The 144,179-nt window shown below is 45.0% G+C and overlaps 1 long non-coding RNA gene across 1 annotated transcript; it reads right to left on the bottom strand.

The window, feature by feature from the left end:
- Positions 1–36,454: 36,454 nt before the first annotated feature.
- LOC142013098 (uncharacterized) lies at positions 36,455–99,255 on the bottom strand. The gene is made up of 4 exons (XR_012645543.1): positions 99,140–99,255; positions 98,458–98,664; positions 93,334–93,401; positions 36,455–36,775 (listed from the first exon to the last, which is right to left on the bottom strand). It is a non-coding gene; the product is annotated as an uncharacterized LOC142013098 (long non-coding RNA).
- Between the last annotated feature and the right edge of the window lie 44,924 nt (positions 99,256–144,179).

Raw genomic sequence — 144,179 nt, 5'->3', positions numbered from 1 at the left:
CTGGGATGACTTAGGTGGGGTTGGTCTTGCTTGAGATAAGAGGCTGGATAGGATGACCTCCTGAGGTCCCTCCCAGCCCTATGCTTTTACGATTTAAATGATTTTCAAAATCTAACCCTAAAATGTTCATGATCCAATTTTAACCTGTAATTCATACCGTATAATGCATTAATTGTTTATGCATTCAGGAACAAAAAACTAAGCCCTAAATCTAGCTCGCACAAACAGGAACTCAATATATTCTTTTCTCTTCCCCTCCATGCTTCTAAATTTGCATCTGAATAAATAGCAGAATCATAACCTATGAGGGATTTTAAAATTGGAGTGTTTCCATTGAAGATGTGAGCACATACCATATAGTTCATAGTAAATCAAATACCCATGCACAGACTCAACCTATTCAACTTGAAAATTATCCTAGGCTGCATCTACACTATCAAGTCCTTTGGAAATAATTTTTGAAAGCACAGCCTCTTTTGAAATATCCCGCAGAGTGTCTAAGCACAAAATGCCTTCTCTCAAAAGTACTTCAAAAGAATGAGGCTTGTTTTTTGAATTCGCTCTTTCATTCCCTTATCAGGAAGAGCGACCCCTTTTGAAAGACTTTTTAGAAAGAAAACATGTGTAGATGTGCCGTGGGACACTCTTTTGAAAGAGGGGGCCCTCCAAGGTTCTGGCCAGCTAGCACATAGTGATGCCCCTGCCAGCACAAGCAGAGCTCCAGGGTCTCTGCCTCTGGCCATGTTGAAAGATTCAGGGAACTAGAAGCCCTGTGGCAGGAAGCTGACAGCATGCTCGCAGCAGGGAGAGCACGACCCCACTCCAGCAAGCCCTCCTACTGAGGCTCCAGCTCCCTGAGACACCCTACTGGCCTCATGGCCAGTGCACAGGACCTCTGTGTCCCCCAGCGGCTCCCCTCCAATCCATCTGAGGGATCTCTGGATGCCAGCCAAGGGCAGAAGAATAGGGTCCCTTTTGGAAGTGAGGAAGAGGTAACGGACCTGCTGGAACTGTGGGAGGATGAGGAGGTACTCCTCCACATGAGTGGCCAGCGCCGTAACACTGTAGCATTTGCACATCTATCAACAGGACTGCCCGGAGAAACCCCACCTGCATAGCTGACCACATCAGATCAAAGGTGAAGAAGCTCAGGCGGGCCTTCCAACCTTCCTCATTGCCATGCCCCTTTAGAAAAGAAGGGGCTAGTGTAGATGTAGCCTGAGAGTTAGGAAGTTTTTCCTAAAGTCCAACCTAAACCTCTCTTGCTGCAGTTAAGGAGAACAATTTTCTCCCTCCTGTTTGTAACCTTCTTTTAGGTACTTGAAAGCCACTATCACATCCCCTCTAAGTCTTCTCTTTTCTAAACTAAACAAGCCCAGTTCTTTCAGTCTTCCTTCATAGCTCATGTTCTCTAGACCTTTAATCATTTTCGTTGATCTTCACTGGGCCTTGTCCAATTCCTCCACATCTTTCTTGAAATGTGGTGCCCAGAAGTGGACATAATACTCCAATTGATGCCTAATGAGCACTGAGTAGAGTGGAAAAATGACTTCCCCTGTCTTGCTCTGAACCATCTTGAATGGATCCCAGAATCATGTTTGCTTTTTTTACAACGGCATTGCACTGTTGACATATTTAGCTTGTAGTCCACTATAACCCCTAAAATCTCTTTCTCTTTCCTAGAGAGTCACTTTCCATTTTGTATGTATGAAGCTGATTGTTCCCTCCCAAGTGGAGTACTTTGCATTTGTCCTTATTAAACTTCATCCTGCTTCAGTCAGACCATTTCTCCAGTTTTTCCAGATCATTTTGAATTCTGCCCCTATCCTCCGAAGCAAGTGCAACCCCTTTCAGCTTGGTATCATCTGCAAACTTATTAAGCCTACTCTCTATGCCAATATCTAAATAGTTGATTAATAGAATTGGTCCCAAAACAGAGCCCTGTAGAACCCCACTTGTTAAGCCTTTCCAGCATGACTATGAATCATTAATAACAACACTTTCTGAGAATGATTATCCAGCCAATTATGCACCAACCTTATAGTAGCCCCATCCAAGTTGTATTTGCCCAGTTTATTGATAAAAAGAGGATTAGAGAAGTATCAAATGCCTTACAATAGTCTAGGTATACCACATCGACTGCTTCCCTGCTACCCAAAAGACTTGTTTTAATGTCAAAGAAAGCTATCAGATTGGTTTGGCATGATTTGTTCTTCACAAATCCAAGCTGGCTGTTACCTATTATCTTCTAGATGTTCACGGAAGAATTCCTTACTTGCTTCATTATCTTTCCCAGCACAGAAGTTAAATTGACTGGTCTGTAGTTTCTTGGGTTGCTCTTTTTTTTCCTTTGATAGATAGGCACTATGTTTGCCCTTTTCCTGTCTTCTAGAATCTCTCCTGACTTGCATGACTTTTCAAAGATCATCGTTAAAGGTTCCAATACCTCATCTATCAGCTTCTTGAATGTTGTAGGATGCATTTCATCAGGCCCTGGTGACTTACTGACATCTAATTTTTCTAAGTAATTATTAATTTGTTTTTTTTATCCTCTATATCTACCTCCTTCCCACTAGCATTCACTGTTAGCCATTTCTGAAAAAAACAAAGAAGTCATTAAGCACCTCAGCCATTTGGAAGTTTCCTGATATTGTTTCTCCCTCCTCACTGAGTAGTGGACCTACCCTGTCCTTGGTCTTCCTCTTGTTTCTAAAGTATTTATAGAATGTCTTCTTGTTACCCTTTATGTCTCTAACTAATTTGAGCTCATTTTGTGCTTTCACCTTTGACCATACTTTTCCCCAAGGTGACGCCTCTCTATAGTCGGTGTCTGTGTAGCTCAGGGTGGCAAAGCAGCCATCAACGTGTGCAAGATGAGGGTGCTTGGAAGCAGCACTTTAAGGGAGGGGCTGTCTGTGGTCCCCGGAAGGGCTTGTTCACCATGCAACTCCATCCACAATGTTTCCTGCCTTTTCTTTCAAAAGAGATCCCTGGATTGCGTGGAGTTTCCCTTTTGAAAAAGCAGTTCATGACCTCAGTCCCCTTTTTGTGCATAGATATGTGCTTTTGAAAGGCAATGTTTTGAAAGGTTGCTTTCAAAGCTCGCATTTCAAAATTGCGCTGTAGCATAGACATAGCCTGAGAGTCCTTCGTCAGCAATTTGACATACTCCCTATTAAAGAGCTGTGTTAGGCAGTTCAGCTATCATATTATACAAGATAGCAATCAAAACAATGAAAATCAATCCACATGGTAACTGATGTTCACTTGGATAAGGTTTCACGAGTCTAATTTTAAGTGCTGGGGAAAAAAGATTTTCTAAACTCAGAAAAAACAACCACATTCATTTTTATGGAAATAATCATTAATGGACATGCCAGGAGAGCAGAGTGCTTAAGGCAAGCATGCCCACAACTCCTTAAGCACATGCAGGTGATGAGGCAGTGTCATATTTTGTTGGCTTATGTTATCACTAAAACCGGCCATCAGGAAAGTCCAGAGTGCAGAGAAGGTATAATAGAATAATAGAATCACAGAATTCTAGGGCTGAAAGGGACCTCAGGAGATCATCTAGTTCAGCTCCCGGCCTAAAACAGGATCAACCCTAATTAAATCACAACAGCCATCACTAAATCAAGCTGGGACTTAAAAATCTCTAGGGATGGAGACTCCACCTCCTGGTGAAGTAATTTTTCCCAACATCCAACCTACACTTCTCCCACCGTAACTTCAGGCCACTGATCCTTGTTCTACCATCTGTCACTAGTCAGAACAGTTTCTCTCCATCCTCTTTAGAGCCCCCTTTCAGAAAATTAAAGGCTATCAAATCACCCCTCACTCTTTCGCAGCTTAAAAATGCCCAAATTTCACAGCCTCTCCTAGTAGGTCATGTGCTGTACCCTCTTAATCATTTTTATTGCCCTCTGCTGAACCCACTGCAATGCGTCCACATCCTTTCTGTACGGGGGGAGGGGAGGCCAGAGCTGGATACAATACTCCAGATGTGGCCTCACCATGGCCAAGTAGAGGGGAAAAATGACTTCTCTAGATCTGCTGGAAATGCTTCTCCTAATGCACCCCAATAAGCCATTAGCCTCCACTGTAACCCACAGTTCCTTTTCTGATGCACTGCTATTTAGCCAGTCAGTCCCCAACATGTAACAGTGCCTGGGATTCTTCCATCCCAAATTCAGGACTCTGCACTTGTCCCTGTTGGACCTCATTAAATTTCTTTTGGCTCAAGCCTCCAATTTGTCTAGGTCACTCTGGACCTTATCCCTTCCCTCATATGTATCTACCTCACTCCCTAGATTACTGTAACCTGCAAATTTTCTTAGGCTGCAATCCATCCCCTCATCCAGGTCATTAATAAAGACGTTGAACAGTACTGGCCCTAGAACCAATCCTTAGGGCACTCCACTTGAAACTGACTGGCAACCAGACTTTAAGCCATGGACTACTACCTGTTAGGTAGTGTATTCATGTTTTGCTGAGAGTAGGGCAGAACTCCACTTCCTTACACTGCATAAAACACAGTGCAAAGAATGTGGGAACTCTAAAACATTGTGAACAGAGTGCAAAAGTCAGGGGAGTTGATGGATAAAATGAAGTGAGAGGTTAACCAGTTTCTAAACCTCACTGTTACAATTTTAAATTCCAATCTGATACAGTTTCCAAACTTTTGAACAATGGACTTAATGGTACATTTAATGGTAATCTCTGAGCTGCAATTCATTTGCATGTTTGACCCCCATCAAGCAAGGATTAAACAGAGACTGGGAGTGGTTGGCCATTAAAAAAAGCAGTTTCTTTGCTCTTGATGTTTACACCTCCGCATTAGAATCTGGCAATGGGCCACAACCCTCCTGACTGATCTGACTTGTTTTCTGCTCTCTTGATGTATACCACTGATAACGGGCCATTTCCACCCTGATTAAATAGACCTTGTCAGCTCTGGCCCTCTTCTTTACTGAGACCCCACCTCTTCAAATTCTCCTTTGAACCCCCGCCCCCGCCCCCACCAACTCATGCATCTGATGAAGTGGGTCTTTGCCCATGAAAGCTTATGCTCCAAAATATCTTTTAGTCTATAAGGTGCCACAGGATTTCTTGATGTGTTTGAAGATACAGACTAACACAGCTACCGCTCTGATGTTTAATGATGGTAGGAGAGCACCTCATCACAGACAATTTAATGAAAATTTTGAAGAAAGTCAGAATCCTGAAGATGCTGACAACTGCACCAGCAAGAGTATGGGCCAACAGAGGGGTTTTTAGAATCCTGGGGCAATGAAAGTCTTTGACTCGTATCTTGATTCCTAGATGCTCTTCACCTTCAGATGAAATGGGTAGCATCCTCAGCACCCTTACCAAAAGAAAGAGATAATCCATTACTCTTCTTGAGCACGAGATAGTATTTCCATGATCACATACCCATTATGATGGCTGTTGAAGCAAAAATCTGAAAAAGTTGAAGCACGTGATACATTTGTGATTAACTCTATTTTCCATTGGAAAAATGGTAAATGTTGACAATTAATAGCTTAAAAGGCATAGAGCTATCACAACCATAGAGGATAGACTGTGGTAAAAGAGACCAAGACTTCTCATGCAACAACTCTCTAAAAGTCATGAACTGTCCTAATGATGAGCCACAATTTGCACTACAAAGGAGATTTTTTTTTGTTTCAAGAGTTTGAACAACTTCAAAGGCAGAGGCCTGCCTTTAATCCATTCTGAAGCTAGTCAGAAAAAAAGGTTGTGCTTTGCAAGTCTATGCTGGGTCTTTAAGATATTCAGAAGAACTCAATCCTTCTCATTTTAAAAACCAAAAGGGGCATTAAAATGTGTTGAAACGCTAGTCAAAAGAAGAACAGAGACCAAGGAATCTCAGAACTACAATTCAAAGATTTAATTGTGTGCCAAAACTATGAATGTTTGCATAGACTTAAGCTATTTATTTAGAAAACAATGGTTGCAAGAAACTGATATTATTGGAGGGCAAACTCAGGGAACTTCAGGGAAGTCATTGGGGTTACAAAGGAAAATTGTTCCCTTAAGTTAATTGAACAATACTCTGAAATCATCCAACATACATTTAATGGGGGCATCCATCCTGCCTGTCATGTAATAATGTTCCTACTGTTGATGAATAATCAATTAGGACTAGATTGCAACTTTGATTATACACCAGCACAAGAGAGCAACCACCTCATTTATGTACTTAGTTGTGCTAAGCCAGACTTAGGTTCAGGTGTGCAAGGGTAAATGAGATTACTCACTTCCTACTCCATCTCACCCTAGACCTGGACAAGGATAGCCTGGGAATAGATAATGCCCAATAACTGCTCAAGAAAGCTGAGCCAAAATGGAAGGACAGGGGTGAGTAGTAATTTAGTTGTAGTCCTTTGTGTGCCAAGCAAGTCAAACATATACCTGGATTAGTGCAGTTCACATAGTATCCTTTGTTCAGGGTTCCACCTAAAATTACAAACTGGCTCTTAGCTGAGTACTTCTTGTTGCATTTAATTTGTAGAAATAACAATTTTTGGAAAACCAGACAATGCACTTCCACACCTACACTCTGTTTTACAATAATATAATATCTAACTTTAGAAGAGTTATTCCTAATTTACATCAGTGTAAGAAAAATCAGAATCACGCTGTTAGTTTTGTTTGGGGTATATGTATAAATCAAGTAGATAATTAGGTATTTAGCTAAAGAATCAATATTACTGCTTTCCTATTTGATAGAGAAGGTCCTAATTCAGCAAACACTATTAAAATTGTATATACATCTTTAAATATACAAATACTCCAATTTGCTTCAGTATAGGTGATTGTGTCAAGGAGCTCATAGTCCCTTTCTCTGGTAGGCATAGTGCATCATGCTATCCTAATCTAGCAGTCCCTGTAAGAACTGCTCCAGTCCTGCATTGGTCAGCCTCTTCTTGTGATTCAGCCAGGTTATGTTTCAGCTCACCCCTTCTGAGACAACAGAAAGTCAAACAGTTATGAGTCCCAGTCTGTGTCTGCACTACAAGATAAATTTGAATTTATATCAATTTTCTAATTCTGTAATTTATAATTTTGATTTTGACCATCCTCATTTCACACGTGTTCCCCACAAAGTCGAGTCATCACTGCCACATATACTTGGCTAACATCGACTGTTTCAGTAGTGCATTGTGGGAAGCTATCCTACAGACCCGTCATCCTGTAGCATTCTGGGTATGTCTACTGGTCTCGATGTCATCTTCCCCCATTGCATTTTCATCATTCCACTCCTGATCCATGAAACTATGCTGATCCATGAAAAAATGTAGAAGACACTCAAAATTAGAAGAAAGAATGTTTGGTCTCCCTACACATTACATTGACAACACAGGTACAGTGACTGTATTCTCAACTAGACATACACTGATGATTGAATGCATGTGATCCCTGAAAATAATGCGGGGGGGCTTTGAATGCTTTTTACTGTGGGAAGAATGTGGGAAGAAAGAATTTTTGGTTTCCCTGTTTGTTATGTTGTTAATGGAGAGGGTATTCTGCTTTCCAGTGCAGTATAAGGCTTACGTGCAATGACTGTGTTCCCAGCTGGCCATTCACTCAGTATTCCACCTCCCATCTTTGCAGAAATGTGATCCCTGAAAATAATGCAGGGGCCCAGAATGTTTCTTACATTGAGAAGAATGTAGGAAGAAAGAATTTTTGGTTTCCCCATACACTATACTGATGTTGGGGAGGTACTTAATATGGGGTCCTGGACTGTGCAGGAAAAAAATAATTTTTGGTTTTCCCCAGTGGCAGCAAGACCAGATAGGGGCCAAGGGGGAGGGGTGTCACTGTATGACCAGTTGAAGTGGTCCTTCGCTGGTGGCACCAAGCCCCTTAGCCACTGAGGGAGACTTTTTTCCCAGTGGCAGCAGCAAGCCCTTTAGATGCTGAGGGGGGACATTTACCTGGTGGCAGCAACAGCAAGCCCAGGAGCCAAGGAGGAGGGGGTCAGTGGATGATCAGTTAAGTTGTTTCTTCCCCGGAGGCAGCATCAAGACCTTTAGCCACCAGGGAAGACTTTCCCACGGCAGCAACAAAGCCCCCAGTATCTTAACCACCAAGGGAGACTTCCCCCTGGTAGCAGCAAAACCCAGACTTTTTTTTTTGTCCCCGTGACTGTAAGTATCATCAGCACTGAAGAGAAGGCACATCTTTTTGTTGGGTTAGGGTTACCCACATGATGTGGCTGAGCACTGGAGTGACCCAGATAGTGTGGTGCCCGTGGGGGCTGGAAGGGGGTTCTCACAGAAATGCAAACAGCTGAGAAGCAGTTTCTTGACGTGTTAGACAAGCACGACCCCCAGCACAGCCTTGGATGAAGGAAGAGGGTTGGTCAGATGTGTTTTGATGCACTGACTGTCAAACAACAATATGAATGAAATCTGATATTAGTACAACCAAATGTTAAAAGATGTCGCCTGGATAAACAAGGTCCGCAATACCAATCAAGCGATTGGGGTTGGTTTGATAATTTGGCTACTGAAAAAAAAATATACTTAACACATATGCTATCCATTGGAACATGGAACATCCAAACACTGTGGGCAACTGGAAAACTAGAGCTGCTTCAGAAGGAAATGGAGAGATATCAATGTGATAAACTTGGACTGGCAGAGATGCACTGGATGGGATCAGGAGAGATATGCGGTTGCGAAGTCATTTGGTCAGGAGACAATACAAAGCATGAAGCAGGAGTTGGATTACTTCTTAGCAAAACAGCTACAAGAGCATTATTAAGATACAAAGCAGTGAGTGCAAGAATGATGGTCGAGTGATTCAAAGCAAAACTGTTCAACATCTCAGTCATTTAGGTGTATGCACCCACATCGGACAGTATGGAGGAGGTGATTGAGCTATTTTATAAAGACTTGACAAAGAAGGTGGAGGAGATACTGAAGAAAGACGTGTTGATCATCAAAGGAGATTGGAATGTGAAGATTGGAACAGATAATGAAGGTTGAGAGAGAGTCATGGGAACCTTTGGATATGGAGAAAGAAACGAACGACGTGAGAAACTGTTAGAGTTTGCTACAGAGCATGAGATGGTGATTAGCAAAACGAGATTCCAACAAAAGGACTGTAGGAAGTGGACATGGCGATCGAATGATGGGAAGTCCACAAATATGATAGATATGATTTTGGTAAGAAGAAGATGGATAACATCAGTACAACAGTGCTGAACTGTCCAAGGAGTGGATATAGACTCAGACCACAGTCTGGTGATCGCAAACATCAAGATAAAACTCAAAAGAAAATGTAAGACACCGTTGAAGCAAAGAAGAGATGTGGCGAGGCTATGTGAGGAAGAAACAGGGAATATCGCCACAGAGAAAGACCTAGATAAGAGAGTCACAGGGATAGCCATCGCTATAGAAGAGGCAATTGACCAGACTGTTCCAGAAGAAGAAAAGATCAATACGAAGTGGATTACCCAGAAGACACTGAAGCTGGTTCAAGAGAAAAGAGTGTTGAAGCGCAGAATAGATGTTACTGAGATGGCAGAACAGCAATTGAGGATGAAATGCAATGAGGTAAAGAAAGCAACCAGAAAGGATAAGGAGAAATGGTTAGAGGAGCAATGTGAAGATATCAGCCATGTCTATCCTAGCCAAAAACTTCGAAATGCCAATGCAAATGTACATTTTGAAGTTTACTAATGAAGCACTGAAATACATATTCAGCACCTCATTAGAATGCGGGTGGCCGCGGCACTTCAAAATTGACTCAGCTTGCCACCGCGCGACTCATCGAGATGTTGAAGTGCTGCGGATGCCTGCAATCTAATGAGGTATACACTACATTAGTTTTTGGCTAGTGTAGACATAGCCATCAAGAGGTATTACAGTGAATGTAAGACCAGGGAGGTATGTAAGACAATTAGGAATATTAATAGGAAATGGCAACTGAAACAGATGGTGATCAAAGATGAGAACGAAGAAGTGCTCATGAACAGGGAGAAGATTGTGCAGCGATGGACAAGATATTGCACTGATCTATACAAAGCACAGTAGGACCCGAGTGTCTCAGCGAGACTGATTGAAGAATTGAAAGAGATATCTTCCCGAGCATTGCGAGTGAAAGCGATATTTCAAAGGAGGAAGTAGAAAAAGCAGTGAAATGACTAACAAACAAAAAGAGCCCTGAAAATGACAAGATCATGGGAGAGATGATCAAATATGGCGGAGAAAGCATGATTCAGGAAATATACTGACTATGTAATATAGCATGGAAAGAAAGGACGGTGTCTAAGGAATGGACAAGATCTCTGCTAGTGACAATACCCAAGAAAGGAAGTACATTGGAGTGTAAGAACTACTGAACAATTGGCCTAACAAGTCATCTAGGTAAGGTGCTGATGATGATACTGACTGAGAGATTAAGATCACAGATAGACTAATATACAGCAGATAAGCAAGCAGGGTTCAGAAAAGTTAGAAGTACCATACAGCAAATATTGGCGCTAAGACTGATAGTGGAGAAAGCTTGACGAAAGAACAAAAATGTATACTTTGTCGATTTTCAAAAGGCATTTGACAATATAGATCAGAAAGTGACGGGCGGTGCTGGAGTCATATGGAGTAGATAGCAGACGAATACAGTTGTTGAAAGATATCAGTGATAATGTGGAGGCAGCGGTGAGAACATGCAGGGAGTTGGGAAGTTCGTTTAAAACAAATAGACGTATGAGACAAGGAGATCCAATATGGCCAATTATCTTCTTCACACATCTAGAGAGATTGATGGACAAGATCAAGGAAGAGGTGGAAGGGATATTAACAAAGAGGAAGCCATGCTAGCCTATACACTATCAAAACAAAAAGCAGTCAAGTAGCACTTTAAAGACTAGCAAAATGGTTTATTACATGATCTTTCGTGGGAGAGACCCACTTCTTCAGACCATAGCCAGACCAGAACAGACTCAATACTTAAGACACAGAGAACCAAAAACAGTAAGCAAGGAGGACAAATCAGAAAAATATAATCAAGGTGAGCAAATCAGAGAGTGGGGGTGGAAAGCTCAAGAATTAGATTGAGCCAAGTATGCAGACGAGTCCCTATAGTGACTCAGAAAGTTCCCATCATGATTTAAACCATGTGTTAATGTGCCAAACTTGAATATAAAAGTCAGCTCGTCCACTTCTCTTTCTAAAAGGGTGTGATAATTTCTCTTCAGTAACACACATACCTTGAGGTCATTGACAGAATGCCCCATCCCATTAAAATGAAGACTAACTGGTTTGTGGATCTGGAGTGTTTTGATGTCTGTTTTGTGCCCGTTGACCCTTTGTCTAAGGGAGTTAGAAGTCTGTCCCATACACAAAGCATCTGGGCATTGTTGGCACATGATGGCATATATGATGTTAGTAGAGGAGCATGAGAAAGTGCCCGTGATTCTGTGAGTAACCTGGTTAGGTCCAGTGATGGTATTTCCAGAGATATGTGGACAAAGCTGGCAGCGGGCTTTGTTGCAGGGAAAGGTTCCAGGACTGGTGTTCCTGGGGTATAGACTGTGGCTTTTAGTCAGGATCCTCATGAGGTTGGGAGGTTGTCTGTAGGAGAGAATAGGAATGTCACCCAGGGCATTCCGGAGTGCAGCTACTATGATGGGGTAACAGGATCTGTGTACATGGGGGAACTCAGTGGATGAGATTACCTTGACTTCAGCAAAGCTTTTGATGCAGTCTCCCACAACATTCTTGTCCATAAGTTAAGGAAATATGGATTGGATCCTTGGATTATAAGACGGATAGAAAGCTGGCTTGACAGTTGGGCCCTGGTAGTGGTCAATAGCTCAATATCTGGGTGGCGGTCAGTTTCAAGCAGAGTGCCGTAAGGCTGGGTTCTGGGGCCGGTGTTATTCAACATCTTTATTAATGATCTGGATGAGGGACTGGAGTTCACCCTCAGCAAGTTTGTGGATGACACAAAACTAGGGGGGGAGAGGTAGATATGTTGGAGGGTAGAGAAAGACTACAGAGTGACCTGGATAAATTGGAGGACTGGGTCAAAAGAAATCTGATGCAGTTCAACAAGGAGAAGTGTAGAGTCCTGCACCTGGGATGGAAGAATCCCAAGCATTGTTATAGGCTGGGGACTGATTGGCTTAGCAGGAGTACGACAGAAAGGGACCTAGGTGTTTTGGTGGATGAAGGCTGGATATGAGTAAACAGTGTGCCCTTGCAGCCAAGAAGGCTAACGGCATACTAGGAGTATTTCAAGCAGATCTAGAGAAGTAGTTTTTTCCCCTCTATTCGGCATTGGTGAACCCAGATCTCGACTATTGTATCCAGTTTTGGGGCCCCCAGTATAAAAAGGATGTGGATATACTGGAGCAGGTTCAGCTGAGGGGAACAAAAATTATTAAGGGGCTGGAGTACAATACCTGTGAGGATACAATGAGGGATATGGGTTTGTTTAGTTTACAGAAGAGAATACTTAGGTGTGATTTAATAGCAGCCTTCAACTTACTGAAGGGGAGCTCTAAAGCAGAGAGTGAGAAACTGTTCTCAGTGGTGTCAGGTGCCAGAACAAGGAGCAATGGTCTGAAGTTGAAGAGGGAGAGGTGTAGGTTAGATATCAGGAAAAACTGTTTCACCAGGAGGATGGTGAAGCATTGGAATGCATTGCATAGAGAGGTGGTAGATTCTCCATCTCTCGAGGTTTTTAAGTCTTGGCTTGACAAGGTCCTGGCTGGGATGACTTATTTGGGGTTGATCCGAATTTTAGCAGGGTGCTGGATTAGATGACCTCCTGAGGTCCCTTCTAGCCCTATGATTCTATGATTCTAGGGGGTTAGGGGTGTGCAGGGGCAGGACACCAGGGCTTGCATTAATGTATGCATCTCCAGCTCCTGCTGCACCCAAAGGGCCTTGTGGTGGAGGTGAAGGTCCTCGTCGTAAATGCGGAGGTCATCAGCCACCCAGTCCCACGGTGTGCATGGCCTGGATCTCTTTTATGTGCTGCCATAGGAGGTCCTTGCTGCCCTGTGTGTGCTGGTAGTGTCCCCAGGACTGGGTGGGTGGTCTGGGAGATATGGAGTGCCCTCTCATCAGAGCTGGTTTAGCTGTGGACTGAAGCCTATTTGCCATGTGTGAGCTGAGAGTGATGATTCCTGGCTTTGGCACAGCTGCCATGCTGGGAGCCAAGCAGTGTGTGCTCCTGTTGCTGGACCCTTGTATACCCAGGAGTGGGGGCTGGCATGGGGCTGTGGGCATGCCCATGTACTTTGTGAGGGACTGCTGGGTGTGCATGTTTGCACTGCCCCCTGCCTCCCTCCAATGGTGGCCATCTGGCGTCTCCAGTCACTCCCTGAGCAGTAGCCCGGGGTCCCTTGCAGCAGCCTTCCAGGGCTATCTGCCTGGTAGCAGCCTGGCATGTTGCCCCCATGTGCACTGGTGACTTTGTGCACATGGTCCAGTGGGGTACCCTCCACATGTGGCCAGTCCCTCCACCCCCAGCGTGGGGAGCATAGGTGGCACTTAGTGGATGGTTGTCTGATTCCTGGGGCAGCTCGCTGGACAGACCTCCTGTTATCAGGGTGGCCTGGCTGTTGTGCCTTGGTTTCCAGTCTAGGTCCTCCAGCAGCTCCTCCTTAGCTCTTCTGTTTGGCTCCAGCTCCATGATTCCCCTCCTACAAGAGGATGAGAATGCCCTACCCCGCAGGATGAGCTCCAGTTCCTTGAAGTAGGGGTAGCTGATGGGCACTGCCATGGGCTTGGAACTGCCCTCCCTGGTCCAGGCATAGGCCTCATGGAGCTCCTTAAATTTCATGGGTACCTGCTCCTGGGTGCGCATGTGGCCATGTGTCGCCAGAGCCTCCACCATGCGGCTGTATACTGTCAGGTTTGTGTGTCAGGTGCGGAGATCCTGGGATATGGTCTGACCTACCCCTGGCCCCCAACCACCATGAGGTCCCAGATCTCCGATCCTGACCAGGAAGGCACTTGTCTTTTTTGGGCCAGGGCAGGGTAGGCTCCATTGAACCAACAAGGGAGGTAACAGATACCGGTTATAAGTTCTTGCTCTATTGGTGTACAGAACAAGTGCCAAGGGTTGCCTCTGAGGGTGGGAGAGATCGTTGCATCTCACTGGACAGTCACTGCCCGCCTCAAGCTGGGCAGCCCCCAGCCAATAGGGTACTGTCCCACCACAGTTCACCTGCCTCACTGGGTGCGTGAGGCTTAAGGTTCCCAAATCTGACAAGTGACCTGAAAGCTGAGCACCAGGCAAACCAATAAGAAAATCAACAAGAAAAGGAAACCATCAAAGTTTTAAGCTTGCTTGCTGGAATGTGAGGACCATGCTGACTGAAGATCTTCAGGACATCAGCGACACCCGAAAGACCGCTGTCATCAATGAGGAACTGAAGAGGCTCCAAGTTGACATTGCTGCTCTGCAAGAGACACGTCTCGCAGATTCAGGATCTCTAAAGGAAAAGGACCACACATTTTTCTGGCAGGGTAAAGCCCGTGAAGAACCCAGGGAGCATGGTGTTGGCTTCGCCATCAGAAACACCCTCCTAGAAATGGTGGAATTAGTCATGGGTGGATCAGAAAGACTCCTTCAGGTCATACTTCAAACTCACGCCGGCCGTGTCCACCTGATCAGCGGTTACGCCCCAACCCTGTACGCCGCACCAGAAGTAAAAGACAAGTTTGATGATATGCTTAGTGCTGCCATAGTGCAAATACCTGCTCGTGAACAACTGTACATTCTGGGTGACTTCAATGAGAGAGTTGGAGCCGATCGTGACTCGTGGCTTTCCTGCTTAGGCCACTTCGGTGTGGGAAAAATGAATGGAAATGGTCAGCGTCTTCTCGAACTTTGCACATACCACAATCTGTGCATCACAAACACATTTTTCCAAACCAAGCTACAGCACAGAGTGTCATGGAGACACCCATGCTCAAAACCCTGGCATCAACTAGAAGTGATCATCTTTAGACATGATAACCTCAAAAATGTCCTTCTGACACGCAGCTATCATAGTGCTGACTGCGATACAGATCACTCATTAGTTTCTCCAAACTCAAGGTGAATCCCAAGAAGCTGCACCGGCCTAAATCAACTGGAAGGCCCCGCATCGATGCCAGAAAGACAGCTAACTCAGAGAGAGCTGAAAAGTTCAGAGCAACCCTCGAGGAGAATCTGCGCAGCAACCCTGGGGGTGCTGACGTGACATCCAAATGGCAGCCTCTGAGGGACACAAGGTACAACACAGCCTTGTCGGTGTTTGGAAGAAGAGCTAGAAATACAAATGAGTGGTTTGAAGCTAACTCCGATGAGACGATTCCAGCCATCGAAAAAAAGCAGACCGTGCTCATGGCGTACGAATGTTCGCTGAGCCAGAATACCCTGCAAGCGCGCAGAGCAGCCAGAAAAACAGAACAGCAGACGGCCAGGCGCTGTGCCAACAACTACTGGCTCCAGGTATGCAGCAGCATCCAGAACAGTGCTGACTTTGGTAATCTCAGGGGAATGTATGAGAACATCAAGAAGGCATTAGGACCCACCCAGAACAAGATAGCACCTCTGAAATCCAAATCTGGTGATGTCATCACTGACAGAGCCAAACAGATGGAGCGCTGGGTTGAGCACTACTCCGAGCTGTACTCACGCAAGAACATTGTGGCCGACTCAGCGCTCGATGCCATTGAACTCCTACCAGTAATGGATGAACTGGATCAGGAACCAACTGTGGATGAACTGAAGAAATCCATTGACAACATTTCAGTAGGAAAGGCCCCGGGCCAGGATGATATACCACCAGAGGTTATCCAGTGTGCCACAGACACTCTCCTGGAACCTCTACATGAGCTACTGTGCCTGTGCTGGAGAGAGGGAGAGGTTCCACAGGACATGCGTGACGCTAACATCATAACCTTGTATAAGAACAAAGGAGACAGAAGCGACTGCAACAACTACGATGGAATCTCCCTCCTAAGCATCACTGGTAAACTGTTCACTCGCGTCATCCTCGGCAGACTCCAGAAGATTGCTGAGAGGGTGTATCCTGAATCACAGTGCGGATTCCGTGCAGCGAGATCTACCGTCGACATGGTCTCTCTGAGGCAGCTGCAACAGAAATGCAAGGAGCAGAGGAAGCCACTCTATATTGCCTTCATCGACCTAAACAAGGCCTTCGACTTGGTCAGCAGGGATGACTGTTCAAACTGCTCCACGAGATAGGATGTCCGCCACAGTTACTCAAGATGATCCAGTCTTTCCACGAAGACATGAGAGGAACCGTCCAATACGATGGCACATTATAGGATGCTTTCAGCATCAGGAGCGGCATCAAACAAGGATGCGTCCTTGCTCCGACACTGTTTGGGATCTTCTTCGCACTCCTCCTGAAGCATGCCTTTGGATCTTCAACAGAGGTACACAAGATCTGATGGGAAACTGTTTAATCTTGCAAGGCTGAAAGCTAAATCTAAGGTGCGGGAAGTCCTCATCAGAGATATGCTGTTCGCAGATGACGCTGCTGTCGTGTCACACACAGAAGACCAGCTCCAGAAGCTGCTGGATCGGTTCTCCAAAGCATGCAAGGACTTTGGGCTCTCCATCAGCCTAAAGAAGACAAATGTACTTGCTCAGGATGTTGCTGTTTCTCCATCAATCAGCATTGACGTCCACGAGTTCGTTTACCTCGGGTCCACCACCACTGACACCCTGTCCTTGGAGACTGAGCTAAATAGTAGGATCGGTAAAGCAGCCACAACTCTGTCCAGACTCATCGAGAGAGTGTGGAATAACAACAAGCTGTAAACTCACACCAAAATGCAAGTCTAAAGATCCTGCATCCTCAGCACCCTCCTTTACGGCAGCGAGACTTGGACCCTGTATGCCCGCCAAGAAAAGAGGCTGAACGTCTTCCACTTGTATTGCCTGAGGCGCATCCTTGGAATATCGTGGAAGGACAGAGTGTCCAATGCTACCGTCCTTGAGCAAGCTGGAATCCCAACTATGCACACCCTCCTCAGGCAGCGGCGGCTCTGCTGGCTTGGCCACATCCACAGGATGAATGATGGAAGGATTCCAAAAGACATCCTGTATGGTGAGCTAGCTGCTGGCAAAAGACCTCCCGGTCGCCCCTAGCTGTGCTACAAAGATGTTTTGCAAGAGAGACCTAAGGGAAGTAGATATGAAGCCAGACAGCAGGGAGGAGCTGGCAGACGATAGCAGCAGATGGAGGCGGGGACTATACAAGGGTCTTCAGAAGGGTGAGTTGAGGATCAGACAGCTAGCAAAGAAGAAGCGAGCCCACAGAAAGCACAGCAAGGACCTGCCAGACATCCATTATATATGCAACACATGCAGCAAGGACTGTCACTCTCGTGTGGGTCTTTACAGTCACAGCCGATGCTGCAAATGAGGGATGCCAAATGGAACTACGAAGGGCGCGATCCATAGTCTACATAGACTGAAGGATGCTACTAGTCTAGACAACAGCAAAGTTATATTGAGAAAACTCTGTAGTGTAACCTGAGTTTACTAAAATCTGATTCTGAAGTCTGTTTTTATTCTGTTACTTTCATATATTCCTTCTGTTAGAATTATGAAGTTTGTCACCTAATTATCAGTCCCCCGAATTGCCTTCCACATTCAGATTCTTAATTAATTCCTCCCTCTTAGAACCAGTTCTGAAGAGCCTGCTTCCACGGTTACTTCCTCCACCTTCTGAATGTGCCCTTAACACATTCCAAGAATTTATTGGAGACATTGTGTTTTTGCTGTAAATTGTCAACAAATGCCTGCTTAGTTAAAGTACCCTATTACTTCCAGAACTTGTTCCTTGTTCTACAAGGCTACGTCTACATGTGCACCCAACTTCGAAATAGCTTATTTCGATGTTGCGACATCGAAATAGGCTATTTCGATGAATAACGTCTACACGTCCTCCAGGGCTGGCAACGTCGATGTTCAACTTCGACGTTGCTCAGCCCAACATCGAAATAGGCACAGCGAGGGAACGTCTACACGGCAAAGTAGCACACATCGAAATAAGGGAGCCAGGCACAGCTGCAGACAGGGTCACGGGGCGGACTCAACAGCAAGTCGCTCCCTTAAAGGGCCCCTCCCAGACACACTTTCATTAAACAGTGCAAGATACACAGAGCCAACAACTAGTTGCAGACCCTGTATATGCAGCACGGACCCCCAGCTGCAGCAGCAGCAGCCAGAAGCCCTGGGCTAAGGGCTGCTGCCCACGGTGACCACAGAGCCCCGCAAGGGCTGGAGAGAGAGTATCTCTCAACCCCCCAGCTGATGGCCACCATGGAGGACCCCGCTATTTCGATGTTGCGGGACGCGGATCGTCTACACGTCCCTACTTCGATGTTGAACGTCGAAGTAGGGCGCTATTCCCATCCCCTCATGGGGTTAGCGACTTCGAAGTCTCGCCGCCTAACGTCGATTTCAACTTCGAAATAGCGCCCAACACGTGTAGACGTGACGGGCGCTATTTCGAAGTTACTGCCGCTACTTCGAAGTAGCGTGCACGTGTAGACGCAGCCCAAATGAATCATCCACCTCGCCTGTCATGATATCCCCTCTGTTTCTCTCCAGACTCTTATTGTTTCACCCAGAGACTTTGAGCTGGCCTGGCTCTTGCCTTCTTCTGGATCTCAGAATAAATAAATAATTTCTTGATGTACAATGCAATAACCTCCTATTTTCCCTTTCCTGTCCTTTCTGAACAAACTATTTCCTATATTAATATATTAATATTTCAGCAACAGAAATTATTCCACCAAGTCTCTGCTTTGATATTGTCATAGCTTTAACTGTTTACTAAGATTTCCAGTTCTTCCCCTTCATTCTCAATACTTGTTGCACAGATATCTAAAATATTCAACAGATTTTCGTACCATTGTTCTTATTGCTCTGTGATCCTCTAGAAATTTTCCATTTCCACCTTCACCTAACATCCCTTTTTCAAGGCCCTTTTTTAAAAAAAAATTAACCTCTGCACTTATGTCACCTCTCACCTTTGAAAATAGCATAAAATGCTCCTGACAAGTTTAGTATGTCAGTGTCTGAAGGTTGTTTATACTTCCCCAGTAGGAGGACTCCATATCTCCTCCTTCCAGGAGCATCGGCTCACAATTGAAGAAGCTGAAATCTTCCTGGTGAAACCAAAACAGTATTATAATTTCAGTTGTGTTCAACCCTCTTTCCAATTGCTTACAGAGCTTTTTTCTATAATTGCTTTCATGTAACTTTATATGATAATATGATGTAGTTGAATACACAACAAGCCTTGTGCCACATGGAACTACACAGCTTCTCACACTCTCTATCAGCCATAGTTTAAACATAGAAAGATTACCACTAGAAAAATATTCAAATAATAGGTGAATGGGTGGCTCTCTGTCCATTAGTTCCTGCAGGGTGTGGGAAGAGTTTGTAACGGTCTCACGAGAGCAGTCCGACCCCTCTGTGAACCCTCAGAGGAATCCTATACAAAAGCACGCTTGCCAATACTTCAAGGCTATGCGCTGCAAAACAACTCACCCTGCCTTACAACACCTGCGAAACAAGGCTTGCTTGCCAATACTTCAAGGCTACGCTGGCAGTAGGCCACAAGAAATAGTGATAAGGAATGCATAGGCAATCTTATGTTAATGAGTTCAGCTTTATCAGCTAGTGTTAGGAGGCCTATTACAGAAGCTCTGGCGCGTCGGGTCTTCCCCCAAGGGTGACTGCGGTGTCTCCGGAGCTCCCGTTGCAGGTGTCACATGCTTTCAATAAACCAAACATAGCACTCGCCTTCTGGGTGCAGCCTTGTTTCTGGGGAACCCGAGCCTGGTAGGCTACAGTTCCTATATTACTTGATCATTCAGCTGTTTATTTATATATATATTTATATTTATAGCTGTTAGCTAGGTATTTGTAGCTGTTACCATGGAAGACTACATAATTAAAAAAACCCTCTAATACATACTGTGCTATAAAAATCAAAGATTTACATATCCATTAAGAGTGCCTGTGTCAATAATACTGTATTTGTGAGCATACTTTGAGAGAAGTTGCACAGAGTTCAATAAGAGGCTGCAGAATTCACCCCCACAGACGGAGCTAGCTCTCCACTTCCTGTCTCATGAAATCTCGAAAGATGCTACAGCAGAGATTTCATCACATCATTCTGCCCATCCCTGGGGGCAGCACCATTACCCTGAACATTAAGGCCCTGTGCTTCCAGAACCTGCTTGGAGCTTTATTTCCAAGAATTCATTTTGACTGTGGTTGTTACATGGACCTCCCGGTTAGAAGGAGAATCTGTACCAGATATGAGTTCTGCATGAAAGGAAATATTATCCTTTTAAGCTGGTCTCAGAGGTAGGAGGAAATTGCATGGTGTTGCATGACTAAGGACTCTAAGATTAAAACTTGAGGAAGGAAGGCTCATTTTTCTTAAATTGGCTTCATCCCAAGGAAAGCAGGCACTGCTACTGTCATTTCATTCTCTTTGGCTTTCCACTGCCAAGCAGCTCTCATTGGCAGAGGTTCCATAGCAACCCAGCAGTGGCTGTTGGTATAGGATTCAGTGGATCAGCGCATGGACCACCAACATTTCCTCCTCCTTCCCATTCAACGCCATCCCCTTTTTGGAAGGCATCAGTGCTTTATTTGTGACGGCACATGCTGGTACAGCACACAATCCCTTCCTTCCAGCACTTCTAAGGTGCTGCTTTCGATTGCGCATGGCTCCTCTACACAGGGCACTTTTGAAAAGGACCCCGCAGATGTTGAACACTCCTTATTCCTATTTGGTTACAGTAATAAGGGGATTTTGAAGAGTGCAGGGTCCTTTTGAGAAGGACCTCATGTAGACAAGCCGCGCACAATTAAAAGCAGCACTTTTAAAACGCTGCGGTAGCTGTTATGCTAATGAGGTGCTGCATATTCATTGAAGTGCCTCATTAGCATATTCATTTGTGTCTCATTAGCATCCCCCTTTCAAAAGGGGGGTGCTAGTGTAGACCACAGCCATTGTCTCACTTACATCTTAAAGGGCCAGTGCTTTCAAGGTTCTAGCTCCCAGAGGTTGTTGTGCCCCTTCAACTTCACTGGTACGAATGGGAGTTTCAAGATCCAAAGAGAAAACACTCAGACATGTTACAATTAAGGTTTTTTGTTTAAAGACAATGTTGATGAGATGCCTTCCTCTTATAGAACTCCAATTAATTGAAATTGGTATTTCAAAAAGAGAGTGGAATTTTTAAAGGAATTAAAGTCAGTTTTTGATTCTTTTAGGAATAATGCTGCCAACAAATTTCAAGTTAAGTGGCTGTCATCTTGGACTTACATCTTAAAGGGCTTATCCAACTTGGTATTAGTGCAGCACAGTGACATGGATATTTGCATGGCAGCATAACTGGCAGCAAGATATTCCCTTCTTATTTACAAATAGTTCCATTTTATCTAATGCTATTTATGCACACCTAATTTTCTGATCCAAAACATGTGCATCCATAACAGATTATCCATGATAAATGGGAACGTGGAAAGTTTTTGCTCCTTATTAATAAATGTATGTGTTAAAGCACACATAGCATTAAGAACAGAAAAAAATTTCATAAAAGAAATCTGAACTCCTGATAATTAATTAGAAGAGGCAAAAGACCATGGAAACTGAAAGCATTATAATAGCTACTTTATAAAAATCAAAGAAGTCAAACAAATATAGAAGGCCATTCAAAAGTAAAAAAATTAAATATTAATCAAGCACCAATCTTTGAACTAGGAAGGCAAACATTTGCTTGTTTTGGAAATAAACATTTATTCTGTCACAGCAAAGTAGAAGAACAAACACCAACAGATTAATCTATTTTGTGAAAATGTTTCATATTGAAAGATGGCAAATCTGCAGAAAGCTGATTAGAGGATTAAACTCCAATTAATAATAATATATACCATAGCAAAGTTACACACCATAGCAAGCTTGTCTTCAAAAATAGGTATGCTTTCAAAATGAAGACATGGAGGGTGGGGGGGAAAGAAATAGTGACTTGCTTGATACACTCTAGAAATAATATCATCTGAACTATAGTTTAGCTGAGTATTCTCCAGAGAGCGTGTGTCTCACTCTGTTACTGTTTGTACAATAACATGCTAACTAAAAACATAACTAGACAAGATCAGTCATTGTGACAGTAAGTCAAATACTGGAAAATAATAAAATTCTGAAATATTTAAAACACAGTAAATGTAAAATTTGCAGAGGTATCATCTGAAGAAATTCCTTCCTTAACAATCAGCTTATGGCTACAGAACAAGTACTGCTATCCATATGGTATTAACACAATATTACCTATTATATAATATAGTACTTTATTCTACAACTATCATACACCATTAACACAATTGTCTCTAATTTGTACAATTTCAGGAAAATAAAATATTTCCTATTTGAAAAAAATCCTGGCTAAATATTGAGGTATGTCTGTGGTGGGGGCTCTAGCCCCGCACCTCTTCTGAAGACTTTCCCGCTGCCCTTAGGCCGCCGGGTCTTAGTCCTTATCCTTCCATCAGGCCCAGAAGCCTCAGCAGGCCTCAGCAGCCTTGTCAGTGTCCTCTGGTCCAGAGGCCTAGTCAGGCCCCAGCAGCCAAGTTACTGTATGCAGGCCTGTTTGCCTAGTCAGTGCTCCGCCTTCCTCAGGGTCACAGGGGTTGGGGGAGCTTGGGCCCTCCCTGTGCAATGAGCTACAGCCCAGTGGGATTCCCTACTGCAACACATTGAGCTAGCAGGACACCTCCTGGCTCCCTGACCTGGCCTACCTCCTACTCCATTTCCAACGAGGGACACCATGCCAGCTCTGGCTGCTCCTTCTGGTGCTGCTGCTGCTGCTGCACTTGTTGCCACTGTGGCTGTTGCTCCACAAACAGCTGCTGCCACAGTTGTGGCTGTTACTGCTGCTGCTCCCCAGGTGTTGGCTGCTGCTGTCGCTGCTGCCAGAGCACCTGCTGTTCTTCTGTTGGCTGCTGTTCCCACATTCTAGCAGAAGCTTCTTCTCCCCGATGGCCAGTCCCAAGTGACTGGCCTTCCTGTCCTCTATACTGGGACAGCAGCTGGAGCATGCCCAGCAGGATTGTGCGGGAGGGGTCTTTTCCATCCAGCAAGCCTGGCCCCCACCCCCCTGGCCAGTGCAGGGTTGGTACACCCCATTCACAATGTCTTAATTAAAATGAAAGATGCTTCTTACCTTTTTCAGTCATTGGTCCTGGTTCTTGTCCCCAGTGAAGACATCCTCATTGCAACTCACCACAAATAAGTCAAGCCAGCCAGACAAGCCAGAGGCAGATGAAACGCTTAGAGAAATCTGAACACATGCAATGTGACCCAACATGAAATTTCAAAGATTTGTAAACATTGATGTACAATGGCACATTTTCCTATGGAAAGCAAGTAATAAATTCATGAGGCTCACAGCTGCAAAGAGGTGCTTGTCTTGTTATGGGGAATCACTGGTATACATGCTTTAAGAAATGTTATAAGAAATTTTGTTCTCCTAGCTTAGCACTAGTCACTAAATTTGTTGAAGCCTTAGGCCCAGGTCAGGCTGATGTGAGCAGAATAATAGGGAGGCGGCTTCAAAACCAGTAGAAACTGGTTCTTGATGAGCAGAAAAGGAGTTTGAAAAGACAGCAATGAGAGAGGAATGCAAGGAGTTTGGATAACAATTGCTTGAAGACGATCGGGCGTCTACAGTAAGATCATCTTCCCATCACCTGGATCCATCCAATTAGGAAAAGTGAAGACCCCCCTACTCAAATTAGGGGATTGGACTCTGGGCAGGGGCATGGGCGGTGTTACAAACTGAGGGGGTGTAATTGTTAATGGTTTCTGCAAGGCGGGGTCCCTCCCTGGAGGCACCCAGCTCGAACTGTACTTCTGTACATCAATAAACCTGTGTTTTGGATCGGGCCCTTAATGTAGTATTTGCAGGATCCTAGAGTCGGACCTAGCCCTGTTGTGGTGGCTGGTGAGCAATTCCATAACAGTCTACAAGTGAAGCACTGCAGTAATGATTCATGCAGACTTTTTCTCAGATCTGCAGGCTACAAATAACAATATGGAGATATGGCAGATGGAACTCTCACTTCTAACTGAGTGTTCTCCCACTGCTAAGACTGCATTTCCCACTTGGGATTTAAATCAAATTACACCATTTTATTTATGATGATTCTACAGAGACCTCCATCTTCCTTAAGGAGATTGTAAACATTATATCTTCTATTTGCAGGTATTTTTGATGATAGAAGGCAACAGAGTACTTAATTTTGCTATTGTGTAATAAGAAAAGAGAGTTACATTCCCATAAATTTTAAAGGTGCACAAAGGCAGAATTCATGCCCATCAGGCTGTGTTTCTTCTTATTATTCTTTTTCTTCTTCTTCCCTATTCCACTTTTGACTTTGGGACGGATCTAGAATAGCATTATAGATCCATAATGCAAGAAAAGTTGCCAGTTAAGGCATTTATAAAAGGTTTAGCAAGTTATCCTGGATTTAAATATTGGTCTAGAACAGACCCCACTCACTGAATTGCCAAATTCACTGTTTAGTTATCCAAGGATAATTAAAAGCTTATGTAAATGTATATAACCAGGTAATTGGCCCCCTTGTACTGCTGTGGTAATTCTAGAGGGATCATAAGGTCAGTTTGGCTGGCCAGGTGAGGATTGCCTTAGGCTATGTCTACACTACAGCGATCTATCAACAGACGTTCCAGTCATAAGTGATATTCCAGCAAAATGTCCGTTGATACATCACAGCCACACACAAAAGCAGATTGGTCTGTTGATCTGCTCTCTTGACAGAGAGTGGCCAAATTGCTCAGCTGTATTCTCAGCAATGGCCAACCAGAAGCACAGCCAACAGGGCAATCCGGTGACCTGGAAGCCCTGTCTTTCAACCAATGTTTCCCTTCCTCCAGAGCATGCACATGTCAACAGATTCTCTCAAGAAAGGTGTTCTGCCTCATGAGGGGGAGGCAGAAGACTGTCCAGAAAAGTAATACAGAAAAGAAAAGGTTCAATATACCAGAGCCCAGGATTCCTTCTTATGTAGTAGTTATATGCCTTTGCACCTGCTTCTAATTTTCCTTGGAAACTAAATTCAGCAGATTTGGCAATCCAGGGAACAGGGGATATATCTAATCCAGTATGTTCATTTGGGATATTTTGCTAAATCTTTCAGAATAGCTTTACACAGTGATATGTTTCAAATGCTTTTATTTATAGGATTGGACAGATTTTAGAAGGATAGTTATGCTGCCACAGTACTCGTTGTTGTTTGTGCTGAATGAGACTAACTGATTTATTTATGCATCAATTTTTGCAGGCTGGAATTAATTTCACCAGATTTTTGAAGTAGAAGCTTCAGTTTGGTAGATATATTTTCCCTTCTGTGCATGTGTGTGTCATATTACTCGGTGGAAGTATCAGTGCTGATAGGGTCACTTCAATCAGGGGGATTTGGCCCATTCCAAACAGTAGATGAAGGGGTGTGAATACCAAATACTTGTTGTAGTAAGCTAGCCCCTCCCAGTCACTATTCAGACCCAGTCTGGTAGTGCCAAGTTTTCACAGGAATCCCAGCTCTGTGGCTTCATGCAGAAGTCTTATTTTGAAGTCCCCCCCCCACCCCACCCCCGTGAAGTATGGCAACTTTAAAGGCGATTACTTAGTGTCCAGGGAGACTGAAGTGCTTTTCTACTGGTTTTTGAACACTGCCATTCTTGATGTCTGATTTGTGTCCCTTTATTCTTTTTGATAGAAACATTCAAATTTGGCCAGTGTACATGGCAGCAGGGCAGTGCTGGCAAGTGATGGTTTATATGACGTTTGTACAGGTGCAAGTTAACAACTCCTGATGGTGTGGCTGATGTCTTTAGGTAGTATGATGGTGTAACTCGAGTAGATATATGGACAGAGTTGGCAGCCGGGTTTGTTTCAAGGATTGATTCCTAGGTTAGTGCTTCTGTTGTGTGGTATGTATTTGGTGGTAAGTATTTGTTTCAGGCTGCGGGGGTGTTTGTAAGTGAGAGCTGGCCTGCCTCCCAAGGTCTGTGAGCATGAGGGAGGGATCATCTTCCAAGATGGGCTATAGATCCTTGATGAAGTACTGAAGCATTTTATATTTGAAAGAAATTGGGGAAAAAAGTTCTTTAAAAGGTGCGATGAGTGACTTGAAGTGAATATATAAGAGAACAAGTTTTATATTGTAGGATCAGCTGCAGCACCACTGTGATGGGGGGGGGGGTGATCACATCTAACTTTTACCCAAAGAGAAAGAGAAAAATATAACCGTGAATATATATTCAATGGCTTGGGTTGCTGGCAGGCCAACAAATTAGATAGTTTCTCTTGAAAAGGCACTCAGAGATTGGCACCTAGACTAAAGCTGCTAGTTCTTCAGCAGTATTATGGACGCAGTGTTCCCACTAAAGTCCTTGTGGGGAAAAGAAACATCAGGACACTATTACTTAAATGCTCCGCTTTGAAAATGTAAAATTTAAAAAACACTGGTTTGGGTTATTTTAGCCACATTCCGTTTTGACTCTTTGCTAATGGGAAATTGTGAGCTGATTTAAATCACTGTAGAAAAGTGGCAACCTGCTGTCTGCAAGCCATATACGGTCCATTGGAGATCTTTGTGTGGCCCATGAGACGTTTTGTTTACTGTTGCCCATATGTGGGATGGCCACATTCCACTGATTTCCACCCAATTAGCATTTTTCCTATCTGTATTACTAAAATGACACATACATAAAGCCAGTGCATGTGCAGTGAGTTGTGTGCTGGTTGTACAAAGCATTGACCGTGAGCCATGTGTTCCCCCTGCACCCAAACAGCCAATATACCCTACAAATTCTAGGTATGCAAGCACATTTAGCAAATCTATCCTATTCCTGGTGGCTGTCTTGGTTACAACAATATTGAAAACCACTGAGATGAAGAAGGCCTACTCACATGGCCCACTCACTAGACTAGGTTGCGCATCTCTGCTGCCCATTTTTATCAGTATGTACGCCCAGCTTCTCTTGTCAAAGGGAGCTGTTGATGTGAATAAAAGAGATTATCTAGCCCTTATTGTGTAGTAGATGAGTCTACAATCAAAAGAAGTTGTGTATAGAGATCAAGAAAAGTAGAGATCATTGTTAAAAAGTTCATTCACTTTCACGCAATATTAGCATTTGCAGCCATATTCCCCATTTTAAGTATGGGGAATTTTTGTAAAACCACCAATTATGTGCATGCCCATTGGATATTACTCTAATATACATTTACTGTAATGCAATATTCTTATCCATTGATAAAGGATATGCAATATATTAAAAGCATGTTAATGTCATTTCGGTCAATAAACCACCACTAGAATTCAGACTAACATGGCTACCTCTGTCGTTAGAATGAAAATAATTTAATAGACAGTAAGGGCTATATACTCACCTCTACACAGACAAAATACTTTGGGTGAGATCCTCACTTCTGATCTGGCCCCTTGACACAGCATGAGATGGCCAGACCATTGTAAAGATGTCCCCAAAACCCGAATTCCGCTCCTACTATAGATACCCCTGTTTATGCACAGAAGGATCACATTTGCTTTATTGCCACAATGTCATATTCAGTGCTCACATTCACCTGAATATCCACCAAATCTTTTTTTCCAACTCACAGCTTCATAAGATAGAGTTCAACAGTCTGTGTGCCTGGCCTGCATTCTTTTTTCTAAGCTACATATGTTTACATTTAGCCCTGTTAAAACACATTTGTTTGTTTGCATCCAGCTTACCTCATGTTCCCCCCCCTCAATGACATGTCTTCTTCCTTAGTTACCCTTCTCCCAGTTTTGGGGTCATCTGTGTACTTCATCATGATGATTTTATTCTTTTTCCTTCTTGCACCTCTTATGAAGTAGCTGGCTTCTCCATAGTCATCTGGGCCTAGCAATCTGTTTCTTTGCTTCTCCCAGTGGGTAATTAAGTTTTAAGAATGCTTGGTAAAGATGCTGTAGTTTTTTGCCTCTGTCGTTGGGATTGGAGCATATATGGTTGTGTCTTAGGGCTTGGTTGTAAACAATGATGTTTTCAGGATGGAAGCTGGAGTCATGTAGGTAAGAGTACAGTTAGTGGGTTTCCAGTGTAGATTGGTATTAATCTGATCATTTTTGATTTGTACTGTAATGTCCAGGAAATGGATCTCTTGTGTGAAGTGATGAAAGTTGAGATTGATGATGGCATGCAAATTGTTGAAAAACCTGTGGACTTTTCCAAGGGTCTCCTTACAATGGATCCATCTGATGAAGATGTCATCAATGTGTAGCACACAGAGACACTGAGACTGCATCTGGGGTGAGTGACGTCTCTAGTCTACAGCCTTGGCTGAGAGTAGAGTGCAGCGCTTTAGACCCTATGCTTAGAGGTTCTATTCCTGGGGCCGGCAACCCAGGTCTATTGGCATTACAAAGGTAACGTAAGTAGAGCATTGATGTTACAGGACAGAAGCTGAGGAAATGTTCTAAATCACCCACAAAATTTTTGGTATATTGTGGGGCCATGTGAGCGACCAAAGCAGTGCCACTGACTTGGAGGTATAAAGTCACATAGCTCAACCAGCAGATATGCCATGGCATTAGTGGGAATGATGTACCTTCTCTATATCCTCTCTCCCCCAACCCCCGATTATCTGACATTTTCGGTTATCCAACCATCTGTCAGTCTGGGGTTTTACTGTATTACCTGTTTTGTTCTTTCCTCTGTTAGGCAGCTGGCATTGACCAGCGATGGAAGCCAGGACACTGGGCTAAATGGACCTTTGGTCTGACTAAGTTTGGCCATTCTTATGTTCTAACTTGCTACTTGCAGAGGCACATGAAATTGCAAAGGAATACAACTAAACATTTCGATTTTAGAAAGCTTACAATAGTCAGGCTTTACATAGAAATCATGACAAGACCTTAAACAGTGTGGATCCTGCCATGACACTATAATATTAAGAAAAAGTAGGATTTGTGCATTTTAGCTGTCAACAAGAAATACCACAGTGCAAAATACAAGACATTTCTTGGGAATAATTGAGCCCATTAAGTAAAACTTTACACGTATGATCAATCTCATTTAGATACCTAATAGAATTCTTTGTGACAGCTGGTGATGCTAATACCATAGTTAGAGGCATAGACCTGAAAAGGTTAATTATCTCTCCAGTGAAAAATATTGAATTTCCCCTTGCATTAGGCTTATATAACTACATGTTATTTTGTGATATAGTCAAACCGAGAGTACATTTTTCTTTTGGTTGAGATCATTGTTTTGACTAATTTGGTGGTAATTCAGCATGTTAATGTTCTTTCTCCTGTGCACAAGACTTAAAGATTTACATATTCATCAGCTTAATGATGTTCAAAGTCTTCTGGATTTAATTTTTAGCATATGCTAGAAATAAAAAATATTGCAAACAGAATGCACATGCTTGTTTGCAAGTACTTTTATATACATCAAATAGATTGTGGGTTTTTTCTTGTATGTATGCTTGTTTGATTTGCACTACAGTAAAATTGCCATTTAAACAAAGGGCCAAATTATTACTGAAGTATCTATACTGACTATTAAGCTATCTCACCAACGATGAGCATGGCCCAAAACTGGGGCCTGAAAACATTTGGCTATGAGACTCAAACTTTGGGGGCATAACCAATATCCAGATGTATATAGTATTGTTCTAGCTATCTTGCTTACAGATGATACCTCTTTTCACAAAACAATAACTCTGTTCAATCTCTCAGTCTTCTTCTTCAGAAGAAACCTAGACCAAACATTCCTAAAATGAACCTGGCACTTTAAACTCACAACCTCATTAAACACTAAAATTATGGTCTTAAAGACAATGAATTTAACTACTTATGCTAAAAACAAAATTTTCACCTTGTATATAGCTGTGAAACTGCGTACTTTTCCTAGATCTCAGGGTATGTCTATACTACGCAAGTTTTAGCCACAAGGGTGTGTCAACACAGCCCTGTCACTAAAAATCAGCATGTGTGAATGCTGGTTTTTGGCACTTTTCTCAAAAAATTACTTCTACTTCTAGCGAGCAACTTTTTCTTTGTCAGAAGGAGAGCACTTCTGCTGATGAAACAGTATTCACAGTTGCACTTGCCACAGCAAAAGTTTATCATTCTTAGGGGGTTGGGTAGGGGCTTTTTTAATGACCCATAAATGACAAACATTTTTTGATTTGTTGCAAGTATACTCACAGCCCTGCAGAAGAGCTCTTGTTACTAGAAAGCTTGTCTCTTTCACCCACAAAAGTTGGTCCCACAGAAGACATTACCTCAGACACGTTGTCGTTCAGATAAGATGGCATTTGGGATTCAGTAAGTTTCAATAAGTAGAATTTAAAGTATATATTCTCCTTTTCTCATATGTAGTGTTGGTTGCACCTCTGCAGTTTTCCTCCTTTTTCTCTAAGCATACAATGAGCATAGAGTAATGTAGACTTATGCAATTTCCATAGCGCCTGGAGGCAGAAGATAAAACCAGTGTCTGCATAAAGTAATTTTATAAAGTTGATTTAGTCTATCAAATCCCTGCTATGAGATCATCTGTCACTCTTGTAGAAGCAAAGGAGTTTCTGCTTGTTCTTTTGTCCATCATAGTCCTCTCTGTGGGGAGAAGAATGAGAAGGAAAAGAATTTTTTCCAGGAGGATTGTTATTAAAGGCGGGGGGTGGAATAAAGATATTTTTCTTTTACTTTACTTTTCTCATGATAAAGTGAGAAAGTAAGAAGAGCCCTTGGACGCCATCCTTACTTCATTGAATTCAATGGTTAAATTCCCACAAGCTTTAGTGGGGGAGAGGATTTCATCCAGTTCTTCATCTCCCATGACACGGCGGAGTGGTTGGGAAGGGGAGAAGAAAAAGAAAGAAAAGGAAGACAACTGAGACTGAAGAAGAGCTGCTGCTAGTCCCACTCTACTTGTTATGATATAAAATAAATGGGTAAATATGAATGGTTCTTCTCCTATGTAAAGAAATTAAACCACATTCACTTTGTTTGTAATTACCCTCAGATCCAAAAATCTATTTTCTAACACAGTCTTTAACTTTTCACAGGCAATGAGGAAAATGGTCACTAATTATAATCTTGCTTCACCAGATAGTTGTGGGTTTTGTTTTTTTGGTTCAAAACTTCTGTGATTCACTTCTATTTCCTTTTAAAAACATAAACTAAGGAAAATGCTTCTAGGTGAATTGTTCTTGAAATGACAATTTTCAAGCAGCAACGTTTTAAGAGTAGCCCTCTTTTAAATGCATAGATGTGAGGCCTTATCAAGGGAATTAGGTTCAGAAGACGGGTCCCATAATGTTTGTGAGGTGTCCCAGTTCATCTCCAGTCACAATCGATGGCACAATCCAATTACACATTTCTCACGATTCGTCTGTTTGAAGTAAGGTGTATTTACTGCCAGGCACTCAAGTCACCCTGTGTACTTTACATTTTTGTTAGCTTCCATTTACCCTGATCCTGCTAAATTTATAGCAAATAAGCAACTCTTCTGAAGTATTTATGAAAACTTTCAATGTATGGTGCATGCTTATTCTCTATATTGTGCACAAGACATTGTCCAAGTGTCACTTGCTTGGAGCAACTTCCCTCATTATACCTCAGTACCTCACAATCTTTCTCTTTCTCTCCACTGTGTATTCCTGTGAGCTATACAATTGCTATTGGCCTCGGGGTTACAGTGAGAAAAATGAGGCACAAAGATCCACAAAAGGGCTTTATGCATTGCAATCCCAAGCCTGATATTAGGCATCTGGCCACTTCAGGAAATGATCATACCAGTAGGTGCCCAGTGCTGCTGTTTAACGCCTGCGGATAGCTGAGCATCTAAGGCTTTGTCAATTGAGTTGCAACTGGCAACAGAGTGACAAAGCTCTTGCTGTTTACAGGTGCTTCACACACGCATGCACGCACACATGCACATGCGCTCACACACACACGCGCCAAAAGACAAATACTTCATGATGGCTAGCACTAGCATAAACAGGGCCTTGTCAGCAGGAGTGCTCTACTGCCAACAAAGAAAAAGCTGCTCCTTCTGATGTAAGGTATGTCAGCAAAAGTGCCAACAAACAGTGACCTGGTTTACGCTAAGGCTAAAAGTCAATCCCAGGTATGCAATTCTAGCCACAACATTAGCATAGCTAGAATCAATTGATCAGGATAAACTTTGTTCCCTAGTGTACATCAGGGCCGTTTGGGCTTGTGCCAGTATCCCTTATCCATTGATCCCAGGGTCGACGGCCTACCCCAGAGAGATCGATTTTGCTGCATCTCCACAGACATGGCAAAATTGAACGCCGGCTGACCCACCACAGCGCTTTGAACTCACTGTAAATATACACATACCCACGGTCTACATTACCTGACCTTAAGCAATAAGGTGCTATCCACCAGCTTTATTGCTAACAGCCGTGTAACATAGACATACCCTAAGAAAGGCACTCAGAAAAGCTTGCAAAATAAGTTTGAAAGCAACATTGACTAGACAGTAGGAAATTCCAAGGAAAGAGATTAGATTAATAGTCATTCAGTGACAGTTGTGGTGTTACACGTTAAAATTTTTCCCTGCAGTTCTGCAAAATCATAGGAGGAAAATTAGCAGCTGAATTATGGGCTTTTTTCAGAGCTGTGCCTACAATATTCAGCAATGTAAGTGTTGTAAACGCAAAGAGAAACAAAGATAACAAACTTTAAAATGATTGCTCCAAGCACATCATGGAAATAAGTGGTTTAAATAAGTGGAGTGACTTACTTCTTGCTCCTTGGTATTCTAAACTGTGAACCCACTCCAGGAGTGAAGCGCCTAAACCAGGTCACCCTTTTCTCATGAAGAAAGCCAGAGAGAGAGAGAAACTCCCCACTTCACTGTAGTTACTAGCCACATGAATAGAATACCCATCTGGGGTGTGGGATGTCTGCTTTCAAATTGTACCTCTGTGTGGCAGAGGGGCTTAAGTATGGGTCCTCCAGCTCCCAGGTGAGTGCTGCTACCTGCAGGCTGTTGGTTGTAACAGAATTAATGAACTTTCCAGCCTTCTCCTGGTGGTCCTTAGATGTGGATTAGCTGTGCTTTAGCATCCCTACAACTTCAGGACCCTTCAAGTAATATAGGATGAGGAATGCCCACTGTGAAAATCCCAATCGACTTCATAGGCTAATCAAAAGCTTATGTATTAATTATATAAAGAAGTCCCAGTTACCATGCTTGAGGGACAGGTTCTTGTCCCTAGTTCAGCCCCCAGTATTATTAAAATTATTATACAGTTGCAACACACATACTACAGGAAACCATCTTAGTTTATTAATATATTTAACAAAGTCTCACACATTCTAACTTAGTGAGGTAAATAGAGATAATACAGAATGCACATCCATATACTCACACTGTGTCTCACAGATCAACAGTAAGTGTTAGCCATTATCTTCCTCATCACAAATGGCAATAATCCCGGCACCTTTCAAGGGCTACAGCTCATTACTCAACCCGTGTCCCCCGCTGTCCACAGGTTAGTAATACAATATTATTAATATGTTGCCTTGCTGCTACTGTACCTAACGCATAGTCAGGAGGCATATCTTCCCTCTTCCTTATTTCTATTCCTCACCCTATTAATGTTGCGGATTAGTATGTTAGTAATCTCATTTTAGATCATATGCATCAGTTCATTGTCATGGTACGCTTGTGGTCAGGTATCTGTGGATGTTCTGTCCAAAAGTGGCCATTAACTGATGTTCTTGTGGTTGGCTGGTGGCATTATGGTCAACATTCTCCCTTACATGCTGTTTCCAGTTCACCAAAACTTAGGGGTGACTGTTAGGCCATTTATCTACGGCACAGTTCTTAAGCCTGGAGCCTTGAGTTAATTGTTAAAGCCAGTGTCTTAGGCTATGCCTGAATAGCAGCCTTCTTTCGGTCTAGTCTGCCACATCAAAACAACATATCTTCTTTTGCAAGATCACTCTTGGCAAATCCCTTATATACTTCATGCCACGAGGCAGAAAGGGTGTCTCAGCAGAGGGGTTTTCCCAAAGTTTGACATAGCATAATTTGTGTATCTTTTGCCAACAGTTCCCAGCAGTTTAGACACAGCCTTACAGGATACAGGCTTCTAGTTTCCTTGCATTGTGGCTGAATAAAATAAGTGCTAAAGCTGTATGGGTTACACAATAAGAAAGGGCCAAGCAGCTAAACAGCATCTGGACTCTAAGTTTCATGCTCACCAAGAGAAACTTAGGTTTTTTTGGCCATTTAGGTTCCTACAATGCTAGTCAGCCAGTCAGTGCCTCCTTCCACCTGCCCATTCCTTACTCTCAAGTATACTGTGTGACACAAAGGCTGTGTCTACACTACATCCTTCCTTTGAAGGAAGGATGGTAATTAGGGTGTTGGGAGTTTACTAATGAAATGTTGCCGTGCAAAATTTTGGGGCACAAGGGGACTTTGAAGTTGCCCTGGCACTTTGAAGTACCGGCGGGTGTGCCGCCGCTATACGTGTGCCAGTAATTTGAAGTTTAAAACTTCAGAGTTTCTGTGTGTGTGTGGGAGGGAATTTGCTTAATGAAGTGCTACCTTCCCCACTCTAGCAAGGTAAATGCAGAAGTGGGAGCCAGCAAAAGTACCTCCAAAACCTTATTTACCAGGTTTTGGTATAAACTTCTCCCCAAAAATCCTAAAAACCTCAGATTTTTGGGGATAAAATTTGCTGCCACAACCCAAGTAATAATAAGAAAACCACGGAGAGACTACGCAGGGAATTTTAGCACCATAGTGAAAAAACAGGACACAAACATTAACTGATACCAGGTTAATAAAAAGAAAAAGAGAGAACTTTTATTACAACAATATTTGTGTTGCAAGCCTCATGACTAGATGGAAGAGTTACAAAGTAAAACACATGGGGATTCTCCACCATGGGCCTAGAACTTAGTTACAAGGAGAGTAAAAGAGCATTTTTAAAAAGTGCACAGACATTAGACCCCACTTTCCAAACCATAAAACAATACAGCCTAATGGATCTATTTAAACTTTACCCTACTTAAAGAAGATTGTAGGGCATATTTTTGGAGGGAGATATTCTGTGTCTCTCTCCCTCATGGCTGGAAAGAAGAAACAGAAACAGAGAACAGAAGAAGGGAGAAGCCAAAATTTAATTTTTACCTGCATTTGTATAGGCCAACCCCACCTGCCTAAGGAGGTTAACCCCTTTTAGTCCCAGGCTGCTGGCTAACCCTCATAATTATAACACTAACCTTAGCAGGAAATGGGAGAGAAGAGCTAATGACTTTAACTTTCAATCTGCTAAATATTATCCCCAAATGGGTCCCTTTTCACCTTAAAAAAAACATTTTGGTTTTAGTAGAAATGGAGCCAAGATCTGGATCTGATCTGAACTCCTATTCCTCCCATTGAGAATGGGAAAGCAAGGCAAATTGTATTCATATTTTTCAAGGCCTTAAAAAGAATAGTGCTGTTTAAAATGAGCCATTTCTGCATGTTTTAAAGCCATATTAAAAGAGCTTGGAAAAAAGAGATCAAGATCCTACTCTGAAATGAACTGGCAAATATCAATGGTAGCTTCCCCTATCACATCATATCTGTGAGTGGGTATAATTGTTTAGGCACCCAGGGAAATGACTAATTGTGGTATTCTGTATGTAACCCCCCAGTGCTCCATGGTAGTCCACGCTAGCTATTTCCATCTCCGCTGCTCTCCGGACTTGCAGGAAATAGGTCAGAGAAAGCCTGCGAATTTGAATTCCTCTCCAGGAAGCCTGGGAAATTTAAGTTGCCTGAATTTCTTTCTAGGCATTGCATAGGCAGCCATTACATTCGTAGTCATTTCATCACATCATTGGTAACTATCTCTTGCCATCCTGAGTAGTCAGATTTCTGATCTGAGTTCTCAGAGTCTCAAGAGAGCTCCATCATTGTCCCATAATGAGACCAGGGATCTCCTTGCTGTTTGGGGAAAGGAGTCAGTGGTGGGCAGAGGTCAAGTCTGCACGTAAAATGCAAACATTTATGAAAAGATTTCATGTGGAATGGTTGACAGAGGTTACTCTTGAGATACTCAGCAATGCCGGGAGAAAGTGAAAGAATTCTGACAGGCTTATCATAAAGTAAGGGAAGCCAAAGCACAATCTGGGTCATCTCCCAAGATATGCAAGTATTATGAAAATCTGGACACCATTCTTGGGAGGCAACCAACTATGTTGCCCAATCTTAACTGGGATACTTCAGGAGGCCCTTCTGCGGAGTCCAGGGGAAGTCGAGAGGAGCTGAGCCCAAGTGGGGGTTGGAGGGGGGGACAGAAGGAAGAGGAAAGTGGAGAGGAGGGTGGGAGCTACTATCGGGGCCGAAGAAAGCTGATCACAACAGCCTTCACCCTCAACCTTGAGCCAGACCACTCTACACCTACACTGCAAGCACTGGGTCCCAGCTGTTCTGTTAAGTATTTTTTTTCCTTGAATGCAGCTTCCACATTTCTTCCTTGTCATGCCAGGCAGCCAGATACTGATCTTGTATCATGATGCCACACAGCATTTTGGCAATCTTGTACTCGCGCAGGATGAGCATCTCTTCTTTTTCCCTCTCTGTTATTCTTTGGAGGGTGAGGTCTTATTTGGCAACCTAAGGAAGAAAGGGAAATTGCATTAGATTTTTTTACAATGCTCCCTGCCCATTTGAATTTCCCAGGACTGCATTGCAACACCACATGGCTGGCAGGCTCTCCTGGCCTTCTTCCCTGCCACCATGCTGCTGGCTTGACTAGGAGCCACCAAGGAATCTTTTCTCCCTGTCATTCAGTTGGAAAACTTTTTCCTCCACCATGCAGCTGGAAAATCTTTTCCGTGCCTTTCTTTGCACTTCACAGGAATCCCTCCCCACCTAGCTGTCCATGTGGTTGGGCTCAAACCCTTCCCCTTGCCATGTGGCTGCTGGGCTCTGCAGACCCTAATTCTAGACACCAACATGTCCAGTCTGGGTTTTCAATGCTTTAAATGACCTTTTCCCTGCAGAGGATTGCTCTGGGGACCGGCAAGAAAAAATTTTCCCCTGCTCCCAGACATCAGCTAGCTTCCCCTGCTTTGAACGCTCCCCCCAACCCCAAGTGCCTTTTTAAGCGGGCAATACATTACCATGTTCCAAATAAAATGATCTGGATAAATGACAGCTTGTGCCGTACAGAGTTTGATTCATTGCCATCATTAAGGCGGCAAAAGTTGTCTTAGAAAAAAAATTCACTGACTGTAAAGACAGAGACCCATTCATTCTATGGGTAAGCACTTTGTGTGAATTGTATCTAAATTTTGATCTTCACTTTTCATCAGGCATCCTCAGCATGAGACATGACAAGGAAGTGCAAAAGGGCCAAGCAGGACCTTATACTGAAATACCAGGAGCAGGCTGACAGAACAGTCACTGACAGCCAGAGGGCGAAAGAAGACTGGGCGCAGAGGGTCCCGGAGTTCAGGAGAGATGAACTTGCACAGCTGAGAGAGGATGTGGAACAGCTCCTGGTGCCTGGGAGAGCTCAAAATGAGCTCTTGTATTACATGAGAGAGCTGCAGAGGGACTCCCTACGTGGCACTCAGTTTGCAGTCTCTGTTCCCTGGTGCCTGGGCTCCCCTCAATATAGGCCACCCACCCCCTCATCATAGTCCCTGAACATGGGGAGGGAGGGCAAGGAGAGCTCTACCTCCAAGTCCTCTCCCCACTGCACAATTTTATTCCACCATCTTTGACATCTTTGCTTTTCCCTGCCACTTAATCTTCTCACCCTCAAATAAAAGTATTCTTTTTATGACAACCACAGTCTGATTTATTGGTTCACGTGTGTGGTGAGGTGCACAAATCATTGTGGCTGCATCTACACGTGCACGCTACTTCGAAGTAGCGGCAGTAACTTCGAAATAGCGCCCGTCACGTCTACACGTGTTGGGCGCTATTTCGAAGTTGAAATCGACGTTAGGCGGCGAGACGTCGAAGTCGCTAACCCCATGAGCGGATGGGAATAGCGCCCTACTTCGACGTTCAACATCGAAGTAGGGACGTGTAGACGATCCGCGTCCCGCAACATCGAAATAGCGGGGTCCTCCATGGCGGCCATCAGCTGGGGGGTTGAGAGATACTCTCTCTCCAGCCCTTGCGGGGCTCTGTGGTCACCGTGGGCAGCAGCCCTTAGCCCAGGGCTTCTGGCTGCTGCTGCTGCAGCTGGGGGTCCGTGCTGCATATACAGGGTCTGCAACTAGTTGTTGGCTCTGTGTATCTTGCACTGTTTAATGAAAGTGTGTCTGGGAGGGGCCCTTTAAGGGAGCGACTTGCTGTTGCGTCCGCCCCGTGACCCTGTCTGCAGCTGTGCCTGGCTCCCTTATTTCGATGTGTGCTACTTTGCCGTGTAGACGTTCCCTCGCTGCGCCTATTTCGATGTTGGGCTGAGCAACGTCGAAGTTGAACATCGACGTTGCCAGCCCTGGAGGACGTGTAGACGTTATTCATCGAAATAGCCTATTTCGATGTCGCAACATCGAAATAAGCTATTTCGAAGTTGGGTGCACGTGTAGACATAGCCTGTGTGTAATGCAGCACAGGAGCCCAGGTGGGGGTGGAGAGGGCTGATAGCACAGCTGCCTCTATGCAAATGTCCACAGAGGATTCACAGCAGAGGGTTCTGGGCAGGGATGGTGATTGCTAATAGCACAGTTGCTACTATGCAAAGGTTCACAGAGGACTTGCAGCACAGGGACCCAAGGCAGAGGGTGGGTCTGCCAAAGACAATAGGAATGATGACATCTCAGAGGCACTGCCCAGATTCCAGTATTGGGGGTGGGTTGTTCACCAGTGGGGCCTGATCCCAGGCACTGTGGAATCAGGTGACCAAACCCAGCTTACTTCATGCATGTGAGAACTTCTGTTTAAGAAAAATAGACTTCCTGTCCACAAAATACAAATATTTCTTTTTGTGAAAATAACCCTCCACTTACATGCATTCTTTTTCCTGCAATTTAACTGGCTCCCCCCCACAAAAAAAAGTTTTCTTTCTGTGAAAGTCACTGTCTGATTTATTGGTTCATGTGTGGTGGGGTGCACAAATCACTGGGTGGGGGGGCAGAGGGAGTGGTATCACAACAGTCAAATACAGCAGAATGTGGCTTCCTAATCATTCATACAGCTGGTTTTCAAAACCTCTCTGACGTTCACTGCCTCTGCATTCTCATTGGTGAATGTCCTTGTGTGACACTGTGTATAAGCTCTACTCATGGCATCTGTCTCTGCACTCTAGGCTGTCATGGACGTCTCCCACCTGGATTCAAAAAGGTTGTGCAAAAAACAGTATGCTGCAACCACAGTAGGGACATAACTTTTGGAAAGAGCCAAACATGTCAAAAGGCACCTGCACCTCACTTTAAATGGCCAAACGCACATTTTACCACCATTCTACATTTGCTGAGTGTAGTTGAAGCACTCGTTGCTGCAGTCCAGGATGCTTGTACATGACTTCACGAAGCAAGGAAGCAGTGGGTTAGCAGGGTCACCCAGTATTACTATAGGCATCTCCACATCACCAATCTTGATTTTCCAGTCTGGGGGAAAAAGTCCCATCCAGGAGCTTTCTGCACAAACCAGAATTTCTGCAGATGTGCGTGTTTGTGAAATGACCTTTGTGATCTAGCACCACCTGCAACACCATCAAAAAGTATCTCTTGCAGTTTATGTACCCAGAGGCCAGGCGGTTCAGGGCCATGGTGGGGATGTGTGTGCCTCCAATTGCTCTACCACAATTAGGATACACAATGTCAGAAGAGCAATTGACTATGTGCTGGACATCTCCAGGATGACAGTATTCCTCATGAAAAGCCGGCAGATTGCATTGGCTGCCTGCAGCACCATAGCCCCCCACTGTAGATCTGCCCATCCCAAACTGATTTCCTAGAATCATAGAATTCTAGGGCTGAAGGGGACCTCAGGAGGTCATCTAATCCAGCCCTTGCCTAAAGCAGGTTCAACCCCAGCTAAATCATCCCAACCATGACTATGTCAAGCTGCAACTTAAAAAGCTCTAGGGATAGAGATGCCACCATCTGTCTTGGTAACACATTCCAGTGCTTCACCACCCTCCTGCTGAAATAGCTTTTCTTAATATCCAACCTAGCCCTCTCCCTCAGTAACTTCAGACCATTGCTCCTTGTTCTACCACCTGTCCCCATTGAGAACTGCCTATCTCCATCCTCTTCAGACCCCCATTTCAGGAAGTTGAAGACTACTATCAAATTGCCCCATCACCCTTCTCTTCTGCAAGTTAAATAAGCCCAAATCTCTCAGCCTCAACTCATAGGTCATGTGGTCCAGCCCCCCTTAATTGGTTTCGTTGCCCTCTGCTGAACCCACTCCAGGGTGTCCACATACTTTATATACTGGTGGGTGGGGAGCATAGAACTGGACGCAATACTTCAGACGTGGCCTCACGAGTGCCAAGTAGAAAGGAATAATAATTTCTCTAGATCTGCTGGAAATGCTTCTCCTAATGCACCCTAATATACCATTGGCCTTTTTGACTATAAGGGCACACTGTTAACTCATATCCAGCCTCTCATCCACTATAATTCCCAGGTATTTTTCTGCTGCACTGCTACTTAGCCAGTTGGTCCCCAGCCTGTAAGAGTGCTTGGAGTTCTTCCATCCCAAGTGCAGGGCTCTGCATTTCTTCTTGTTGCCTCATTAGATTTCTTTTGGCCCAATCCTCCAATTTGTCCAGGTCACTCTGGACCCTATCCCTTCCATCCAATGACTGGTGACTGTTGAGTGCTGGAAAATGCCACAGAGCGAGTGCAACTCGCTTGCGAACCATTAAAGCCGGTTTCATTCTTGTATTGCTGCAGTTCAGGGCAGGGGCCAGCAAATCACAAATATCCATGAAAGTTGATTTGTGCCTGTAAAAGTTCTGCATCCACTACTTGTTGTTGCTGACCTCCTGAACAACATGGTCCCACCAGCATGTGCTGGTTTCATGAGTCTAAAAATGCTGGTGCTGTAAGCAATGCATCCAGTGCAGCCTGCATTTCTAAGTTCATGGTCTAAGTTCATCGATTTCATCTCCACCTTCTTCCTCCACAACTATCATCTCAGCATTCAGTGAACAAAATAACGTATGACATTCTGGGAGGTGGCCGTAACGCCCTGTGCAATGAATTGCAGCATTTGAGGATCCATGCTAGCGCTATGACGGAGAAAATGGAGCAATCTGCTGTTTGTTTTCACACAGTTAGTGGCTGCTCTGAATTCTGGGATAGCACTTGGCATTCTAGGATAATGACATCAAACACCCACAAGCAACTACAGTAAATTTTTTCCCACAACTCCATAGTAGAAAACCCTCAGAATGCAACAACACTAATGCACTGTGGGATAGGTATCCACAAGATATTGATCATGCTGTAGAATTTGGATAAGGTAATGGAGATGCAGTAAGTGGACACAGAGAAATGGTCACAGTTGACTTTCTGGAACATTTGTGGACAATTAAATTTGAGGTTAAAACATCAATGTTCAAAAGTTGAATTTATTAAAAATTGATCTTATTTCATAGCGTAGATACAGCCACTGTAATTGCTTCCAAACAATTGTTCCCCAACCATTTCTGCTCTGTAATAGAGAGACAGTTTGAAATGTGTTTCCGTGTTCTTGGGGACCGGGCTGATTACGTAGGCATCAGAAAGGAATAATTTTTCCCCATCAGGGGAAAGTTGTTAAAACTTGCTGGTAAAATTTTGCAGCTTCCCTTTACAAAGCATCTTTGGTGTTTGGGTTGATGTGAATAAAGAGTAAGGACAGGTCTTAAAAGTAGTTAATGAACAAAAAAATTGTAATGTCAGTGGAACTTTTGGTATTCATCCACTACAGGCAAGAAGCTCAATGTGAGTCATCTTCCAGATGTAAACCTGAGTGAGAGCTTGTTTGGAATGTAAGGTGAGAAACTGAGTCACAAGTCATTTATGCTAAATTTACAAAATGCACCGCCATACCTGCAAACATTAACCATATCACCAAGTTCTCCAGGTTTGGAATATTATTATACATTACTGTGTGGTCCAGTCACTCCAGATGCTACAAATCAACTGCTGGATTCATCACATCTGTTATTTTTTGCTTTTCTCAGGAGGAAATTCCAATGGATAAGTTCTTTAAGGAGATGAAACAGTAGGTCCTGTGTATTACATTAGTTTGTTCATAGGCAAATCAAATAACAACTACTTGTCATGGAAAACAAATGCTACCATAAAAAAAATCTGAATTTTGAAGTAGCCTGAACAAGTTGTCATAAAAAGCATAACCACCTGGGTAGAATTTGATAAGAGAAGCACAGGCTGAAGGAGGAAAGCATTTGGAGGATGTATAAGGTAGCCTTCTGTGGCCACATGGCTGGGAAACTATCTTTATACATAGCTCTTTTAACAAATAGTTTACTTTTAGAAACATGGAGTCATCTCCTCTTATACAATACGCCATACATGAAATAAAACTAATACCTCTGGAGCTGGGGACATGAGAAATTAGAATTCAAAATAAATTCCATAGTTGGCCCCTGTACCTATAAATGGCTGAACTAAAGCCCTGCTCCCAAATGTCCTGCTCCAGCCTGTTTATTTTTGAGTAAATACAGATTTTTGTCATCAACCAATTTGGCCAACTAGTTCTCTGTCTTCTTTCAGGTAAAAATATTCCATTAACATCATTGGGATTTTTGTCTGCGTAAGGCTTTCAGGACCAAATACCAGGTCTATCAAGAAGAAAAAAAATACAAAAATACAAAATGAATCAAACAAGTTATAAGTCTATGTTCTTGGTTATCTTTCAGCTATTTGGTGATTGTAGACCAGGGATAGGTTATAAGCAGCCTGTGGGCTGGAGGCAGTTTGGTAGGGTTAGCCTCTGATGGGCAACCAGCACTTTATTTATTTGCACATCTGCCGGTACATGTATTTGCAGCTCCCATTGTCTGTGGAAGCAATGTGCTGCAAATGTTGCACCTGCAGTGATGCAGCTGAATAAAGGACTTGTGGAATGCTGGGGGCTAACCCTGGTGAAATGCCTCCAGCTTATTGCCCACTGCTGGAATAGATTTACAGTGTTTTCTGTGTGCTACATGCTTGGGCACCTGCCTAGGAGAGATTCCTATGCCGCCGAAATGATTAGCAGATCACCCACAGCCATCCACTGTGGGTAGCACATGTTTCTATCGGTGGTGCACGTCCAGACATGCCTTGGTGAACCCAGATGGAAAAAAACAGAGGGAACACAGCTTACATGTACATCAGTTTAAATCTAATACAACTTTAGTCAATTTGTTACCTATATTAAATTAAGGTAATTCTAGGCAAAACAGACACAACCTATATCAGTAACCATTGAGAGAACAGAGTATATGACAAGAGCAAAATCTTTTATAACTCTGATTTATATCATATGATTGGAACCAAGAAATAGAAAAAAAGCAGTCTCATAACAGCACCCTGCGTGTCACCCTTGACATGTGATTATTTACTCTGATTAATGCAGCACTGGGGGCTACAAGCACTGGGGACTCACTGACTTGAAGAGAACATGATGACTAATAGACTTCTACTTTTCAAATAAAATAATAATAAGACTCAACACTTACATAGTGACACTCTTCATAATTGAATGCGCTGCTGTGGACAGGAGAGATACTACTATGTCAAAAATTCAAGACAATGAATAGAAATTTTTGCTGATAAAAGGGAAGGCACGACTTCCTTTTAATAACGCAGATACCATAAGTTGCAGTCACCAAGGATAGAAATCGGTGGTGGTAATTACACTGCCGCCGCATTCCACTTCCTACTATTAATATAACAGTCAGCTAGAAATAGAGCTGCAAATCGAACACAGCTAGGTCTGGGGTTTAGTTTTTATTCTTCCTCCTCTTGATTATCTGTAACCACTTATACTGACAGCTTTTGGTCAACACTTCTCTTCTAAATGAATATTGAAATGAAATTCTACTTTGGTTTGGATCCCCCACCCTTTCAGGGACTATATTGTTGAGTAAGCACCAGTCTGCAATGAACATGTAACAATGGGATCAGAGTCAGAGACAGCTCACTGGAAAAAAGCAGAAAGAAAATCCACATGGTACAAAGAGGTGAACTAATGGATTAAAGCACATACCTTCTCCCCTTCCCCCACCCCCCACAGCACAGCAAAGGTTTGTCAGCATTTCACCTTTAAGGTACTTATATCTAGGGCACTCAATATTGCATTGGATTAATTCTCGGTCAGCCCAGATATGACTATTTCTGTTAACAGCCTCAGCAGCAGCCAGAGTCAAGGACTGAAGATGCTTCAAACCCCCGCTTTGCACAAGCATTTCAGAATTATCCCAGCCAGAGGGCAAACTGAGGCAGCCATGCCAGGCCATGCATTTTTGAGGGCTCCATGACGGTGCCCCAGTTGTCCTTTGGGCAGGATGGGGGAGAATTACCTGGAGCAGGGTGCAGCAGTGATGGTGGATGGTGGCAGCAGCAGCAGGGCGTCGCCTCCTCACCACCACTCACACAGGCAATGTGAGTGGCAGCCTGCTCCACTATTCTGTGCTGCACCCTTCCCGCCTGCTGAGCCCTGCTTCTTTGCAACAGTGGAAATTGGCCTTTGTTTCTCCACTGTCCATGTAGAAGAAGGGCTCAGGGGGCCAGGAGGGTGTGGTGCAGTGGAGTTGAGCAGGCTGCTGTGGCAGGGGAAGGGGATACCCTGATGCTGCCTCCACTCGCCACACCCTGTCCCATGTAATCCCTAGCTTTGTTGATTGGGGAGGTGGGTAAACTGATGGGGAGGGGGTGCAAAGAAGGGAGTGATGGGGCTTGCAGTATGGGGGATATTGCCTTGGGCCCTGCTCCTCGGGCACTGGAGAGGGGGGGTTGTCCCCACCCACATTCTGTCCACTCAAGACAGGCCTGGATTTTATGTCTACTACAGCCCAAGTAAAGTCCCCACCATGCACAGGAAATCTGGGCCGCACTAAGACAAACAAATTCCCCTCTCCTTCCAGCTCTGGAGATATTTTTCTGTCAGTTGGAGCATAGAGTTAAACCTTCTTCACCTGAGATGTTCAGGAAAAGTCATTCACTGAAATTCAGGAGCTTTTGTGAGAGGCTTTGACTATAAACTAGGAGTCGTATTTCCTGAGTGATGACTTTGGGAAGTTCTGGCTCTGTTATCTGAGAGAGCATATGCTGCTACCTACCAGGAGGACAGGCTGTCAGATATCCAAAGCACTCATGAGGTTTGTGCTTACAGAAACATCTATTGACAAAAAATGCTAGGCACTGTCCTTCTATGGAACCTCCCAGTCTGGTAAAGGTTATCCAGAAGGTTACAGTTGCAGGCGTGCAGAAAAAGACAGTTCCATTACACAGAGGATTTTGAACAGGCCCACCAATGGGCGAGGGGCCCAAAGGTGCCAATTGTCCTGAGGCCTGGCAATTCAAAAGGACCTAGGACTCCTGGCCACAGAGTCCTGGACTTTTAAATTGCCATCAGTGTTGTCTGGGCAGCACTAAAGGCTGGCAGGGAATGGTGGTGGTAGTGATGGTGCAGACAGCCCCGAAGACTGGCTGCCTCCAGCTCTGCTCCTTCTGCCTAAGGCTCCATCCTTTCCAGGAGTATACAGTCAGCCCAGGAGCCCAGAAAGGGATTTAGAAGTCAGAGTGAACCGAAACCTAAATGAGATTCAACAATGTGACACTGTTGCAGAAAAAGCAAACATCATTCTGGGATGTATTAACAGAAATGTAAACGTGACATGATGAGTAATTCTGCTGTTTTACTCTTCACTAATTACGCCTTAACTGAAGTACTGTGTCCAGTTCTGAACACAATATTTCAGAAAATTTGTTGAAAAATTGGAGAAGGTCAAAAGATAAACAATAAAAGAATAAATAAATAAATAAATAAATGTTTACAAAACATGATCTATGTGGGACGATTGAAATAAATTAGTGTGTTTAGTCTGGAAAAGAGATGAGAAAGAATATAACAGCTTTCACGTATCTAAGGCTATTTCTATACTACAGTGATTTGTTGACAGAAGTTTTTGTCTGAATATACCTTCCAAAAAAATTTCTGTCGACAGGACATAGCCAAACTGTCAAGTGGCTCCCAAGAGCAATTTCCTCTTTTGACACAGCCTGGCTGGATTGCCCATTTATTCTATCAGCAAAACAGCCAACCAGAAGCAGAGCAGATAGGGATACCCAATGTTGTAGAAGCCCTGTCTGTTGACTGAGGGCCCCCCAGAACATCCAAACTGGTTTATGAGTCATTGGAAGTGGGATACGGCTGTTAAAAAAAGTGCTGTATTTTGTCAATTTACTGTTGACAGAATGCCTTTGGAATCTGGAAACTTCCTGGGATTTGTCCAAAAAATGCTATTTTTGTCAAGAGCACCCTGTAGTGTATACATGGCCTAAAAGTTTATTATAAAGCACGAGAAAAAATGTTCTCCTTACCTTCTGATGATGGGACAAGAAGCAATGAGTTTAAGTTGATGCAAGGGAGGTTTGAGTTGGACATTGGGGAAAAAACTTCATAATCATCATGGTGGATAAGCACTGGAAGAAATTGCCTGGATGTTGTGCAATCTCATCATAGGAGATTTTTAAGAGCAGTTTAGCCAAACACCCATCTGGGAGGCTGTAGTTGGTGCTTGGTCCTGCCATGAGGTCAGGAGACTGAACTTGTTCCTTCCAGTTTTAATATTCTATAATTCTTAAACTGGCTGCTAAGGAACTGGAGAGAAAAATTTGCAAGAAACCAGGCAGGTTTCTAATTGAGCACGGATTGCTTTCCAGCTGTATTTAAGTGAAATTTGACTGCCACCACAAAAATGTTCTAATTTTGCCAAAATGTAAGGAAATTCTGACCAAACAATTCATGAGAATCTGTCCAATTGTGAAATATTTGAAATTCTTAGATTTTCTTAATCACAGATAACCTATTTCAGACATGGATATGACAATAGTGTTCATAGCATGGTTGATGTCAACTTTCTGTGCTAATAGTTAAGAAAAAACAAATGTCTGTACTCACTCAGCTACTATCATCAATGCCATTAGTTATGAAGGTTTGACTGTTTATTGTCCTTAAGAGGATGAGATGGAATTACATTTGAACATATCCACTCCTTTCTTTCTGAAATTTTCCGAGAAGATAGTGATTCATTATTGTTCATCTGCCTCAATGACTCTCAATGTTCCATTGTGTCATCTCTCTCATTCAGTGTACACATGAGATTATTAGGATAACTAATAAGGAGGCAGAGGTTACAGTGCCTTCAATGTGTTGATGACACTCATTTCTATGTCTTCTTCTCATCTAAACCAGTTGGCATGAGTATCTAGTATCGGGCCAATGTTAAGGCTTGAATGAAGGTTAGCTGGATAAGGCTTAATCCATGCAAATAGAGATAATGTTCATACATTAGAGGACAGAAACTGAAAGAACAGTGGCAGTATTATTCCTCTAATTGAAAGGATGCATGCAGCATTTTCTATACAAGTTCACATTTGGGCATTTGTCATATTTAATCATTCAGAAACAAGTTAATCTGACAGCCACATTTGGCTCCATTAAGTGGTGCTTAAAGAAGGGGACACATTACTGTGTTGCTCTGAAATATGCCCTTTCATTTTTCATCTGGAATTTAATTTGTTTGCTTTTTAACCTAAAAAGCCATAAATGACTATGGCCCTGACCACATGTCTCTACCCTCTCTTCCCATCAATGTCACCCACACAGTTCTAATCAGAATAGGCACTTGTGCTAGAAAAGCACCTAAGTGAAGGAAGAAGGAAATAATGGTTAAGTGCTTTCTCTGAGTGATCCTTGACTTAGAAATTCATTCATCACCTCAGTCCGCTCTGCAAACATGATATAAGGTTGCTTTCCTGAGCTTTCTATGAGATGCTTGATAGCTTTTTGCCAGATGAGGTCAGTCTAGATGGGTTATTCATATTTTGATTAGTTTGCATATTTTAAATATTTGTATAAGATCCAGACACTCAGGGTAGCACTCTTTAACATAAATTTGAATAAGTACATCTAGATATTAATTTTTTCTCTTCAATGTCATCTCCCTTACTGTAAGAAATAACATGAAATAAGTAAATAAAAGACTATTATTAATATTAAGAGGTAGTGGAAAGTGATATCACTGAGGAAGAGAGATACAACTACACTTCAAATGTTATTTCATAGTTAAGATTTAGAATTTGAAGATGATTTGGAAATACTCACTCTCACGAATAGATGCCACAAGAGAGGAATATGAATAGTTAAAAACCTTAATGTCAAAGTTATGTTTGGTGAGGAATGCATCACCAATAGCCCTTTAAAACACAAAAGTTCAAGCTTGCACAACTATTTCTGGTGTTCCACATACAGTGGAAATGTATGGAAAGGACTCAGTTGGTCTGATTTTTCATCTATTTTAACCAGTTTATTATTTACTTTTTTATACTAACCAAGTCATTTTTAGGGCAACAGCATTTTTTCCGCTTGTGCCCAGGACATTAATGGGGTTTGTGAAGACAAAGATACATGACCACTTACTTTCTGATGCATAGACTGCATCTATTTATCTCTGCATCACTATAAGATAAAATCAAATTTAAAGGCGTTAGCTTGATATTAAAATGTCACTGTCTTCATTGTAAATAGAATTAAATCAATTTATTGAACCATAATGCCAATAACAAAATGTCAATATTAAGGGATATATATATATATATATAGCATCAATTTTGAATTTTACATTTTGAATAAAGGTTAGTGTAGAAGTGCCATGTCCTTATTTTGAATTTATGAGCCTCCAGAAGTGTCCCATAAGTATCCCATAAAGCTATGTGGTGACCCTCCATGTATGGCTTTTTCCTTCTCTCCTGCTCTCCTTCCAGGTGAACAGGAAGAAGGTCACAGGAAGCCCTCGAATTTTTGATTGAATTAGAATTAGAATTTGAATTCCTCAGCACTCAGCTCTGCAAATATAAAGGGCAGCCACAATGAAAAAAATTCCTTCGCCCACCTCATTACACTGCATCGGTAGTCATCATGCCTCATTGGTAGCAACTGCATCATTAGCCACCTACTGCAATCATGAGCGCTCAGGTACTGATCTGACTAGTACTTCTCAGGCTCACAAGAGAACCCCAGCAGGGACCGACCAGGAGATTCTGGATCTTCTTGTGATCTGGGGAGACCAACTGGTGGTGAAGAGATTTTGGGTGGCCAAGAGAAATACAGCAAATTATGATCAGCTGTTGCATGAAAGGACCACAAGAGGTTACTCTCAGGACTCACTGAAATGCTGGGTGAAGGTGAATGAACTCCAGCAGGCCTATCAAAAAGTCCAAAAAGCCAACCAGCAGTCAGGGTCAGCTCTAAGATCTGCCGATATTATCCACTGTTGCACATGCCTATGGGTAATGACCCAACACAGAGCCCAGTCTTAATAATGACACGTGTGGAGGCTATTGTTTGGAGTTTAGGGTGGGCCCAGAGGGATGGGTACCCCAGAAGAAAAGAGGAAGAGGAAGAGCGGGTAACAAGCAGGGGACTGAGGAAGTTGTTCCCAACAGCCTGGACCTCTTCACCATGGAACTGGAACCAGTCTGCTCCATGCCTGTCACCTCAATGCTGGTCCCCAAGCTCCCTGAACAAAGCTGTTGGGTGAGTATTTATTCTGCATTCTAGAAGTGGGTTGTTGGCTGGGTATAGGTATAGATTACGGTATGCGTACGGGTTTGCTATGGTTCTGTGAACTTCAGAACAACATGTTAATATTTCACGGGATGGAGAGCTTCTCCTTTCTGGAGATCTCCTCAGAGGCCTCATCCAGGCACACTTGTATTTTTTTCACAAGATTCTTGGGCAGTCCAGACTTGGTGCAGCTTCCATGGTGGCACATCTTGACATACTTGGCAACCAGCTAGCGATCCGGTGTCACGGTGCCACACAGCATTTTTATAAATTTTCCAGGTTTGTGGGCACACAGCATGAGCATGAACAGGTGTTCTTTGTCAATATCTTTTAGTTTTCGGAGGGTGATGTCTTCTTTGGCAACATACAGAAGTATGCAGCTGCCAGGCTCTTCAGGGAGGAGACCCCCCCCATGTCCCTTTTCACCCCGCATTTCTTTTTACATTACAGAGATGGCCCATGCCCTCTGGCTGCCAAGCTATCCAGGGCAGAGACCCACTCCCCTGCCATGTGCCTTTCCACCTGGCATTTCTTTTTACTTTTCAGGAATGCAGTGTACAAGGTGGCTGCTGGGCTCTGATGGGCAGCTCCCCTCACATGTCCCTTTCTATGCAGCATTTCTGTTGATTTTTGTAATGTTTTTTTTATTCTTTTTATTGTATGCACCCATGCAGCTGTCTATGCAGTCGTAATCAAACCCTTTCCCACCATCTTCTCTATGCAGCTTGCTCATTAGAGAGGATTGCTCCAGCAAAGGCTGAAAATTTTGTTCCCTGCCCCAGGACACCCCCACAACACCTGGTGGCTTCCCCTGCTTTCCAGCCCTCCCACTCCCCTGAAAATCAGAGAATTGTTTATAGTTTACCATATCCACCAAGAAATGTACTGGATAAGTGATGGCAAATGATGTGTTGTGAAATGCACGCTTAGCATCCCATACTTAACAAGCCTTTAGTGGCCTTCAAAAAATAAATTTTCTCTGATAGTAGACACAGAGACCCATTCATTCCATTTGAAAGCACATTATGGCTGGGTCTACACTTGCCAAAAACTTCGAAATGGCCACGCAAATGGCCATTTTGAAGTTTACTAATGAAGTACTGAAATACATGTTCAGTGCTTCACTAGCATGCGGGCGGCCATGGCACTTCGAAATTGACACGACTCACCGCAGCGCAGATCATCCAGATTGGGCTCCTTTTCGAAGGGACCACAGCTACTTCAAAGTCTCTTTATTGCTATGAGCAGATGGGGACTTTGAAGTAGCCGGGGCCCTTTTGAAAAAGGAACCCCATCTGGATGAGCTGCACCAATTTCAAAGTGCCGCAGCTGCCCACATGCTAATGAGGCGCTGAATATGTATTTCAGTGCTTTATTAGTAAACTTCAAAATGGCCATTTGCATGGAAATTTCAAAGTTTATGGCTAGTGTAGACGTAGCCTATGTGAATTGTATCTTAATTTTGACCTTCACTTTCCAGATGCTATGCCCAGCATAGGAGAGAGGTCCACAAAGAGAAAGAGGAGTAAGCAGGATGTTATCTTGCAGCACGCGGAACAGAATGGCGCAGAACATAGTGAGCTGACAAAGGCACTTCTCAGTGGTGTCAGAGTCAAGCTGAGTTTCAGCAGAGAATGTTTGACTTCCAGCAGCAGCAAGAGACAAAGCAGAGTGAGGCCATGGCAAAGCAGAGAGATGCTGTGGGCAAAGCACATATCATCAAGCAAACTGAGGTCCTTCACTCCCTGCTGCAGCTGCAGCTGCAGAGGAAGTCCCAACACAACACTGCAAGAGCCAGTATCTGCTGCCCAGAGTCAACTGATGAGAGGTCCACCAACCACTGTCATTGCAATGTGGGGAGGGAGGGCAAGAACAGCCTGCTGCTCTAGCCCCAAGTGCCCCTGCAAAAGGCTAGTCACCCACCCTTGAGAAGGCTTCTTTTCCCTGCCACTTAAACCTCTCCTTCCCCCAAAATAAATTCATTCCTTTGACCTCGGTGTCATTTTGTGGCATGCAGGAGTGGTAGGGAACACAAATAAATCATCATGGGGGTTGGGGGAGGGCTGAAGGCACAGCTGCCTACCCCTTGCATTCTACTTACTAAAGCTGAAACCTTTCCTACCAAGTAAAAGCATTCATTCATTAAGACAAGGTATGATTTATTGGCATTATGACAGAGACATACATGGGGAGCATATGTGTTACAGATCATTCATGAAGCTATGTTTTAAAACACCCCTTACTGCTGCTGCCTGAGCGTGGTTACTGGTGGAGGTGGCTGCAAGTAAGCCCTGACTATGGTCTCAGCTTTGGAATTCCAGATGGATGGGAAAGTATCCCGCCTGTATTCACAAATGTTGTGCAAAATATCACATGTTGTAATCAAGGTGGGGACACTAGTTTCAGAAGGGTCGAAACAGGTCAATAAGCATCTGAACCTCACTTTTAAAGGCCAAAGGTGCATTCAACCACCATTCTGCACCTGCTGAGTCTGTGATTGAAGTTTTCCTTGATGTGGTCCAGGGTTCCTGTGGAGGGCTTCATAGGGCAAGGGAGAAGAGAGTAAACAGGTTGCCCAATATTACAATAGTCATCTTCACAATGCCAATCATGATTTTCCTGTCTGGGAAAAAGTCCCATCCAGGAGCTTTCTGTAGAGCCCAGAATTTTGGAAGATGCGCACATCGTGAACCCTCCCTGACCAGCCAACATTGATGTTGGTGAAACAACGTTTGTGATCTACCAACTCCTGCAACACCATCGAGATGTACCCCTTTTGGTTTATATTCTCAGAGGTCAGGTGGTCCAGAGCCAAGATGAGGAGGTGTATGCCATCTATTGCCCCACTACATTTGGGAAAACCCTTTTTAGCAAAGCCATCCACTATTGCCTGTACATCTCCCAGGGTTATGGTCTTCCTGAGGTGATGCTCACAAATTGTATGGGGCACCAGCATCACCCTGCACGCCACTGTAGATCTGCCTGCCCTGACTTTATTAGCCACTGACCGGTAACTGTCAGGTGATGGAAACTTCCACAGAGTGATTGCCACTCACTTCTGAACTGAACTCTTTCTTGTGTTGCTGCACTTCAGGGCCGGGGCCCAGCACATAACAAAGTTCCATAAAAGTGGCTTTGTGCATGCAAAAGTTCTGCAGCCACTGCTGGTCATCCCAGTATTCCAAAAAGAAGTGGTCCCACCAGCATGTGCTGATCTTGCAAGTCCAAAACTGCTTCTCCGCTGTCATCAATGCATCCAGGGCAACCAGCAGCTGTGAGTTCTTGGACCACAGTTGTAAGATTTGCTCTTCAAAACCATCATCATCATCACCATCATAATACTGAACTGTCACTGAGCTTTGTCATTGGAAGCAAAATTACGTGACAGCCAGTTTGGTTGTGGAAACAAAGTGTGCTATGAAATGGAACATTGGGGGATCCATACTTTTGCTGGAATGCCACAGCAGGAACTGGCACTATCTCCAGTTCGTTTTTGCTTGGTTACTGGTGCTCTGAATTCTGGGACAGTGATTTGCTTTCCGTGATTCAAGCATGAAATACCCATAAGCAATTGGGCCTAAGGTACCCATAATGCACTGCTCAGACTGTCAAACTTGCTCAGGGCAATGGGGATGTGGAAATTCAACATGGGAAAATAGTGGGTCAAATTTCAACAAGCTTTGTGGACACTTAATACCAATGAATAAGAATGAGGTTAAAAATAAAACATTAAAAATCGATTTTATCATAGTGTACAGGCAGCCCTCTATCACCTCAGAATCTAAATGTGAAAAGATAAGCTCTTTTGTTCTGTAAATGGTACGTGCAAAATTACATGGCTACTCACCTAGTTAAGGTTAATTGTTGATAATTGGACCCACTGAAAGTACTAAAGATAGTTCAGCAGAGTGGTGAGAGTGAAACAATGTTAAATTAGAACTCCAGGGCAGAAAGCTACATTGCAGAGGGTTTGCTACAGCAGATTTGAAAATGTTGCATTTTATTTTAAGGAATTGCCATCTTCCTTGCTTCAGCTGTATTTTTGTTCTGTTTTTCTTTTGTGAAATAAGCAATTTTTGTTTTGTGTTTAAATGGATAAAATGCTTTAATCTAGGGCAAAAATGCTCCAAATAGAGATGGCAGCTTTGGGATACATAATCCTTCGCACACTTCTTCAATGTATGTGGGTCATTTGCAAATGTCACCATCCCATAGGATGATGTGGCATTTTCCCCACTGCCTTGTCTAGCATGACTGGCAGATTTCCATGTCAGTGGGGGAGGAATCCATTTCTGCCCCGACCCTTCTGGGGGTTGTTTGCACTCTACAGAACATGGGGCTGGTCCCTGTCTGTCTTACTTCCCCTACTTTTAATTGTCACCAGCTACCCTCCCGACTTTCCTGGAACTTCTCTTGTCAGAAATGTGACAAGATCAAAGACTTGCTGCAGCTTCTCTCTCTCTGTCATGACCTTGGCACAATCTCTCATTTAATGATCAAGTGCAGATATGCCTCAGTCACTGCACATAAGTAATTTTTGTAATTGCTTTTGTGCCTGCCTTTTGCTATTATAAAGTGCTCTCTTGTGCTCTTTCAGCACAACTGGAGCTCTCCCATACTGTTTGAGCAAAACGTAGTTGTTTCAATTCACAGAGATACATGCAGACATTTTTTCAACCTGTGTGGATTTGTACACTACCTCTCCAATTTCCCTCTAGCTACATCTACACCAGTCAATAATTTCAAAATACCTAGCCCTCTTTTGAAAAAGTGTGTGGAGCATTTACACCTGTAACTTGCTCTTTTGAAAGAAAATTGAAAGAACATGGCACAGCTTTTGAAAGCATTCCTCCGATTCTGTATTAAGAAGTGCACATTCTTTCAAAATATTCTTCCAAAAGAGAAGCTCTGTAGAAGCTACATGGTAGGCTTTTTCGAAAGTCATCATCCATGGCACTGGCCATGGAGGACTGTGGAGATGGCCTGCACATCAGGAGCGGGGCTCTATGGTTTGCATGTCCAGCCGCATTTAAAGCCCCTCGGCCCCGGAAAGTCTTGTGCAGGAAGTTGAAAGAGTGTTTGCAGTTGCTGAAGCCCGAGCTACTGCAGCGCACTTCACAGACACCACAGCAGGAGCACATAAAATCCATGGATCACAGCCAGCTTCTGCAGCATCCCAAGGACACCCTCTCCAAGCCATCACAGGATATCCAAGGCTCAGGAACATCCCTGAAAAAAATGGCACCTTCCTGGAACGAACCTAAGGTGAGGGACTTGCTGGGGCTTTGGAAAGATGAGGAGGTCCTGAAGCAGATGGGGGTGGGCAGAGGTGAAATGTGGCTGCATTTGCCTGGCTTTCCAAGCAGAAAACAATTGGAGGGCACCCTGAACACACTGCCAACCAGGTGTGCAGCAAATGAGGTGCACTGCCTCTTGGGGCACAGGGAAAGCATCCCTCCTGGACACTGCATCAGAGAAGCTACACCCCATGGCAGAGGAGGGGCCCAGACCAGCAATCCAGGAGATGGAGCCAGCCATCTCTGAGGTCTTCAGCCATGTTGGGGAGCCTCATAATAGACATACTGTCTCAGTCATCAAGACAGGCTATGGCCAGCCAGGCAGTGGGGGAATCTTGTGGAGGGACCATCAGATAACTACATGGTGGAGCACTCATCCCAGCTTTTGAGTGGTGGGGGCACCACAGCCACCAGCAACACCCCCCCGCCCCCGACACACACACACAGCACAGGTGGTCATGGCTACCATGACGCCAAAATAGCTGCCAGCAACATCCATCTGGGAAAAGTGTTGTAAGCCATACACATAGGAAGGTGTGGGATGGTCCAGACCACAAACCGGGAAAGGCCTACATGTCTGTGGACTCCCATGGCACATATGGTATACCAAAGCCAATTGTCACTGTAGGGTGGCTGCTGTCCGCAGGGGGGTGGGGAGCACAACCATTGTGCCATAAAAGAGACTGACTATATCTTCCTCTCCATCTTTGCAGCTGCACCGCAGGAGGGCTGGTAAAGCCTCAACTTCTCCATTCTGCCAGAATCAGGAGAAGGAAGGTGAATGTCCTTTCCCCTGCAGCAGCCACAGGGGGAAGCTGAAGGAAGTGTTCAAAATGGTGGTCCAACGCAATGTTTTGCCTGTTGGAGGTTGCAGAGCACCTCATTCAAATGGACCATTGGCACTATGCATGGCAGAGGAAGGCATGGAAAAACTTGCTGGGCCACATCAGGGACATCATGACGGTCCTCTGGGAGCACACAGGGCTCCTGACACACCTACTCCTCCCCCACCCCCTGCACACCCTCTTATGCCCCTGCACCTTCTCCCTGCTGAGCTTGCTTCTGCCGGACCCCCTCCACGACCCTACCTACCTGTGCTGCCTGTCCCTTCCCAGCCCCATCAGGCTACCACTTACACAAGAAACCCTGCTGAGGTCAATGGGACAACTCTCACATGCCTCTAACAGTGTGGATGGAGAGGGTAGGGGACAGGGAGCTGGGTGGAGACAGGGGGAAGGGGTGGGGGAGGATGTGTCCCAGGCATGTCCCATCATGGCCGCAGAGACCACTTGTCCTTACACCAGAGGTGGGAGAAAATCCCGGGGCTGACAGGGCTTGTGGCCTCCACCCCATCCTGGAGTACGGTTCTGCTCCATTCCCCTGTTCCATTTTCCATAATAGTTCCCCCACTCCCTTCCCAGTCAAGGTCCCCCCACTCCTCCTAGTTAAGTTCTCCCTGTCCCCACTACCAGTTAATTTCCCCTTCAAAGTTTAGGTCCACCCCTCTCCACTCTCAGTTCAGGCTCCCCACTTTTTCATACACACACCCTTCGTGGGCATGATCGCACACAATTTGACCCCTGTTCTCTGCTACAGTTACTTTTTCATAGCTGTAAATAGGAAAGTTTTTATTAATGCTTAAATCTTTATTTTTGAACCACCCCTGTGTCTTCTGCTGTTGGTGAGGTGACAGTAGGGTGTGGATGTGTCTGCATGCTGGGATTGTGGTGAGGGGTGTATGTGGGGGAAGGAAGGACCAGGATGTGGGGATTATGGGTGGTCACTATTGCTCACATGCAAATATCTCCTGAAGGGCCCGCCCCCAGTGCAGGCCACCTCCCATTGTGCCTGAAGGCTGGGGGCAGGGACCAGCTGTTCAAAGCCTGGGTCATACTCTGCTGCCCCTTGGGGGGGTGGTACTTTGCCCTTGCCCTCCACAATGTTGTGCAGGATGCAACAGGCACTCACCCCCTGGAGGACATTCTGTAGCCCTACCTGTAGATGGGTGAAGACTCACTCCACCACATTTTGGGCAGGGTTGAGATGAGTGTTAAATGCCTCCTGGGTGGGGTCAGGCTGGGCAGCATAGGGCAGCATCAGCCAGGGCAGCAGTGGGTAGGCAGCATCTGCCACAATGCAAAGGGGCATGATCACACCCCTCACTTGGATCTCCCACCAGGGGACGTATGCCCCAGCCTTCACGAAGTGGCAGAGCCCAGACTTATGGAAGACATAGGCAACATGTGTCCATCCCACCCAGCCAACATAAGTGTTCATGAAATGGGCCTTGCTGTCCACCAGTGCCTGGAGCACTCATACGTGGTAGCCTTTCCTATTGCTGTACATTCTGGTGCTGCGTTCTAGGATGCAGATGGGGGTGTGTATCCTGTGTCAGGCACCAAAGCAGTTTGGGAAACCAACCACTGTGAATCCCGCAATAGCTTTATCCACATCCCCCACCCAGACACCCCTGTGCAGCAGATTGCATTGGCGGTGCACACAATCTGCACGGCAGGGAGGGCATGTGGTCTCTTGAGGGTGTGATGGGACATGCCCGAGACACATCCCCCCGGTCCCTTCCCCCACATCCCTGCCCAGCTCCCTGCCCTCTACCCCCTCCACCCACGTGATTGAACTATGTCTCCCATGCTGCACAGCAATCTGCCCTCTGGCTGAATCCCTGTAGTGAATTTTGTGAGTCCAATGACCTCTCTGAATCATGGGGCACTGTATAGAAAATAGTAGTGATGTGAATCACCAAATGATGTCTTCCATGAGGCTTTTTTTTGTCAGCTCAGACAGCCATAGTTTAAAGTCTGCTTGAGTCAAAATGAAACATTGACATTTCTGATGGAAGATGTTTTCTGTTATGTGGTATTTGAATTTTTGGTCCCAGTTATGCATGAAAACAAATATCAATGTATTGAAATTTCCTATAGTCTCTATTATTCAGGAAGCTGCTTGACTGAGGAAAGTGAGATGACTCTGCAAAGGATAAATCTTCTCTTATTCTACTGGCTCCTTTCTAGAGAGCAAAACAGTAGCCAGAAAGAGACAGTTCTGTGAGGGGAAAAGATAGTGGAATAATTGGGGACAAAGGAGGCATCAGTAAGGTAACTGTTGGTAGTTCAGTCTGAGCTGTCTTTTCCAGTATTTCCTATGTGTAGTTGGGGATGAGAACTACTGAAGTCCAGACAAAAGTATACCCTTTATATGCTTATGTGTAAATGTAGAAGAGTCAACATATTGACTGAATTTAAACATTAATCAAGTATGTTATGTAATTTATAAAAGGGAAAATGTACACTAAAAGCTTTTAAAGTTATATGCGGCACAGGGAAGTGACTTAGTAAGATGCATTGCAGCAGAACAACTGATGTGGCAGCTGTTTTCTCTGCTGCCACAAGAACGTTATTTAGAATACAACAAAGCAGCAGATGTTTATGAGTGATGAAGGTGCTGGTATATTTATTGACTGTTTCCACAGGAAACATAACCCCTATTATTTGAATTTCTACTTGCTTAGATCACAAAACGAATATTAGATTGATATTTTAAAAAGTCATTTAGAATTAATTCTCTGTTTCCTAGTACTTCATTGATCAAAGCCTAATGAAATTACTGACACTGTGGTGAACTTCCAATTTCCAGCTTGTCCGTACATGAGGGTCTACTTTCCTGAAAGTAACGAAGTTCTGGATACTGCCACAATCACTTGTGGGTTGTTTTGTGGAACTGTAAGTGATGCGATTTAGAAGTCCAAGCTATTTGAGAGCTTTAGAAAGACTTTTCCATTAAAACAAGGATCAAGTACTGAAACATAATATAGGGAACAATAGTCCTGGCATACCCACTCCCTAAACAAATTTTACTAAATTATGGGGATGGGAGAGGAAGAAGTATTCTTGGCTAAAAATGTTAGCTTTATCACATAGAAAAGTCTGTCAAAATATGGATCAAATTCTTTTGTAAATGATACTGAAGATTATACCATGTAAAAACTCATGGTAAATAAAAAACTCCATCACATTCCAATTCTCATTTCCCTATTTCCAATATGAAAACTTTAAACAATAGTCAGATGAAAAAGCTAGAACTCCCCCACAAATAATTATAGGTTAGTCCAACTGCTTCCTTCCACTCACGCTTTAGCGTGGGATTCCAGCAAATTAGTGATTGTTTTGACTGTTGTGTGCAGATGAAGGACTAAGTTTGAGGGGTTGTCCTTGAAGCCTAACTTTGGTCATCAAGGGATTTGAAATTTTTGGGGGATGTGGGGGGACCACAGCCCACTATAACAACCTTATCCTATTGAGGACCAAGGATGTGGGTGGGTGTAAGCCTGCCCACAGCTACAAGAACCTCCTTGCAAGAAGGGAAATCCACTAAAAACATGATCTCCAAATAAATTCAGGGGACAACTTAAAAAAAAAAACAGGGATGGATGTAGAGGTCATAGGGCTAAAATGAGGGAGCTGGAAGGGGATACCAAGCAGAGAGCCCCAGCCAGCACCCACTGCTCCCTGAACATGTTAAGGGAGCCAGAGGAACTCTGTCTGGACTTGTGAACAGATCGAGAAACTTAAGTAGGCCCCACAGTCACAGTCCCACCCTCAGACAGCCTCCTCTCCCCAGTCTTGTAAATGGCCACCTTGGCCATGGCCAGGAGTAAACTGATGAGGAGGTCCTGCAATTCTGTGGGGCCACAGATAGGATGTGAGAGGATAAGGAGGTGTGGGGAAAAGTGCAGCCAGAACCTCAAAAGGAGGTTCTGGAGGAGCCAGAAGAGGGGATGTAACCTGGCACACTCAAGGTAAATGTGTGTCAGGGTCTCCCTCATGCAACAGAAGGAACAAGTGTCAGGGAGGGGGTGAACCGTGCCAAATACTCACCCACGTTCACTGCCCCATACAGAATCCTCCAGCTGATGCTCCTGGTGGGCTGTGGGACTAGGGCGGAGTAGAAGCTGGCCCACTGGGGCTCTCCACCCTCTGCTGGTGGCAAAAGGTCCCACCACTTGGTGTCACGGTGGGGAAGTGAAGCATGTGGAGCATGAGCTTGTACAGTTGATGTCTTGGTACATTTCAAAAGGGAATCATCTATAGAGCGTGCAACTGGTTTGGGTGATGAAGGAGAGGTGGACAGGAGGACATTCAGGCCCAAAGGACTACCAAGAGTTCCAGAGGGCCAGGGGCAAGAGAGGGGAGGGGTGCACCCCTCTCACAGGATCTGGCTGATGTAGACTCAAGCAGTGGGCAAGAAAGCGGCCCTTGCCCCTGGAGCACGTGCCGGGGAATGCAGAGGGTTGAAAGCCCAATGCACTGGGTGAGCGCTGGGGCTCCACCCAGGTCTCCCCAGTCATAGTTCCAGAGTTCTCTGACTCTTGTGACTCCCTCCCAGGACCAAACCGGTGCACTGAGGGGCACTCTGTCACCTGCACACAAAGACACAGATTATGTAGCAGGGGCTCCGCAAGTAGCTCTTCCCACATGGTGGCCCTCATAGACCTGGTCACTGAAAGCAACTGCCAGGTGCAGAGGAGGTCCTGGTAGAAGATTGGCAGCTCTGAGAGGCCTTGCGGATGATCTGTCAAAGGGAGGTAAAGGAGCTGCTGGTCATATTGGAGCCCTTGGCAGTAGCAGAGGAACGTATGCACCAATGTGCTCCACAGCAGACCAGCTGCACTATTAAGAAGTCCTGGAAGGACCCAGAAAACAGAAGACTTGAACCAGAGGGTGCAAGCATATCAGGTCCTGCCCTCCCTCCCCCAGGGAAAGATGAAGAATCCCTGAAGGGATCCAGTGCAGTCCTGGCCAAAAGAACTCCAAAAACCAGCTTCTGGAGGTGGATGAGGAACTCTGGGGGTGGGATCAAGGTGTGCAGATAGTGCCAGAGCATGGACAGGACCAGCTGCTTGAACACCAGTGCCCTCCCTCTTAGGGAAAGGCACTGGAGTAATCTCATCCACCTCCACAATCACTTAGCCACCCTGCCCCCTAAACTCTGCCAGTTCTCTGATGGGAGGGATGTGTGGCAGAAAGAAAGATACCAAGATAGAGCAGCAGCCTAATGCTCCACAAGATGGCCTGAAGTATGGATGGGAGATGGCTTGCCTGCCATTCAGCCCTGACCACCAGGCCAGAGCTCTTGACCCAGTTCATCTGGGCAGAGGAGGCCACCTAGTAGATGACTTGGCAGGCTTCCACCTGCACCAAGTAGCCTGGGCTCTGGACAATGAGGAGCACACCATTGGAGTACACAAAAAGGACTAGCCACATGTCTGGCTCTCGGCACACCAACCCCGTCAACCTTCTGCAAAGGAGACAGAGAAAGGACTCGATAGCCAGAGTATACAGTGGTCCTAACAGCAGGCAGCCCTGATGCGGTCCTGGCTCAAAGCTCCAGCTGAGCTTGACCAGACACTTCGGCAGAGTACAGCACCTGGAGAAAACCCAGAAACTAGGGGCCAAAGTTGAAGGCCTGCAGGGTGCCCAGGAGGTAACTGTGGTCCACCATGTCAAATGCCTCCTCCTGTTCCAAGGACAGGAGGGTGAGTGACACACCATCCCTATACCCTGTCTAGGAGATCTCAGACCAAATAAAGGTGGTCAAAAATGGTGCAGCCTGGGATGGAGTAGGTTTGGTCTGGGTGGACCATTTCCACCAGCATGGACCATAGGCAAAGGGAGATGGCTTTGGCAAAGATCTTGTAGTCCATGCTGAGGAGGAAGATGGGATGCCAGTTCCTGAGATTGCAGGGGTCCCCGTTTTTAGACAGCAAGGTGAGCACGGCTCATCCGCATGACAATGGAAGGATTCTGCTTAGTAAGGACTGGCCCAGATGCTGACGAGGTCTGGGCTGAGGATGTTCCAAAGCACATGGAAAAATTCCATGGTCAGCCCACCCAAACCCAGGGATTTATTGTCAGACATGAAGCAGAGGACTTTTGAGACCTGAGCCAGAGTTAGAGGTAGCTTCAGGCAGTCCCAGTCGCGTGTGCTGATCATTGGGATTCCATCTCAAAGAACTCTGCAGGTGTTGGTCAGATCCAGGGAGAAAGGGGAAGCGTAGAAGGCATGAGCCCTTTTGCACATCTCCACCAGATCCGTGAGGGGGTTGCAATCCTCTGCGAGTAGGCAGAGGATGTCCTTTTTGGCCCCCCTCTTTTTCTCCAGGGCATAGAAGAAGTGGGAACCACAATCCATCTCCTGAAAGAAGTGGATGTGAGATCTCATAAATTTGTCCCAGGCCTGAAGGTCATTGAGGGCCTAGAGCTCCTTCCACTTCTCCTGGTACATGCCACAGAAGGATGGATCCCTGAGGCATCTGGCTCTGGGGCTAGTGGCCAGATACCTCTCCAGCTCCAAGACCTCCCATTCCTGTGGCCCTATCGCTGCATCCCGCTGCTGGCTGGCCCCCCGGGTATAGTTCAGGCAGAAGAGCTGCATGCACACCTTTCCCAGTTCTCTCCACTGCTGCACTGAGGGAAAGGCATGCTGCTGCTCATGTCAGGACAGCCAGAACTTCTGGAAGAATGTCACGAAGCCCACGTCCTTCAGCAGGCTGTTGTTTAAGTTCTAATAGGCTGGCCCTGGCTTCCCTGTGGAGAGAGAAGCCTTCATGGCCACCAGATGGTGGTCTGAGAACAGGGCTGGCCACACACTGGAGGAGTAGACCTGTGAGAGAAGATGTCAGAAATATAGATGCGGTCCAACTGGGAGTGCAATGACGATTGACACACCACGAAGACAAAAGTGAACACAGAGTCTTCATCTGGGTAGTGGTTGGACTAGACATCCACCAGGGAGCAATGATCTGTCAGCTCTAAGACAACACGTGCAGGGGTTTGGTACTGCTCAGTCCCCATATGGTCCTGTTCCTCAAGGGTGCAGTTGAGGACCCCACCCAGGACTGTCTTGGAGAAGGCCAATGCCTACTGGAAGAAATGAGCCCTCTCTGGGCTGGAGTCTGGGGCATAAATATTGACTAAATGGAATGGGAGCCTCTCCACCCAGATCTGGAGGTACAGTAGGCGTCCTGGCATGGTCTCGAGACTCCCCGGCACCTTGAGCTTCAGGTTCATGGAGAAAAGTGTCACCACCCCACACTGAAGGGCCAAGAGGTGGCTAAAGTGGACCCTATCTCCCCTGTCCAGCCACCAGCTCCAGCTGGCTTCGGCGGCTGGAGCAGCATAGGTCTCCTTCAGGAAGGTGACCAAGTACCCCCCTCCTGGAGGAAGGAGAGCACCTGGCAACAGTGGAGACATGTCCTGCAGCCCCTACTGTTTAATGTGGCAAAGATGAATGGTGGCCTTGTGAGTGCTGTGGAGGATCCTCCCCAGAGGGAGCACCAGCAGTCCCTACAGGGCCTCGTAGCAATCCATAACCCACCCCAAATGTGTGCAGGGCATCAAGGAAGCCAGGGGCCCACTGGTAGGCCATAACATTCCTCCTGTGGGTCCCTTTACTGTCTTTCAAAGCAACCCTCACATCTTGAGGATGAGGTGGCAATCTCCCCTGCACTGAAGGGCAAGAGTCACTTTGTTCTTGGATCCGAGAACATCATCCAAGATAGTGTGTATCTTGGCCTTCAGCGCATCAGGCACGGGGGCTTCAGGGCCCTGAACCCTCTCAGGTCAGATGCCTCTGCAGGCCCCATGGCCAACAAATGGTGGGCAGGTAGGGGTCAAGTCCCTGCCATGGTACAAGGGGAGGTGGTGGAGGGAGAACAGCCCCAGACATGCTGAGAGAGGGCGAAGCAAAGTACACCTCCCAGGGGTTTGCTGCCCTGGCAGTATTTATGATGGGGAAGGGAGGGGCGAGGAAAGTAGTGACAATAGGCATAGGAGCAGGAGCAACATGGGGGATAGGAATGGTGAGAGTATCAGGAAAGGGAAGAGGCTGAGGTGGAGGAGGGGGAGGGGGAGTTAAGGTGAAGGGGGAGAGGGAAGAGGAAGAGAAATTGGTGGGGTGACGGGAGTCAGGGTCAGCAGCAGAACATGCACCAGGGAAAGGAGTGGGGCAAGGAGTAGGAATGGGCCAAAGAACAGGGACTGGAGGGGATTCAAGAATGCAAGCATTCTGGGGGAAAAAAAAAAAAAGACACCCCCTCCTCACAGGCCATGGAGGTGGTGGGGCTTGGAGCTGGAAAGTGATTGTCCCCAGTGTCAGCCTCTGGCATTGCAGCGAATGCAGCACTGGAGACCTTGGTTGTGGGGGTTTCCAGGAACAGTGGGAGCTCTGAAACACCCAGGGGCTCAATAACCACAGCTGGAACATTACTTCCAGCAGTGCAGGCAGTTGGTCTCTGGAATGACTCAGGGGCAGGGGTAGGGGCAGTGAAGGGGTCAGAGGGAGCCAGAGAAAAGGGGGACAGAAGGGACGACTGGGCACAAGCATCATAGTCACAGACCTCCATGAACAAGGGGCCCACAACTGAGGCTGCTGGAGTCAAGCTCAGGCCCTCGACCACCTGGGAGAGGAAGATGAGGCTGTTGCCTTCTTCTTCAGGGCTCCCCCAGTAGTGGCTGGAGCAGCGGCCGCATTTGGATGTGAAGCGGGCACGGGCTTGGAGGGGTCACTCATCTTGACCTCGCTGGGCCAAGATTCCAAGGCAGAGGGGATGGTATCATCCACAACTGTTGCAGCAATCTCAGCCACCCCTGCTGTTGGTCAGTGACCAGGGGCCCAGCAGGGGCATCAGGGCTGCTGGTTTCCCTGAGGGGCTTGTATGGCACATCCTCCCCATCGTCAGCTAGGGTGGGGTGCCGAAAGGGCACACCCTGTTTCTTGTGCTTCCCCATACAAGCCCCCAGCCCTCCAAAGAGGCAGGCTGGGTGACAGAGAAGGGGCCAGGGGATGAGGGCAGCTGGGAGACGAGACAGAGAACGGTACAGTGAGGGAAGGGAGGAACCCTCCCTGGGGTGGGCCCTGTCCTAGTCCCATCGCAGACCCCACCACCCTCTCCTCCACAGTCCCAGCTTCATTACCGGTTAAGAAGTCAGCACCTCCACACTCATTTGGGTCTTGCATGGAGACATCTTCCAGCACCTGAGCAGCGTTGACTGCTTGAGAGAGGAGGAGGAGGAGGGGTGGCGCCAGGACCCAGAGCAATAGGGCCACTGTCAGTGACATGTCCAGTGCCCTCCCAGGTGTCGGGGGGTCCCAGCCTCCTCTCCAGGAGAAGGGAGGCTCTGCCCCCTCCCGTGCCCAAGGACAAGTCAGCACAAGTCCACCCACCCACCCTCCCTCCCAGCAGCTGCAAGAGCTAGCTGGAGAGATGGGGAAGGGGAAGCAGCCTGCAAAGGAGCAGAAAAGAGGGGGCAACTGGCCCAGAGGGGAACCAGCAACTGTTCCCCCCAACAGCAGCCCTCCACACAGGATACAGTAGCTACCTGAAGGGCAAGTATGTGGACAGTTGGGTCAGTGCCTTTATGTTTCCCAGGGACTGAGACTAATCCAGCACCTGGAGTTAATCAACCACCTGCAACCAATTAAGCCCCATGGAACCCTTGCAAAGGCTTGCCTCAGGAAAGGTGGGGGAGGAAGGAAGGGGTGGTTCCCAGGAAGGAGGAAAGAACTTCAGAGGAGAACCTACAAGAGGAAAAGGCTTTGCTGGAGCAGCCAATAGAAGGTATTGGGGAATGTGTCCGAGGAAGTGGCCCGGAGGGAAGCTGGTGCACTTTGGGCTGAGGGAGACAGCCCCTCCAGCAGCAGCTACCTAGGGTCCCCAGCCAGAACCAGATCAAGTGGAAGGGACTGGGTTGCTCCCAGACCTCTCCCCACTCTCTGCAACAGCTTGGGAGGAGCAGGAGGAGACCCAGCACCCTTGGGGGGCCTTCCCCATTTATGACTGTGCTGATGATGAGAAGGGCTCAATAGGCTGTGCCCCACACCTGGGAAAACTGGAAGCAGAACAAAAGGGGTGCAGCGAGCCTCTGAGGCAATTCTTTAACTTCCATGAAGCACAGAACCCACTAGTAGTTGCTCAGGACTTTGTCATACTGGTGTCAGAGTGGGATTCGCTCGGTTAGCGTGACAGTGAGAAAAAAAAAAGGGAGGAAAAAACAAAATAAAAAAGCACTGAGATATGAGTGGATGGGTTAGTTGGTACATACTGTCCTGCACCCCACCCCACCCCAACCCTTAGTTAAAGACTTTAAGGGGAACCCAGGAACCCCTAGATGGAAGATGTAAAGGCATTACTGCAGGCTACAGCTGCACAACAAGAAGCCACGCAGGCAGAGGTTAGCCTTACAAGACAAGGGAGCAGGAGACAAACTAGTTATTAATAAGTCAGGCCACCGTGGATTGTGTTCTCCTCTGAGTCATGGTTGAACAAGTGAAGGTACTTGCGGCCCAAGCCCCTGATACTGGAGCACCACCTACTTCAACAGACATGGGCTGTCTCCCCAAAATGATGCCAGCAGATGATGTTGAGGCCTATCTCCTCCCCTTTGAGAGGCACCTAGTCTCAAGGGATTTTGTGCAGCCTCATGAGAGGATGGGGCCCATCTGGGGCAGACCATCCATAGTGCCCCCAGGGGTTTCAGCATCCAAAGGCCTGGGGAGCCCCAGGAAAAGGTAGAGGCATATGGGAGACATCCAAGGGGCATGGAGGTGAGGGGAAGATAGGGACCAGTGCATGAGCAACCCTGAGGCCAGGACCTTGTTGCATCCCCAGCGAAAGAGAAAGGACTGCTGCTACAGCTGTGGGGAGCTGCAACTGATGTTGGGAGCTGGGATGACCCATCCTCCCTGCTCAACCTGGGGAGAGTGGTGGTCACCCTGCACAACTTTAAACAGACCAGTCCAAGAAGAGGGGAAAGAGACCACAGCATTGGTTGACTCTGGGAGCGCTGTGACACTCTTGTCAGGGAAAGTGATGAAGCTGAACAACCTAACACAAGCGGCCTGCGTTGGTGTCACCTGCATGCAAGGAAGGGTGATCACCCCAGAGGGTGGATGGAGGTGGAAGTTCAGGGAACATGAACTAGGATATGAGCCAGGGTGGTTCCCCTCCTACCATATCCCATGCTAAAGGGCCATACAGACATGGCCTTAGTGTTTTAATAGCTGTCATTTTTTAATCTAATCATTGTCTGACTCTTTCTATTGTCAGACTCCCACTGCCAACACACACTCCTCCGCACAGTTTTCTGAAACTGTTAACATTTAAACTGACCAAAATGGTAGAAAAGATGCTTAAAGAGAAACCAGTATCCACTGAAATTATCAGAACATCAACCTCTGACAAGCCTAACTTTTTTAGTTAGCACTTAAATTGTTAATGGAATTGTTCTCGTCTCGTAAAATAGCTTTTATAGTACACATTTAAATATTAGAAATGACTTTCAAGAACAAACATGGAATTACTGTACTTTTAAACAAATCTGGTAATTGTTTCATTATACAACCACCACCCAAAATAAGTAGATATTTACTTTGTGCAGTTGTATCGGAGCAGAACACATATCTGGTGAAAAGAGTGAGGAAACCTCTTCATCCTTTGACTTGTATCCTGTGTAGATTCCACCAAAACCTTAGTTCTTGCCCTTGTGGGAAGGGTGTACTAAGGCAGAGAAATAAATCTGCCACCTCTCACGTGAATGCCCCGACCAATAGGATGGTGGTAAACTTTTTCATTGGCTCAGTTAACGTTGATTTTTCAGTCATCCTTATTCACAGACAAGCGTTTGTTAAGGTAGCATAGGATGCTGAGCTACACAGCAATTTGCATGGATCTCCTGATTAACTGCTGTCATAGCATGTCCTAGTGGCATTATTAAGAAAAAGAGGGACAAGATCCTTGGGGTCTAAGAATCATAGAATTCTAGGGCTGGAAGGGACCTCAGAAAGCCATCTAGTCTATCTCCCTGCCTAAAGCAGGATCAACCTTAACTAAATCATCCTTGCCATGACTATGTCAAGCCAGGGCTTAAAAACTTCTCGGGATGGAGATTTCACCGCCTGTCTCAGTAATGCATTCCAGTGCTTCACCACCTTCCCGGTGAAATAGTTTTTCAAAATATCCAACCTACACCTCTCCCTCTGTAACTTCGGACTATTGCTCCTTGTTCTGCCATCTGTCACTACTGAAAACAGGCTTTCTCCATCCTCTTTAGAGCTTCTTTTCAGGATCTTGAAGGCTGCTATTAAACCGGCCCTCAGTTTTCTCTTTTGCAAACTAAATAAGCCCAAATCTCTCAGCCTCTCCTCATAGGTCATGTGCTCCAGTCCCTTAATCATTTTCATTGCCTTCCACTGAACCTGCCCCAGTGCAGCTACATCTGTTCTATAATGAGAGGCACATAACTGGATGCAATACTCCAGATGTGACCTCACCAGTGCCGAGTACAGAAGAATAACAGCTTCTCTAGATCTGCTGGAAATGCCTCTTCCAATGCTCCCAAACATGCCATTAGCCTTCTTGGCTACAAGGGCACACTGATTCATATCCAGCCTTTCATCCACTGTAATTCCCAGGTCCTTTTCTGCTGCACTGCTGCTTAGCCAGATCTTTTCCTTGTTGAACTGCAGCAAGTTTCTTTTTGCCCAGTCCTCCAATTTGTCTAGATCACTCTGGACCCTATCCCTACCCTCCAATGTATCTACCTGACCCCCTAGCTTAGTGTCTTCTGCAAATTTGATGAGAGTGCAATCCATCCCCTCATCCAGGTCATTAATAAAGATGAATAGTACTGACCCTAGAAGCGATCCTTGGGGCACTCCACTTGAAACCGACCACCAACTAGACACTGAGCCATTCACTACCACCCACTGGACCTATCCACCAAGCCAGTTTTCTACCCTTCTTACAGTCCATGTATCCAATCCATACTTCCTCAACTTATGGGTACAAATGTTGTCAAGGACTGTATCAAAAGTTTTGCTAAAGTCAAGTTATATCACATACATTGACTTCTTTATGTCCACAGAGCCAGTTACCCAATCAGATTATTCAGACATGAGTTGCCCTTGGTGAATCCATGTTAACTACTCTGGATCAATTTCCCCTCTTCCAAGTGCTCCAAAACGGATTCCTTGACGATCCCCTCCATAATTTTTTCTGGGGACTAAGGTGTAACTAACAGGTCCGTAGTTCCCTGGATTATCCTTCTTTCCTTTTTTAAAGATAAGCACTACATCTGCCTTTTTCCAATCATCTGGGACCTCTCCTGATCACCGCGAGTTTTCAAAAGATAATAGATAAAGACTCTGCAATGACATCAGCCAATTCCCTCAGTACCCGTGGGTGCACTAAATCTGGACCCATGGATTTGTGTGCATCTAGCTTTTCTAAATAGTCCTTAACCTGCTCTTTCCCCACTAAGGGCTGCCCACCTATTTCCGTTACTCCATTGCCTAGTGCTATAGTTGGGGAGCTGACCTTTTCTGTGAAGACTGAAGAAAAAAAAAGCATTGAGTACTTGACTTTTTCCCCACATCATCTGTTACCAACTTACCTCCCTCATCCAGTAATGGCCCCACACCCTCCCTGATCACCCTTTTATTGTTAACATGCTTGTGGAAACCCTTCTTGTCGTCCTTCACATTCCTTGCTAGCTGCAATTGCAATTGTGCTTTCACTTTTCTGATTACACCCCCAGCATTCTCCAGCCATATGTTTATACTTCTTAGTCATCTGTCCAAGCTTTCACTTCTTATATGCATCCGTTTTATTGCTCATCTTTCTCCCTTTTGTCAGAATCTTGAAACCTACCATCTCATGATCTCTGCAGCCCAGGTTGACACCCACTTCTATTTCTCCTACTATTTCTTCTCCTGTCTGTGAGCAGCAGGTCAAGCTGCACATAGTCGCTGGTCAGTTCCTTCAGCACTTGTACCAGGAAGTTATCCCCAATATTCTCCAAAAACTTCCTGGATTGTCTGTGTGCTGCTGTATTGGTCTCCCAACAAATGTCTGAGTGGTCAAAGTCTCCCTTGAGAGCCAGGGCCTGTGATTTAGAAGCTTCTCTTAGTTGCCTGAAGAAATTCTCATCTACCTAATCTGGTGGCTGATGGCAGACACCAAACATCGCCTGTGTTGCTTCCGCTTCTAAGCTTAACCCAATGACAGTCAACTGTTTTGTCTCCCTTCATATACTGGAGCTCTGAGCAATCATACTGCTCTCTCACATAAATTGCAACTCCTCCTCCATTTCTCCCCTGCCTGTTTTTTCTGAACAAGTTATACCCCTCCATGACAGTACTCCAGTTATAAGTCATTCCTCCAAGTCTCCGTTATTCCAATCACCTCATACTTCTCTGGCTGTGCTAGAGCCTCTAAATCCTTTTGTTTTTCTTTTCCAGGCTTCTTGCATTTGTGTGCAAACATTTTAGATAATAAGGTGATTGGCCTACTTTCTTCTTTTGAACGAGTGGTTCTCCTTTGTACCTCTTCCTTCCCCACTTAACTCAGGGCTTGTCACCATTCCCCAACAAACCTAATTTAAAGCCTTCCTACCAAATTTGCAAGCCTGCCCACAAACATGCTCTTTCCTCTCTTTGTTCGGTGGATCCCATCCCTTCCTAGCAATCCTTGTTCTCTAAACAGAATCCCATGGTTGAAGAAACCAAATCCCTCTTTCTGACACCACCTGAGCAACCATGCATATACTTCCATGATTCAAAAATCTCTTCCTGGACTCCTTTCTTCAACAGGGAGGATGGATGAGACCACCACTTCTGCTCCATATTTTTTTATCTTCCTTCCCAGAGTTACATTATCTACAGTGATCTGCTCAGGGTCAACCTTTGTGTCGTTGGGGTTCCTACATGGAGAAGTAAAAAGGGGGCAAAAATCCACAGGTGTGTTTCTTTTTAAAAAAAAAAAAAAAAGTCTGTCACATCCTGGATTCTAGCTCCTGTTAAGCAGCAAAGTTACTTACTGAGAATCCAGGTCTGGATTGCAGACGGATGACTCAGTCCCTCTCAGGAGGGAGACCCTGACCACCACCACCTGTTTTGTATGACTGTAGGAAGTCCTAGACCGCCCGGCCCTTGGCCTAGGGCGGTCGGCAACCAAAGAGGGGTTACAACACCGGCCCGCACTCAGTTGGTGCGGTCAGCAGTTCCCAGTGCAATACAATACTGGCCCCAGCCCCTCAGTCCAGGGCGGGGCAGAAGTTCACAATAGCAGTGCAGTCCCAGCCCAGCCCTCAGTCCAGGGCGGGGCAGGAGTTCACAATGGCAGTACAGGCCCAGCCCAGCCCTCAGTCCAGGGCTGGCAGCAGTTCACAAGGGCTTAGCCCAGGTCCAGCCCTCAGTTTGGGGCAGGGCAACAGCACAAGGGTTTAAGCACAGGCCCAGCCCTCAGTTTGGGGCGGGGCAGCAGTACAAGGAGGTTTAAGTACAGGCCCAGCGCAGGCTGGCCCTGTCAAGGAGGGGGTAGGGTGTCACAGGCCCTCCCACTCCACTGCGACCTGGCCCGGGGCCCTGGGGGTCGCTCACACACGACCACGGCAGTGGGGATCCAGGCCGCAACACTGCCATGGGTTCGGGAGCGTCGTTCCCCGGGCCACTTCCTACCTCTACCTCCGCTGGCAGAAGGTCCCAGTCCATCTGGTCAGGGTGTCCCTCTAGGCCAGTCTCCAGGTCATCCACCTCCGGGGGCTCCGGCCAGTCACCCATCTCAATGTCATTGGGATAGTCGGGAGGTGGTAGCACAGGGGACCCGCGGCGATCCTGGGCCTGAGGGCTGCGGCGGTCCGCTGGGACTCTGGGGCAGACCACTCCCGGGGCTTCTTCCAAGGCAGGGAGTCTCCGCCGGCGTGAAGGTCCTGGCAGGTCTGGGAAGTCTGAGTAGTCCCCCTTGGGCATCTGGATTCGGGGTTGTTGGGAGCCACTGGAGGCTTGCTCCTCCAGCCTGGCCGGGCGGCGACAGGCCCTCTGCCCTGGGCGCCGGGGAGCTCGGGCAGGTGCGTCCTCCCTGCCCGGAGGCTCAGCCTTTAATGAGCCCTGCGCCCCGCCCTGGGCTCTTCTAGCCCTGGGCTCCGCCCTCTGAGGGGCGGGCCTCTGGTATCCTAGCTCCGGGCCCGCCCACCAGGGCCTCTGCACAGCCTCATCTGCCTCTGAGTCTGCGGGAGACCATACTGACTCACTACAATGACCAACACCCCCCACCCCACCCCCTGAGAGAAGAATTGCCATCCCTAGGACTCGGCATCCCATGCCTTCCAGCCAGTGGGGTCTTCTTCTGATCCCTTCTCTGAGAGGTCTCTGCCACAACATTCTCCACCATATCACCCATGCAGAGAGTTTGAAAGAGGTTGCTTATCTCTACAGGAATTTGAGATAACTGAACTGGCTTTTTTGTCCTGGAGTTTACATTCTTCCTGTTTTCATCCTCTGTTTGGACTGCTGTCATTGGTTGCTCAGCCTGCTGTACCTGCAGTACTAAATGTTGGAAGTCTTCACCTTCTCTCACAGACTGGAGGGTCCTTTGCAACTCAAATTTTTTAACCTTTTTTTTTCCCCCAAGATGGTGATCAGCTTGCACTTGGCACATACAAAATCCCTTCTATATTTCGGGAGGAAGACAAACATAACAGATGCTGTGCAGGTCACAACAGCTGACTTGTCAGTGGACTTATCACTATCCATCATCTGGACCCAGGGGAAGGAGGCTCTTCAAGAGTTCCACTGTGATGTCCATAGTTGCCACCCCACCCTCAACCTTAGCCTGGACCAGTCCACACAAGAGATTCACTTCCTGGACACTACTGTGCAGATAAGTGATGGTCACATAAAAACCATCCTATACCAAAAACCCATGGACCGCTGTGCTGATCTACACACCTCCAGTTCCATCCAGGGCATACTACACGATCCATTGTTTACAGCCAGGCACTAAGGTACAACTGTATTTGCTTTGATCCATCAGACAAAGACAAACATCTACATAACCTTTACCGAGCTTTCCTCAAACTACAATACCCCACTAAGGAAGTGAGGAAACAGATTGACAGAGCCAATTGGGTACCCAGAAGCCACCTGCTACAAGACAGGCCTCGCAAGGAAAACAAGAGAACACCACTGACCATCACATACAGCCCCCACCTAAAGCCTCTCCAACACATCATCAGTGATCTGCAATCCATCCTGAACAATGATCTTTCACTCTCACAGACCTTGGGAGGCAGGCCTGTCCTTGCCTACAGACAACCTGCCAACCTTAAACAAATCCTCACCAGCCACTACAAATCACAAACCAGTGGCTCTAGGTCTGGAACCAGCCCCTGCAACAGTCCTCGCTGCCAACTCTGCTCACATATCTACACCAGTGACATCACAGGACATAACATCAACCATACTATCTGGGGCTCCTTTACCTGCACATCCACCAATATAATATATGCCATCATGTACCAGCAATACCCCACTGCAATTTACATTGGCCAAACTGGACAGTCCCTACGCAAAAAGAATAAATGGACATAAATCAGACATCAGGAATGGTAATGTACAGAAGCCTGTGGGGGGAACACTTCGATCTCCCAGGACACTCAGTAGCAGATTTAAGGGTGACAGTCCTGAAACAAAGACATTTCAAAAGTCAAAGGGAGAGAGAAATCTCTGAGCTGCAATTTATTTGCAAATTTGACTCCATTAACCAAGGATTAAACAAAGACTGGGAGTGGCTCACAACTTACAAAGGCAGCTTCTCTGCCCTGAGTGTTAAGATCTCCCCATTAGACTCTGACAATGGCTCATATCCCCCTGTCTGATCTGACTTATTTTTGACTCCTTTGATACCTACTATTGATACTGGGCCATTTCCACCTTGCCGAATAGACCTTGTCAGCTCTGGCCCTCCATTTTCTGGGACCCCATTCTTTAAATACCCCTCTGAAACCATCCCCCTACTCATGCATATGATGAAGTGGGTCTTTGCCCACAAAAGCTTATGCTCCAAAATATCTGTTAGTCTGTAAGGTTCCACAGATTTCTTGCTGTTCTCTATACTTTTTTTTTTGTTTCTTCAGAGAATTCCCTCTGAAGATAGTAGAGCCATCTTGAAGGGAAGAAAAGATACAAAACTATAAAAATCCCAAATAATAATATGGAGCTTTCCTCAAGGCAAACTACCCTGTTAATAGTTCCCACTGGTGGCTACCTTCGGGCTTGTGAAGATGCCTCTTCTTTGGTCCCTCCTAGTGATTCACAGGGGAAAGGTCTCTCTCTCTCTCACACACACACACACACACACACTGACACAGTAACTGGAAATCAAATTCAAGCAGACATTCAGCCTATCAAATTCAGATTAAAAAATTCAAATTCACACAATTGTTAGTTACTTGTGTATGCTGCTGAAACTGGATGTAAACACTCACGCTCCTTTTGTTTGTTGTTTCAATATACACCCACACATTTGGATCTACATTATATTTGGGCAAATATGAAATAGTCTATGACTCCTCTGCAAACTCCTCCTACACAGCTAATGCAGCACAAAGGACTTTCATTGTTCTGTATTCCTAGTAACCAGCTGTTCCTCCTTCACCTCAGCAATATTCATGGGCTTTGTGCCAGATTCATTGTTTACGCTATGTAATGAACACATAAAAGCCAGCCACTCACTCTTTCCAGCACAGAAATGAGGAAAAAATTCAAACTTTATTCATAAACAAATGAGGGAGTAATTTTTCCAAGCTCCTCCCCTCTGAACATTACAGCACTTACTTGCACAAGTAGCCCTATTGAATCCTTTGAAGCAACATGTTAACTACACCTGGGCAGTAAGGCTGTGTCTACACTACACAAAAATCTCAAAAAGGGAGCGTCAATAATTTCAAAAATAATTTCAAAATTGCAAGACCACACACACAAAATGGATCACCTTACTGGTCCGCTATTTCAAAAGAGCCGCCTTCCCCCACTGTCTTTCAAAAGGGAGCATCCGCACAGCAATGTGAGCTCTTTCGAAAGAACAAGCCAGGAAACACCGTGCATGGGGTCACATGGCCGACAAGCCTTTCCGGATCCCACAACTAGCAGCTCACTTAAAGGGCCCCTCCCAAACACACCTACCCTGTACACACAGAGCACTGCAGAGCAGCAGACAGCACTGTGGGGCCGTGCTACGGGAAAGTCACTGCGCATCTACCAGCAGCTGGCCGAGGCTGACTCCTTCACTGACACCAGGGCAAAGATGGCAATAGTCTTCCTGGCCATGGTGGAAGCCCTGAAGTCCACAACCCCCCCCCACCAGAATCCTGCAGGCCCTGGCCACAGGACATCCACTGGACCCCATTCCCTGTCACCTACGGTCCTCTGGAGCCACCCCAGAAACAGGGACTGGTGGGAGAGGCTCTTATTGAGCCAGTGGGACAATGAAAGGTGGCTTCAGAACTTCCAAATGTCCAGGCAGACATTCACAGAACTGTGCCAGTGGCTCACACCCACCCTGCAGCATGTGGACACCCATGTGTGTCCCTTACTCCTGGTTGACAAATGTTTGGGGATTGTGCTATGGAAGCTGGCCACCCTGGACAGCCACCTTTCAGTGTGACACCAATTCAGGGGGGACAAGGCCACTGTTGGAGCTGTCTTCCTGGAGATAAGCCAGGTCAAGCTCCCACACCCACCCCAGAAAGGGGGCAGCAGGCCCCTGGGCAGAGGGTCCCTGCAGGGGTGGAGGACGGGGGGCCATGGGGCTCCCCAACTTGTAGGCCTACATGTCAATGTCCCCCTCACACAAGTGGTCCAGGTGATCAACTGCATGATCCTGCAGAAATCTGTCCACCTCAGGGACCTGAATGATGCCATGGCAGGATTCACAGCAATTGGGTTTCCCAACTGCTTTGGTGCCCTCAATGGCACTCACATAGCAAGCCATGCCCTCAACCACGGCATGGGCCATTATATAAACCGCAAGGGTTACCACTTGGTGGTGCTGCAAGCACTCATTGATGTCTGGGGCTGGTTCAGTGACATCCCCAGGGGCTGGTCTGGGTGAGCCCACAACACCCATGTATTCCGGAACTCCTTGCATAGAAGTGGGGAAGTACATCCCTGCCTGGGAGCTCCTCGTGGGGACACCATGATGACACCATGTATAGTTTAACCCATTGCAGCCAAGGCTGATACACCCCTACACAGGGCACACCATGGCTAGCCAAGATGCTTTTAATCACCACCTCAACCATGCCCATAATACCATGGAGCAGGCCTTCAGATGCCTGAAGGGGCACTTTCAATGCCTCAATGTGTGGCTGGACATCAGCCTGCCCAATGTCCCTGGTGTGGTTGTGGCCTGTTGTGCTCTGCACAACATAGTGGAGGGAAAGCATGAGCATTTCATGCAGGGGTGAGCTGTGGATGGTGTCCCTGCGTATGAGTTGCTGCCTGTGGCTCCATGCCACCAGGCACACAGGGACAGGGTTAGGGTCTGAGAGGCCGTCTGTGAGGCCCTTCACCAGGAGCCTCACTGACCCACCCCTGGCACCCTCCAGCCCACACCCACCCTGCATCAGAGCCCCCCCATGCACAGGTGATACCGGGGTGCACAACACAACAGCTTACTGAGCATAACAAACAACACACATGTAAATAAACAGCACATGAACAAAAAATGGTGGGGGGGTCATCATAACTGGGAGATAGATACAGGGGCAAAAGGCAGAGAACTATGTACAAAGGGGTGGGGACGTGCCCCTGTAGATGAGGCCACAGGCATGGGTGGGGCTAGTCCTCCATGGGGGTGGAGGGGTGTGACCCTCAGTAGGTGTGGGAGCCCCCATCCACCCCAGATGTGGGGGCTCCCACCTGCCCTGGGTGTGGGGACCCTGTTGGAGCTGGGATGGGGCTGGGATGACAGGGAGGTAGGCTTGGGCAGGGGCTAGGGAGCATCACCCAGGTGGGGGGCCAGATGGGCTGGGAGGGGCAGGGGGTTCTGGGGTGCTGGGAGGGGTTTCTGGCAGGCTGCCCCTGGCCCACACTGGTGATGAGCCAGCAGCCCAGTGCAGGCCAGGCAGCCAGGGAGATGGTGGCTGGAATAAGGATGATAAGTTTGGGGGCAGCAGGGGTGGGGATGGAGCAGGAGGTGGGATGGGAGGTGGGTCAGAGGATGGGACAGCTGGGGGAGTGGGACGGGGTGCAGGCAGGGGAACAAGATGCCGGACAGTGACTGCCTCACCCCAGACTTCATTCCACCAGACCCTGTCCTCCCCCTCCAGCTGGAGCCATGCCCAGAGGACAGACTTCTGCTCCCAGATGGCAGCAGTGTGGGCCACTGTGGCCTCTTCTGGGTTAAAGCAACAGTGATGACAGGCCCTCCAGGGCCAGGTGGGTAGTGATCTGGGTGGTGGGGATGGGTATTTCCCAGTCCCGTTGTATGGCAGGTCTGGTGTGCTGACAGCTGGGACAGGACTGGTTTGGCTCTCGGAGGATGGAGCTGTGGAGACACAAGTGAGAGAGACACCACTTATCAGTGCTGTTGCCCACCCCACAACCATATTCCCCCAACCATCCCCGAATGCAGCGTCTGTGCGTTTGACTTACCTGTGGGGTCCCATGTGGCCTCTGGGGCTGCATCTATGGGGCACCTGCTGGTTGCAGTACAAGCCCCACATTCCTTCCTGCTCGGGAGGGTCAGGGCACTGTCTATGGTCATGGGTGCTGGATGTCACCACGCTTGCATCTGGGAGGCAGCCAGGGGAGGCAGGACAGGGTGCCCCCCCCAGCCTGCCCAATCCACCCGTTACCTATCTGGGGCTCCAAAGAACAGATCTGGGGGCAGCAGTCTTGAGGGAGCCTGGCTGGAGTTGCCGGAGCTGACGGCAATGATGAGTGGGCCTTCATCCTTCAAGCTGCTCCCTGGATCCACCACCCTGGTCCAGCCTGATGGTCCTGGCTGATTGTGTGGGTCAGTGTCAGTGTCCATCTTGAGGCCAGCTGTGTCAACCATGGCTACTAGCTTGAGGGCATCCTTCTGGTGGAGGAGCTGGTCCAAGGTACAATAATAATAATGCTTCCGCAGCCCCAATGACAACTGCTTGAAGGCCGCTGCATTTCAGGGCCACCTGGTGCTGTGCAACAGCATTGTTTTCATCTGCCCAGAGGTTGAAAAGAACTTTAATCTCGGTCTCTGTCCAAGAGGGGCCCCTTCTCTTCTGGCCCTGGCTTGCCTCCAGCAACCCTCAGGCTGGGAAGAGGTGGCCTCCTGGGGGTCTCTGAGGTGTGGGAGGGCTTGCCATCTAGCCAGTGGGCTGACTGGAAATTCTGTCTGTGCTACTGGCGCATGTGCCAGGCAGAACTCTTGCTCCTGTGGTTGTGGGCAAACACAGCTTCCTGCACAGGATTTCTGGGGCAATGCAACTTTAAGAGGCTGGCCCCAGAGACCATAGTGCCCTGCTGGGGGTTGCTAGAGTGTCTCCCTGAGGCTGCCACTATGGAGGACCCACTATTTTGAAATAACGGCCAAGGTGTGTCTACACGTGCCCTATTCTGTAATTCAATTTTGAAAGGTGCCGGTATTCCTGAAATCAGATACAGAGAGTGTTTTCAAAATTCGCTCTCCTTTTAGCCTAAAACAATTTTGAAAGAGGCTGTTATGCATGTGGATGCATAATTGATTTCAAAACACGGGGATAGTGTAGACACACTTTAAAAGTTGGAGAATCAAGTTAGTGGTAAGTTATGATATAACATCATTCAGAACAAGTGATAATCAGCTTACACTCAAAGCCCACAAATGGCTGTTTAATACTTCTCCTTCCAACACAGAAATATTAAAACATTGTGGTTTAATTAGTTAAGAATGCTTTTGCTACATTATTAAACCTAAAGAGTTGACAACATACTTGATCATTTTACTGTGAGAATAATGTACATACATAATAAATGAAACCATGAATTCTCTTATGTGGCTTTTTTGGGTAACGTTGATTACTAATTTGGCTCCTGAATCACTGAAGTCAGAGTATCATTGATTTAAAATATCTTTGAGGACTGTATTCTTCAACTCTCACTCAAACCACTAACTTCTCCAGTCCTGATAGATCAGAAGAGATATTTCTGAGATGGCAGAACAGCAATATAGGATGAAATGCAATGAGGTAAGGAATGAGCCAGAAAGGATAAGGAGAAATGGTTAGAGGAGCAATGAGAAGATATCAAGAGGTATTACGGAGAATATAAGTACAAGAGATTTTCATCTGGGTCACTATGAAAAGAAATAACAATCAGGATTTCAGTAGCTTCATAATTATGTTTGTGTCATCATAATTTACCACACAACTGTGATAGATATTAGCTGCTGTTTTCCTTATGTAAATAAGCTTAAGAAAGCTATTATCTTTGAAAACTCATGGAGATTGTGAGAGGTCCCAGATGACTGGAAAAAGACAAATGTAGTGTTCATGTTTAAAAATGGAAAGGAGGATAATCCAGGAAACTATAGACCAGTCAGCTTTACTTCAGTCCCCGGAAAAAATAATTGAGGGGATCCTTAAGGAAGAACTCCACCATGAAGCCACTGAGAGCTCCATGCCAGTCCCAAGCTTGGATGAAGAAGGAGGGTCAGTCAGATGTGTGTCGATGTGCTGACCGTCAAACATCAATATGAATGAAATCTGATGCCAGTACAACCAAATGTTAAAAGATGCTGGCTCAGATGTCGCCCAGATAAACAAGGTCCATGATACCAATCGAGCAATGGGGGCTGGGTCGATAAGTTGGCTACCGAAAGAAAATTACACCTAACACATATGTTATCCATTGGAACATGGAATGTCCGAACGCTATGGGCAACTGGAAAATTAGAGCTTCTTGTGCTGTTCCAAAAGAAGAAAAGATCAATAAGAAGTGGATTACCCAGAAGACACTGAAGTTGGTTCAAGAGAAAAGAGCATTGAAGATCAGAAGAGATATTTCTGAGATGGCAGAACAGCAATATAGGATGAAATGCAATGAGGTAAGGAATGAGCCAGAAAGGATAAGGAGAAATGGTTAGAGGAGCAATGAGAAGATATCAAGAGGTATTACGGAGAATATAAGACCAGGGAGGTGTATAAGGCAGTCAGGAATATTAATAGGAAATGGCAACCGAAGCAGATGGCAATCAAAGATGAGAACAAAGAGCTCATGAACGGGGAGGAGATTGTGCAGCGATGGACAAGATATTGCACTGACCTATACAAAGCACAGTTGGACCTGAGTGTCTCAGAGAGACTGACTGAAGAATTGAAAGAGATATCTCCCCCAAGCATTGAGAGCGAAACCAGTATTTCAAAGGAGGAAGTAGAAAAAGCAGTGAAATGACTAACAAACAAAACAAGCCCTGGAAATGATAAGCTCATGGGAGAGATGATCAAATATGGCAGAGAAAGCACGATTCAGGAAATACGCCGACTATGTAATATAGCATGGAAAGAAAGGAAGGCACCTAAGGAACGGACAAGATCTGTGCTAGTGACGATACCTAAGAAAGGAAGTACATTGGAGAGTAAGAACTACAGAACGATTGCCCTAACAAGTCATCTAGGTAAGGTGCTGATGATGATACTGACTGAGAGATTAAGATCGCAGATAGAAGAACATATAGCAGACAAGCAAGCAGGGTTCAGAAAAGATAGAAGTACCATACAGCAAATATTGGCACTGAGCCTGATAGCGGAGAAAGCTCAATGAAAGAACAAAAACGTATACACTTGCTTTGTCGATTTTTAAAAAACATTTGACAGTAAAGATCAGAAAGTGACTTGGGTGGTGTTGGAGTCATACAGAGTGGATGGCAGACTGATATGGTTGTTCAAAGATATAAATGATAATGCGGAGGCAGGGGTGAGAACATGCAGGGAGTTGGGAAGTTGGTTTAAAACAAGTAGAGGTATGAGACAAGGAGCTCCAATATCGCTAAGTATCTTCATTGCACATCTGGAGAGAGCAATGGACAAGATCAAGGAAGAGGTAGAAGGGATATCTGTGCATGGGAAAAGAATTAACAACTTGAGGTTTGCAGATGATATAGTTATCATTGAGGAAGATGAGGAGAAGCTAGCAAAAATGGTGTGGGTGTTAAATGAGGAAAGGAAGCAGTACGGACTGATTATGAACATCGATAAATCAAAAACAATGGTATTTGAAGATAAGGAAATAGGAAGGAAGATCAGTGTAGATGGTATTGAACTAGAAAATGTAGAGAAGTTCACATGTCTGGGGAGCACCATCACATATGATCTAGACTGTAAGAAGGAAATAGCAACTAGAATAGCAAAAGCTAGAGCGAGTTTGAAGGCGATGGATAAGATATGGAAAAACAAAGCAATTAGCTTAAGAATGAAGGTGGGTGTCTTGAAAACGTGTATTCAGTAGCATATTGTACGGATGTAAGACATGGGTGATAACGAAAGATTCAAAAAGAAGAATATTGGCATTCGAAAGGAGTTGTTATAGAAAGATTCTGAGAATAGGATGGATGCAGAAGGTCACCAATGAGAAATTATATAGGAAGATACAACCGAAAGAAACCCTGCTGCAGAACGTTATAAAATGGAAGCCACAACTATATGGACATATTTGCAGAATGAATGAAGAACAAAAAATCAAGACCCTAGTATTCGGCGTAATGGATGGTTCGAATTGAAGAGGCAGACCCCACAGGGAATGGAGAGATGATGTAGTTGATTGGTGCGGAGCTAGTCTACAGAAAATAAGCCACTCTGCACTAGATAGGGAAAGATGGAAGGAAATAGTGAGAGAGTCATCAGACACCAACGGGCCCTGAGCCCACGGTTATGGATGATGATGATGATCCTCAAGGAATCCATTTTGGAGCACTTGGAAAAGGGGAAAGTGATCAAGACTAGTCAATATGGATTCACCAAGGACAAATAATGCCGGACCCATCTGATCAGCTTCTGTGATGAGGTAACTGGCTCTGTGGACATGGGGAAGTCAATGAATGTGATCAACCTTGACTTTTTAGCACAACTTTTGTGGCAGTCTCCCACAACATTCGTGCCCATAAGTTAAAGAAGAATGGACTGGATACATGGTCTGTAAGATGGATAGAAAGCTGACTTCATGGACTGGCCCAACGTCTAGCTCAGTGTCTGGTTGACAGTCAGTTTGAAGTGGAGTGTCCCAAGGATCAGTACTAGGACCAGAACTGTTTAACTTCTTTATTAATGGTCCAGACGAGGGGATGGATTGCACCTTCAGCAACTTTACAAATAACACTAAGCTAGTGGGTCAGGTAGGTAAATTGGAGGGTAGGGACATGGTCCAGAGCGACCTAGATACATTGGAGGATTTGGCCAAAACTAATTGATGCAGTTCAACAAGGAGAAGTGCAGAGTCCTGCACTTAGGATAAAGGAATCCCAAGCACTGTTACAGGCTGGGGACCAACTGGCTAAGTAGCAGTGCACTGGAAAATGACCTGAGGATTATAGTGGATGAGAGGCTGGATATGAGTCAACAGTGTGCCCTTTAGCCAAGAAGGCTAATGACATATTGGGGTGCATTAGGAGAAGTATTTCCAACAGATCTAGAGAAGTTATTTTTCCCCTCCACTTGGCAGTGGTGAGGCCACATGTGGAGTATTGTGTCCAGTTCTGCAGCCCCCTCAGTATAGAAACAATACAGATGCATTGGAGCAAGTTCAGTGGAAGGCAATGAAAATGATTAAGGGGCTGGAACATATGACCTATGAGAGATTTGGACTTAGGTAGTTTGCAGAAGAGAAGACATAGGAGTGATTTGATAGCAGCCTTCAACTTCCTAAGAAAAGGCTCTAAAGAGGATGGAAATAGATTGTTCTCAGTGGCGACAGATGGCAGAACGAGGATCAATGATCTGAAGTTACAGAGGGAGAGGTGTAGGTTGGTTATTATGAAAAGCTATTTCACCAGGAGGGTGGTGAACCACTGGAATGTGTTACCTAGATAGATGGTAGAATCTCCATCCCTGGAGGTTTTTAAGTCATGGCTTGACATAGTTATTGCTGGGATGATTTAGATGGGCTTTCCATCAGCCTAAAGACGACAAATATACTTGGTCAGGACGTTGCTGAACCTCCATTAATCAGCATTGGCAACTATACATTAGAGGTCATCCATGAGTTCGTTTATCTCGGGTCGACCATCACTGACACCCTGTCATTGGACACTGAGCTAAATAGGAGGATTGGAAAAACAGCCACAACTCTGTCCAGACTCAGCAAGAGAGTGTGGAATAACATCAAGTTGTACAGCCACACCAAAATGCGAGTCTACAGAGCCTGCATCCTCAGCACCCTCCTTTATGGCAGTGAGTCTTGGATCCTGTACGCCCGTCAGGAAAAGAGGCTGAACATCTTCCACTTGCACTGCCTCAGGCGCATCCTTGGAATATCATGGAAGAACAGAGTGTCCAACACCACTGTCCTTGAGCAAGCTGGAATCCCAACCATGCACACCCTCCTCAGGCAGCGGTGGCTCCGCTGACTTGGCCACATCCACAGGATGAATGATGGAAAGATCCCAAAAGACATCCTGTATGGTGAGCTAGCCTCTGGCAAAAGACCTCCCGGATGCCCCCAATTGCACTACAAAGATGTCTGCAAGAGCGACCTCAGGGAGGCAGACATCGAGCTGGACAACTGGGAAGAACTAGGAGACGACCACAGCAGATGGAGGCTGGGGTCACACAAGGGTCTTCAGAAGGGCGAGATGAGGATCAGACAGCTAGCAGAGGAGAAGCAAGCGCACAGAAAGCACACTAAGGACTTGCTAGACACCCACCACATCTTCAAGAGAAGTAGCAAGGACTGTCACTCTCATGTGGGCCTTCACAGTCACAGTCAACGCTGCCAATGATGATCCCAAATGGAACTACGAAGGGCGCGATCCATAGTCTATGTAGACTGAAGGATGCCTACTACTACTAGATTTAGATGGGGTTGATCCTGCTTTAGGTAGAGGCTGGACTTGATGACCTCCTGAGGTCCCTTCCAGCCCTAGAATTCTATTATTCTAAGATTTCGCCCAAGTTGACTTCAATGGGACTTAAGCGGTTATGTGCTTTGGTGAATTGAAGCATAAAAGAGGAATACGGAAGCCTATAAAAACTCTGTGTGTGTGTGTGTGTGTGTGTGTGTGTGTTATTTACCAATTTCTATATCATTTTTTGGCTTGTGGACTCTATATATAGCATAAGTTTTTATCCAGTTGAAGTTGATATACCTTTAACACTGGCAGAGACTAAGATGTATTTTAGGTCTAAAGGAATGGATAGTCATACAGGTGCTGTGAATTGTTACTGCCTTACTTGTATTAAATAATTATTGAGTCAAATGATTCTGTATCAAATATCAGGAAAACCCTATACCACCATGAATGGCACCCGGCGGTTATGGTGTTATAGTCAACAATCTCTGGGCTCATGGCCAAGGAATCTGTTAGACTATTTACTATCACACTTTCTTGATTTACTACTATTATTCCTTTTGGGGTTCTACATTTTTGAAATAACCCTCCAAGCCTAAACAAAACTAAAAGTGCCACAAAACTTGCTCTGTTCCATAGCTAAAAAAATATGTAGGGTAAAAAAACCTCACCCTACCCACCCTTTTGGTCCTATCCTCCCCAAAAAAATCACTTAAACAACTGATTCTGCAAAGCGCTTCACGTACTTTTCTTTCCCTCTACATTTTCCTCCTCCTTACTTTCTCTGCACTTCTCTTCCTTCTCACACTGCCTCTCTCTGTTAATATAGACATTTGCTGATGCTTAGCTTCAGGCACCCTATCGTAGGCAACTGATAACTGCAGAGCAGGGAGATTGAGATGCAGGGAAGGCCACCCAAAGGACAAGGGAAGAGGCATTCTAGGTCACCCCATGTAGCAATTACAATTATGGTGCAGGCATGGGGAAACAGGGCTCTTCCCAAGTGCTACCACAAGTCACCTATGATCTCTATGGAGTTGGTTTGGAGCAGCCCTGCCCCAGCTTGATTGTCTCAGAGGTTGCCAGAAGGATAATGCTCATGAGCATCACAGAGTGTAGGTTGCACTGTCTCATATGCCTGCCTCCATCTGCATCCCACAAGATCCCTACCAATTTATGGCAATAGGCACTCACTGGGGATGTACTAAATGAACATGGGGTGATAATACAGTTGTGAATGGACCCTTGAGGAAATGAGCTTAAAATAACCAATCTATGACATCTGAGCTGGAATTACTTGAATGTGAAAACAAGCACAGTTATAACAGTTCTTTCTTTAGTTAGTAACCTGGTGGCCTCAGGTATGGATTTATTCCATTTTCTTAAGGGCTACATCTGCATTACAGAGATCTTTCCAAAGAAGCCCTTTGAGAAGATCTCTTCTGAAAGAACTTCTTTCAAAAGAGTGCGTCCACACACAAAAAAGCGGAACAAAAGAGTGCTCTCTTCTTTCGAAAGGATGGGCCAGGATCGAATAGTCAGGTACTATGAGGATGGCTCTTTCAAAAGAAGGGCCCCGAGGAGCATCCACACACATTTTCTTTCAAAAACAGCTTTTGAAAGAAGGTGCTTTCCCTGAAACAGGAGTGGGAGAGCGCTTTCAAAAGAAGTGCTACCTTCAAATTACTTTTGAAAGAACGCTTTTTGCGCATACAAGTTCCATATCATCTTTGGAAAAATCTTTCAAAAGAACTTGCTAGTGTAGGTGTACCCAAGGTGAGGAGCTCCTTTTTCTTCTTAGGTATTGTGTGTTTTGGGGGCTCTTTTTGGCTCTTTTGGAGGGGGTTTCAGCTTCAAGTGAAAAGTTAGTCATGTGTTTGTTGCTGGCAAAAGCTTAGTTCCTCTTAAAACTGCGAATCCGAACAGCGGTATTATTTGATTGTCCTAAATAAAGAGAGCTGCACAGTTAGCGATATTGGATACCTGCAACTGGTTACTGTACAGGGAAATGCACAAAACAATCAAGCAAAACTGTGCACTATTAATTCAGAAGTGTACTGGTTGTCACAGGTGCTGGTGAGCACCCACTTCTAGCTGCTCACTAGGACCTCCATAGGGGAATACAAGCCTGTGTTTCCCTAGATCATTGAAATATTGAACATGGACAGTGTCAGCTTAACCACCATGCCACACTATTTCCTCTGTCGCCTCTGGCACATTTCTGGGTACTGAATCTTCATTTTCTTCTGCTTCACAGAAATGGGGCTCCACACTTTACCTGCCCAAGAACCACAGGACCAGTGCTGACCCCAGAGATCCCTGCCCCCATTTCAATGCCCTCTTCTACCACAACTCTACCCTGAAAGTGAGAATTTTGTAGGTTACAGTTCAACTCCAAGGGGCACTTAGTAATTGTGAAATGCACAGACACACACACACTATGGAATTTAACACGCGAAAGCTTTTACATTTAATCAGGAAGGATAGCCACTACACATCTTTTCCTCAACAGGACTGTCCTCTGGGCCAGGATCAGTGTGTCTTGGTTAGTCTAGAGATTTTGGGCCTCCTCCTATTGAAAAAACACTGCTACTTGGTGTCTCACTCACAGAATAAATAAAAATGGCTCCTGATCAAAACAGCTACTACTCTTTTAAAATCTCTTAAGCTATTTTATTCATGCCATCTTCCCTACATGAGCACAGACCCTTGCTAGCTGAATTCATTGCCAAGTTGACCTCCCCCTATTAAACTAATTCCTCTGGCTAGAAGCTGTGTTTGATGGAAAACAGGTGACTCTAATTAGATACATAATGTGTGAACTATCCGGTATTGTCAGACTTGTGTCACTGTGCATTAAGCTTTAGGCAAACAAAACAGAAAGCAAAAGGTTGCGTGGAGTCTGTAACCTGACACAGATCCACCTGTTTCCATCATCGCAAAGAATTCAGAATTTGTTCAGAAGTTCCCCAGTCATCACACTGGGAAGACTGTTCTGTTGTACTGAAAACTGTGTTTTACAAGAGAACACACATGTCTAGGTAGGTATTTCAACTCAGGGTGTGTTCAGTTATCTAGTTGATACTGCCCATGATATCCCAAGTCTCTGGGCAGGGCTATGCTATTAGTTAGAGGTGTGATTCTCCTGCTTATGAAGACACAGCTGTGGTAGCTCATTGGACAGTTAGCATGAGTGTTAATAGACATATTGCCTGTGCCAGCATGAACAGTGTCAGCACAAGGAAGATTTACCAGATAGATACCCACCATCCCAGGTGGGTCTGCACTCAGCATAGCTCAGACATGCCTTCACTGCCCATGTTACATTATTCTTTGTACTCATGCTACCTGTCATTGGTATGCATTTATATTCACTCAGCTCCCCTCCTAGCTCATAGGCGGCATGTAGCCTCTGTTTGTTCCCATGGCAACACGGGATAAATAGAAACCAGACTTGCATGAGATTGTAACAGCTTCTAATGAAGATGTGTCTGAGCTGTTCTTTCCTTTCTTTTCCACAGTATCTGCAGAAGCCACAGTTCCTGCCATTCCTGGCCCCTTAAAGCAGCAGTGATGAGATGTCTTTGTAAGTGGTGCTTATTTCCTCTCTTCCAATATCTGCTTTATCCTTGAATATATTGTTCATAACATAAAGCGTGGAAGTTAAATAAAAAACTATAATATGCTGCAGTCTTTCAGCAACAGTATGATTAATTCATTTCTTCAAATTCAGAATGACAAGAACACAAGCAGCACAGAGCAGAAAAGAGGAATAACATCCTTCCTTGTCCTAGGATTGTTGTTTTCCAGACAAACTTATCACACGCTTCCCTACAGGTTGCCTTAGCCTGGTCAGCAGGACTTGGAAATATGGCTTATCCACCCCCAGCTGCCATCCACACACTCCAAAGTGACAAATTTCATTTCCAACATAGTCCTAAAGTACCGCATATCAGACCTCCCACAAACTAAAGGGGACATCTCATGCTGAGGGAGGGAGGTCAGCTGATACCTAAGCAGCCCAACCTTTAAGGGGCCAGACTACACCTAGCACTATCATTTGACTTTTTGAAAGTAAACGGAAATGGATTTCTGAAAGTGAGATCCTGCCAAACATGGAGTAAGTTGATGTCAATAAAGCTCGCAAAACTATTTGTTTTTAAAGAACAAGGTGTATATTGAATGAAATAATTCTGCCTGTTTCTCAAAGAGAGGCAAGTTTTGGACAGTAAATTCATTCAAGCTGGACTAAGATGACTTTTGATAGTCTGCATCACCATATCATCTGATCATCTGTCAAATGTTTAGAAATAGAACTAACACACTGAAAGCCAAGAGGCACAGTTTCTTGGATGACATTTGAAGATCCAAGACTAAAGTGATTCTCACCCGTCAGTACTGGGGTGATTGCCACTTCGTCATCAAGACCATGAGGGGCATCTTGAAAGACAGTAAAAGGGCTGTGAAGAAGGATGCTAGGGCCTACCAGTGGGCCTGTGGCTTCCGCGATGTCCTGCTCACATTCATGGTTGGTTGCAGATTGCTGCTAGGCCCTATGAGAACCTCTGGCACTCCCTCCAGGGAGGATCCTCCACAGCTCTCACAATGCTGCTGTTAATCTTTGCCACTTTAAACAACAAGGGCTGGGGGGCAGGTCTCTGCTGTTGCTGAGTCTCTCCTTCCTCTGGGCAGGGGGATACTCCGTCACCTTCCTGCAGTAGACCCACACTGCTCCAGCTGCCGAAGCCAGCGGGTGGCTGGAGAGGGGAGACAGGGTCTACTTTAGCCACCTCTCAGCCCATCAAGGTGGGGTGGTGACCCTGTTCTCCCTCAGCCTGCAGCCCAAGGTGCTGGGGATTGTCAAGGTCATGCTGGGATGCCTGCTGTATGTCCGAGTCCAGGTGGAGGCAATCCCATTACATTTAGTTAATGTTCATGTCCCAGACAAGAGCCCAGATTGGGCTTGTTTCTTCCAGCAGGTGTTGTGCTTCCTCGACACAGTTGATCCTCATGAGTGCCTGGTCCTGGATGGTAATTTCAACTGCACCCTTGAGGAATGGGACCGTACAGAGACTGAGCAGTACCAGACCACCACAGGCATCCGCTGAGAGCTGATAAACCATCTCTCCCTGGTGAAGGCTGGTGCAGCCACCACCTGGACGAGGACACCATGTCCACTTTTCTCTGGGTAGTGGGTCAAGAATCATTGCACTCCTGATTGAACTGCATCTATATTTCCTGACACATTTCTCTCCCATTCCTGCAGTGTGTGGCCAGTCCAGGTCTCAGACTACCACCTGGTGACCATGAAGACTTCTATCTCCTCAGGGAAACTGACCCAGCCTATTGGAACATCAACAACAGCCTGCTGAAAGACATGGGCTTCATGATGTCCTTCTGGGAACTGTGGCTAGCCTGGTATGAGCAGCAGCATGCCTTTCCCTTGGCACAACAGCAGTGGGATGTGGGAAAGGTGCACACATGGCTCTTCTGCCATGATTATACTCAGGAGGCCAGCCAGTACTGGGATGCTGCGATAGGGCAGCTGGAATGGGAGGTCTTGGACCTGGAGGGGTATCTGGCCACCAGTCTCGGGGATCCATCCCTCTGGAGCTAGTACCAGGAGAAGCAGGAGGAGCTCCAGGCCCTTGATGACCTTCGGGCCCAGGGTGCCTTTGTGAAATCTCACATCCACCTCCTTTAGGAGATGGATGCCAACTCCCACTTCTTCTATGCCATGGAGAAAAAGACAGGAACTAAGAAGCACATCCTTTGCCTGCTCTCAGAGGACAGCACCCCCCTCACGGAATGGGTGGAGATGAACGAGGTGCCTTATGCTTTCTGTGTTGCCCTTTTCTCGCCAGTTCTGACCAATGCCAACACCTGCTGAGTGCTTTAGGATGAACTCCCAACAGTCAGCATGGGCGAACAGGACTGGCTGAAGCTACCTCTCATTCTAGCTGAGTTCTCAGACCCACCAATAAATCCCCAGGCATGGAGGGGGTGACTGTGGATTTTTACCACGTTTTTATGACATCTTCGTCCCAGACCTCCTCAGCATCTGAGCTGAATCCTTACGAAGCAGAATCGCCCCACGGTCATGTAAGTGAGCAGCGCTCACCTTGCTGCCTAAAAGGGGCACCCCTGCAATTTCAGGAACTGCATTCCAGCTTTCTCCTTTCCACAAACTACAAGATCATTTCCAAAGCCATCTCCTTTCACCTGCAGTCTGTGCTGGGGGACATGTCCTTTCAGACCAGATCTACTCTGTCCCATGACGTACCATCTTTGACAACCTTTATTCGGTCTGGGATCCCTTAGAGCTAAGATATAGGGATGGTCTGTCATTTGCCTTCCTGTCCTTGGATCAGGAGAAGGTGTTCGACACTGTGAACCATAGGTACCTTCCTGGGTACTCTACAGGCCTTTGGCTTCAGACCCCATTTTACGGGTTCTCTCTGGGTGCTATACTCTGCCTCAGAGTGTCTGGTCACGTTCAGCTGGACCCTGACATCACTAGTCAGCTTTGGGTGAGAAGTGCATCACGGCTTCCCACTGTCAGGCCAGCTGTACGCTACAGCCATTGATCCTTTCCTCCATCTCCTTTGCAGAAGGTTGATTGGTTTGGCGCTCTGAAAGCCAGAGATGCAGCTAATCCTGTCAATGTATGCTGAAGACGTGCTCCTCGTGGTTCAAGACCCAGGTGGAGGCTTGCCAAGCCATCTACTCAGCAGCCTTCTCCGCGCAGATCAACTGGGAGAAGATCTCTGGCCTGGTTGTCAGGGTTGGGTGGCAGTCGAGCTGCCTCCCACCAGTGCTTCAGGCCATCCAGTGGAGCATGGGTCTGCTGCTCTATCTTGGTGACTTTCTGCCACACAACCCTCCCTGCCAGAGAGCTGGCAGGATATAGAAAGCGGGGTGGGTAAGTGGTTGCAGAGGTGAATCAGACTACTCCAGTGGCTCTCCCTGTGAGGGAGGGCACTGGTGCTCAACCAGCTAGTCCTATCGTGGTCCCACTCCCAGAATTCCTGGCCCACCTCCAGAAGCTAGTTCTGAAATTCTTTTGGTGAGGACTGTACTGGGTCCCTACAGGGGTTCTTCATCTTCCCTTAGAGGAGGAAGGACAGGGCCTGATGTACTTCTGCAGGTTCATGTCTTCGGCCTCTGGGCCCTGCAGTGACTTAACAGTGCACATAGTCTGGCATGAAGAACATGGGCATAAGCTTTCCTCCACCACTTAGGAGGGCTCTGTTATGACTAGTAGCTCCTTTACCTCCCATTGAGAGGTCATCATCCTCTAGACCTGGCAGCTGCTTTCAGCAAACAGGTCCTTGGGTGGCCACCCTGAGGGAAGATCTCCTCATGCAGCCTCTGCTACACAATCCGTATCTTTGTGTGCAGGTGGTAGAGTACCCCGCTGTGTACTGGAGTTCAGTTCTGGGAGAAGTCACCAGACTCTGAGACCTCCTGGACTACAACAGGGAGACTGGATAGAGCCCCTGGCACTCACCCAGTGCATGGGACTCTCCACCCACCCCACTCCCTAGTGCAGGAGGTAAGGGCCACTTTATTGCCTGCTGCTCAAGTCTACCTCAGCCAGGTCCTGAGAGAAGGACCACTCTGCCCCTTTCTCACTCCTGGCCCTCAACCCTGTGTGCCTTCCTGACCACCTCCCCCTCATCACCCAAGGTGGCTGCATGCTTTGCATCTGGTCCCCTTCCAAACTGTGCCAATGTGTCACAAAATTTTGGGGAGTAAAGGCACGTTGAAGTAGCACGGGCACTTCAAAGTACCTGCAGCTACACAGCATGCCAGCACTTTGAAGTGTGACAGTTTGAAGTTGTGGGGGGAGAATTAGCCTAATGAAGTGCTGTATCTTCAGTGCAGCACTTCAACAATAATCTCCCATCAGCCTGATTACCATGCCCTCTTTGAAATTTGGGCAAGTGTAGACAGACTAAGACATGATATAATGGAAGATGAGGCATAGGAGCATGGAGTTAAAAGTTACTAGGTCATCACAGAGCACTCTTGGCTAACTACTACATGATGCGTCAAATGTATTATTACCGATTTCATTCAGTATTCAACCAGTTCCATTATGTTATCTTCATGGTAAGATGCAAGATACACCTGTATGAGGCTATGACATAATGAATTATATAGTCTACTTAACCTTATCCATTCCATCATTTGTTAAATAACAAGTCCCAGAATGAATGATTCTGTGTCCCCTAATTTACAAATAGTGGATGGCTGAGGAAATAGAAAAAAGAAATGAAACAACTCTAAGCAATGGAAGTTTGTGGGTCATATAAAATTTAAGATGAGTAATAAAGTTAAAGGAAGCAGCAAAATAAATAAATAAAAAATACCAAAAGGACATGAATCCTTCTGTAAACTGGGCTTACACAGATATGACCAATAAAATTTAATGTAGACAAATATGAAGAAATCAGCAGCGGCAGCAAGGTTTTAAAAGTACAAATAGAGAACAGATGTAGTTGAAGCAGTTACTTTGAGAAAGAGAAATTAAAGTAATATACTACACTACTCTGAACACATCAGTGCAAAGTGGCAAAGCAATAAAAACAAAGTTTTAATATAGTCAGCACGTGATGTTTAGTTATATACTAATTTTCATGTGTGCCCCCTATAAAGTGATAGGGTAAAGAAAATGAATGGGATGATTTTAAAATGTTATGCATGTTAGTCAGACAGATATTTTTTAAAGTGTGTTTTGTGTGGAGCATTATGCAAAATACAGAATTTCAATAACATTTAAAAGTACTAGGTTTGGAACTATTTTAAAATCATTATAAACAAAGGTTGTTTGGTGAAAAATTAAAAACAAAATAACTGCAAGTAACATCTGAGATTAGCCTGGGAAATACATAGAAACATCTGTTTCTCCTTCACATTTTGTTGATAAGACCCTACAATAAAAATAAGTCTTCATTTGTAATCCTTCCTATTTAAAAATACTGTTAATAAAGCTATAAACTACTCTGTAAATTTTAACCTTATGAGACTACTGCTCTCACATAGAACATTCTGCTCCTCAACATAAAGTGCAAGCTTCTGAATGAAAGTGAAGCTGTCATGCATATTCAGGCATTTGTATATGTTGCCATAGATGCAAATTTAAAATAATGCAGCTGGAGGCTAGCTATGTAAGGCCAGTGTCACGGGAAGGAAGGCTTCAAGTAATAGAATACAGTGTTCATTGTTAAGTATTCATTTACCTTGTTTGTCATGCCATCATACACAATCCTTTCAGTGGTCTCTTCCATTAAAAGGTTTCAGTAATAACCTGGGAAGGAAAACAGGGATAAGTATTATGTTCTGATGTATTTAGATAATGTGATTTCAAGTGGGTAATTCATCATTTGTCAGTCATTTACTGTATGGCCATCTTTGAAGTATTTTGCCACACATGGCAGAGATTTTTCTGGGTAGAGTTTATAGAATCAAGTCTCAAAGTCCCCTCTGCACTGAAGAATAATCAGGAAAGGTAAACCTAGGCGTACCAAATGGCTGAAAAGAGCAAATAAACTGAAAGTTGGACTGTTCAGAGATATTTGTGGTAAGAGGAAAGTGTTTTGACTACATTTAAAATGTTAGTCACCTCACATATGTTAATTATACACCTAAAATAAGTCTAGACAATGCTGTTTGGTTTGTCACAACTAGGATTTAAAAGACAAATAATGTAATGTAATGACCAAGTGCCAGTGAGTAACTGTAGAGTGCAGAAGGCAGTGTATGTATTTACAGTGTGCCAACTGCAGCTCAGTCAGCAAACACCTTCTCAAAATATGCCTTTAAACCTTAATCAAGGCTAAACTTTTGGGTTTCATAACTAGTGATGAGCAAATCAAAGGGGATGGAGAAATGACCATGCATAAAGAATTGCATGTTAAAATATTCAGAAGGTTAAGGGTATTAATTGCATCTTCAAGATGACAATCAAGTTACCAGTATTATCAAAGGGACCGACAAAGCTGGATCAACCTACATTTTATATTGAAATGCAGGATTGTAAACTGGGTGCTAAATTTACTCCTAGCCCTATGGAATATTTTAAAGAATATATGAAATGAAAATTGAATTACAAAAGTGTATATAGAATCACAGAATTCTAGGGCTGGAAGGAACCTCAGGAAGCCATTTAGTCCAGCCCCCTGCCTAAACCAGGATCAACCCCAGCTAAACCATCCCTGCCATGAGTATGTCAAGCCGGGACTTAAAAGCTTTCCACTACCTCCTTGATAACATAAAGCAATAAGAGCTCAATTGAAAAGATTCCTCAGTCCTGTGTAAAATGTTATAGCACTTTAAAAATAAGACCCTAATAATTAATTCCACTAGCTTAATTAGGATTACTATATTTGAACTTTCAAAAAAGAGGACACTCCTGAGAGCAAACGTATCTGTGTCCGATCCATGTCCATTCATTCTCTGTTGAAGAGTGTTTGCAGTCTGTTCTATATATACGATGAGTGAGCATTTTGGCACATGACAGCATATATGGTGTTAGTTGAGGAACAGAAGAATGTGCCCGTGATTCTGTATTTAACATGGTTAGGTCCAGTGATGGTATCTCCAGAATAGATATGTGGATAAAAGTTGGCAGTGAGGCTTGTTGCAAGGAAAAAGTTCTAGGATTAGTATTATTGTGTTATAACCTGTGGTTGCTAGTGCAAATCCTCATAAGGTTGGGAATTTGTCTATAGGAAAGAACAGGCCTGTCACCTAGGGCCTTAGAAGAGAAGACTGAGGGGAGATTTAACAGCAGCCTTCAACTTCGTGAAGGGGGTACTTAAGAGGATGAAAAGAAACTGTTCTCTGTGGTGACAGATGGCAGAACAAGGAGCAATGATCTGAAGTTACAGAAGGAAAGGAGTAGGTTGGATATTAGGAAAAACTACTTCACCAAGAGGGTGGTGAAGCACTGGAATGCATTGTCTAGGGAGGTGGTAGAATCTCCATCCCTGGAGGTTTTTAAGTCCTGGCTTGACATAGTCATGGCTGGGATGACTTAGTTGGGGTTGATCCTGCTTGGGGCAAGGGGCTGGACTCGATGACCTCTTTAAGTCCCTTCCAGCTCTGTGATTCTATGATCACGATTTAGACTAGGTTGTAGCTCTTTAATGATGCGTTGCTTTGGTTTGAGTTGGTGCTGTAGGTAATGACAAGTGGTGTTCTGTTATTGCACCTATCTTGGAGTAGTTGGTTTCTGGGTATGTGTCTGGCCTTGTCAATTTGTATTTTTACTTCTACCAGTGGGTAATTCAGGTTTATGAATGTTTGGTTGAGATCATGTAGTTTTTGGTCTCTGTCAGTGGGATCAGAGCAGATGTGATTGTATCTCAGGGCTTGACTGTAAATGACGGACCATGTTATGCATGCAAGATTGAAGCTGGAAGCATGTAGGTAAGTGTAGCAGTCAGTTGGTTTCCAATAGAGCATGGTATTGATCAAGCCATCAGTGATTTGTACTGTAGTGTCCAGGAAATCTCTCATGTGGAGTGGTCAAGGCATAAATTGATGGTGGGGTGCAGATTGTTAAATTCTCTGTGGAATTCTTCTACAATCTCTTTACTGTGGGTCTAAATGATAAAGATGTCATCAATGTATTGTATGTAAAAGAGGGGTAGAAGGGGATGAGAGCTGCAGAATGATTGTTCCAAGTCAGCCAAAAATATATTAGCATATTGTGGGGCCATGCAGGTGCCCATAGCAATGCCACTATTCTGGAAGTATAAGTTGTCCCCAAATAGGAAATAATTGTGGATGAGAACAAAGTTACAGAGGTCAGACATGATATTAGCTGAAGTAATGTCAGGGATGGTATTTCTGATCATTTGTAGTTCATCTTCATGTGGAAAAATAGCATAGACAGCCTCTACATCCATGGTACCAGGGAAGGTATTGTCAGGAAGTTTCCCAATGTTTTGTAATTGCCTCAGGAAGTCGGTGGTATCTCAGATAGCTGGGAGTGTTGTATCTACCAAGTTGCATTGCATAAATGTGTTATGGTCTATATTGTGTCCTCTTTTGAAAAATTCAGATATGGTAACCCTAATAATATTAATCATGGTGAGTTCACTTGGCATTAGTATGAAAGCTATGAAGCTATGAACATATATAGAACACATCAAAGAACTCAAATATCATGCAAACTGGTTGTCCATTGGCTAGTCTAAGAAAGAAAAGTTTTTCTGCAAGGGATTGCTAGGTTGGATACTGAAACTTTTCATATGTAACTCCAAAGAGACCATGTACTAGGAAGTGCGAAGCATCTGCTCTACAGCATTGTTTGAGGGTCAGCTGGTCTTCAGCTCATGTGATAAAGCACAGGGCTTTAGCCCCTAACCTTGCAGATTGAATCCCTTCTGCTGACAACCCAGGCCTGTTGGCGTTACATGTAGATTAGCTGACAGCACTGAAAGCAGAACTATCATTTTCTGAAATAAGATTCTCACTTAAATATGAAAAATGTTTTACAGCTTTTTCTTGTGGCTTTTAAAAACCAAAAATGTCAAATGCTTAAAAAAAATTATGGTATCTTCTTCCACTCTTACACCCAAGTAAAGAGTTGTGGGAAATCGGTTACAAAAATACACAGCATTTTTTTTTTTTGTCATCAGATACTTGTTTGTAATAGTGGTTTAAAATGGTGTTTGCTGTCCTATATAAGTATATTCATATGTCCATTTCTGTGTGTACAGAAGAGAGTTTTTTATAGTGCAGCTGAACAAGTGCTATAGCAGTAACATTGAAAAAGCTGTTGAATTTATAGATGCATCTCTGAGAGATAACAAAATACTCGTTTGTTCTGCTAAATCCTCTGTCACAGGCAGCAGTGCTCACTCAGGATGTATTAATTGCGTGTCAAAGGTGAAGATCATCTCCCACATGTCAAATGTTATCTTCTCTTAGTCCCTGAATTTATTCTGCGTTGAGAATCTGATGGGGAGGGAGAATCTCAGCCTCCTTGGCTGTGGCCACACTAGCCCCTCCTTTCCAAGGGGCTATGGTAAAGTGGCACTTCAGGATATGCTAATGAGGCACTTCCATGAATATGCAGCACCTAGTGGAATAATGGCAGCTGAGCACACTTTGAAACTGGTTGTTTCGAAATGCAGCCATACAAGTAGCTGGGGGGCCTTTTGAAATGGACCTCTGATTTTTAAAGCCCCTTATTCCCATCTGGTTTTGGGAAGAAGGGGCTTTCAAAAATCAGGGGGTTGTTTTGAAAGGTCCCCCAGCACGTGGGTGGCTGAGTTTCGAAACCAGGCATTTCGAAGCATGTGCAACTGCCTTTATGCTAATGAGGTGCTGCATATTCATGGTAGCATCTCATTAGCATCTCTCTAAGTGCCACATTACCAGAGCCCCTCCGAAAGAAGCAGCAAGTGTGGTCGCAGCTCTTTTGTTAACATCTCTTTCTAAACTCACATGGTTAAAGTGGTAATATTAGGAGTTGCTTAACATTGTTAAGAACAGATCTCCTTTACCAAAGCTATTCAGTCACTGAGCCATCAGCTTTCCCATTCTATGACAACTGGTCTGAACAGTAGAGAAGTGAGTGACTGGTGGAAATAGACTTTTGTTACTTTAGTTATAGTTGTGCCTGAATAAGGGCTGGAAAAAAAAAAATCAGGCAAATTGCTTTTAAAGAGCAAACAGAAATATTTGAAAGGATGGGAAAAAAAAAGATCAAAATAGCAATGTTTTTCCCTTTTAAGATGAACATCTTCAGCCTGGTGTGAATTATTGTCTGTCAGCAGGACAAAGTGGTGTATTTCAGAGAATGAAAAGCTTTCCAGTTACTCTCCATTTAGCTTTAATATTCCCTACAATAGCATAAAATTTAAACTATGATCAACATGAAGTTCCACTTTGGTTTGTCTTTCTATTGTATTAGATACAAACTTTTGTCTTTCACATAAAGGAAAAAAAACTGACATACCTCCAGAAAAAGAATCCTCTATCTGAAGAGGTTAACACCTTTGGGAAAATTTCCCATGCAATTGTAATAAATTCAGCCTCACACTCCTTAGAAGCGGGAAAGTTGTGCCAGATTAGCACCTAACATGTTAAAATGATTCCTCATGCTCTGAGTCCTGCATCCCCTTCCTTAGGGGCAGTGATGGCTGGATAGTTGTGGGTTTGCATTTTGCAAGACTACAGGGTGAAAAAAGAATCCACAAATGCCAAAAGATAAGAATAAATGTGTAAAGGGTTTATTCTGTCTGACTGGAAAGGGAGCAAGTATTCTAAATATTTGCTTGAGAAGCAATTGCATTCTTTTTCTTATACGGTATTCTATCATGCTGAATGACTTACAAGTATTTCATTACCTGTAAGTGCTGCTTGTGGTCCTCTTGAATGTTTGTATTTCTCCCCAGCTTTAATATAGTGTCACTGATTGCATCAGTTTCATAGAACATCCATTCAGAAGAAAGCTTAAAATTTTCTTCCAGCTCAGATTCACAAAGGTCCAAACCTCTTTGCATGCTAAAGAGGTCAGCTTCTTGCCTTATATTAGCAACCAGTCCAGCTGAAATCTAAAGTACATGTAAACATGTCAGTCTAGCTGTCCAACCTTGTTAAGGAACATAACATTTAAACAGATATTATTTAACTTATATTTTCTTTTTTGGTTCTGTGTCATGGAATCAGTGGACACCAAGATTCAGTTGAACCAGACTGTGAAAGAGTTACAAATGCATATTAAAATCATTCATATTTCTTTGAGATGAAATAGAACCAGTAAACTAGGCCATAAGAGTTGTGCTGCAATTGTATTAACCTTCCTGCTGAAGCTATGTAAGATTACCATCTTCAAGTTACAACCCAAAGACCTGGGCCAAAATATGGTTTGAGAAGACGACCAAGGATGAGATTGTGTCTTTTGCTTCCTGGAGGCAACTCTCCTAATTCTGAACTTTTTGAACACCAAAGAGATCAATACTGTTAAGTTAGTGCTATATATAGAATTGCCCTACACAGGTTGACTGCAACAATAGCATTATGACCCACCTTCTTCTGCCTTTGACAAGCCCCCTCCTGTCTTCAGCCCTCTGAGTGCAGAATTGAGTCTGCTGCTTTAGGTAGTGCCTTTGTCAGGAGAATCCTCACTCTGACCAACTAAGGATCATAGTACAGTGGAGAAACAAAGCCACTTCCTCTTTGAAAGTTCAGGATCAAATACTGGACCTGAAAGCAGAAACTTGGAGGGTACAAATAAAAACTGGAAAAGAAGAGTTACATCAACCTCTAGGAAGCAAAATAGCAGATTAGGGAATATTTTGCTTCATATAAGTGGATTGGGTTGGGCAAAAATTACTGAAGCATTTTCCATAATATTTTCTCCCCTGGAGATCTAATGCTTTGGGAACATAAGGACATACTGGCTCAGATCATAGAATCATGGTATTCTGGGGTTGGAAGGGACCTCAGGAGGTCATCTAGTCCAGCCCCCAGCCTAAAGCAGGATTAACTCCATCTAAATCATTCCAGGTATGACTATGTCAAGCTGGGAATTAAAACCCTCTCGGGATGGAGATTCCGCCACCTCTCTTGATAACGCATTCCAGTGCTTGACCACCCTCCTGGTGAAATAGCTCTTCCTAATATCCAATCAACAGCTTTCCCTCTAACTTCAGAATATTGGTTCTTGTTCTGCCATTTGTCACCATTGAGAACAGCATCTCCTCATCCTCTTTAGAGACCTCTTTCGGGAAGTTGAAGGCTATTATCAAATCACCCCTTACTACTCTTCTGCAAACTAAATAAGCTCAAATCCCTCAGCCTCTCCTCATAGGTCATGTCCTCCAGGGCCTTATTCATTTTTGTTGCTCTCCTCTGAACCTGCTCCAATTCATACACATTCTTTCTATATTGGGGGCCCCAGAACTGCAAGAAATACTCCAGATGTAGCCTCACCAGTGCCAAGTAAAGGGGAATAACAACTTCTCCAGATCTGCTGGAAATCTCTCTCCTAATACACCTCAATATGCCCTTAGCCTTTTCGGCTACAAGGTCACACTGTTGACTCATATACAGCATCTCATCCACCAAAATCCCCAGGTCATTTTCTGCTGCGCTGCTACTTAGCCAGTTGGTCCCCAGCCTGTAACCATGTTTGGCATTTTTCCATCCCAAGTGTAGGACTCTGTACTTCTCCTTGTTGAGCCTCACCACATTTCTTTTGGCCCAACCCTCCAATTTATACAGGTCACTGAACTCCATCCCTACCCTACAATGTATCCACCTTACCACCTAGCTTAGTGTCATATGCTAATTTGCTGAGGGTGCCATCCATCCCCTCATCCAGATCATTAATAAAAATGTTGAATAGTACTGGGCCTAGAACTGATCCTTGGGGCACTCCATTTGAAACTGATGGAAAAACAGGCATTGAGCCATTGACTACTGCTCATTGGGCTCATCTGCCATCCCAGTTTCTAGCCATCTTACAGTCCATGTAATGAATCCAAACTTGCTCAAGTATGGTCAAGAATGTTGGAGACTGTATCAAAAGCTTTGCTAAAGTCAAGGTATATCACCTCAATTGACTTCCCTGTGCCCATAGAGTCAGTTACCTCATCATAGAAGCTAATCTGATTAGTTAGGCACCGACTTGTCCTTAGTGAATCTATGTTGAGTACTCTTAATCACCTTCTGCTTTTCAAAGTGCTCCAAAATGGATGTCTTGAGGATCCCCTCCATGATTTGTCCAGGGATTCAGGTAAGGCTGACTGGTCTATAGTTCCCTGGATTGTGCTTCTTTGTGGGTTTTTTTTTTTTTTTTTAATATAAAGATGGACGCTACATTTGCCTTTTTTCCAATCCCCTAGGACATCTCCTGATCTCCACAAGTTTTCAAAGATACTAGCCAAAGGCTCTGCCATGACATCTGCCAATTCCCTCAGTACCCTAGCAAGCATTAAATCCAGACCCTGGGATTTAGGTGCATTTCTCTTTTCTAAGTAGCTCTTAGCCTGTTCTTTCCCCACCGAGGGGTACCCACCTCCTTCTCTATTGCCTAGTGCCATAGTCTGGGATATGACTTTGTCCATGAAGACTGAAGCAAAAAAGCATTGAGTACTTCAGCCTTTCCCACATCATCTGTCACCCAGTTACCTCCCTCATCCAGTAATGGCCCCACAGCCTCCCTGATAACCCTATCAAAACAAAAAGCAGTCAAATAGCACTTTAAAGACTAGCAAAATAGTTTATTAGGTGACCCAAGTGGGACAGACCCACTTGGGTCACCTAATAAACTATATTGCTAGTCTTTAAAGTGCTATTTGACTGCTTTTGGTTTTGATAGTGTATAGACTACCATGGCTTACTCTGTTACTGTTCAACCTGATAACCCTCTGATTGTTAACGTGCCTATAGAAACTGTGCTTGTTGCCCTTCATTCCTTGCTAGCTACAACTCCTATTGTGTTTTCACTTTCCTCATTCTCCCTGGCATTCTCTAGCCATATTTATGCTCCTCATTAGTCATTTGTCCAAGTTTCTACTTCTTATATGCATCCTTTGAGTTTAAGTTCACCAAGGATTTCTCTTGTAAGCCAAGCTGGTTGCCTACCATATTTACTTTTCTTACTGCACATCAGGATTTTTTTCCCTGTGCCTTCAGTAAGACTTAAAATACTGTTAGCTCTCCTGAACTCTTTCCCTTATTAGCTTTCCAGGGGATCCTACCCATCATTTCTCTTGGGGAGAGAAAGTCTGCTCTTCTGAAGTCAAGGGTCTGTATTTTGCTGCTCACTGTTTTTCCTTTTGTCAGAATCTTGACATCTACCATCTCACGATCACTGCAGCCCAGGTTCACACCCACTTCTATTTCTTCCCTCTTTGTCAGCAGCAGGTTAAGTTGCATATGGTCCCTGGTCAGTTTCTTCAGCACTTGTACCAGGAAGTTATCCTCAACATTTCCCCAAAAATTCCTGGAATTGTCTGTGTGCTGTTGTATTTTTCTCCCAACAAATGTCTGAGTGATTATGGTGTCCAATGAGAGCCAGGTTGTGATTTGAAAGCTTCTCTTAGTTGTCTGAAAAAAATCCTTATCTACCGACTGGCAAAGCAACAGTACAGTAGAAAGGGACCTAGGCATTAAGGTGGATGAAAATCTTGTGTCACCTTCTCTTCACAAACCTAGTTTAAAGCCCTCCTCACTAGGTTTGCAGGTCTGCCTGCAAAGATGCTATTTCCTCTTGTCATCAGGTAGATCCCATCACTTTCTAGCAATCCTTGTTCCCAAAACAGAATCCCATGGTCAAAGAACCAAAATCCCTCTGACACCAAGTGCAAAACCATACATTTACTTCCATGATTCGATGGTCTCTACCTGTACCTCTTCCTTCAACAGGGAGGCTTGACAAGAACACCATCCTTTTCCATGTAGCCTAGTATCCTGTTACCTGATAGTGGACAATGCCAGATGCTTCAGGAGATAATGAACAGTTTCCAGATGGTTACACCCAGATTCTGGCAGCTAGAGGCTAGAAACATCATACCTCCCCATCGTGCCTTATAGTGATTGATGAGCCCATTCTCCATGAATTTATCTAGTTCTTTTTTGACCCTTCTTATAGTCTTGGCCTTCACATCATCTTGTGGGGGAAAGTAGTTACAGGTTGAATGTGCATTGTGGGAAAAAACAAATACTCTGACTACCCATAACTGGGATGTGGAAGACACCTAAGTGAGTACTATGACCAGAAGAGCCCAGGGATGTTAATGATTAACCATCAGCCTACCAACTCCTGGCTGTCATGGGCAGCAGTTGCTCTAGACTCATGGAGGCTGCCCCAGGTGGGAGTGCTCGAGCACAGCTGGAGCAGCCCCACATTTACAGTGGCTTGGTGGTGGTGGGGGGCAGCTGCAGAGGAGGCCACTCTAGCTCAGAAGTCTGGAATGAGGCTGTTGTGGAGGGGGCAGCTCTGGACTGGTTGCCATGTCCCCCATCAGTGGCTGTGCACTACTGTGGGCAGGGACACTCCAGCCAGGCTGGAACAGCCCCAGACCCTGGACCACTGCAGAGGAAATTGCTCCAGCCCTGCCCCCTATTTATTGGTTAACTGGTTGAACCAATTGTTTGGTTAACTCATTAAACAGGATTTTACATCCCTAGAAAAGACAAACTTCTCATTGTTCTGCCAAGGACTTTGTCCACCAACTGTCAATGCAGATTGCTAAAATATCCTTGGGAATGAAATGGTTAATATGCTAGCCAGAGGCCTCTCTAGCCCTAGAGTTTGTCCATCTACTGTTGAGTGGATATGGTTGAATTGGGGCTCAGTCAATGGCACTGTGTCAGCATCCCAAGATTAGAACCAATCCGTGTCACTTGTGCAATTTTAAAATTTGAAGTTAGAACAAACATGAAAAGCTGGTTTAAAAATGAGGAAGCTCTAGTGAAATAAGGAGAGTGCTTCCTCCTACAACTGCACTAATCTTGTAGTGTTGTCTGACTTTGCACAGGGACTGAGAATTTCATTTACTTACTTATCAGAACTGCATTCAGGTGCCAGCTCCCAGGTATCATTGAGGATCTGGGCTGTAATGTAATTTATGAAGGTCTTCCTCCCTCCTCTCACTCTTCATCTCCTCTCTTCATCCCCACCACCCCCTGCATATTTAAGATGTTCAGGATTTTCATTATAAGTTATAAAATTCACCATTTGTTATTTTTCATAATTAATATGAATTAAATAATTATCCCAGGCATACAACAAACAATACATAGAAACTTGTTTTGCTTTGGGTATAAAGTAACTTAAATAATGAACAGCCCTGTAACAAACTGACTATATGCTATCTACCAACCAGGACAACAATAATTTGGAGAATTATTTAAGTAACTTATTAGAACATGTCAGCTATGCCTTGGGGTAACTGTTTTCCCTTTCAAGGAACTTCAATAGCATGACCTAAAATCTCTCTCATAAACACAAAGGCTTGATAATACATTCATAAAACGTTCCTCTGAGCCACTACATTCTCTTATGTGATGTCTATGTTACCTAAATAAAATATTCTTTATTTCCTAAGTTAAGGTTGTGACAGACAGGAATATCCTAGTCAAAGCTGTTGATTCATCTAAATCCTTTCCTCCTGCATCTAGGTTTCAGTATCCAAAATTGACCTTTTTTTGGCTAATGATTGGAGGACATAATAAAACTCCTATAAATCAGTTTCTGCTTATATGGGCTACAAACTGCCATGAAAGAACACAATTTGCTTAATTCTTTTTGTCAACTTTAGCATTTTAAGCTTTAAATTTGCAACAGAACTGAATTTATAAGAAAATAAACAGTCCAGTAGCACTTTAAAGACTAACAAAATAATTTATTAGGTGATGAGCATTTGTGGGCTAGATCCACTTTTTCAGACCATAGCCATACCAGAACACACCTCAATATTTAAGGCACAGAGAACCAAAAATAGCAATCAAGATTGACAATTCAGAAAAACCATCAAGGTGAGCAAATCAGAGAGGAGGGGGGCAGAAGGGGTTTGGGGGGCAGTCAAGAATTAGATTAAGCCAAGTATGCAAAAAAGAGACCCTATAATGACCTAAAAATTCCCATCCCGGTTCAAACCACATGTTAATGTGTCAAATTTGAATATAAAAGAGTTCAGCAGCCTCTTTTTCCAAACGGTTGTGAAAAATTCCTCTTCAGTAAGACACAAACTTTCAGGTCATTAACAGAATGGCCCACTCCATTAAAATGGTGACTGACCGGTTTGTGGTGAATATTGTGTTATAAGGCGTATATTCTCAGCAACTGGAATTTTGCCCGTACCAGTATTCTGCCTAAAGCAATGGACCAGCCTAGAAGTACATGCACACCTTACTTGGAAAGGGCATTCTTCCATCCAACAAGAGATGAGGGAAGACGTCCTTGACCAAGAAATGAGTAAGTGGGAAAGATGATCCTAACTTTTCCTTTTTTCCCCATTGCATCTGTAAATAGGTTAAGATAAATAGTTCCACAACCCAATGACTGTTTTCTCTGGCTTTTATCAGAATAGGGTTGAAAACTCCTGTGTGCTATTTCTCCATTTCAGGAAAAGGGAAAACATTATTATGTCATGACTCCAAATTTCTTTCCACAACAAGCCTCAAGATTCTCATCCTACCTGTTGGATTTTAATTGGAATTAATGTCCTGCTGTCTCCCAGGGCACCTTCTGAAGGATGACAGACTGCCTTTTCTCCAGTGTTGTTCATTGGAGCCTAGATAAAACGAGGCACTGAAGAATACACTAGTTTTGAGCCCATTTTTTTTATTATTAACTTCTGTGTGATGGTGCACATGCTTAATGCTGCACACATACTTCCCTGGATCAGGGCCTCATTTAAGATCTTGTGGGTCACCATGAAAGCCATGTATTGTCCAATATTGTTGACAGCCCTGCTTTCTGTTTTGCAACTGCAATTGCAGAGAAAAATCATAATCAATCATTATTGTCTCCAATTTAAATTTTGAGCACCCATTTTCTTGAAAGTTAAAGGAACTATTTCTGGTGGCCTGCCTAAAATTCTAAGGAACCTATTACCTATACTGTGACTTGACTTCTGAATAAGAGAGAGCTATGAACTTCACTACTTAAATATTTCAGGCCACATGCATCAGCTTAGCATTATGTAATTTGTATGAGCAAAATCTCAAATGATATTTACTAAACAAACTAGTTAAATGAAAACTGTAATAAATGTGGATGGCTGCACCATGAACAGAGGACAATATTAAACTGGTTTTTTAACATCTGAGGTTTCCTAATTGATTTCCAGAGCATAATCTTCTCTCAAGCCCTTGTTTTAGGGGCTTATTATAAATAAATTCAGACCACTGGGGATCCATATCAAGGGCATGATATATAATCTCCTGATATATAATACTTTAAAGAAAACAATTGAGTAAAACCACAGAATTCAATATTGAAAAGCAAGTTTTAAGCTAATACTATCAGTACTTGAAACACCCAGTATTATAATCACCCCCTCAGGTAAACATTGCTTATTGTCCCACACTGGCATTTTCTTTTGGTTAGCAGCACAAGAAGCATTTCATATGAATATTGAATCATGCATTAGCATAAGCAATGAGGCTAAGTTCAGACTTCCTGCATAAATCCTCTCTTTTTTGAGCTTTAACTAATAACATAGCATTACTGCTTCTGTATTAGTCATCTTCTCATTTACCATATCAATGCTCCCCTCTTTTCCCAGTCAGTCTTTGGGCCAGCAGCCTTCCTCCTTTGCCAGAAGTTCAGGGTCACAGCTGGCTTCTGGGGTAGGAAGCCCAGCCATTCTGAGTCTCCCTCCCCTCTAGTCTCTATTTTAGAACTGTTTATAGAACTCAGGCTCTACTTTCCTTCTATCCCCTCCTCCCTCTAATGGGGAAAGCTTTTAAAGGCTTCCAGAAGGCCTGAAGTGGAATCAGCTGGCCCCACTCTGCCTGGGCTAGCTCCCTCCCAGCTGCTTTTACTTGCCCTTTAATTAGTAGGCATTTTACCCTTTCAGGAGTGCCTTTTCCCTACTCTGTAACAATCCTCTGGCCTGACATTGTCACAGTGGTTTTAGAGAGAGTCATCACTATAATTATGGCATTGCTTAGCAGCAAAACTTAAATACTGAGTAAGCATATACACATTTATCAAAGCTTATCCAACTTGTTCCCTCTTCCTCAGTTTCCGCTTCAGACACCAAATGAAGCTGAAAGTTCTTTCCAGCAATCCATGAAATGGGACACGGTTCATTCTTAGATCCAAAGGTCTGATCAGACCAAACTATCTATTAAATGACATTCTTCACAGAGTGTAAGATAGTTCTCCATGAATGGAGGGTGTAAGGCAAACACCTCTGAGCTCTCCTATTCAGATTGCATGGTCAGGAGATATTCTAGAGGCTGTAAATACAGAAATAAGATGGTAGTGACTCTATGCCTGGTCATGGGATTAAGTGAGCCATAAATCCTAGTCTGCACATCCCCTTCTTCCCCCAAAGTCTGGATCCATGAAAAAGAAAGAAAAACAAGAAAAAAAAAAGTAGGGTATTTCAGACTGAAAGGTGTGTGCAATCATTTGTTCTGAGCTCTTATAGAGAACGTGCTGCCCACAGCATTCTCTGGGCTGGACACACGAGATTTCTGGGATGAAATCTATGGTAGTCACATTTCTCTGGAACAATGGCCTCTTTGGGGAGTAATCCAAAACTATGGAATTAATTCCCCCAGGACCTGAGAACCATCACAGACTTCATCACTTGATGAAGGAGCTTGATCTATTTATCTTAACAAAAGTAGAATATTAAGGCAGGACTAGATTAAAGTGACCACATATCCAGGTGGGGTACAAATATTTTGATATTGGTCATTTCAGTCTGGAATGAAAAAGGTGTAACAGCATCCCATAGCTGGAATCTGAAGCTAGGCAAATTCAGACCAGAAATAAAAGGTGCACATGTTTTTAAAGTGAGATTAATTAATCATTGGAACAATTTACCGAGGGTAAATTCTCCATTGATGGCAATTTTTTAGAATTGGATTTTTTTTTTCTAGAAGACATGTTCTACAAATTCTTTTGGGGAAGTTCTATGGCAGCATAATCATTCTTTCTGGCCTTTGTATTAGGTATATTTTATACAAATTGACTCAGTAGGTGTTTTTTAAAAACACCTTTCTCCTATTTTAGACATGGACAATGTAAGAGAGACAGAATATATTTCTCGTGGCACTTGCATTCATCCACATACCTCTATAATGGCTCAATAGACCCTATTCATATATGAGGACATTAGCTGCTTGTTTACATTATTTCACTTGCCCACTGCATGTTGCAGTTGGCTACCTACACTATGTCACATATGTGGTTAGTATTCCCCAAGCACTTGCAAGATGAAGCATATCTCCTGCACATTCCATTCTATATGCAACACAAAGTTCATTTGTGAGCAGTTTGTCAATTATTTCTCTTAGCACAATTATGCTGAACTTCATATTGAGCACCTAATTCAGTTTCTGCAGTTACACTTGTCTGATTCCTTCTGGGGGGATTGCTGGAGCTTTATAATGTATTATTCAAGTATCAGAATCACTTCAATCTTATCCACCAAGCACACATGCAGCTGAGCTTATAACCGTGTGAGTGTGCAAACACACTGAAATCTAAACCCTCCTGTTAAATTATTTTTGAACTCAATGTGAATCTCAAATTATCTTCAATTTACCTCCTTTTATTTAAATTAAGAGGACAGCCCAATAATGCTCTCTACTTTTCTGAATGTTAGCTCTTAAAATTTGGCACACAGAACAGTATTCCTACAATATACAATACAAAAACTAAAGATCTATAGCAACTGAACTCGAGGAACTGTTCTGTGAGGAACACATTTACTACAAATTCCAGTTCCCTTTGGGGCTGCCACTATACAAACCAAGTGTGAACCATATTTGAAATTTTCTTTTAATGAAATGAGTACAGACACAAGACGTGAAACATTCATATTGAGACAGTCTTCTGGCAATCATTCTGAAATACCTTTTTCTTATTATTGTTGGTGAAATAAAATTTTGTATTATACTTCTGCATAAAATTAAAGTTGGTACAAATATACATAAATGTGGATTTTGGAGACCTTCTAAAATTGTGTTAATCTGCATGCAAGCTGAGATACTTGAAGGATTTGTTATTAACATTTCTTTTAAACAGCATTATATCTTATATTTATATCCAGATTAATAAAGACAAGTGGGTAGGAGATTCTCTTTTGAGTAGCTGTTATTCCAGGATAGCACATTTGCATTTCATAGGCACCTTACTTTCTTAGGCATCATGTTTGAATTTTATAGATACAACTGGAGAATTCATGTAAATTTATTCAAAATGTTAACTGAATATATCCTTTTACTCGTTTGTCTGAGATTTTAAAATCATTAAATCCTCACCCATATCAGTATTCCATTATGCCATGAGTATGAATGTTTTATATCCTGGAGTAAAACTCAGCTTAATAGCAAGTTTCAGAGAGGTGGCCCTGTTAGTCTGTTTCAGCAAAAACAAGCAGTCCTTTGGCACTTAAAGGCTAACGAATTTGTTGGAGATTGAGCTTTCATGGGAAAATAGGTTGTCTTTAAGGTGTTACAGTGTAACACAGCTCTAAGAAATTTATTAGGGCATAAGATTGTGTAGGCTGCACTCAGTTTGGCAGATGCATGACGAGAAAGATTCAATTGCCTTACTGGCATGGTAGCAATACCCCCATCTCTGTATGCATGCATAAATCACTACAATCTGAATCTTTAACTTCATGCATGTGACAAAGTGAATGCAGTGCAGTGCACAAAAGCTTATGCCCTAATAAATTTTTTAGTGCCACCAGACTCCTCATTTTTACCTAATAGCAGATGTTACAGTGTACATTACTAGTATCACCATAACCATCTGAGATGACATTCTCCCAGCCCAGATCTCCTTACCACAAGATTTCCCCCTCCCTGCATGGGAATCTGGCTTCAGAATACTTTTCCCCTCCTTACTTAGTTACACACACAACTGAAAGGCACCACCTTGGGAGTCATCAAGTCCAGTCCCCTGCCTCTTAGGCAGGACCAAGCACCATCCCCCCCACTTTTAAACAAAAGCAAACAACTATTTGCCCCAGCTCTCTAAACAGCACCCCCCCTCAAGGACTGAGTTCACAACCCTTGGCTTAGGAAGCCAAGGCTCAACCCACTGAGCTATCCCTCCCCTGGGAAAGGAAAGCCAGAAAAGGAAAATGTATTGGCAATAGACTATTCTTCAACTACCTCCCCATTTGTAGATGGAGAATAGGATGCAGATCTTAGGGTGTGTCTACAGTAGGTACTAATGTTGAAGTTAGGTGCTACTTCAAAGTATTCAGCTGAGAGTCCACACACATTTTCCCTTACTTCGAAGTTTACTTCAAAGAAGGGAGCCCAACTTCGAAGTCCTCATTCCAGTCCTGGGAATGGAGTAGTGCTCTACTTCAAAGTTTAACTTCGAAGTAGGGTGTATGTAGACACTCAACTTTGAAGTTGCTTAGGGTTAGCCTTAGTGTGGTTGCTCTGACACTGACAAAAAGAATTAAGGTTAAAATTAGCAGAACAATTCATCTGTGTGTAACCTTTTAAAGCCAAGTTAAGATTCCTTGCAATGTAATCAGAACAGTATAATGGTGCAAGTATCAAAGGGATGTTAAATGGGTTAGCAGACATCAATCCATCCACTTTTGTTGATGAGAGATTAAGCAAAATATTAATGGTATTATTTTTGTCTATGGATTGTGTACTCAAATCATCCTTAAGATCAAAGATGTGTATATACACTACACAAAAATAATGGTTTTATCTATTTCTATCATTGCTATAGTGAAAGATCAGCAAATTACTTTATGTAAATTAATGAAACTGGTTTATGTTTATGCTTTTGCAGTAGAAGGTTAACTTCAAAGCAAAGGGTTATTAGTTTAACCATGCAGAATCACAAAGTGCCTGCTTTACAGGGGAAAACTCATGTTGTGATACAAAGCTGTTTATTTCCAATTCTGCTGCTTATACCTACAATCCTGTCATCTTTGATCTGCTCACCTGTAAGTTGGGGGGAAAGTGATCTCCCCACCCCAAGTCACTTTGGGACATCCTGCAAAATTCATGAAAGGACTCTGTGTCTACAATAAGAGATACATTTGATTGTTAATAAATTTGATTTTTAACCCTGATCTTATGAATTCAAATTTAAGTGTCCACAAACCTTCTTGAAATTCAACACGTTTTTTTCATGTCGAGTTTCCACCCCCTCATTGTCCTATGCAAGTTTGACAGCATGAGCAGTGCATTATGGGTACATATTCCACAGTGCTTGAACCCCAATTGATTATGGGTGTTTCATTTTACAATCCCAGAATGCAAAGCACTGTCACAGAATTCAGAGCACCCAGTAACCATGCAAAAATGAACTGGATATGGTGTCATTTTCTCCAGCATTTTCTCTGCCAGCACAAGCATGGATCCCCAAATGCTTCCACTCATAGCACACAGCTTTCGTCAACCACACTGGCTGTCATGAAATGTTGCTTTTAGTTACAAAGCTCAGTGACGGTTTAGTTCAGTATAGCAGTCAGGTGTCCCAAGGAAGGGGAAAACATTTTTCCGGCCATTCCTGGAACAATCCTCTGCAATGAGTAAGGAACACAGTGCCTGGCAGCCACTTAGAAAGAGGGGATGCTGGAGAAGCATTTGATTACAGCCACATGGATGGCTGCATGAAGGGATCCCTGTAAAATAAAAAGAAATACTGGGTGGAAAGGGACACAGGATAGGAGAATCCCCACAGATGTTGCGGGGGGTTGGGGAATGAAATGCTTACCAGGTGCTCCAGGGAAATGTAAAAGGGCAGAAGGCAAGAGAAACAAATCCGATGAAAATTCCCATTCTTCTGTAGGTTGCCAAAGAAGACATCACCCTCCTTAAACTAACAGATATGGACAAAGAAGACCTGTTCATCCTGTGTGACCACACACCTGGAAAATTTGCCAAACTGCTGTGTGGTGCCATGATACCAGATCACTATCTGGTTACCTGGTGTGGCAAGGTGTGCTACCGTGGAATCGGCAAGAAGTCAAGCCTGCCCAAGAACCTCATGCAAAAAATACAAGAGTGCCTGGAGGAGGCCTTTGAGGAGATATCCAAAAAGAAGCAGTCCACCCCAAGAAACGTTAACACGCTGTTTTGAAGGGAACAGATCCATAGCAAACCCGTACCCATACCCAAACTTATGCCTATACCCACCCAGAAGCCACTTCTAGAATGCTGAATCAACACCCAACTGAACAACTTGGTCTGGGGGCTCGGGGACCAGAGTAGAGGGGACTGATGTGGAGGAGACTGGCGTGGATGAGACAGATTCCAGGTCTGTGATGAAGAGCTCTGGGCTGTTGGGAAGAAATTCCTCAATCCACTGCTCATTGCCCTCTTCCTGCTCTCCATTGGCCTCTTCCTTTGGAACATTCAAATCCTCTTGGATCACCCCCAACTCCAGATCAGGGTTTCCACAAGTGTCATAATTCATGTCAGGCTCTGCAGTGGGGTTGCTACCCATAAGCGCATGAAGCTGTTGATAATAGCAGCAGGGCTATTGAGATGCACCTGGCTGCTGGTTGGCTTCCCAAACTCTCTGATAGGCCTGCCAAAGTTCTTTCACCTTCACCCAGCATTGCATAGAGTCCCAGGAGTAACCTCTGGAAGTAACCTATGCTCATAGGTTACTACATTTCTCTTTTGGCACCCGAAGTCTCTTTGCCACCAAATTGGTCTCCCCAGACTTCAAGAAAATCCAGAATCTCCTGATGGGTCCATGGTGGGACTCTCTTTCAAGCCTGAGAACTGCTAGGCAGATCACTACATTGAGTGTATGATTGCAGGAGATGGCTACCAATGCAATTGCCACCAATGCGATGCGATAGCTACTGATGTGGTGCATTGCAATGGGTAAAGGAATTTTTTCATTGTGGGCACCCTTTATATTTGCAGGGCTGGGTGCTGCTTAATTCAAATTCAAATTCTAATTCAATCAAAAATTCATAGGCTTCATATGACCTTCCTGCGCACCTGGATAGAGAGCAGCGGAGAAGGAAATGGCCATACATGGAGGATCACCGCGTAGCTTTGTGGGATACATACGGGACACTTCTGAAGCCTAAGAAATTTGAATTAAAGATATGGCACTTCCACACTAGACTTTATTAGACATTTCAAATTTGAAATTGATGCTATACCTACCTGTTAATATCAGCATTTTGTTATTGGTATTAGGGCTCACTAAATCGAGCTCAGGGTATTTACAATGAAGACACTGACATTTTAATATCGAGCTAACTCCTTTAAATTCAATTTTATCTCCTAGTGCGCATGCAGCCCAAGAGACTTATGGGTAATTAGCAGATCCAAGAGTTCTATTAACAACTGGACTTACATTACAGTTGAATCAGAATATATATTTGATCTCTTTTAACCTTTATAACAACTCATTTTTTCCTAATTTGCCAATCTTTTAGTAGAGTAATTGAAGTTTCAGTAACAGCTTTTTTTGATGTCAGATATTGAAGGATCTAGTGAACTGGGGTGAAGTGACTAACTCTTTGGGTTTAGATGACGTTCATGTGGTATGCTTGGGTGATAAACGGGCTGGAATGTCAAGGGAATTGTCTGTATTCTGTGGTAAAAACTAGGATAGTAGTTCAGAAATACTCTTATTACTGTCCTGATGAATCTCATAGTAGACTATAGCGCCAGTATGCAGAGCCCGAAGGAATAGGGTATTTGTCCATTCTAGGTTCTGCCTCAATTGCGCTATGGCATTTCTTTATGCAACAAATGAGCTGAAGAGAGCTCAAAGTTAACTGATTTACAAGATTCTTGCCGAAAAGTTACTGTACAACACCAGAAACAGGGAGCTAAATTTTTCCAGGTACTAAAGGCCAAAGAAACTTTGCACACCCACACACAGAGAGTGGAAGCTGTAGCTGCTGTACCATCTTTTTAGGCATTCAAAGCAAAAAGTTGAAGAGGCACTAAGCCTGAATTAGTCATTTCTAGTACCATGGTCTTCCCCCACAGGGCAGAAGAAAGCAAGCAGTGGTGGGCTGTGCACTTGTGTGGCCTCTCAAGACAGATTGAGATGTTCCCCATCTGATTAGTAGAGTCCTACAACTAGTTCATTGTTGTTGTTGTTTTGTTTCTACTGGTGATGCAAATTTCTCAGCACTCAAAGATAATGAGGAGTGTTGATAGCAAGGGGTCTGAGGAGAGATTTTGCCTAGCAGGATAGCCCAGCTGTAAGAGCGCTAATGCCTGATTTAATAGGGCATCCAGGGTTTCCGTGTTTATGATCTTGGGTAGCAGATAGAGTACTCCAAACTGGGTTTCTAGGGGTGGATTCTTGTAGATTTGGTCCTGTGCTGCAACAGTGAGTTTCTTGGGGAGACAGTATAGTTTCTCTTTTTATTCCTCACTGGGATCAGAGAAAAGTGGCCTGTAGAATGTGAAATTGGAGAGTTGCCTGTCAGCCTCCTGTTTGTAATCTGACCTATTCGTGATGATGACTATAGTACCAATGATCAAAAATATAGCCAAGTTTTTCTCAGTCCCAAATGCACCGATGCTTATTCCAGGCCAGTTTGTACCCTCAATCTCACACAGAGAATGTTTATAGTGGATCCTATGATAAACAAAGTAAGGGCTTAATTAGGGAAGTATGTACAAGCAAGTAATGTATGCATACAAGTGAGATAAAGTACTATGGTCCAAAAGATAATAGGAATTTCTGTAATGCGTCCTTCAGGGCAAATCCAAGCCAAACAGCTGGGAACCATTTGCTTATGCTTAAAAGTCATCATTACAGTTCAAGCAGCATAGGAATAAACAGGTGATATGTGAGACTAATGCATGCAGCAATTTAAATCCACTTCATACAGTTTAAATATTGAGCACATTGTTGTAATTCCAAAATCTAATCATAATACTTAATACTTAGAAGAGGCATAGCTGTTTCCAGCTATATTTGTCAGTTAGACCTAGAGAATTTAGCCTAAGCTGGTATCTTGTCTTTTAGGATCAGATGGAACTGGTACTCCTGCTACTGTTGCTTATGTTTGTTCAGTGTATTTATGCTATAATTGTTCTTTGGATCCTTCTCTTTTCACAACATTATTCACTTTAGAACAGGCATGTCAAACTCAAAGCCTACTGAGACAGCACAAATGAAAATTGATACAAGTATATTTTCTTTGGCAGCCCTGAAAGCTATCAGAAAGTCATTGTTTGTTTGGTTGGTTGTTGTTGTTTTTTTTTTTTTTTAATCTCATGAGGTTCACGAGGCTCAATTCTCTAATTACACTTCAGTTCCCTTTTAGATAACAAGCGCAGTCAAAATCCACAAGTAAACAAACGTACTCTCTAAGCCCTGTTCTCCAACTCTTGCATTGAAGTCACTCAAGATGTACAGTTGTTCACGAGCAGGTATTTGCGCTACAGCAGCACTAAGCACGTCATAGAACTTGTCTTTTACTTCTGGTGTGGCGTACAGGGTTGGGGCATAAGAGCTGATCAGGTGGACGGGACCAGCACAAGTTTGAAGCGTCAGCCGAAGAAGTCTTTCTGATCCACCCATGGCTAAATCCACCATTTGTAGAAGGGTGTTTCTCACACCAAAGCCAACACCATGCTCTGTGGGTTCTTCTTGGGCTTTACCCTGCCAGAAAAAGGTGTAGTCCTTTTCCTTTAGAGATCCCGAATCTGCAAGTCGCATCTCTTGCAGTGCAGCGATATCAACTCGGAGCCTCTTCAGTTCCTCATTGATGACAGCAGTCTTGCGGGTGTCACTGATGTCCTGAAGATCTTCAGTCAAGCCGGTCAGCATGGTCCGCACATTCCAGCAAGCAAGCTTGAATTGTTGATGTTTCTCATTTCTTGTTGATTTTCTTATTGGTTTGCCTGGTGCCCAAATTTCAGTCACTTGTCAGGTTCAGGAACCTTAAGCCTCACGCACCCAGTGAGGCAGGTGAACTGTGGCGGGACAGTACCCTATTGGCTGGGGGCTGCCCAGCTTGAGGCGGGCGGTGACTGTCCAGTGAGATGCGAGGATCCCTCCCACCGTCGAAGGCAACCCCTGGCGCTTGTTCTCTACACCAATCGAGCAACAGCTTATAACCGGTAACTGTTGCCTCCTGTGTTGATGCAACGCTGTTCAGCGATGCCGGAGTACCTCTCCGGGCGCGAGCCTGGGCATTTGTTATGGAGACTCTGGGCTGCTGGCCTTCCTGCTTAGGACACTTCGGTGTGGGAAAAATGAATGACAATGGACAGCGTCTCCTTGAACTGTGCACGTACCACAATCTGTGCATCACAAACACATTCTTCCGAACGAAGCCACAGCACAGAGTGTTGTGGAGACACCCACACTCGAAGCACTGGCATCAACTTGATGTGGTCATCACCTTGATGTGGTCATCACTAGGCGTAATAACCTCAAAAATGTCCTTCTGACATGCAGCTATCATTGTGTTGACTGTGATACAGATCACTGGCTAGTTTGCTCCAAGCTCAAGCTGAGACCCAAGAAGCTGTACCTCTCTAAACCTGCTGGAAGGCCCGGCATTGATGCCAGAAAGACAGCAAACTCAGAGAAAGCTGAAAAGTTCAGAGAGAACCTCCAGGAAAATCTGCTCAGAGGCCCTGGGGGCGCCGATGCGACATCCAAATGGCAACATCTGAGGAATACAGTTTACAACACGGCCTTGTCGGTGTTTGGAAGAAGAGCTAGAAACACGAACGACTGGTTTGAAGCTAACTCTGATGAGATGATTCCAGTCATTGAAAAGAAGCACGCTGCACTCCTGGAGTACAAACGCTCACTGAGCCAGAGTACCCAGGAAGCACTTAGAGAGGCCAGAAGAGCAGTACAGCAGACAGCCAGGTGCTGTGCCAACAGCCACTGGCTCCAGCTATGCAGCAGCATCCAGACCTGTGCCAACTTTGGTAATCTCAGAGTAATGTATGAGGGTATAAGGAAGGCATTAGGACCCACCCAGAACAAGATGGCACCTCTGAAATCCAAATCTGGTGAAGTCATCGCTGACAAAGCCAAACAGATGGAGTGCTGGGTTGAGCACTACTCCGAGCTGTACTCACGCGAGAACGTTGTGGTTGACGCAGCCCTCGATGCCCTCGAGCTGCTACCAGTAATGGACGAACTGGATCAAGAACCAACTGTGGATGAACTGAAGAGAGCCATCGACAGCATTGCAGCAGGAAAGGCCCCTGGTCAGGATGGTATACCACCAGAGGTAATCAAATGTGCCACGGACACACTCCTGGAACCCCTACATGAGCTACTGTGCCTGTGCTGGAAAGAGGGTGAGGTTCCACAGGATATGTGCGACGCTAACATTGTAACGTTGTATAAGAACAAAGGAGACAGGAGCGACTGCAACAACTATCGTGGAATCTCCCTCCTAAGCATCACTGGTAAACTGTTTGCTCGCGTCATCCTTGGCAGATTCCAGAAGATTGCTGAGGGGGTGTACCTCGAATCGCAGTGCGGATTCCGCGCAGAGAGGTCTACCATTGACATGGTCTTCTCCCTAAGGCAGCTGCAGGAGAAGTGCAGGGAGCACAAAAAGCCACTCTACATAGCCTTCATAGACTTGACCAAGGCTTTTGACTTGGTCAGCAGGGATGGTCTGTTCAAACTGCTCCACAAGATAGGCTGTCCTCCACGGTTACTCAAGATGATTCAGTCGTTCCACGAAGACATGAGAGGAACCATCCAATATGACAGCACATTATCAGATGCTTTCAGAATCAGGAGCGGCATCAAAAAAGAATGCGTGCTTGCTCCGACATTGTTTGGGATCTTCTTCGCACTCCTCCTGAAGCATGCCTTTGGATCTTCAACAGAGGGCATCTTGCTGCACACAAGATCTGATGGGAAACTGTTTAACCTTGCAAAGCTGAAAGCTAAGACTAAGGTGCGAGAAGTCCTCATCAGAGACATGCTGTTCGCAGACGATGCTGATGTAGTGTCTCACACAGAAGACCAGCTTCAAAAACTGCTGGATCGGTTGTCCAAAGCGTGCAAGGACTTTGGGCTTACCATCAGCCTAAAGAAGACTAATGTACTCGGTCAGGATGTTGCTGAATCCCCATCAATCAGCATTGACAACTATATGTTAGAGGTTGTCCACGAGTTCATTTGCCTCGGGTCCACCATCACTGACACCCTGTCGTTGGACACTGAGCTAAATAGGAGGATTGTAAAAGCGGCCACAACTCTGTCCAGACTCAGCAAGAGAGTGTGGAATAACAACAAGCTGTACACTCACACCAAAACGCAAGTCTACAGAGCCTGCATCCTCAGCATCCTCCTTTATGGCAGCGAGACTTGGACCCTGTATGCCCGCCAGGAAAAGAGGCTGAACGTCTTCCACTTACGCTGCCTCAGGCGCATCCTTGGAATATCATGGAAGGACAGAGTTACCAACACAGCCGTCCTCGAGCAAGCTGGAATCCCAACCATGCACACCCTCCTCAGGCAGCATCTGCTCCGCTGGCTTGGTCACGTCCACGGGATGAACGATGGAAGGATTCCAAAAGACATCCTGTATGGTGAGCTAGCCTCTGGCAAAAGACCTCCTGGACGCCCCCAGTTGCGTTACAAAGATGTCTGCATGACAGACCTCAGAGAGGTAGACATCGAGCTGGACAACTGGGAAGAACTAGCAGATGACCGCAGAAGATGGAGGCGGGGTTACACAATGGCCTTGAGAAGGGCGAGTTGAAGATCAGACTGCTAGCAGAGGAGAAGCGAGCGCACAGAAAGCACACTAAGGACTTGCCAGACACCCACTACATCTGCAAGAGATGCAGCAAGGACTGTCACTCTCGTGTGGGTCTTTATAGTCACAATAGATGCTGTAAATGAAGTCTTCAATTGAAACTTTTAAGGGCGCGATCCATAGTCTATGCAGACTGAAGGATGCCTACTAAGCCCTGTTCTCAGTCCTTCTTCTGTTACTTTCCAGCCTGTCTGTTATTATTAAACAGGAATTATCACCTACAGATGAGTATTTAAGGTAATTATTACCTATAATTCAGGAGTCCCCAGCTCCACAAGAAGGTTGAAAATTAGCTAGCTTTTACATCTGCTAGACTATCTCAATTAGTCTTCTGAAGAATTCAGCAAATCACTTCCCTCTTACTGTCAACTACCTTGACATAGAATCATAGAAATCTAGGATTGGAAGGGACCTCAGGAGGTCATCTAGTCCAGACCCCTGCCTAAAGCAGGATCAACCCCAACTAAACCATCCCAGCCATGACAATGTCAAGCTGAGACTTAAAATCCTCCAGGTATGGAGATTCCAGCACCTGTCTCAGTAATGCATTCCAATGCTTCACCACTCCCCTGGTGAAATAGTTTTTCCTAATATCCAATCTACACCTCTCCTTCTGTAACTTCAGACCATTGTTCCTTATTCTGCCATCTGTCACCATTTAGAAGAGCCCCTTTCCATCCTCTTTAGAGCCCCCCCGCCCCTTGAGGAAGTTGAAGGCTGATGCCAAATCGCCCCTCACTCTTCTCTTCTGCAAACTAAATAAGCCCAAATCTCTCAGTGTCTCCTCATAGGTCATATACTCCAGCCCCCTAACAATTTTCTTTGACCTCCACTGAACCCAATGCGTCCACAGCCTTTCTATATTGGGAGGACCCAGAACTGGATCTAATATTCCAGATGTGGCCTCATGAGTGCTGAGTAGAAGGGAATAATAACTTCTGTAGATAACGGTGTGCCCTTGTAGCCAAAAAGGCTAATGGCATACAGATGACTCATATCCAACCTCTCATCCACCATAATCCCCAGTTCCTTTTCTTCTGCACTGCTCCTTAGCCAGTCGGTCCCCAACCTGCAACAGTGTTTGGCATTCTTCTGTCCCAAGTGCAGGACTCTGCACTTCTCCTTGTTGAACAGCATTACATTACTTTGGCCCAATCCTCCAATTTGTCTAAGTCCCTCTGGACCCTATACCTACCCTCAAATTTATCTACCTGACCCCCCCTAGCTTAGTGTCATCTGCAAATTTTCTGTGTGCAAACCATTCCTTCATCCAGGTCATCAATAAAGATGTTGAACAGTACTGGCTCTAGAACCTATCCTTGGGGCTCTGAACTTGAAACTGATGGCCAACCAGATATTGAGCCATTGACTATGGCTTAATAGATTGGATATTTTCTTAACTTTTGGTCAAGAATGCTGTGGGAGACTGTATCAAAAGCTTTCCTGAAGTTAAGGTATATCACATCCATTGACTTCCCCATGTCCACAGAGCCCATTACCTCATTGTAGAAGGTAATCTGATTGGTCAAGCATGATTTGCCCTCGGTGAATCCATGTTGACTAGTCTTGATCACTGTTCACTCTTCAAAGTGCTCTGAAATGGGTTTCTTGAGGATCTCCTCCGTGATCTTTCTGGGGACTGAAGTAAGGCTGACTGGGTTATAGTTCCCTGGATTGTCCTCCTTTCCCTTTTTTAAAGATGGGCACTACATTTACCGTTTTCCAGTCATCCAGGATCTCTCCCGATCCCCCTGAGTTTTCAAAGATAACAGCTAAAGGATCTGCAAGACAATTCCCTTAGTACCCTTGGATGCATTAAATCCAGACCCAAGGATTTGTATACCACTTTCTTTTCTAAGTAGCTCTTAACCTGTTTTTCCCCCCTGAGGGCTGACCAGCTCCTTCCCATACTGCATTGCCTAGTGCTGTATGTGGGGAACTGACCTTGTCCATGAGGACTGAGGCAAAAAAAAAAATTGAGTACTTCAGCTTTTCCTGCCTCATCTGTCACTAGGTTACCCGGCTCATCCAGTAATGGCCCCACACCCTCCCTGACCACCCTTCTCTTGTTAACATGACTGTATAAACTCTTCCTGTTACCCTCACATTCCTTGCTAGCTACAATTCCAATTGTGGTTTGATTTCCTGATTACTAACTGGTATTCTCCAGCAATATATTTATATTCCTCCTTTGACATCTGTCCAAGTCTCCACTGTTTATATGCATACCATTTGAGTTTGAGCTCACCAAGGATTTCCCTGTTAAGCCAAGTTGGTTGCTTACCATATTTACTTTTCTTATTGCACATCAGAACGGTTTGTTCCTGCACCTTCAATAAGAATTCTTTAAAATATTGCCATTTCTCCTAACCCCTTCATATTATGTTCCCAAGGGATCCTGCCCATCAGTTTTCTCAGGGAGTTGAAGTCTGGTCTTCTGAAATCAAGGGTCTGTATTTTACTGCTCACCTTTCTTCCTTTTGTCAGGATCCTGAAGTCTACCATTTCATGGTAGATTTGAGGGATGAGACAGCATTTATTCTGTCCCTCTTCTCCCAGTTCACTCCCAACTGGTTGGATGAAAGGGCAACTCTTCTCTGGTTTCTCTTCAAAATTCCTCGTCACTTTGTCTTTATGGGCTTGAGACCAGACTAACCACTGTAAGTGGGCAGGCTACCCCGTCAGAGTGTGTGCAAAACTGAGTAAAGCAAAAACTTAGTGATTAGTTATCAATGGTTTGTTCCTAAATTGAAATCTAGTGAGGTATCTCAGTTATCTGTCAATGGGTCCAGTACTAGTCAATATTTTCTTAATGATTTGGATAATGGGGTGCAGAATATGCTTCCAACATTTGCAGATGACACCAAACTGGGTGGAGCTGCAAGCACAATAGAACACGAAAACAGAACTGAAAAGTACTTTGATAAACTGGAGAATTAGTCTGAAATCAGCAAATCAAATTCAGTTAAGACAATCTCCAAGCTCTATGCTTAGGAAGGAAAAAGCTAGTATACTACTACAAAATGGGGAATAACTAGCTTGGCAGCAGTACCACAGAAAAAGGTCTGGGACTATGAGGGATCATAAACTGAATGCAAATCATAAATGTGATTCAGGTGCAAAAAAAAAAGTTAGTATTCTGGGATGTTTAACAGGAGTGTCATATGTCAAACATTCAACATACTAGTCATGCTTTACTCAGCTCTGGTGATGCCTCCATGAGCACAGGTTCCAGTTTTTGGGTGTCATGCTTTCAGAAAGATGTGGACAAACTGAGAGAGCAACAACAGTGTTAAAAGTTTTAGAAAATCTTATCTGTGAAGAAAAGGTAAATAAAAGGGCCTGTTTAGTCTTGAGAAAAGACAACTGAGGGGACATCTGATCTTCAGATATATTAACAGCTTTTATAAGGATGATTGTGATCAATAGTTCTTTATATCCATGGAAGGTAGGACAAAATTTATGACTTTAATCCACATCAAAGGAAGATTTAGGGTGGATGTTAGGAAAAATAATGTTTCCAACTATAAGCACAGTGAAACACAGGGATACCTTCCAAAGGAGGATGTGGGATCCCTGCTACTGGAGCTTTTAAAATAGAGGTAAGACAAAGCTTTGTCAGGAATGGCTTAGGTATAATTGCTCCTGCCTCAGTGGAGGAGGCTGAAAAAGATGACTTCTTGAGATCCCTTTCCAAATATAGATTTCCATTATTCTAAAATTCCTTGTTATTCTAGAATCAATACTTATCACCTTCATAACGCATGAAAAAAGGGAAAAAATGAAGTGGGAGAAGTGTTAAGGTGGGAAAATATTTAATCAAAACATTTAAGACACAAAACCGTCAAATAAGAAAAATAGCTTCTCCATATTAAAATATACATGGAGCCATCAGACTTGCGACATTCAACTTTGCGTCAGATGCCTCTTACAATGCTTTTCAATTGACTGCCCATTTCACTCCTAGAGTTGAGTCTCTCTTAGAATGATTCTTAGTGTTCCGACTACTATTGCCTCATTGTTTCTTCATTCTCCCTGTGTTACGACTCCACCTATTGTCTTTTATCTTATACTCAGATTGTAAGCTTGTGAGGGGCAAGGATCATTTCGTTGGTCTATATTTTGCTGCATCTATCACCGGGTCTTCATCCATGACCAAACTTCCTCAACACTATCCCAGTACAAATTAATGAGATCAGGTATTTCAATTTTTATGTATCATTATGGTCTAATTATTATTAATAAATTTACAGATGATAAAGAAAAGTCAAACATTTCACTACTTTCCCACAATCAAGAACTCTTAAAATATTTTGCTAAGAAAACTATAGCATTCCAAACTGATTGCTGGGAAAACATGTATAAAGAAAATCTATATCTGTGTTTGAAAAAAAGCAAAGCAGTTCTCTGAGTTTATCGTTTTCAAAAAAATTAAAAAAAACCATGAGCTTTTCTGCACCTGGAAACTCAGTTTGAATGCTAAGCAGATGCTTGTCATAAAAAGAGTTAATGTTGTCTTGGCTAAATTCATATTTCACAGGTTATGAATAGGTCCTTTTTAGTTAGAGTGAGCCAAACTCTGGGCTTTGAACACCCATTAATTTCTAAACCATTCTCCAAGCTCAAGTTCTGACTTATATTTGGAAGTAAGAAAGGAAAATTCTTGCACAGGAGGGTGAGGTTTGCCCACTAAAGCACATATTTTCGTATCAGTTTCTCTTTCTGATGCTGCAATCCTGAATCCATGAGGGCTCATAGCAACAGAATAGGGAGCAAATCAGCAGATAAAAATATTATACTCCTTCTCCGAGCATTAACAAGGGCTATGTCTATGCTTTCCCCCTTCTTCAAAGAGGGCATGGTAATCCAGGTGATGGAAGATTACTAATGAAGTGTTGAAATGCAGCACTTCATTAAGAAAATTCTCCCCTGCAGCAACTTCAAAGTCTCAGACTTCGAAGTGCCAGCATGCTGTGTAGCTGTGGGCACTTCAAAGTGCTCGCACTACTTTGAAGTGCCTTTATTTGGGGAGTAAAGGCACTTCAAAGTAGCACGGACACTTTGAAGTGCCCAAGGCTGCACAACATGCCAGCACTTCAAAGTTTGACACTTTGAAGTTGTTGCAGGGAAGAATTTGCCTAATGAAGTGCTGCATATGCATACCAGCACTCCCATCCCTCTGATTACCATGCCCCCTTCAAAGAAGGGGGCGAGTGCAGACACAGCCAAGTGTTTTGTGATAACTTGAGGACTAGCAGACCTACTTCATTTGTTTGCCTAACTGATGAGAAGTGGGTAAAAGTTTATGTATTCTTATATTGTCCTGTTACATACAACTGCTTTAGAAAAGCTGTAAGAAGTTAACAACGACTAGAAAAGGTCTACTGGTACTATTCAAGGACTGCGTAAAAATTATGACTGGTAAACAGCAGGAATGAAGCACAGGAAATCACAGAACCAACACTGGTGTTAGAAATTAGACCTAACTCACGGACAAAATAATGAAACATGATTATTCGATAGTGGCAAATTTGGGTACAGCCCTTATCACTGCCATGCAACCCTGTGTGCCTTTCAGTGTCTTGCTGTAGCAGTTCCCATGCGGGCCACTCACAACAGTATACCTGCATACAAACCATAGGCCGAGTTTCTACATAACTGCAACCTACCTATTACATCCTGGATCTCACTCAGGTTCACTGTCCTCGGAAGTGACTCCAGCACAACTTCCATTCTGGATTTGCCCTCAGAAATGTCCTATACTACTCAGCAATTTCCTGGTGATTACAAGATACATTAAGCCTGTTATTACTTTAAGCCAAGAATATACCAGTTTATTATCTCAAATGGGGTTACTCAGACACTTAATTTAAACACACAACTAGATAATATACTTAAACAAGTTTATTAACAGCAAAGAGATAGATTTTAAGTGAGGAAAAGCAATGAAGCATACAAGTCAAAAATGGTTATGTGAAAAATAAAGGTAAAACCTTTACTAGAACCTAACTATATTACATTAGAGGAAAAATTCCATAGGACAAGACCCCTTCCCAGAATCCAACAGCTTTTTTTTTTATTTTGGTCTTCTTTGGTGCAGAGAATGCTCTCGGTAGAAAGAGAAAGAGATAGGTGGTGGTCTCTTGGAGTGTTAGTGCCTGCCTTTTTAATAGTTCCAGAGCCAGCTCGAAAAGCATTTCCCACTGAGATCTAGAAGTCAATGAATTTATGTGGAAGGGTGCTCCTGCTGGCTTTTACACCTGTTTAAGCTTTCTGTATTTTCCTTTTCTGCTTGTAAACAGAATTATCTGCTTAATGCAAAGTAAGGATAGCACACATTGTCTTGTTTTGTACAGACCTGTTGGTTGATTTCTGCTTGGGCAGGGAAGTCGAATTTGAAGCATGTTTTACGTGCTACAGGGGAATGTTGCACCATTGCATATGGTGTTGCCATGCTTATTTTATCAGGACAATACTGTCCAGCAAGTTATTAATTTTAAAATGGTGTCTTATTTGTACTAATATTACAGGGATTAGGGTGTGAATGCAGGAATATATTCTGTCACACATTGCCTTTTTGGAGCCTTTAAGAGAGAGATGAGGGAGAAAATACATTTGACCATCATGATGATTGTAAAGGAAGGATTATTGCCATGACATCAGGCAGCTTGGTATTCCAGTGGATATGCTTGATAACCATTCCTGTACTAGCAGGACCCCCAGCTGATATGTGACATCCTACCGTGCTTTCCCCTCCCGTTCCTGCTCCTATATTCCCTGCCTCTCCTCCCTACTGTTTTTCTCTCTCTCTCTCTCTCTCTCTCTCTCTGCTTCTCAACTGGTCCTGAAATTAACTGCAATGGATAGCAAGGGAAGATCAGTCTATGAAGCCTTGCTCAGCAGGAAAAGAGACTGAGAAGCAGAGACAGATGATTGAACCAACAAGATGATGTCTTTACAATCCTCTCTTCCCACCTGTGTCTGCTTTGTCTAAAGCAGGAAAGTAACTATCATTCCTCCCTCAAAGTTAAACAACAAAACTCTTTCTTGCCTCTAAGAAGGGTTTTCTGACTAAGTAGGTGACATCCAATTTACACCGTCTCCAAAATGAAACTTCGACAGTTTTGATTGAAATTGATTGTTTACGCAAAACAAACAGTTTCAATACTCTTTCCTGCCTTTTGATTTTTTTCCCCTGCTTGTGTGTTCCAATCAATTAATTACTAAGCTTTTGCATGAATTATATAGTGTTTGCCATCTTATTAAAAAATTAATATCTTTGCATATCAAGCCCTGAATCTTGTTTAAAACTGGTCATTGGGCAGTATAAAGATCATGGTAACATCTTTAATTCTTGTGCTCTTTGTACTAGTGACTCCAAGATAATTCATTTAAATTTGTAGAAATTGTTAACAATAATAAATGCTAATACATAGCTCTTAAATAGTAGTTTTCATCAATAGATCTGAAAGTGCTTTGCAAAGGAGAAGACCTTCATTGCTGCTGTTTTATAGGGGGGAAAGTGAGATCCAGAGAAGGGAAGTGACTTGCCCAAGGTTCCTCAGAAGACCAATGGCAGAACTTAAGCCAGAAGCCAACTTTCTTGAGACTATTCCACTGCACTAGCCACTGATATATTTATGACAGACACAAAGGCATGAACTGCAAAGGTAACCATACCTGGCGCTATAACTATTCTTTCCTCTGTTACCCTACAGATTCATCAGGTAAATGAATATAAACTTCAACAAAGAGAGAAATCAGGATGCCCCTTTAGATTTCAGAACTAAAGCACTCAAGACATCTTACCTAGGGCTAGAAAGGAAACTGCACAAAATCACTGACAAGAACACACAGAAGGTGAACTATGTGCTATTTTACAATGAGTGTTTCTTCAGAGTTTTCCTGTAATTTTTAAGGAACAGTTTCTTCCATTTCTCTTTCACTGATGTGCAAACTTTTGGGAGGCTGATGTTATTCCTTCATATTAGAGTGATAACCTTGTTTGAAAATCGATAATCTGGCAATCGATATAGCTGTGTCTACACATGCAAAAAACATCGAAATATGTGGTCCATGCTCAAAAGAGCGGGAAGATTGTCTACATGTGCAACACCTTCTTTTGAAAGGAAATCGAAAGAATGGGGCACAGATGTCAAAATCTGAACCCTGATCCCGAATGAAGAAGAACATCTCCTTTTCAACAACTAAATTGAAAGAGTTGAAATGTAGACACTCCACAGCCCACTTTTTCAAAAGAGGAGTCTGCCATGGCACTGATCAGCTGGAGTGTGGGGCAGCTCCCACCAGCAGCAATGGGGCTCTATGTTCCCTGCATCTAGCCACCTTAAAGTGGCACGGATATAGGAATCCCGTGGCAGGAAGCTGAGAGTGTGATAGGAGCAGCCTGATCACAAGCTCCAGAAGCATGCACCCCACACAGCCCAGGAGCAGCAGCAGGCCACGATGGCCAGTAGCCATTCTGCCCCTGCCCCCCCTCCCCCAGAGCCCCAGCCCTCCCCCAAGCCCTAGCAGGGTTCCCAGGGATCTGAGGATGAAAACAAAGACAGGCCCCTTTCTGGACTGAGAGGGAGCTGAGGAACCTCCTCAAGTTGTGGAAGCAGGAGGAAGTCCTCCACGAAATGGGAGTGAAGTGGCAGAACACTGCAGCATTCCCCAACTGGCTTGGGGCCTCCTCATGAGGGGCCACCTGGAGTGTACTGTGGTATAAGTACACAGTAAAGTAAGAACTGAGACAGGGCTAGGCCCAGGACCAGGCTGGCCATGCCAGGGCAGCCCCAGCTACTTGCCCTTACTTTTGGGAGCTCCAGGACATCCTGGGGCCACAGGACAGATCTCCACCCCCTGGCAGTCTTCAACACGTTGGTGGATGAGCCACAGCTAGAGGCAGAGGAGCAGCCAGGACCAGGGACCCAGGAGGCCAACATGACCACAGAGTGGTTGAGCGAGGAGGAGAATCTAACCATATACCTCCCCTCCCACTCATCCACCCAGGTGGCCAGGAGCTGGGCATCCCCAGACTTCACCGAGGGACCCTCTGGTATGTACATGGTGAGGCGCACACCCAGTCCAGCAGCCAGCTGCTGCACACAGGGCCAGTAATCCCAGGCCACACACTTCCCAGACTGCTGTGGTAAATGGCACCCTGTGGTGATCCACCATCGATGGCCATAACCCACCCCCAGCAGACAGCACCACAAGCTGCACACAGGGAGGTGGCCGGTCAGGACTGGACAGCACCCGGGGACCACTCACCATTGCCTGGAAAGCCCACCTGCCCGAGATGCACCCCCCATCAGATGAGGTGTCAGGCCTGGGAGGGGGGTGGGTGCTCCAGGGGGGTGCCAGCTAACAGTCAGACCCCCTTGGCTCGTAATACCTTACCTACATTCTACCCCTTCCTCCATACATCTGCACCATCTGGAAGCTGGGAGAGCCATGCACCATTCCTGGTCCCTGAGAGCCCCCAGCAGACATTGAGGGCAGCCAGGCACCACCCCAAGTGACGCGCCATCAGGGCCACATTCAGAGGCCCCTCAGTGGGCAGATGAGGACCCAGCCAGCCGCTGCCAGGCTGAGTTGGTCAAGCAGCACCTATAGCTCACTGAGGCTGACCTGGAGAGGTGGAGGGTGATGTGGAACAGGCTGCTGACCACCCGGGATGGCATTGGCAGAACACTTCAGGATCATGCAGTCAATGTGTCCCTCTTCCTGGCCACCCGGTTGCCCTCCAGCTGAACCTGCAGCTGCCCCCCATGCCCCCCCACAGACCCCATCCACTGCATTTCCCACCTCCCTCCTTTCGAAGCAGTGCTTGGAGCAGTGTGGATCCTCCCTTCTGAAAGAACTCAGTGGCCCTTCGAAAGGGCAGATTGACCTGTCAATCTGCTCTTAGTATGCAGCCTCTCCCTTTTGAAAACTGTGCTTTTGACTGCCCCCGTCAATTTTCACCCTTTTGAAGGGGTGCTCACCTCATGTGTAGATCCAGCTTAAAGGTAAAGCAAAACAGTAAGATTTAATGGCAAGTCTCAGATGCACTACAATGACAATTTAGCTTCAACAGTGGATACTCAGTTATCTGAATTACTTGACTCAAAAACAAACATACTCAGATAAAGTAAAAAAAGAGATTTCTTAGTAGAAAGATCCAGTGTGTGGAGGGTGTTAAATGATTTAACCATCTCTATTGTTTAGCCTCACCTACAAACTATCTTGGAGAGACTAGGACAAAAAGACAATGTGCTAGACCCTATTTTCTACCTTCTAGGCCTGCCTCCATAGTGATATCCCCGAGAACAGCAGAAATTTTGGACAAACAGAACTTTTTAAAAGTTGTCTTCTTTTTTGACAGATTGGTAGAGAGAGAATTTGGAACTAACCTCCTCCACCAAATTATGTAATGTTTTGGTCTGAAAGGATATGGAGGAGTTTTGTCCCTATTCTCTTTTATCCTCATTACAGTTTCATTTAGAAACAAATAATTTTGAATATTTTCACTGGAAAAAATGGGAAAATCATGGGAAGTTTTTAAATGAAATGAAAGCCATTTGTTTTAAATACACAAAAAGCAAAAACGTCCTTCCCCAAATTTTAACTCGCCAAACTGTCAAGCCAAATTAATACTTCCACCAATGCAGCTCTATCAGTGGTGATAACAAAATATTTTAATTTGGATTAAATCTCCAGTCTAAATCTGTTCCTATGCTTAGCAGTTTTTGGAAGTATTTTGGTAAGGTGTGTTGGGGTGCTGGTTGGCTGGGGACTGTGTGAAAGATTAAAGAATTTGGTATAAAGGTTCTGTTCATAATTGGATATGTTAGTTTGCAGTTTCCATAGTTTGTAATTGTCCTATCATACTTTTCTGTAAATGAAATTAAGCAACTTTAACTACAAGTTAACAAAGTTTTGTCTACAAGAATTTTGTTCAGGTCCTTTTAATTAGTGGGCAACATAGCTGTAGGAGGCTTGGGCGGTTGCAGTAATTGTTTATGAGTTTCTCATTTTAATTTCTGTATGAGCACCTGGGGCACTCTTAAAAACTGAAATAAACAGATGGATGTTATTTGTCTGCACAGCTGTGTTAATAGTAGATCTTTATGTCTGTATCTTGGCAATAGAAGAAGACAAAAACAACTAAAAATTCAACAACAAGAGTTTAGAACTTGCAGGGGAAGACTAATACATGAAACATTCTAGAGAGACTAAAAAAAATCACAGAGCCAAGAATTTTTAATGCCATTGTTTTGATTCTATTCCCACTCTTATAAGGTGCCCATTTTTTCTCATCTTTAATTTTAGGGTAGTTTTTTAAGGTGGTTTTCAGTGGTGTTTTGGTTAGTTTTTGTGTTTGTTTAAGTAAAACTCTTAAGCTACATCGACACTACCGCCGTTTCAAAAGGTGATCATTTGGATGATACCTTCTAGAAAATCACTTTTCAAAAGAGTGGCTCTACACACAAAGCAACTCAAGCCTGTGATCCACCCTTTCAGAAGACTGCTCTGCTCTTTTGAAAGAGAACATCTACACAGCCACAGTTGCTGTTTTGAAAGAGTGGAGCAGGAAATGCTATGGATGGGGTCGAGTGGCAGACAAGCCCTTCCAGGGCCCACAGCCAGCTGGTCCCTTAAAGATCCCTCCCAGACACCCCCATCCTGCACATGCTGAGGCCTGCAGAGCTTCCACACACCTCACAACACCTGTGCCTGGATCCAGCTGCTACCTATGCCCATGGATCCTGAGCAGCAGCTTCTGGCATTGGAGCTGGCTGTCTCAAGCGCTGTGGTCAGCCACCTGGCCAACGCGGTCACAGCCACTCTCCACCTCCTCTTGGGGGGTGAGCTCCCTTGCTGGGGCCTCAGATTCCCCCCACCCAGGATCCCACCAGCATCACCCCTCAATGCCCCAGCACACCTGGAGCCACCCCAACAGTGTGGTCTGGTGGGCGTGCCTGGTGATGGGGGCCTGGGATAACACCCGGTGGATCCAGAACTTCTGCATGAGCAAGCAGACCTTAAAGGGGCTTTGCCACGGGCTTGCCCCCGCAATGAGACACAGGGAGATCTGCATGTGGGTTGCCCTCCCCATCAAAAAGAGGGTTGCTAGCACCATCTGGAAGCTGGCTACCCCAGACAGCTACTGATCTGTGGGGCACCAATTTGGGGTGGTAATTGCCACAGGGAAGGGAGGGGCTCTAGGACAAGGAGGACACTTGGTAGATGGGGATATGGGTGAGGAGAGCTGGGAGGGGGCAGGAGGGTGGAGGCAATCACACCCCATCATGCCCTCACAAGAGCACATGCGCTCCCTCCCACACAGGTTGTCCATGCCATCAATATGATGTTCCTCCATAGGATCAGCTGTGAGGAGGATGTGGACACAACTGTTGCAGGATGTGCCATGCTCTGCTTCCAGCACTGCTTTGGCACTCTGAACAGGAAGCAAATTTCCACTCATGCCCCAGAACACAGAACCGGCAGCTATGAGAAGCAAAAGGACTACCATTTAGCAGTGCTCCCGGCACTGGTGGACAGCAGCGGCCACTTCATGGACATGTATCACGGGTGGGGGCAGACACATGACACCTGGATATTCATGTTACAGGAGAGGCTGGAGTTCTGGGAGGCCAGGACTTACATTCCCCAATGGGAGTTTCAGGCTGGGGATGTTACTATGCCCCTGTGCATGGTGGTGGTTACTGCTTACCCCCTGCAGCCCTGCTGTTGTGGCCTAATACAGGTGAACCCTGACCAGGCGGCATTCAACACCTGCCTCAACCAGGCCTGGAATGTGGTGCGGCAGGCCATCAGGCACTTGACTGGCTGGTGGCCATACTTCCTCATGCACCTGGATGTCAGCCTGCACATCTGCAAGGTAGTGGGCACCTGCTGTATCCTCCACAATATAATGTAGGGCAAAGGTGAGGTCTTCATGCATGGGTGGGTGGGCAGGTGAGGCCATCCCCACCTACTAGTTGCTGTTCCAAGCCACCAGGCACACCAGGACAGGGTCTGCATCAGGGATGCCCTCCAGGAGACCTTTTCTTATGGGTCCCAATGACCCCCCCCCATCCACAGCCACTTAGCTCCCGCACTCATGCATTCCTCACCATCCCCACACCATGAACCGCCCCCATCCTCAGGCATACATCCCTCACCATCCCCCAACCATGAGAATGGGACTTGGGAATGCTGCAAAAATAAACTGTTTAATGAAAATTATTAACTGTGTGAGCATTACAAATGAGGACTACAACTATTTACAATAAGAAACAGGAGGCAAACTATGTACATGGCGGGAGGGGGAGTGAGTGGACCTCAACCTGGGGTATGGAAGCAGGGGTATCAGTCCAGGGCAGGGGTGGATGAGTGAGCCCCACCAGCCCTGGGATCCCATCACCATTCAGGGTTGGGGTCCCCAGTGGGACTCGGATGGGATGGGAGGCATGGGGAGGTAATGCCATGTGAGGGCTTTGGGAGAATCAGGCTGAGCAGGGCTAGAAATGAGGTGGGCCTGGTGGGCTAGGTGCTCCCTCATCAGGTCCTGGAAGGTTGGCCATTAGTTCCTCCCAAGACATTTGCCACCACGTGAGGTCAGACTCCTCCAGGTGGAGGTGCTGCTCTGCCACCTCAGCGTGGTGGCAACCAGAAGGATTATCCCCTTAATGCTTCCATGACCTTCAGCCTCGGGCTTGCCATGGTGCTGTTGGTGGGGGTGCTTGCTGATGGAGGGGATGGGATTCTCCCAGCCCTCTGATGTCTTAGCTGTATGGATAGAGAAGGAGAGATGGATGGCATATCAGTCCTGCACTAGCATCCCAAGAGCCATGCCTTCCAATCCCCAGGGGCATCAGAACTCCATCCTTGTATACAATAGCTTGGCAGCCATGGGGTATTGTGGGCAATGAGGGGCCCCAGCCCATGTGGGGCAGTCCTGGGGCATGGTCTGACCCCACCCACCCCCTCCCTGCACATGCAGCTCATGGTGCTGTCCATTGACCTGGGTGCTGAGTGTCACTGGAGGCTGTCATGGTGTGCTGGGAGCCACAGCCAGCCAGGATGTGTCTGGCTAAGGTCCTCTAGATATGTGGGTGGCCTGCTGTTGGCTGTAGTGCCCCCATCTCATAAGCCAGAGTATGCTTCCTGCTGGGTACTTACCAGAGGGTCCCTCAATGAAGTCCAATGATGCCCAGCTGGCCGTGGCACAGCTGGAGAACCTGGAGAGCAGGTCAATGATGAGGCCTCCCTCCTTGTTCAACCACTTTGTGGAGGGTTCTAGCTCTGGCAGAAGGGGGAGGCCCTCAGCTCCTAGCTGGAGCTCCCTGTACTAGGGACAGGTCATGGGACCTGCCCCTGAGTGGCCAGCTTTGTCCCAGGCCTGGGGATATCCCTGTTACATCTCCTTAACTTTGCTCCTCACCTGGTCGGGGTGCAGGCAGGGTGTCCCCGGGTGGCCAGTTCTTTGGATAGGTGGGTGAAGATGGCCACATTCCACCAGTTGCCCTCATTGCCCAGAGCACCATCTCATCCTTCCAGAGTCCCAGCAGGTCCCTGAGCTCCAGCTCAGTCCATGAGAAATTTTTTTTTCCCCCAGGGTGGGGCAGGGCACTGACCAGGGTCCTGTAGTCCCTGTAAGGGCTCTGAGGAGGGAGCCTGTGGCTCTTTGGGTGGCTGGCTGCTGGCCATTGCTTCAGGTCACTGTTTTGCAGCATGCCTAATGGCCACCCATAGGAACTGTGGGTCATTGTAGGGCACATATGGGACAGCTCTGGAGGCTAATGCATTTGATTTAAAGACATGGCACTTCCTCATTGCCCTTCATTTGGAATTTTAGATTCAACCTGAACACTACACCGATCATGTTCTGACAATATTATATCAATATTATGTCTATTTTAGTACTTCATAAATTGAGCTAATAGATGTGTGCGTGACATTTGGTAAAGACAGGCATTTGGTAAAAGTCATGCTAAATGACTTAAAATCTATATTATCTCATAGTGTAGACGTAGCCTGTACATCAAATTAAATTTTTCAGTTTTCAGCCAATATTGAATTTATTGCATGAAAGAATAAAAAGTGACTAGGTATTTTTGTTAAATGGCAACTATGCATTTCTTTCAAGGATTCATAGCTGAGAAAGCTAAAGGGATGGTGCTCAAATCTTTAAAAAGAACAGTTACAGGTAGATACCATGAACAGAAAATCTCCATTCTTTTCTTGGATCTTCTTCCTGCTTCTCGGGAATTTCCTCCTCCCAGATTCCTGACCCTCCTTTTTTTCATACTGTTTGTATTCCCCATGAACTCTTGTGGATCTTCTCCCACCCAATCATCCTTTTGAATTTGCTGCTACTCACGCTATCAAGGCTGATCAGAGTGTAAAATGTTGAGGCCTTCAAGAGACATTAAAAACACTTTGCTTCTGTAGGCTTCTCCTTAAAATCTTCCCAAGGTCACACAGATTCCCTGACCCTGGGAAGTAGCTGCCTCCATTCAAGTGAGACAAGTCCCTTTAAAATCCATAAAGACACACTTGGGATGTCTCCCTGTGAGGTAACTCCAAGATCATAACCCTTTAGGGGAGAGTCTGAAAACAAAGAGGAAGAATTAAGATGCAATCAGACAGCACACCCTTCAGTCTTAGGCACCCATATGCACACACCCTTCTCTAGGACACAGGAATCAAATCTCTTTAAAAATATGATTTATTAACGAACAAAAGCGTATATAAATAAAGTGATAATGCATATTCAGTTAGTAGGTATTACAGGGCAACCTAATGGGTAAATAAAAGAACGTAGAATTATTTCCATGGGATTCAGTTTAGAATCTGAAGTGTCCTCCTCCCCTGCTACTCCTGCACATTAGCCTACCTGAGGAGTCCCACACAAAACACGCCCCCAAAAAAAACCTTATGATATCTGAACAAATATTTTCTATCTACATATCTGTATGCCCAGATTTCCTTGTTGCCTGAATATTTACTGAATTTCTTGCTTAACCTTTTACTTAATTTCTGATTAGGCTTAAATACCTTTGTCTCTCTCTTCTCCAGCCACACGAAAGAAAACCGTCTGAACAGGTTACTGCTTCAGTTCAAAAGATCCTTCGCTCTTCCCATTGGCTCCCCACCTGCTTGCCAATAGAGAACCAATTCTCTTGGGCTGTTAATATATGGGAGCCCACTGTCAAAAAGCCAAGATCAAAAGGCAGAAATCACAATCCCAGCTTTTGAAAGCATATGACCACACGCCAAAGAAGGATCCCAAGTCTGACATCCTCTTTCAAAAATCTGCTGCAGTTTTTCGAAAGGGAGTGTTTGCACGGCTACAAACGCTCTTTCAAAAGAATGGAGCCGCAGATGCTGTGGACAGGGTTGCATGGCTGCCAAGCCTTTCTGGGGCCCGCAGCCAGTCTCTTCCTTAAAGGCTTTCCCAACACCCCTGCCCTGCCCGAGCTGAGGCCTGCCAAGCTGCCAGCAGCTACACAGACCCCAGCATAGTAGCACCATGGCAGATGAAATGCTGCTCCTGGCCCTGGATGAGGACATCACAGACTCTGATGTCCACCTCATCTGCACAGTCACTGCAGCCATCCCACTTCTCCTCAGGAGACAGAGTGGCCCCCTCATGGGCATGGACCCACCTAGCCTGCTCCCCACCCCCTGGCACCCCAGAACCCATGGAGACACCTCAGCAGTGCAGACTGGTGGAAGCAGCTGGTGCTGGGGCAATGGGATGATGCCACATGGCTGCAGAAGTTCCACATGAGCCAGGACTCCTTTCATGACCTACGCCACAGGCTGGCCCTCACACTGAAGCACCAGAACACCACCATGCAGCCCACACTCCCCCTCAAGAATGTTTCACAATAATGATCTGGAAACTGAATACCCCAGACTCCTACCACTCAGTGGAGCACCAATTTGGTGTTGCTAAGGCCACCATTGGAGCAGTACACATGGAGGAAAGCCAGGCCTGGGGCACACCTTGCCACAGGGGTGGGGGAGGGATGCAGGCTGGGAACGTCCTTCTGCACCCTCATGAGAGTGTATGTCCTCCATCCCGTGCAGGTTGTCCACCCCCTAAACGCAGTGCTCCTGCCTTGGATCATCTGTGTCTGAGGATCTGGATGCTGTCATCAGGGGTTTTGCATTTTTGGGGTTCTGGAATGGCTTTGGCACCCTGGATGGGACACACATCCCCATCTGTGCCCCGCCACACAGTGCTAGCCGCTATATTAGCTGAAAGGGCTTCATCCCCTAGTGAGATCTACTGGTACAAGACACAACCATACCACTCTGAATGGTTGCAGATGTGGCATACCCCCTACTTCTGTGGCTCATGCATCCCTATACCAGCCACCTCAGCCCCAGCTAGGAGGCCTTCCACACCCACCTCAACTAGGCTCGGCACGTGGTTAAGCCGGCCTTTGGGCACCTGAAGTGGCAGTGGTGATGCCTCCTCACACTCCTCAGGGTCATAGTGCACAACGTCCTGCAGGTGGTGGGCATGTGCTGCACCGTCCCCAACATTGTAGAAGGCAAAGAGGATGCCTATGTCCAGGGGTGGGTGGCTAAGGCTGCCACAGGGTTCAAGCAGCTGGCCGCTGCCACCAGGTGAACTGTGATGGCGTCTGGATCAGGAAGGACCTCTGGGTGAACCTCATCCCTGGGCCACACTGACCTCCCCAACACCTACCATTCACTGGTCCACCCACACACATTCACCCCTCACCACATGCACCACCACCACACCCACACCTCCCCCATACAAGACCACAGGACACAGGCATTGGTGTTCAATAAACCATTTATAACCATCAACCACAACTCTGTGTCTATGCAAACATGCTACTATTTACAATGAGGGGTGTTGGGCCAACTATTTACATCATGGGGTGGGGAGGAACCTGAACTGGGAGGGTCACTTGGGGGTGGGAGTTGCTGGCCAAGAGACCTGTCAGCCCCAAGATTCCCCCCCTCCCTGGGTGCATGCTCCATGGTGGGGATGGGATGGGATGGGACGGGATGGAATGGGGAGTCCTGGCAGGTAAAGGTGCTGAGCTTCTGAGGAGGGCTCAGGGGAGTGTGCAGTGGGGGGACAGCAAGGAGGTCTAGGAGCTGCGCTACATTGCCCACATGCTCCTGCAGGGTCCCATGGATGCCCTCCAGGCAGGGTATCAGGTGGTCCCACACCTCCTTCTGCCAGGCCAGGCCAGGCCAGCTTCCTCCAACTGAAGGTACCACTCTGCCAGCTTGGTCTGACAGAGGCTGGCAGTGTCATTCCCCATGCACTGCTGAGGTCTTTGGCTGTGGGTGCGGCATGTCAGTGCCACTGGAGGTTCCTAGCTCCTCTCCACCACTGCCGGGGGGCTCTCTGGGCCCACTGAGTCTGACAGACTGTGTGGGCCCTCAATTGCTGCAGCTGGAAGGGGAAAAGGACAGCATGTCAGTCCCCAGTCAGGACTGCATAATCCCCACCCACTCCCAGGGCCCCAAACCCCTCCCTGCAGGGCCCAGGTGGGATGGGTTTGGCATCCATGCAGTGTTGGGGCAACACAGGGTTTTCCCCCAGGTGGGACCATCCCCAGGTGCAGCCTGGCCCCACCTAGGTCCTGCCATGCATCTGGCACAGTTCATGGGCCCGGTGCTGGCTGGTGAGGGCTGGTGCTATGGGTGTGCTGTGGGCCATGGCCAGCCATGGTGTCTGGTCCTGGACCTCCAGGCCTGTGCATGGCCTACTGGCAGCTGTGTGGTCCCTGCCTGTCTGTTGGAGTGCACACCTTGCTGTGGAATTACTGGGGGTCCTTTGATGACATCCAGCGATGCATGGCTCCCCGTGGCCTGGCTGGATGACCACGAGTGAACATCAATTATGAGGTCGCCCTCCTTGCTGGACCAGTCCTGGGTGGTCTCTACCCCCTGGCTCATTCTGGCTGGTTCTGGCTCCTCCAGGGCTTCTGGCTCAAGCTGGTCTGCAGAGATGTTCAGGACTACTGCGGGAGAGGAGCTGTCCTGGGGCCCCCCAAGATGGACCAAAGCTCCCAGTAGTAGCGGCAGGTGGAGGGCCTCACCCTGGACCTGGGAGTAGCCCTGATAGAGCTCTAACTTTGCTCCGGACTTGATCTGGGGTCTGTTCTGGGTGGCCACAACTGCTCAGTCACTGGGCCAAGTGGTCGAAGGCTGCAGTGTCCTTCCTCTTGACCCCATCTCCCAGAGGACTTCCTCCTCTTCCCAAAGTCTTAGGTCTCAGAGTTCGGGCTGTTTCCAGGAAAGGGCCCTTTTTTCCCCCCAGGGCTGGCTGGTTCTTTGGAGCCCTGTGAGGGCTCGGGGGAGGACCCTGGGGCTCCAGGGGCAGATGGGTGCTGGCCATATGGTCTCACTGGGTGCTGCTGAGAGGGCATGCTTTGTGCAGCTCGTGTAGGTGCAGCTTGCACACTCTCAGTTTCCCACTACGGGGTTTGTGGGTCCATGCAACTTTAAGAGCAGCTGGACGCAAGGATCATAGAGCCCCACTATTGTGGGGCAGGGTGACTCCATGCTCCAGCTGGTCACTACTATGGAGGACTCCTTTTTTGAAAGAGCAGGCGGTGGAATGTCTACATGTACCGTCTTTAAAAAAAACTCTTCCCACTGCGGGATCGGGGTCTGGCTTTCACCATCTGAGCCACATTCCTCTTCTTTCCATTTGAAAGAGCACATTGCACATGCAGATGCTCCTTCTGTTCTTTCAAAAGAGGGCCTGTGTTTTCAAAAATACATGCACATGCAGCAACACCTTTGGGGTTTAACCCTTTATAGGCATTAATTCATGACACACTTTCCCCCATTTATAGTAGGCTGAAGCAAATCATTCTACTCTCTTTCACTGGTGCCCCATAGCCTTGCAAACAGTAACAGCATACCAGTTAGATTTCTGTCAGTTTTCCTTGGCTTTTGTTTAGAATCTTAGCATTATCAAGTCGTAAAAATACTAGGTTCTCCTGCTGTTCAGACCAGTACAAGAAAGGAGAGGATTAACTTTTATTCCAAGTATGACCTTTTGCAAGACTAGCAACTGAAATGGAACTATCAAGTCTCATCTGATTTATTGGCTGCTGCTAAGAATAGTTGAACTGAGGCCCAGTTAATCATCTCCATTTCAAAAGCACACTGCCACTTCTATCCTCAGTGTTTTGTTGGGGTTAAATTTATTACTCACTACTAGTGAACTAATTTTTCTTCTATCCATGGCTGAACTGAGAATCAGAAAGGCTTAGCAAGAGTAACTACTGAAGTCAGGAATAGATTCCAGGAATCCTAATTTTCCATTCCCTGTTCTGAACATATCACCCAAGAGACAGGGAGATACTTTGACAATAGTATGAATATCAGGGAAAACAAGCAAACAATGTTTAATTAAAGGCCAAGTCTGTTATTTTATAAAACACTAAAATGCATTTTAGAATGAGAGCTTTGGCCTGGTGGCATAAGTACATTAGGAGCTGGAAAGCGCCGAGTTCTAACATTGGCTTTGCTGGTGAGTGTGTGCTTCTTGGCCAGTCTTTTAACCCCACTGCCATAACTACCAAGTCTTATGGGAGTAATAATATTTTCTTACATCATTTAAGAGTTGTGAGTTATTAATATTGCTGTGGATGGAGAGTGTTGAATCAAACTTCTATTTTGTACCAGTGTAACTTCACTGGAGTCAAGAGGCCTTTCCAGTTTTTCCAAAATGACCAGCACAAAGTGGACATACTCTGGCCACAGTTGGACAGGTGAGATTTCCCTGGAAAAAGGATATTATTCATTGATATAAAGCCAGAAAAACCATCCCCTACAGAACACGGGATGTCAATGAAACGTGAGGAAGTTTAACAGTCAAGATCTGGGCTTTAATGTTTTCAAAGAAATTTAAGTGAAAGTGTTCAGTATTTGTCATTACCATGCTTTGAAGAGCATCCTTCAGTTTTATCAATTCAGTTGTATGTGTTTGGGGGACAGAATTCATCAGGTGGAAAATACATTCCTAATCCCACTAGTTTATGGTCCTTCATAGAATCATGGAACAATAGAGCTGGAAGAGACCTAAAAAAGCCATCAAGTGCAGCCCCCTGCTCTAAGCAGGACAAAATCCATCAGATCAGCCCAGCCAGGGCTTTGTTGAGGTGAGAATTAAGCACCTTCAAGGATGGAGACTCCACTACTTCCCTGGGTAGACCATTCCAATGCTTCACCACCCTCCTAATGAAAAAGTTTTTCTTAATGTTCAACCTGGACCTTCCCAACTGCAACTTGAGACCATTGTTCTGCCATCCATGACAACTGTGAGCAGCCTCTCTCCAGCATCTTTGAAATCTCCCTTCAGTAAGTTGAAGGCTGTTATCAAGTCCCCCCTCAGTCTTCTCTTTTGCAGACTAAACAGTCCCAATTCCCTCAACCTTTCTTCATCAGTCATTTGCTCCAGCCACCTAATTATTTTGGTCACCCTCTGCTAGACCCTTTCCAATGTGTCCACATCCTTCCTATAATTGGGGGCCCAGAACGGGACACAGTACTTCAGATGCGGCCTCACCAAAGCCGAATAAAGAGGAACAAGCACTTCTTTGGTTCTACTGGCAACGCTCCTCTTGATGCAACCTAATATGCCATTAGCCTTCTTGGCTACAATGGCACACTGTTGACTCATGTCCAGCTTTTTGTCCACTACAACTCCCAGGTCCTTTTCTGCAGAACTACTACTGAGCCAGCCGGACCCCAGCCTGTAACAATGCTTAGGATTCTTCCGGCCCAAGTGCAGGACTCTGAACTTGTCCTTATTGAACCTCATCAGATTCCTTGCAGCACAGTCTTCCAATTTGTCTAAGTCACTCTGGACCTTATCCCTACCCTCCAGCATATCTACCTCTCCCCCTAGCTTAGTGTCATCCATAAACTTGCTGAGGGTGCAATCCAACCCCTCATTCAGGTCATTGATAAATATGTTGAACAGAACAGGACCAAGAACTGAACCCAGGGGCACTCCACTAGAAACTGACTGCCATCCCGACATCGAGCTGTTGATCACTACCCATTGGGCCTGACCTTCTGGCCAGCTTTCTATCCATCTTACCATCCATTTATCCAATCCACATTCCTTTAACTTGCTGACAAGAATATTGTGGGAGACCTTATCTTAAGCTTTGCTGAAGTCAAGATAAATCACATCCATTGATTTTCCCTTGTCCACAGAGCCAGTTATCTTATCATAGAAACTAACCAGATTGGTCAGGCATGACTTGTCCTTCATAAATCCATGCTGACTATTCCTGATCACTTCCCCCTCCTCCAGGTGCCTTAAAATGACTTCCTTGAGGAGCCGCTCCATGATTTTTCCAGGGACAGATGTAAGACTGACCAGCCTATGGTTCCCTGGATCATCCTTCTTCCCTTTTTTAAAGATGGGCACTACATTTGCCTTTTTCCAATCATCTGGGATTTCTCCTGATCCCCTTGACTTTTCAAAGATAATGGCTAAGGGCTCGTCAACGACATACACCAACTTCCTCAGAATCCTCGGATGAATTAGGTACCAGGCCCATGGATTTATGTACTTTTAGCTTTTTTAGAGAGCTCCTAACCTGTTCTTTCCCTACCAGAGGCTGTCCACCTTCATCCCTCAGTGCATCACTTATCGCATTAGTCCAGGAGCTGTCTTTGTCCGTGAAGACAGAGGCAAAGAAAGCATTAAGTACTTCAGCTTTCCCTACATCATCTGTCATTGGGTTACCTCCCTCATCCAGTAGGGGCCCTACGCCCTCTCCGATCACCTTCTTCTTGTTAACATGCCTGTAGAAACTTTTCTTTTTATCCTTCACATTCCTCATGAGTCGCAATTCCAGTTGCACTTTCGCCTTCCTGATAACTGCCCTACATTCTTGAGCTACACCTTTATATCCCTCACAAGACATCTGTCCAAGTTTCCACTTTTTGTAAGCTCCTTTTCTGTGCCTAAGCTTTCCAAGAATTTCCCCAGTAAGCCAGTCTGGTCTCCTACCATATTTATTTCTCTTTCTGCGCATCGGGACGGTTTCTTTCTGAGCCTTCAATAGGGCTTCCTTAAAATACCGCCAGTTTTCCTGGACTCTTTTTCCCTGCATGGTAGCATCCCAGGGGATTCTGCCCATCAGGTTCCTGAAGGAGTCAAAGTCTGCTTTTCTGAAGTCCAAGGGGTGTAATTTACTGCTTTCTTTCCTTCCTTTGGTTGTTTAAAAGAAGAGAAGCAATATATGTTTAATACTGCATACTTGCCTCATCAGTTTTTGCCAAGATTTCATAGCTATATTCAGTATTAATGACAATATCTTGAGCTCCTGTAAATATGTTTAGGTTATTTGAATGGTGCTTTGAAATTCACAGCTGCTTAGAATCCACCGTTTAATGTTTTGGGATCTAGCATCATCTACCAATTCCACAACTCTCTGGACTAATGACTGCATCCCTTCCCCCACAACAATTGTCATCCCAAGTACCTGACTAAATGTTATTATGATTTACTTGGCTGTCATTTTTAGTAGTTTAAAAATATACTTTTGAGACAACATTTAAGGACTTTAATTGGTTAGGGGATGTTTACACTGATCTTTACAGAGCACAATGTATCAAAAATGATGATAAATGCTATGAGGCAAGCATCAAATAGGGAGAAGGGGAAAATGACCCCTCTGATACCTGGAATATAATTTACAGAAAAAGTCAAGAACTGATTAAAGGTCATCTGAGAAGAGAACACTGGATCGAACAACTTATCAAAGGCAATCTTTTTCATACAGCCTAAGCCTCCAAGTGAGAAATTTGAAAGTGCATCATAGAAGAAATTGTCCCTACATGTTATTAAGGGGAAGAGACGCCCTGGCCAAGACCTTGCATTCAAGAACTGACTGCAACTAATGCATAATAACTATCAAATTGACATTCCTCTGACTGGTGAGCCTGCTGAGGATTTTGATCCATTACTTCATCTTTCCCAAATGCCAAGACTTTTATCCTAGATAGGGGTATGTGGGTGAAGAGGATATTATTGATGTATTATGCAGTGTACCTTTCTTGCACTGGAACAGTGAGGAGTCAGCTTGTGACATTATGCTCCATATGAACAAGATTTCAAAAATAATTGTTGGTGTCATTTCTTTCTACAGATTATGAGGAACAATTGGCTGTTAATTTTTATAATCCTCTTTATTGGAGGACTAGCTTAGCAGGCATTCAATAGTTTCTTCTGAAGGTCTGGGTGCCAAAACTGAAGAATGTTAATTGGGATGACAGACTTATTTTCACATGATTTTTTGTGATAAAAGAATAACGGGTGGATGGAGAAGCTGCAGAGTGGAAAATTTTATTGCTTAATACACTTCATTAATTGATTCACCAATTCTCCTGAAGTTTACATATTTCTGTTCATGGTAATGCAACTCCTCCCCAGAAAATAAGTCAAAAAGCAACTGAGCATCAGTGAACATAAAGTACAAAATATTTATGGGACAAAGAACAAGCTTTGATTGAAAGATGCATAGCAGAGATGAGGTAATATTAGAATGTTTCAGGAAGCTAAAAAGCAAGGATGTGGAGAGGACTGTGAATAAAGTGGCCATTTTACAGCCCAGGCTACTGTGTGCCTGTAGCATACACTGTGTGGCACCTGCATTTATAAGTGAAACTATCATCCCTGAAAGCAGCAGTTCTGGGAATGATGTGGCAGACATTGAAACATCTGATTGAATAACCTTTTTAAGTACTTTTTACAGCCTTTAAAGCCAGTATCCCTCATGGTGGTGCATATACCAACTACTTTATCCCCAATGGATAATATGGCATTTATCGTTATTACTATTTGTATAGTGGTAGGACCTATGTTCCCTTATTATTATAAGGGCTCTGTTCTTCTAGACTTTGACCCTTTGCAGAGTAAAAGAAAGTCTCTGCTTCAGTGTAACCAGACAAGAATAAAAGAATGAGAGAAAAGTATTGCTATAGATACAAAGTCCCTACCGTAATGTCAATAGTGAGTAGTACTGCAATACACTTTCTAAAGTATACTTGATTAGTAAGTGTGCTTGTAGTGTACTCACTTGATTATTGTGCAGTTCAAAAATCTTTCAAATACACAAATGTTTATGTAAGGCTAGATGACCCTGTGATGGGACATGCACTCTTTGCACTGACTGCTAACTTCACAAGCATTGCTACACTCAGGCTGCGTCTACACAAGCCCTAAACTTCGAAATGGCCACGCAAATGGCCATTTCGAAGTTTACTAATGAAGCGCTGAAATGCATATTCAGTGCTTCATTAGCATGCGGGCGGCCGCCGCACTTCGAAATTGAGGCGCCTCGCTGCCGTGCGTCTTGTCCCGACGGGGCTCCTTTTCGAAAGGACCCCGCCTACTTCGAGGTCCCCTTATTCCCATCAGCTCATGGGAATAAGGGGACTTCGAAGTAGGCGGGGTCCTTTCAAAAAGGAGCCCCGTCGGGACGAGACGTGCGGCGGCGAAGCATGTCAATTTCGAAGTGCGGCAGCCGCCCGCATGCTAATGAAGTGCTGAATATGCATTTCAGTGCTTCATTAGTAAACTTCGAAATGGCCATTTGCGTGGCCATTTCGAA

Source organism: Carettochelys insculpta, chromosome 5 (assembly GCF_033958435.1).
Source record: "Carettochelys insculpta isolate YL-2023 chromosome 5, ASM3395843v1, whole genome shotgun sequence".
In the NCBI taxonomy this organism is placed as follows: domain Eukaryota; kingdom Metazoa; phylum Chordata; order Testudines; family Carettochelyidae; genus Carettochelys; species Carettochelys insculpta.
The sequence above is the reverse complement of the archived record's forward strand: the minus strand, read 5'-3'. Positions and strand labels throughout refer to the sequence as shown.